The sequence below is a fragment of the Blastomyces dermatitidis genome (genome assembly GCF_000003525.1).
Source record: "Blastomyces dermatitidis ER-3 genomic scaffold supercont1.14, whole genome shotgun sequence".
Taxonomy (NCBI): Eukaryota; Fungi; Ascomycota; class Eurotiomycetes; order Onygenales; family Ajellomycetaceae; genus Blastomyces; species Blastomyces dermatitidis.
In genome coordinates this window covers 263,636-393,870 of record NW_025544787.1, presented here as the reverse complement: position 1 = coordinate 393,870, position 130,235 = coordinate 263,636, and the positions used below count along the sequence as shown (strand labels likewise).

The following is a 130,235-nucleotide window of genomic DNA, read 5'->3' as shown; positions in this document are numbered from 1 at the left end:
GAATAAATTAAATAAGACTGAATTTAATCTTCAGTCTCAGTCTTATTCTGATTTTTAAAGAATGATTATCTTTTACTATTTATTTTAAGAAATTACTCTTATTTTACTATTCTTGAATTAAATTTAATTATTTTTCACATCATTTCTGAAAAAATTAATTTATTTTCAGAAATTTTAAATACTTAATTCTGATAAAACTTATACTAAGAAATATATAAGATCAGATTAAATAAAATTAGATATGAAATTTATAATCTTATCAGTCAGTTTACTTATAATATGTAAAGCTTTGCAGATATTCTAATATATACAAGATTTAATCAGATTAATATCTTTATATTAATTTTCTTTAATTTCTTAATAACTTCTGTAAGTCTTCTGTAAAATATTCAGTAAAAGATACTGCTATTTTTATATATAATATTCTTTCTCTAGTTATCAAACTACTTTACTGAGTTATAAATATCTACTTAGCAGAGTAGTAATTAAGAGAGATATCAAATTCTCTCTTTACATATTAATTACTTTCATTTTAAGTAAGATATTCACTAATCACTCAGTGAATATCTGCTATATATAAAAGACTGTACAGTAGCTAAATCTTTATAATTAATCAACTACTCTATAATATTACCTTTATTAAATACTAGAAAAACTCTGAAAATTAAAAGTTTTCAGATAAATATTATAGTCTCTGACTATATACATTTATAATAAAAGAATAATAATAATAATAATAACTATCTCAGATCAAAAGCTGTATATAAGTCATTATTTCATACAATCTTCAATGAGAAGATCTTGATTATTAATACAATTAATATCATTAATATATGCTCATTGTAACACTAGTATAAAATACTTATTTAACACATTTGTCGCTATAGACTGCTGTAGAGAGTTATTTAACTAGATAACTTATAAGAGAAGTCAGTTTCTATGCTTTTAATTAAGTTACAGTCAGACATGTTATTAAATTAAAGTTAATTCATATTACATTCTCAGTTCAGAGCTTCACACTCAGTTATTTTCATGTTATTTAGTCATCATACTTCTCAATCAGTGATAACTGATCTATCTTACTTTCAATGTTTTTCCCTGTGTTCTTTGCAGTCCGGATCCGAAGAATGCTAAGCTATGATTTATTATTAGCATTATCAAGTGATGAGACTGATATAAAATATCAACTGATATGATTTTATTGTAGATGAATTGAAGATATCAGCATTAATTTCATGTTATTGAAATATGTATGAATTGATAATCAGTATGTAATAATTTATTCATTATAATTCAATACAATATATTATCTGATGATAGACTGTTATTCTTAATGTCTCTTTATTACAGAGGAAGAGTGATGTTCTGTTACATCATACTCAAATATTACTTAGACAGAGAGAATATTATCTCTGAGAAGAGAGATAAATCATCTCTTTCTTTCAAAGTTTTCAGAGTTATTCAAGATCAATATGATTCCCATATTCTCTAAGAACTGTTAATTAAGAGATTCAACTGATAATACTATTATATTGAGAGAGGAGAAACTTAGCTGTTTAAAAAAAAGAATACAGATGTTGTACAAGCAATCTGAGCTTATAACCTGTTGAAATAGATTCAGAGTATGAGCTTGTATTTCTTGTTTATATCTTTTACACTGAGGTGAAATAATATATATCAGTTCAGATCTCAGCTGCAATCTTCAGTCACTGTGATTCTTCAGTCACAGTGATATTTAACAGTGACACAGATATCAGTGCTGAGATCAATTTCAGACAGTCTCAGAATAGAAGTAGTTCTTCTTCTTCTTCTATTCAATTTAATATCTTATTCAGCCGCTTTTCACAGCTATGCAGATAATGAGTATTCATAGCTAATATACATTATATAATGCAGTCTAGATAATAGTCAAGGTTTTTCAGTGAGTTTCTCTGACTTCTGTTTATTCTATAAACTGAAAGAACTCAGTATATGTTTTAGTATATTTTATTCTCTGTAATTGCTTTATATTTTCTGAGAAGTCTAGTTAAGTTTATAAATCTTACTGTCTTTTTAACTAGCTTAAATGTGATCAGAATCTTCTTAAGATTCAGTTTCTCATGTTTTTACTCTGAGACTGTTGAATTTAGAGCATGTCAGAAGAATTTGTTGTACTGTCTGATTATTTCTACATTTATAAAGAGTGTTGATGATTAGAATATATTAATAGTCTGTATTTACTGTTCTCTTTCTGATGCATGCTCTGTCTTATTTTATTTTCTATTATACATGTGTTCTTTATTTCTTGAAAAGTTTAATAATTTGTGAAAGTTAGTTCAATGAAAAGTAAAATAATGATCACAATTAACAGTGCTTAGTTATGCAAAACTTCTTTGTTTTGTGTCAGAAAGTCAGAAAGTCTAAACACTGAGCAGTTCAACTTCTACAAAGTTAATAAAGTAGTTAAGGCTTGATAGTATCTGTATCAAAAGCAATTCACTTTGATATTCACTCTTCTTTATATTTATTAGTCATAACTGATGCTTTCTACACTGAGACCTTTGTCAATCTGTATTAGAGATGATAAGTGATTTTAATCTCTTCTTATTCTTATTATTAATTAAGTGTCTTACATCTCAGCTTGTAAATCTTTATCTTACATCTTTGCAATCTGAAATCATGTCTCATCTTCAGTATAGAATCAAGCTGATTCATCTTCACATCTTGCTCAAATACATTAACTGAAGCCAGTAATCTGCAGATACATTTCAGTCTTAAATCATGTTAAGTGTAATATAGCGAAACCGAAGTAGTAACTAGTCAGCAGCATTACATAGAGATAGTTGTTTAAGAAGCTGTATAAGTGAGCTTAACTATCTTGCTTGAATAGTGAGCTTGTAGACTACAGAGTTATTATGAGAATATCACAGATATAATACTTAGTATACTAAGAAGATTGTATAAGATATACAGTAACTCTTGTATATATTTCAGTAGAAGAAAAATAAATCACTGACTTCTTTGATAAGAAGTCAGTATCTAGCTATTCTATATAGACAATGAGCAGATACTCTTCTCTCATTTCATAAGTAAGAATAGTTAGAGTGATATCTCAGCAGTATTTTATTATTAAGAAAGAGTAATCTGCTGATCAGCCTGATCTTATATAGAAGTGAGATTCTTATATTCATTAATTAGATCTTTCTATAATATATTCAAATAATATTATAGAGTGATTGAAAACTGATTCAAATAAGATGAAATCATCTGTATGAAAGTGATGAGCTGTGTGAAACTACAGTAAGATCTTGATACAGTTAGAAGTATGATAATACTCTTCTCTTTAAGAGCATAGTTCTGATATTCTTAAGATTATCAGATTAGAAATTATCTTTGTTATATAATAATAGTTATCAATCAATTAACAGTGTATATACTGTACAAAGAAATAGATGAGTTTTTCTACTGACTGTATTAATCTTTCTTTTCTCATCTTTGTTCAAATTAAACATGTAATAAGTGAGTTTCTTATATATTAATTTGAAATGTGAAAAATGTAGTTAATAAGTAACTTACAGATCTCTTATCATATTCTGTTCTATATATAGAATTCTCTACAAAAGTGATGTATTTTAGAGACAAAGTTAACAGTAGTAGCAGAATTTTTTGAAAAGATTCTTTCTTCTCTGTGACACATTTTTCTCCTCTCTTCTCATCTGTAATAGTGAGTGTATGAGAGTATCATTCTTGAGAGATAATAAGGAACTTATTCTGATGTTTTCTAGTGAATAATAAATATCTTTGTGATGCAGCTGCAGTCTCTGTGACTGTCAAGAAAGCCAGGTTGAAGATGAAGACAGCAGTGTCAATGAGCTGTGAGAGTACTGCTCTTATTACTATATTTTCTCTCTCTTCTGCATCTCTTACAGCTGCAGTGATAGTTGCTGTGTCTTACAGTGAAATGTTATCTCTTCTGCTAATTAGTTTATCTATGTTCAGTTCTTTCTCTACTCTCTTCATTACTGTTGTAACACTGCTCTCTCTCTTAATCAACACAGTGATATATGACTCTGTGTGATCATTTGAAGAGAATCTCAGAGAGAGCTTGATTTCAGAAACAGTGACTCTGAGAAGCTTAATTCATAGTTTCTCTTCTACAGCATATCTAAGCTCTGCTTGAGATGCTGCTGAGTTGAGTCTGCAGAGTTCTGTAATTTCTTTATCTTCTCTCTGTAAGAAGACTCTGATACAGTCTCTGATCAGCACTGTTATTTATCTGCACTGTGCTAAGTAGCTGAAGAAGAGAAGAATCTTATATACTTACTTCTTCTCTCACTTTTATTATTTTTATTGTATCTGTAACAATGACTTCTATCTCTCTGTAAGTATTATCTACTTTATAAGAAGATATTATATCAGCTCTGATAAGAAGTTCAGATGCTTAAGCAGTATAGAGTGAGAATCTCAAAACTTCAAGTATTAATAGATTTTATCAAGACTGAGAAGATCTCTCTTACTCATTTATAAAAGAAGATGAAAGTATGAATCTTTAAGATGAAAAAACATCTTAGAATAACTGATCTCAAGAAGAGATCAGTTAATACTGTTATTAAAAGCATTGTAGAGATTAATCACTGATTGAAGAGAATCTTACTTCAGTTAAAGTAGATGACTGAGATACTTTATAAGTTAATAAATTAATACTTTCAGCATCTCTTATACTCTTTTACAGCATGCTTCTCTATAATGCTATAGTACTAACTTCTCAGCAGATAAAGATACTGATATCAGAGACTTCAATGATAAAGAATGAGTTTGATAAGAGTGTGATTATTAATAAGTAGACTTTGAGATTCTCTCTTTTTACTTTTTCAGTGAGCTGCAGTCTTATTAGATTAGTAGCAGCTTATAAGTTAATAATATTAATCTTTTTATTAGTTTTAAATATCTCTTTTCTTTAACTGTTTCAGAAATGTTACACTTGTATAATCTTATTAAACTTCTAAAAAATTCTTTAAGAGAAAATAGAAGAAGAGTGCTACAGAGCTTATAAGATATTAGCTTATTACTGTAAGATTATCTCTAAAAAACTCTTTAAGAAAAATAAGAAGTCTTAAGTGATATTTCTTACTTAATATCTCTAATATATAATAGAATAGTCTCTACTAATTATCTCATAGCTTACAATCTCTTTCTCAGCATTTTTCAAATACTTAAGCAATTCTTATAAATTCTCTGATAATAAATATTCTTCTCATTTTACAAGATATTGAAGCTTGCTGTAATATGTTCACTTGTTTAATATTTTCTTCATAAAATATTCAGTATTACTCTCTATCTCAATGTTATTTAGTCAAGACAGCTTGCATTACTTATAGAGCTTTAAATAGAAAATGTGAAAAATAGAATAAATTAATTTCAATTCTGTAAGTAATTTCAACTTATATATCTGCTTACTTATTACTTTTATTACTGAGAAAGATTCTAGTCACTACTCACTGAGCTTCTTATACAGTCTTATTATCTTGATATTCTTTGCTGAAAGTAATACTTAATTCTCTATCAAGAACTTTATTAAAAGATGTTTTTAATTATAGTATTTCATCTATCACTTCTAAATACAGTGAATGCTTTTCATCATCTTCTTATAAATTTTATTTAAAAGTTTCAATCTTACTTTTACTTCTGATACTGAGAGATACTCTGTTCTCTGTATTTATTTAATATTCTGACTATCTATCTCTCTCTTTAAAATGTCATCTATAACATCACTGAGTAATAAAGAATTGTATTTATAATAAGTATAGAAAGAAGATATCTTTAAAATTGTTATTATTATTATTATTATTTTTTCATTATACTCATATGCAAGCGGAGCTTATAATGAGTTCTTGTATGATGTTAAATACAGGTCAAGTGTTAATTATACAGAAGGAAATACAGGTATTAAGATCATGTCAAGATAATAAGAATATAGAAAATACAAAGAAGTGACAATTAGATACATATAATAATAACTTTCCAGCTCAGGAATATAGAGTAATTTATTAAAGTGATTTATACATCTCTGTATTTATTAGAAATCTGAGGTGCTTGAGTTCTGGATTTAATGTATCCCCTGCGGGTTTCGAACTCACACGCCTTGATTTCCCGCGCCAAGGCGCTACTGAGTGGCCGCATTAATCATTTGATCACTGAGGCTCTTTAAGATTGTATTCTTTACATTATTATATACAAATTCAGTAGTCAGAAGATATTTGAGTCAATCATTTTAATAATATGAATAAAATGCTTAAAGATGCTGTTCTAGTATCTGATTCTGATATTCAGTCTGATTATCTGTCTGCAGATGAAATGCAATACTGAGAAGATATCTTATTATAAAATAATAGTAAAAAGCTGATCAGTATTTGTTAATGAAGAGAGATTCTTAATCTGTTATTAATAATTTCAGAGCACTGTGATTATAAATAATAATATCTAAAAATAGATCAGTCAATTCAGAGGCTTTAATCTTTTTATAAGTAGAAATATATCTGATTATCTTTATAAAGTAATTAACAATGACTAAAATTAAGTTATATTCTTTGACTCTTATTGACTTCAGCAGATTAACTATGAAATTCATTAATAGATTCTGTTATAAGCTCTTTGAAACAAACAGTGATATTAACTTACTGTATTACTTATACTACAGAATCTTTATTCTTTAATAGATATTATAAGTCTTAATATACTCTTTAACATTTGCTCAGAGCTTGTCTTAAATATATTTATATTTTAGAAGCTTCTCAGTCTTCTCTAACTTAAAGTACTCTGTATAAGAATTATTATAATGAATTCTTAATAACTTCTAATACATTGTTTTACTATAAGAGATAAAGACTGAATTATTCAGCAGTAAAAGTTCACATTCTTCTAGTTATCAGTGACTTGATTTCTTAGTAATACTGTCTCACTCAGAGTCTGTCTCTTTTAAGTTCAAACTGAATTCTTTCTTCTTTAACTTCTGAATTCAAGCTGTAGTAGAGATATCTTTCTTCTGTAACTTATTAATAAATTTCAAAAGTAGTTGAATTAGAAGATTATAGACTATTTTATTCTTTATTAATTCAATAGTAGTAAGATATAATATGAGAAGCTTATAATCTTCAGTATCAGTTTTCTACAGAGACTTAGATTTTCTTTCATCTTCTATACTGAGTTACACAGCTGTCTTATCAGCACTGTTTTCAAGCTTCAGAGAATCTCAACTCTCTACAGTCAGCTTCTTCTGTAGTAATAGCAGAGATTCTTTTATAGAATTCTTCTCTGTATTAATAATATTATAATCAGACTGTCTAGATAGTATGTCAGTGAGATTAAACTGATCTGAATAGTATCAGATATAGAAATTATACTCTGAAAGCAGCTTCATTTATCTGACTTAATGTTCTATCAAGCTCTTTGTTATCAAGAAGTAATACAGATTTATATAATCAGTAAGAACTTATACTGAGTACTTACTACTCTGAAGATAATATTATCAGATCTTAAAGAATTCAATAATTACTAATATCTTCTAATTATAAGTATCATATCTTCTCTGTATGAGTAATAACTTCTTTAAGAAGAATATCACTGATCTTCATTTACAGTGTTTTATAGACTCTGTGAAAAAGTCTTCTCTTATAGACAATTTATTATCTATTTTCTCAGAGATAATTATTCTCTGATTCTTTCAATATTGAAAGATCTTTGATATCAACTGTAAAAAGATTTCACAGATCTTATTCTCAGATATATCAGTCTTATACTGACTGAGTAAGTCAGAGTTAAAGTAATTCAGTATTATAACATCTGTAAAAGCTTGTTTCAATTTCATAAATATCTGTACAGTATCTTAAGTGAGAATAAACAGTTTTATTTTTCTATCTTTCACACTTCTCTTTAATAAATCTGTAAGAGAGATAGTAATCTGTGAATATATATAAATGAATCATCTATAGAAATTTATAAATTCTAGAAACATCTGTATCTCACAGTATATTCACAGTACTGATCAGTTCTTAATGACAGAGACTCAGCTTCTGTTCATTGAAATGCTGTTCATTCTAATAATATAATCTAAGAAATCAATCTTCTGCATGTAGAACAAGCATTTTTCAGTGTTTATATAGAGTTAATACTGTCTTAAGTGACTTAATACTTTTTAAACATGAGTATCATGTTCTTTCTCTGATTTTGAGAAGATTAGAATGTTGTTTAGATATACTATATAGAAGATATTAACAAGGCTCTACAGTATCTTATTAATATAGATCTGAAAGATAACTGAAGTATTATAAAGATAAAAAGATAAAACAAGATATTTAAAATTACTGTACTTAATATAAAAAACTGTTTTTCAAATATTATCTTTATTAACTCTGATTCTATGATAGATATTCTGTATATTAATCTTTGAGAATATCTTTGCTTCAGATAATTAATTAATCATCTTATTAATTAATAGTAATAAATAGTAATTCTTAATTATCATCTTATTAAGATCTCTGTAGTCTATACATAGACATAGTCTATCATTCTTCTTAAGTATAAAGAGTATAGATGTCTCTGCTGAACTCTTTAATAAGTATATTCAGTTCTTTAATTACACTTCTTTAAGATATTTATGCAGAATATTCAATTTCTTTATAGATAAGTTGTAAAGAGATCTGTACAGTGCTGTTATACTATCTTCAAGATAAATCTTATATTATATCTTGATATTAGAAAACTTCACTACTTCTCTTTCTGAAAAGATATTCTTATAATCTGTAAAGAGATATTATATATATTATTATTATTATTATTATTATTATTATTCTTCAATTATAGATGTATACAGTCAGAGACTATGACATCTATCTGAGAACTTTTAGTTCTCAGAGTTTTTCCTATATCTGTAAAGTTAACTATTATACATTCATCAATTTCAGATATGCAAAATCAGAAAATTTCAGCTCAGAATATAAAAACTGTTTACAAATTACAGTGTTTTAACATCTTCTGATACTTTGAAATCATTTAACAATATCATGACAAAGGAAAAGAGAACACAGTCTTAAAGATAGACACATTAAATAGATAGACAGAAAGAAATTGAAAGGAAAAGATAAAGTAAAGAAAGACTGTAACAAAACAAATTATTAAAAGATAGTATATAGCTGTTTTAACAGACTATATCTGGTTGATTTCCTTCTCTTCATATTCAGATAATTCTGAATTTAGTCATTTTCTTATAGCTGCTTGAGTTTCTGATAGAAAGTCTATTAAGTATTTAATTTCTGTCTCAGTTGAGAATAAGAATCTCATATTTAATTGATTTAAATCATACTTCTCTTTCAATCTGGCTCTGAGACTATTGTATAATGCACAGTGTATTACAATATACTCAGAATTCTCATTTGTATTGCAGAATAAGCATGCTATTGAGTCAAATCTATCATCAAATCTTTGTATATAAGATTTGAAATAGTCATGTTCTAGTTTCAGCTGTATTATAGATGAGAATATTTTCTTTTTACATTTAATTGAACAAGATTTTCACTTGGGTTTTGTTTTAAATCTTGAATAATGTATACTCTTCTTTTGTTTCTGTCAGCTTTCATTTCACTTGTCTAAACAAGATTCTTTTATTTTTCTCTTTATAAAAGATCAGAACATAATTTTTTGAATAAATCTGCTTAATTCTGCACTCTTTTTTGCAGCTGAATCAGTCAATTCATTGTCATGAATATTCATATAAGCAGGAACTCAGTGCAGATGAATTATCAGCTTTGATATTCTTCTCTTTTGAATTTTTAAAACAGAGTTTAAGATCAGTTCAAGATTCATTTGATCATTATGAATCTGACTATTTCTAAGTCTTTTTTAAAGCAGCTTGACTATCAGAGAATATTCATGTCTCTTTCAAATAATTTCCTCTTTTATAAGATTTTATTTCAATGAGTTTGAAAGCTTTCACTATTGCAAATAGTTCAGCATCAAAGACTTCACATTCACAGTCTAGATTTCAGAAATCTGAGATAAAATTGATATTATCTTCAGTATAAGCAATGCCTGCGTCTAATCTATTCAAGTTCTCATTTTTTGAGTCATCTGAATAAATCAGAATAGAGTCTTTTATATTAATTGTAGAAATTCTCTTCAAATGCTGTTTATATTCTTTCTCTTTTGATAGTTCACTTATTTGTAAGTCTATAAGAGATTCAAGCTTTTCTCTCCAGGGAGATAACTTCTCATGATCAACTTTTTCAACATTTAAAGAAGAAAATTGATTTTTAATCAGAGAGTATAGTCTGTACAGTTGAGAAGGCATTTTCTTTGAAGAATTATTTTCATTTCAATCAAGAAATCTATTTCAATTCAGTTCATTTTCAGAGTTAATTGATATATTATATATATTCATCTTTAATAACAGATACTGCTGCTAATCTTACAGTGAGAATAATGACTTCTTCATCTATTCTTAAGTCTCAATTATCTATTATATAGTATATTGACTCTATCTTTTTCTCAAGATTCTTTTAATGAAACTCTTCAGATTTCTCTATCACTATCTCTTTATTAGTAAGACAGTACTGTCACATCTAAGTAACTCAGTCAATGAGAGAATTGTTTTCTTTTAACTATAAAAGATCTAGAATAATATTCTCATCTATAATATTAACTATGTAAAGAAGTAGACTACTCTTCTTAAAAGTTTCTTCTAAGTCTGTGATTACTAGACTGACCGCGTGACCGTGTCTGGGACCAGAATCAGATTTTTTGATAGTTTCATTACCAATTCAACTGATCTCATTACACAGTTTTAACATTAGATAGTAGTCTCATACTGTCTCAGTGAGACTTACTGTCTACTCTTATCACATTTTTCAAATGAGATCATGATTTCCACTTCTCAATTTAAATTATTTTTATTACTTTAAATGACTTTAAATCTCATTTGAGCATTATCAAAAAGCATTACTTTTTAAAAAATTAAAAATAGTCTAAAAAAAACCTTAAAATGTCTAAAAATAGTAACTTTATATCAAGAATGAGACTAAATGAAATCAAATGAGATCACTTTCTCATTTTTTTCAAGTCATGGTTTCATTTTAAGATCTGATATATAGTCACTTTACATGTTTTTTTAATAGCCAGTCTCAGCGGGATTCACATCAAGAAATGTATGAGATCAGATCAAATGAGATCAAATGTGAAATTCATAATTCTGACAGTCAGTCAGTGATTACACACTTCACTTAAATTATATTAAAATAATGATATTTTATTTCATTAGTAAATTTCATATGATCTGATAGATCTATCTTCTTTCAATTCTTTATTAAAGAAAAGAAATAGAATATGAAGTTAATATCTATTTCAGAGTTAAATAAGTATCTCACTGATATCTTTCTATTTAGCATATGTATTATAATTATAATATGAACTCAGAGATATGAGAATTATTAATTCTTTATTTCTTTCTCTTCTTTATCTTTCATAAATATATTTATCAGAAGAGAAGTTAACTTTGAGAAAATATCTTCTCAGTTTCTTTTCTTCTTCAGTTTTTTATAATCACTGATATAGTATTTATCAGCTTCACAGTTAAAATAGAGATCTTTATTAAATCTTTTTTAATATTTCTTTATAATGAATGAAGAATCAGAATACTTGAAATTCTTCTTTATTTTCTTTATATTGAAGCTATTACAGTGCTGTTTAAATTCTATTATTAATTACTTAGAAGAGATCTTATTAATCTTTTTCTCAGAGAATTAATTATTTAAATAGATTTAGAAAGTCAGATTGACAAGCTCAGTACAATTAATTAATAAACTCTGATATTATAATATTATTATTCATATCTTATAAGTCAGCTTTATAAGATAAAGCTATGTTTTTAATTAATTTAAATTATCAGTCAATTTCTCTTAATATTCTTCAAATCTTATATTAAAATCAGAAGAATTCTTATTATCTTATTAATATAATAAGTTAAACTGCTGTATCACTGTGAAGTTATAATTACAGTGATCTTTGATTTGATTCAGTAGAAAGTTCTTGAATTCTTCTTAAGTTATAATAGTATTAATACACTCAAGCTCTCTCTTCTTAATAATTCAAGTAGTTACAGAGATATCTTCAAGAAGATTGATAGTATATATTACTTATATCTTATAAGTGTTATACTAGCTCAGATTAAGGTGAAATTTCTGTTTAAGAGTATAGATAAAGCTGTGAAATTCAGATAAGATATTTCTCTTATATTTCAGAGAATCTCTGATCTTAATCTCTCTATCTTTATAATAGATATAGATATGTAGAGACTGCAGTGATAGTAGAGCAGTTGAAGAGCTTATATCAAAATATATAGTAAGTTCAGAAATCTTGAATTTCTACTGAGATAGAAATATACATACTCTAGAGAATAATGTAGTGTTTTTCTCAGAGAGTGAGATTAAGTCAGTTTCAGTGTAAGTGTATAAGATTATATCAGTCTGTTAGAGCTTGACTGATTTAAATATATAATCAGATTAAGTAATTTAAATTGTAATATAATAGAACTGAAGCAGTGACTAGTCAGTGATATTATATAGAGATAGTTATTTAAAAAGCTGTATAAATAAGCTTAACTATCTTACTTAAATAGCAAGCTTATAGACTACAGAATTATTATAAGAATATCACAGATATAGTACTTAGTATATTAAGAAGATTATATGAGATATGCAGTAATTCTTATATATATTTCAGTAGAAGAAAAATGAATTACTGACTTTTTTAATAAGAAGTCAGTATCTAGCTATTCTATATAGATAATGAATAGATATTCTTCTCTTATTTCATGAGCAAGAATAGCTGAAGTAATACCTCAGCAGTATCTTATTATCAAGAAAGAGTAATCTGCTGATCTTGTATAGAAGTGAGGTTCTTATATTCATCAATCAGATCTTTCTATGATATATTCAAATGATGTCATAGAGTGATTGAAAACCGGTTTAGACGGGATGAAATCATCCGCATGAAAGTGATGAGCCGTGTGGAACCGCAGCGGGGCCTTGGCGCGGCCAGGGGTGTAAGAATAAGTGCTCGCAGGCGATTATTCAGATGTTTGCAGCTTGGCATGATATGTACTGTTAACTACTAGAAGTATTCACAGTAGAAAGATAAAATGTAGAGATTAAATGTATAATAGTATTCAAGCTGAGTTATAAATAGTATTCATGAACTTCAGTCTATATAGTTATATGTAGTCAAGAGTCACTAGCTCTATTGATTATATAAGAGATAGAAATAGAGATAAAGAATTTATAAGAAGTAGAATTTCTTATATATCTTCTTCTCTCTAAGACTTCATCTGTGAAGTCTTTCACTGAGTAACTTCATAGAATCAGCTCAGCACTGCAGTGATACTCACTAAAAACTCTTCATATCTATAAAAAAATCTCAGTGAGAAAAAATCTCTTATTACTGTAAAGAGAAAAGAATCTGTTACTTAGTTTCTTATTCTGTAAGATTCTTTATAATCTACAGATTCTTCTCTAACTATTATACAGATTCATCTCATATCTTCTATATAGAAGAGTTTCAGTTGACTCTTAATTATTTTCATAAGATTCTTATATAATTATTATACAGATTCATCTCATAGATAAATTACTCTTTATAAGATTATTCTCATTAAAGAGAAGTATTTATAAGTTAATCTTTCATTTATTTTTATAAATTATTATTCTTTAACACTGTAGAATTGTGAGAAATTTTTCATTCTTTCATTAACTCTGTAGAATTGTAGAATTAAGATATTTATAGTCTGTAATCACTCTTTATAGTTATATAAAAAGATTCAGATCTGTAATTCATAATTACTCTTATTTATTAAAGTGATCTGACTATTTTATAAGATCACTCACAGTGTAAGTAAATCTCTCTAGAGTAGTATAAATATCTCAGATCTGTCTATGAAATCTCATCTTCTTTTCTCTTTTTCTATAACAGCTTTTATTCTTATAAACTATGAGTATTCTCATTCATCTATGAAGTGTTTTCACTCAGATAATAGAGAGAGAGTGTTTCTAACAATATTTATATATTAATTCAAGAACTTCTCAAGAATAAAAAAATTTTTTAATTTTAATATTTTTATAAATAATGTCTGATTACTACTGAGCTTTTTATAGATGTTTCTATAACTTCTCTGATTACTTTTTATCAGCTGATGAAGCAGAGACACTGCTACTTATAACTGTGTCTTCATCTTTCTCAGCTCTGTCACTGCATCTGATCTTCAGATTAGCAGTTAACTTCATATCTTTCTCAGATTAATCTCTGACTTTAAGTAGTATAGTTCTCTTCTTTACTGTAAGTCTTCTTATAAGTAATTTCTTACAGACTCTAACTAACAGTTCTTATAAAGCTTCTGATGTTATCAGTGTCTTCTACAGCTCTGTAGATCTATAATCACTTTCTCTCTACTTATACAATTTCTGATCAGATATATATGAATATGTCTAGATTCTTTATTAATAATTCTCACACTGTAATACATTTTTATAATTCTATTATTAATAAGAGATAAGTCTCTGAGTATCTGTAAAATTCAGATAATTAAGATAATGCAAATATCATAAATTTATAATAGAAGTTAATCTGAGTAGATAAGCTCTCTCTCTGTATCTTAATTATTTCTGAGCTGAATACTTCAGTATAACTGAGAGAACAGATACAGCTTTATAAGAGATATCTAATTACATGTATAGATAGTCAGTTTTCAAGACTCTGCTATAACTGTATATACTCTGATATCTGACTTCTCTGAAGTCTGTATATTTCTGATAATCTTTATATCAAATATAATAATTATCTGTATCATAGATATAATACTCTCTATTTCTTTAAAGAGAGAAATTAATAGTTATAAAGAGATTAAGTATCACAGATATTAAGAATATAAGTATAAATTTTCTTTATTTTTTCTTTATTAATCTCTAAATTATGTTTATAGCTCTGTTTATTTTCTGTTTTTTAGCTTTAATAAGAATATAATTTCTTCTTTTCTTATATATACTGCAGACTGTTTATCTCAGTAGAAACTTATTATCTTATAGACTAGAATTTATAAATAACAGTGTTAATATCTTTATTATAATCAGATTCTTAGTAAAGACTGTACTATTCTGACTTATTAGAATTTATAGAGTAAAAGTTATATCTCAGCTTCTGTAGATGTCTTATCTACTTAGATGATTCTTAAGTGAACTTATTTATCTTATCAGAATACTCTTATCACTGAATCTTGAATCAGAGCTTATAATCTCACTTCTCTGAGTTAATAATTTCTTTAATCTAATATTCTCTTTCACTCTCTAGTACTTTATAAATAGAGTGATGAGTCACAGAATTCTCTTCTAAGAATTTCTTATATTTATAGAGTAAAGAGATATAAAAAATATTATATATCTATAATTCAGATAACAGTTTCAATCTATAGAACTATAAACTAACTTTCTTCATAATCTTATAAGACTCTATTTATAAGAGATTCAGCTTCTTACTAGATCTTTACATAGTAATATTTTCTAGACTTAATCAGACTCTATTATCTTTCTTAAAACTCTTTATAATATACTTGAAGTTATAGTATCTCTTCTGATACTCTTAGATCTTTCTCAAGAATTCACAGACTTTCTTCTGAATCTTCTGAATTCTCTCAGTCTGTTCACAGACATCATCACACTCTATAGTGTACTCTTATAAGTTTATCAAGATTATTCATGAATAAGTCTTAGTAAGTATCTCAAAGAGAGTTTTATCTATGCTGATATACTTTAAGTTATTGTATATAAACTCTGTAAGTGATAATTAATACACTCAGTTATTCTGATTATAATTGATAAAGTACTGTAGATACTATTTTAATATACTTATTAGATATTCTATCTGATTATCTGTCTGTTAATAAAAAGCTGTACTTAGATCTTATGAAATCTTCAGTATAGTTATTAGATCAGATCAGAACTTTTCTATAAAGATTAATTCTCTATCTAAGATAATATTTATAGATAATTCATACAACTGAATCATATTATAGATAAAAATATAAGTTAAATTCTTTAACTTTAAGTTCTTATAAGTGAATATAAAGTGTGTTATCTTGATAAAGTGATTCACTATCATTAGTATACTGTCAAAGCAGGTATTATATATGTTCTTACTTTCAGAGAGACTTATAAGAGTATTCATTTCTAGCTATTTTCAAGATTTCTACAGAATGAGTAGAGAAGTAAGTTCTTTATATAATCTGAATCACACTACTCATAAACTCTAATAAATAGTATAAGAATTTACTATCTTCTTTACAAGTTCTTATATCTTCAGTTAGAAGTATTTTCTTATAAGTAACTTATAAGTTCTAGTATCTGTAAAATAACTTACTAGAGAAAAGTTATAATATCTTTTAATAAGTTCTATATATGAAAACTTATTTATAAGTATATAAATTCAACTCTCTCTTTATAAGAGATTATTTAAGTTTCTTCAATTCTTTATTTCTGTAGAATTAATCTCTGTTATAAGTAGTTTCTGAATATACTGAGAATATTCATTCTTTAGTTATAGTTCAGATAATCTGAATAAAAGATCTTATAAAGACTTATACTTTATTTTCTCTTATATCAGATCTTCTGCAGTGCTTCTTAAAGTCTGTAAACTCTTCAGATTATAGATACTCTCTTCAAGAATTCTTGTAAAGATTCTCAGAGTATTAACTCTCAGTATTATAGAGAGTAGTTGTACAGACTTTTTTTCTTTCTTCTCTCTCTTCTTTTATAGAGAATTGAGAGACTCTTTAATTAATCTCTTTATAATACTCAGTCTGAGCATTCTGTGAAGCTTTTCTATCTTCTCTAGTCTCTCTATATCTATTATTCTGATCTTCTTAATATAGTCTAATCTGTGAGAGAGTCTGTCTGCTGAGTTCTTAGTTCTCTTAATATATTCTATTTTGAATCAGAACTCACTTAGTCTCTAAACTCAGTGAATCTACTACTATAAGAGTTTCTTGATTAAAGTAAACTGTTATAAGTTATTATAATCAGTTCTAATAGTAATCACTATTATAAGACTCTTAAAGTAGTGATATCAGTGATAAAAGAATTTCACTATTATAAGAAGCTTCTAATTATAAATATTATAGTTAATCTCTACAGATTATATCTTCTATAAGAAAAAGATTACTGAAACTCAGTTCTTATTTAACTATAGTTATAAGACTATTTCTGAAATTATAAAGAAGAAGATATCTGTCTTTAATCTGATTAAGAGTAAGAGATTAAAGTGAAACAGTATCACTGTATCTATAAATATCTATTTTAATCTTATAAAGACTCTGTGAGTTTCTGAGATAAGAAAGTTCTTATAGTTCTTTCTTTTTAACAATCTTTTCATTCTCTATTTATAGAATAATTTCTTCTTATTTTCACTCTTCAGTATGTCTATAAGAGTCAAGAAGATTCTCATGAATATAAAGATAAACTGTTTATAGAAATTCACAAAGCTCAGAAAGATCTGAATCTTATAAATACTAGTTAACTTCAGTTATAATAGAATAGTCTTAATTTATAAAGATTTTATCTGAATATTATCTGTGATAATTATATATTCTAGAAAATTAATTCAATGAGTACTGAAGTTATACTTTATAAGCTTAATATATAGTTCTGTCTCATTTAAGATCTTCAATATACTTTATATATACTCAGTGTGTTCTTTCTTCTTTATAAAATATATTATTACATTATTCAGATATATTACTATAAAGATATTTAAATATATATAAAGTATTTTATTAATAAAAGACTGAAATACTGTAGAGATATTAGTCAGATTAAAAGATATTACTAGATATTTAAATAATCTCAGTATAGTTCTGAAGACAGTTTTTTATTTATTCTCAGACTATATTTATAGTTATATATATATATTAATTATATTCAGTTATATAAATATAATAGCTTCTGTGAGACAGTTAATCATATTCTTAATCAGAGATAGAGAGTAGTAACTCTTTATTATCTTAAAGTTTAGATTATAATAGTCTATATATAATCTGAGATCTTTATTCTTCTTTTTTATAAATATTATAAAGACTTCTGTGAAGATCTGTGAAGATTGAATAAAGTTATTCTTCAGATTCTTCTTTATATAGATCTGTAAGATCTCTATTTTATAATAAGAGAGCTTATAAATTAGTTCTTAGAAGAGTTTCTACTCTTCTATTAAATTTATTATCAGATTCTTCTCACAGTAAGAGAGAAGCTTAGCTGCTTTTACTGAGTTAAATATCTCTATAAGATCTTGATATTTCTCTGATATTTAAAGCTCAGTTTTTATAACTATAAGATTCTCAGATATTTATAAAGTTATTATATAGATAAACTTATCTTCTCTAATTAACTCTACAGTATTGTAACGTGGCGGAACCGAAGCGGTGACTAGTCAGCGGCATCACATAGAGGTAGTTGTTTTGAGAAGCTGTATAAGTGAGCTTGACTATCTTGCTTGAATAGTGAGCTTGTAGGCTACAGAGTTATTGTGAGAATATCACAGATATAATACTTAGTATACTAAGAAGATTGTATAAGACACATAGTAACTCTTGTATATATTTCAGTAGAAGTAAAATGAATCACTGACTTCTTTAATAAGAAGTCAGCATCTAGCTATTCTATATAGATAATGAGTGAATACTCTTCTCTTATTTCATGAGCAAGAATAGCCAGAGTGATATCTCAGTAGTGTCTTATTATCAAGAAAGAGTAATCTGCTAATCTTATATAAAAGTGAGATTTTCATATTCATCAATCAGATCTTTCTATAATATATTCAAATAATATCATAGAGTGATTAAAAACCAGTTCAAACAGAATGAAATCATCTGTATGAAAGTGATGAGCTGTGTGAAATCATAACAAAGTCTTAACACAGTCAGAAGTATAATAATGTTCTCTCTCTTAAGAGTATAGTCTCTATACTCTCAAGATTACTGAATTAGAAATTATCTTTATTATATAGTAACAGTTATTAACTGATTAACAGTGCATATACTGTATATAATATAAAGAAATAGATGAGTTATTCTGCTGACTGTATAAATCTTTCTTTTCTTATCTTTATTCAAATTAAATATATAGTAAGTGAGTTCCTTATATATCAATTTGAAATAAGAAAAACATAGTTAATAAGTAACTTACAGATCTCTCATCATATTCTGTTCTATATATAAAATTCTCTGCAAAAGTGATATGTTTTAGAGATAAAACTGAGAGTAGTGATAGAATTTTTCAAAAAGATTCTTCTCTCTGTGAAATATTTTTCTTTTCTCCTTCTCAATCATAACAGTGAGTGTATGAGAGTATTATTCTTGAAGAATAATCAAGGACTTATTCTGACATTTTCTAGTGAGTAAACATCTTCATGATGCAGCAGCAGCCTCTGTGATTATTAAGAAAGTCAGATTAAAGGTAGAGACAGTGATATCACTGAGCTGTGAAAGTATCACTCTCATTGTCACATCTTCTTCTTCTTCTTCTACTTCTCTTACAGTCATGGTGGTAGTTGCTGTGCTCTGCAGTGAGGTGTTGTCCCTTCTGCCAGTCAGTTCATCTGTGTTCAGTTCTTTTCCTGCCCCCCTCACCGCCGTTGTGACGCCGCCCCCCCTTCTCATCAATACAGTGACATATGACCCCATGTGATCATTCAGAGAGAAACCCGGGGAGAGCTTGATTCTAGAAACAGTGACTCTGAGAAGCTTAATTCATAGTTTCTCTCTCACATATCTGAGCTCTGCTCAGAATGCTGCTGAGTTGAGTCTGCAGAGTTCTGTGATTTCTTTATCTTCTCTCTGTGAGAAGGCTCTGATGCAGTCTCTGATCAGCACTGTCACTTATTTATACTATGCTAAGCAGCTGAAGAAGAAGAGAATTTTATATATCTATCTCTTCTCTCACTTCTATTATTTTCATTACATCTGTAATAATAACTTCTGTCTTTCTATAAGTATTATCTCACAGAAAGATGTTGTATCAGCTCTGATAAGAAGTCTAGATATCTAAGCAGTACAGAGTGAGAGTCTCAGAGCTTTAAGTATTGACAGATTTTATCAAGACTAAGAAGATCTCTCTTACTCATCTATAAAAGAAGATGAAAGCATGAATCTTCAAGATAAAAAAACATCTCAGAATAACTGATCTTAAGAAGAGATTAATCAGTATCACTGTTAAAAGCACTATGAAGATTAATTACTAATTAAAGAGAATCTTACTTCAATTAAAGCAGATGACTGAGATGCTTTATAAGTTAATAAGTTGATATTTCATATATTTCTTATACTCTTTTATAGCATACTTCTCTGCAGTGCTGCAGCACTAATTTCTTAGCAGATAAAGATATCAGTACTGAAGACTTCAACAGTGAAGAATAAGTTTAATAAGAGTGTAATTATTAATAAGTAGACTCTGATCTCTCTTTTTACTTTTTCAGTGAGCTGTGATCTCATTAGAATAGCAGTGATCTGTGAATTGATAATATTAATCTTTTTATTAATTTTAAATATCTCTTTTCTTTTAATCACTTCAGAAATGTTATACTTGTATAGTCTTATTAAACTTCTAAAAACTCTTTGAGAGAAAATAGAAGAAGAGTGCTACAGAGTTTATAAGATATTAGTTTATTATCATGAGATCATCTTTAAAAAATTCTTTAAGAAAAATAAGAAGTCTTAAGCAGTATTTCTTATTCAACATCTCTGACATATAATAAGATAATCTCTACTAGTTATCTTATAGATTGTAATCTCTTTCTCAGTATTTTTCAAATGCTTAAGTGATTTTCATGAATTCTCTGATAATAAATAATCTTCTTATTTAACAAGATATTGAAGCTTACTGTAATATATTCACTTATTCAATATTTTCTTTATAAGATATTTAATATCACTCTCAATCTCAATATTATTTAACTGAGACAGCTCTGCTTCAGAGTATTACTTATAGAGCTCTAAATAGAAAATGTGAAAAATAGAATGAATTGATTTCAATTCTGTAAGTAATTTTAACTTATATATCTGCTTACTCATTACTCTTATTATCAGAAAAGATTCTAGTCACTGCTTACTGAGCTTCTTATATAATCTTATTATCTTAATATTCTTTACTGAAAGTAGTACTTAATTCTCTATTAAGAACTTTATTGAAAGATGTTTTTAATTATAGTATTTTATCTACTACTTCTGAGTACAGTAGATGCTTTTCATCATCTTCTTATAAATTTTATTTAAAAGTTTCAATCTCACTTTTACTTCTGATACTGAGAGATACTTTATTCTCTGTATCTGTTTAATATTCTGACTGTCTATTCTTCTCTTTGAAATATCATTCACAATGTCACTGAATAATGAAGAATTATATTCATAATAAGTATAGAAAGAAGATATCTTTAAGATTGCATTCTTTGTATTATTATATATGAATTCAGTAATCAGAAGATGTTTGAGTCAATTATTCTAATAATATGAATAGAACACTTAAAGATGCTATTCTAGTGTCTGATTCTAGTATTCAGTCTGACTATTAGTCTGCAGATGAAATGCAGTACTGAGAAGATGTTTTATTATAAGATAATAGCAAAAAGCTGATCAGTATTTGCTGATAAAGAGGAATTCTCAATCTGTTATCAATGATTTCAGAGCACTGTAATTATAAATGATGATATCTAAAAACAGATCAGTCAATTCAGAGGCTTTAATCTTTTTATAAGTAGAAATATATCTGATTATCTTTATAAAGCAGTTAATAATGATTAAAATCAAGTCATATTCTTTAACTCTTATCAACTTTGACAGATTAACTATGAAATTCATCAATAGATTCTATTATGAGCTCTTTGAAACAGACAGTGACATCAATTCACTGTATTACTTATATTATAAGATCTTTATTCTTTAATAGATATTGTAAGTTTTAATATACTCTTTGATATCTGTCTGAAGCTTGTCTTAAGTATATTTATATTTTAGAAGCTTCTCAGTCTTCTCTAATCTGAAGTGTCTTATATAAGAATTATTATAATGAATTCTTAATAACTTCTGATATATCACTCTGCTATGAGAGACAAAGACTGAATCATTCAGTAGTAGAAGTTCACATTCTTCTAGTTATCAGTGACTTGATTTCTTAGCAGTATCATCTCACTCAGAGTCTATCTCTTTCAAGTTTAAACTGAATTCTTTCTTCTTCAACTTCTGAATTTAAACTGTAGTAGAGATATCTCTCTTCTGTAATTTATCAATGAATTTCAAAAGTAGTCAGATTGAAAGGTTGTAGACTATTTCATTCTTTATTAATTCAATGATTGTAAGATATGATACAAGAAGCTTATAATCTTCAGTATCAGTCTCTCACAGAGACTCAGATTCTCTTTCATCTTCTATACTGAGTCACACAGCTGCCTCTTCAGCACTGTTTCTGAGCTTTAGAGAATCTTAATTCTCTGTAGTCAGCTTCTTCTGCAGTAATGACAGAGGTTCTTTTATAGAATTCTTCTCTACATCAATGATATTATAATCAGATTATCTAGACAGTGTGTCAGTGAGATTAAGCCGACCTGAATAATATTAAATATAGAAATCATACTCTGAAAGCAGCTCTGCTCATCTGGCTTGACATTCTATCAAGCTCTTTATTGTCAAGAAGTAATGCAGATTTGTATGATTAGTGAGAACTTGCACTGAGTACTTACTATTCTGAAGATAATGTTATCAGATCTTAAAGAATTCAATAATTGCTAACATCTTCTGATTATAAGTATTATACCTTCTCTGTGTGAGTAATAACTTCTTGAAGAAGAAAGTCACTGATCTTTATTCACAGTATCTTATAGACTCTGTGAAAAAGTATTCTCTCACAGACAATTCATTGTCTGTTTTCTCAGAGATAATTATTCTCTAATTCTTTCAACATTGAAAGGTCTCTGATGTCAACTGTGAAAAGATTTCACAGATCTCATTCTCAGATACATCAGTCTTACACTGACTGAGTAAGTTAGAGTTAAAGTGATTCAGTATTGTAATATCTATAAAAGCTTGTTTCAATTCTGCAAATATCTGAGCAGTATCTTAAGTGAGAATAAACAGTTTTATTTTTCTATCTTTCACATTTTTCTTTAACAGATCTGTAAGAGAGGCAGTAATTTATAAATATACATAGATGAATCATCTGTAGAAATTCATAAATTCTAGAAACATCTGCATCTTGCAGTATGTCTGCAGTACTGATCAGTTCTCAATGACAGAGACTCAGCTTCTATTTATTGAAATATCATTTATCTTAATAATATAATCTAAGAAATCAATCTTCTGTATGTAGAACAAGCATTTTTCAGTGTTTATATAAGATTGATACTGTCTTAAGCAACTTAATACTTCTTAAACATGAGTATCATATTCTTTCTCTGTTTTTGAGAAGATTAGAATGTTGTCTAAGTATACTATGCAGAAGACATTAACAAGGCTCTGCAGCATCTCATTTATATAGGTCTGAAAGATGACTGAAGTATTACAGAGATCAAAAGATAAAACAAGATATTCAAAATTGCTATACTTGATATAAAAGACTGTTTTTCAAACATTGTCTTCATTAACTCTGATTCTATGATAGATATTCTGTATATTAATCTTTGAGAATATCTTTGCTTCAGATAATTAATCAATCATCTCATTAATCAATGATAATGAATAGTGATTCTTAATCATCATCTTATTGAGACCTCTGTAGTCTACACATAGACATAGTCTATTATTCTTCTTAGATATAAAGAGTATAGACATCTCTGCTGAACTCTTTGATAAATATATTCAGTTCTTTAATTACACTTCTTTAAGATATTTATGCAGAATATTCAACTTCTTTATAGATAAGTTATAAAGAGATCTGTACAGCACTGTTGCATCATCTTTAAGATGAATCTTATATTATATCTTGATATCAGAAAACTTCACTGCTTCTCTTTTTAAAAAGACATTCTTAAAATCTGTAAAGAGACATTATATATATCTGTCTTCAATGACAGATACTGCTGCTAATCTTGCAGTAAGAATGATGACTTCTTCACCTGTTCTTAAGTCTCAATCACCTGCTATGCAGTATATTGACTCAATTCTTTTCTCAAGATTCTTCTAATGAAACTCTTCAGATTTCTCTATCACTATCTCTTTATTAGTGAGATGATACTGTCACATCTGAGTGACTTGATTAATAAGAGAATTGTTTTCTCTCAATCACAGAAGATCTAGAATAACATTCTTATCTATGATATTAACTGTATAAAGAAGCAGACTGCTCTTCTTGAAGATTTCTTCAGAGTCTGTGATCACATACTTCACTTAAATTATGCTAAAACAGTGATATTTCATTTCATCAGTAAATTTCATATAATCTGACAGATCTATCTTCTTTTAACTCTTCATCAAAGAAAAGAAATAGAATATGAAGTTAATATTCACTCTGAAGTTAAGTAAACATCTCACTGATATCTTCTCATTCAGAGTATATATTGTGATTATAACATGAACTCAGAGATATAAGAATTATCAATTCTTTTCTTTCTCTTCTTTATCTTTCACAGATATATTTGTCAGAAGAGAAGTTAACTTTAAGAAGATATCTTCTCAGTTTCTTCTCTTCTTCAGCTTCTTACAATTACTGATATAGTGATCATCAGCTCTGCAGTTAAAACAGAGATCTTTATCAAATCTTTTTTAATATTTCTTCACAGTGAGTGAAGAATCAGAATACTTGAAATTCTTCTTTACTTTCTTTACACTGAAGCTGTTATGATGCTGTTTAGATTCTATTATTGATTACTTAGAAGAGATCTTATTAGTCTTTTTCTCAGAGAATTGATTATTTAAATTGATTCAGAAAGCCAGGTTAATAAGCTTAGTATAATTAATTAATGAACTCTGATACTGTGATATTATTATCTGTATCTTATGAGTCAGCTTCATAAGATAAAGCTGTATTTTTAATTGATTCAAATCATTGATCAGTTTCTCTCAATATTCTTCAAATCTTACATTGAAATTGAAAGAATTCTTATTATCTTATTAATATAATAAGTTGAATCACTGTACTGTTATGAAGCTGTAGTTACAGTGATCTTCAATTTGATTCAGTAGAAAGTTCTTGAATTCTTCTTAAGTTATAACAGTATTGATATACTCAAGCTCTCTCTTCTTGATGACTCAAGTAGTTGCAGAGATATCTTCAAGAAGATTGACAGTATATATTACTTATATCTTATGAGTATTATACTGGCTCAGATTAAGGCAGAATTTCTGTTCAAGAATACAGATAAAGCTGTGAAATTCAGACAAGATATTTCTCTTATATCTCAGAGAATCTCTGATCTTAATCTCTCTATCTTTATAATAGATGTAGGTGTGTAGAGACTGCAGTGATGACAGAACAGTTGAAGAGCTTATATTAAAATACACAGCAGTTTCAGAAATCTCAGATTTCTGCTGAGATAGAGATGTACACACTCTAGGAAATGATGTAGTGTTTTCTTCAGAGAGTGAGATCAGATCAGTCTCAGTATAGATGTATGAGATCATATCAGTCTGTTAGAGCTTGACTGATTCAAACATATAATCAGATTGAGTGATTTGAATTGTAATATGACAGAATCAAAGTAATGACTAGTTAGTAGTATTATATAGAGATAGTTGTTTTAAGAAGCTGTATAAGTGAGCTTGACTATCTTGCTTGAATAGTGAGCTTATAGGTTACAGAGTTATTACAAGAATATCACAGATATGATACTTAGTATACTAAGAAGATTATATAAGACATGCAGTAACTCTCATATATATTTCAGTAGAAGTAAAACAAATCACTGACTTCTTTGATGAGAAGTCAGTATCTAGCTATTCTATATAGACAATGAGTGAATACTCTTCTCTCATTTCATAAGTAAAAATAGTCAGAGTGATACCTCAGCAGTGTCTCATTACCAAGAAAGAGTAATCTGCTAACCTTGTATAGAAGTGAGATTCTCATATTCATCAATCAGATCTTTCTATAATATATCCGAATGATGTCATAGAGTGATTGAAAACTGGTTTGAATGAAATGAAATCATCTGCATGGAAGTGATGAGCCGTGTGAAACCGCAACAGGGCCTTGGCGCGGCCGGGAGTATGACAAGTATTAACTGATTCTATCTCTATAAGTAAGTCTGTTAACACTGATTGAAAGTATAAACCTGACTTACAGATAGCTATGTGTGAATTATATCTTTAAAGTTATATAAGTCTTAAATATATATTATCTATAATATCTATAATAATCACAGTTTCTGTAAATCTTCTTCAGATTTCAGAGAAATCTTATAATTTAAAAATAACTCTTATAAGTCTCTCAGTTCTTAGATCTGAGTTCTTATACTCTGCTTATTATAAGAGCAGATTCTCAGTTTTCATCTTTCAGCTTATTCACTCTGTAAGCTTTAGAGATATTATAGTAATCTGAGATTCTAAGTTTATTAATACTTCTCATACTTATAGAGTAGTAGTATTATAGTATAATCTCTCTCTATAAGTAAGTATTTTCATCAGAGAAGTAACAGATTCAGATATCAGTTTTAAGACTTTTAAAAAGACTATTACTGACTCTATCTATAACTTCTTAAATTTCTATTTTAATTTATTTAAACAGTTTATATGAAGATATTCTGATTTAGAATAGATAAAGTAGAATCTCTTTTTCTTAATCTCTCTATTATATACTCTATTTATAAAAGCTTATAAAGCTCTTTCTCTTTACTTAGTAGTTAGATATAAATCTCTCTATATTTTATTATCTTTTTCTGATAAATCTATTCTCTGTTATTCTGACTCTTATAGAGCTGATTAATAATTCACTCTTTATAAATCTATAACTCTCACAGTAATCTATAAATAATAAATAAAAGTTATTAGTTTCTTCAGAGTTAAGAGCTTAAAGTCTTATTTAATAAGTTTATTCTATATATCTTTATTCAGTCTCTTTATAAATATCATTATTCAGATCTTATTTCAGAACTCTGTTTTCACAGATCTTAATTTATATTATAATTTTATAAAGTACTGTGAGTAGTCTTTATCAGATTTCTTATCTCTTTTTCTAATATTAATAATTACAGCTTAGATATTCTCTATCTAACTTACAGAGTCTCTTAACTTATTCTCTAGATAGATCTTAAGAATAGATTAGTAAGATCTTTTATAATTATTCTCTAGATAATTCAGTCAGTTCTTGACTTCAGTATAATAGAGATCTATTATTATATAAATAATAGCTTCTTCATCTTTTATATTATATAGTCAGACTTATAAGTCAATTTTAAATATAAACTTATAAAAGCTTTTATAGATTGTGATTTAATAAGTAATTTTAAATAGTTATAGCTTAAGAAAGTTTCTTTTTAATTTATATATATTTCTAAAGATTATATCTAAAGACTCAGTTTAAGAGTGTTTATAAATAGTAAATATTTCTTATAGAAAAATAACTTAATTCTGTAAAAGATACTCAAGAATGTTCTTCACTGAGATTGATTTATTTATAAGTTTGAAGATTTCTCTATTATAGATATAGAGAATAATAATCTATAAGTAATTAATAAGTTCTCTGAAACTTCTTTTATAGAGATTATTCATAATTTAGATAACTGCTTCTGAGTATCTACAGTAGAGTTTACAGAGATTAAAGTATATAAGTTTCTAGTTCTTTCAGTTATAATAGATAGTTACTGACTGACTGAGCTTGAAATGTAAGAATAAGTACTCACAGATGATTATTCAGATATTTACAGCTTGACATGATATATACTGTTAACTACTAGAAGTATTCACAGTAGAAAGATAAAATGTAGAGATTAAATATATAATAGTATTCAAGCTGAGTTATAAATAGTATTTGTGAACTCCAGTCTATATAGTTGTGTGTAGCCAAGGGCTGCTAGCCCTATTGGTTACACAAGAGATAGAAATAGGGGTAAAGAATCCGTGAGGAGCGGGATTTCTTACAAGAGGTGTGACATTAAGAACAGTGAATTTGTACTTCTGTTGATGTAAAATCATTCTAAGACACTCAAGCTGTAGCACACTAGTTTCAGCAAGTTCATAAATATAGCTGGCTGAAGGAAGAGATAATGACTATAAGAACTCAGAAGATGCATCATTGACTATTATTTGATTAAATGAGATTTTTTACATGACTCATAATATCTGTCTATCTTATGAGGTTCTAGATAAGGCTCAGCAGAGTACCACTGAGCTTATTAGAATATTCATGGTCTGGTCATACCAGATGTCATTTCTGGGGGGAAAATATCCCCTATTCTTCAGAGTATGCATGGCCTAAGCATACCTGATATATTTCTTACTCTTCAGAGCATCCATGATCTGGTCATGCTAGATATCACTTCTAGGTAAAATACCCCCTATTCTTTAGAATATTCATACCAGATTTCCTCTATTCTCTAGAATACTACTGAGAACACTACTTGTAAAGAACAGTCAAGAGGTCTGTAAATTTTGCAGTTCAGTTGTTTCATTACAGTATAAAAAGTGAGAATATTCAAAACAGGATCTGTAGCATGACCAATTAAACAGTCATCATGTGTACACTCTCATATTGTCAATCAAAGAAAAACAGAAGCAGAGAGATAAAGAAATGAGGGGGAAGAGCCGGAATGAAACATGAGAAGCAAACAAAAGACCAAACGAGGGGAATCGAAGCAAATTCAGTGGGTGGCAGCACGCTGTAAGATCAAAGATGATCTCATTTTTTTATATTCAACACCATAAAATGGGAATTTCTGCTATTTATGGGGGCTCCAGGCTTCAAGATTTTTAAGTATTCTCTTGGCGGCTTCCGGATCACGTTCTTTTGGGTCGACTCGTACTAAAGAATGTATGAGCCGCGCAAGTGAATGGCAATATTCTGGCTCGTCTTTCAGGTGGCTCATCGAAAGCCGAGACTCAATGTATGAGATCTGTGCCTCGTGGTTGGCGGCTGTGTGATAATGAGGTCAGGTCCAATGAAATTTCGCGCAGGAATGGAAAGAAGAACTGGTATTAAACTGGTTGTGGGGAACATACCGAGATAATATGTTAGGTCATTTTTCCTGTCAAATAGATGCTGGTAGGTTGGTATATACGCGAACTAGATAAAGTTAGAGATGATAGGAAAAGGGAGAAAAATTTGCTTAGATTAGATAAAATCGCATTTAACAGAATATATTAACCTACCACACAGCCTAGACTCCAAAGGTCAGACTTCGCAGTTGCAGTATTTGCACCACTATGCTCCAGCTCTGGGGCACAGTAGTTTTCTGTCCCGAGGACATTTGATTTTGAAGGTGTGTCAAACCCTTGTTCAAGCACTTGTTAGTACAACTATTCTACATTGAGTCAGAGGAGCTGAAATGTAAGCAAAAGATATTCCTATCAGATATTCAATTGGAATGATGGTGACAAACCTTTGCCAAAATCAATTATATCAACTAGTGACATATCTTGTGCATCTGTTTTAAGAGGAGTCCCATAACGGAGAATGATATACTCAGGCAGATTACCTGGGCGTGGAGGCGGTGTGTCCAAATCTGAAACATTCCGGAGTATAACATAAGATTTTTGATCAAACTCAAAAGTTTTGACCAATGCTTCATTGGTAAAAGCTTCAGGATGTACCCCTAGAGAAATATTATTGGGGCTAATGTCTAAGTGAAATCATTTGCTTGGTTAATGAATGTTTGTTGAATAGTATTGAGTAGTTATGAGAGAGTAAACATCACCTACCACCATGGCATATTCCCTTCTGATGAAAAGTAAGCACCTTCATCAAGATCGTCCTCACTAATATGGTGAGAGAAGGAACATCACCAGGTGCATCAACTTCAGCATTAAACCTCTCCCGAAGAGTACACCCAAGTGGCTTTAGGCCAAGACAGAGAAATTGATCTTGTGTGGGGACATGAGTGTGGAAAAAGGCAACCTCAAGTTTTCCAAGCTTCTGTAGAATACTCATCTCAGAGTTGTCTGGAGTGCTATACTCAAGTCGTAGAATTTTGAGGGCAAGGTATTCACCAGAATTGCTGAACATATCAAGTGTCAGCTGGTCTAACTCAATAAGCTGAAGGGCATGAGAAGAGTGCATGGGGTTATTACATGTCTCTTCCCAACCAAACAGTAGAATAAGATCCTCTTCCCAGCTTTCCAATGATCCTGAAAGAACACAGCTTTCCTTTATGAATCAAGTCTGAGCCACCAAGCAAATCATCAATCAAAACAGGACATAGGCCTTCATCAGTATACTCATGCAGAAACTCGCATTCGCTACCCTGAAAAAGTGTTGTGTCCCAACCAGGTGAGTCAGAAGCTTGATGTTTCTTTACAGGATACTGCTTCGGTTGCAGTGTTGGTTCCATTGCTGGGTCAATGTATGGTGTTGGAGGTTTCTAGGGATGAATAATTTAGCCGTAGCATACAGATAAAAATCAAATTCTGAATCGGAAAATTTTCGAGGGCTCGAGTCTAATATAGTTATAAGTTAGGCAGCGGGCCGCTTTCCAACCCAAAAATGAAAAATAAAATAATAAAAAGATTGGGAATTTCCGTAATCCGCATTTGTATCCAGCCTGCTTATTCAACCAATTACGAGAAACTTAAGTTAACCACCGCTTACTACACCTCCTTTCTTCTAGTTATAGCTGTATTTTACAAAGGGAATGCCCCTTAGTGACCACTACCCAACCATTTTTCAATGAAAGCATCCTTTCAAGTTCATTCATGATACAGACAGCTTCAATTCACATGCATCCCAGGACTTCAATCCTGCTCTCCCCACCCAATACTCTCCCATGCGAGCCACCAGGCTCCCAAGTTATTCAATCACAGGAATATCATTCATATGCAACTGGTATGGTATGGCGATAGCCCCTGAACCTCAAAACAACAGCCGTCAAGGACCCCAAAGGCTAATATCGAGCCTTTGTTGCCGTGAGATTTTAGGTATCTCTACGGGGATGCCAACCAACAAAGCATATATGATTCGCTGTTAATTGCTGTAAAGTTTGCTTGAAAGCGGTTCTTGCTGCTGCATGCTTCTCATTGCCCTTGCCCGCCAATTCACGAATAGCCAGGAGCGATCTTCTTTAATCATCCCGCTCTGAACGGTTATATCCCAAATATCACTCAGTTTGCCCAAGCGCCTTTACCTGCGAACATTCAGAAGAGATGAGAGAAGTAATGTATGAAACAAACAGGAAGGGCCACCCCCGGCTTGGAGTTTGTATATAAATCATTGCAACCTTCAGCTTTTACTCCCTCCATCAATCATCCCGATTCACAAGAAAATCCCCCTTAAACATCTTTACATCTCTACGGCTCCGTCAATACATTCCCCCAATATACGCCTTAACCCCTTGCCCGCTGGTTGTTAGACTTCTTAACACCTTCCTTCGTTCAAACCGTTATCCTCTGCCGATTCAAGATGCCTCCAAATGTGGACGAATCTAACTGGCCGGTCTATACGATGCGATACTGATGTTCGGGGGTCGAAAAGCACTTTCGGCTGGAGTGGAATCACAAACCTGAGGCCCACAGTGTGGAAGAGGTTGTCCAGTGCATCAGGGACTATATAAAGAACCCCCAAGACCGTATGGAGTCTAATACCGGCGAAACCTTCAAGACCCTTCTACCAGATTACTGTATTGTGCAGTATGTTATCATCCCGTGCGGACCCCGCGGACTATCCTGTTAGAAAGGGCGGTCACAAGACTCAAACCTCAAAAACCGACAGAGAACCGGATACTGCTTATCATATTTCTGTGCGGTTTGGTAAAATCGCTGATCGTGCTGGGCCGGGCCAAGTGTGGGCCTACTCTGTCCACATCTATCTCAATGATAATACCAAGAAATATGAACCGAGAGAAGTTATATGGGGTAACCCAACACCTGACAGACCAGAACAGTCCGCGGTATACAAGAACAGAATCCAATGGCCTACCGGCGCAACAGCTACGACAGCACCCCCGGCTCCCGGTGAGCAACCCTTAGTCTCCACCACATCGACTGAAGGGTTGGCTCCAGCCTCTCTCCCTACGACTAATCCTTGGGGCGGATCAATAATTCCGTCGCGGCCGCCGAATCCCCCCCAGTGGGGAGAAGGTCCAGGCCAAGGGCCTGCCGCAGGGGGCGGTGGAAGTACATAAGAAAGAGACCCAGTCTCTTCTTTTTAGAACCCGTTTTTGAAATCTTGAAATTGACAGGGTGTTCTGGGGATGGACTTGAAATCAGGGGGTCTATTTTCTTATATGATATCATCACTTCGTTGGCTGTTGTTCTCTCGAGTTTTGTGTACTCTATATTGCTTGGCCATAGCCCTCATTCCTCGATTCCACCGTACACGCTTGTTACACCCTGCATTGTTTTGACTCCCATGTCCTCCCGGACCAACATCTCCAGCAGTTCGGGAACCAAGACCTCCCGTGCATACACAACGGTAGCATACTTCGACACAACGCTATCGATGCCGACCAGTGAGTCGATGGCATATTTAAAACGAGACACGACATGCTCCGTAGAGGGAAGGTCAATGAAGAGGGAAGGTCAATGAAGAGGGAAGTAGGATGACTAGTGACGAGGCAAATATTTCTAAATCTATATACACTTTTGAACTCAGAGATGAAGTCAATGAAAACACAAGAGTCCCGCCGGATAAATGGGCAATGAAACCAGACAAGCAATGCACATCCGCTTTTTTCTTCTCTAGCAACCAATCAATATAAGATATCCCAAGGGTAAAAGAAACCAAGGCCAAGGACCGAAATTTGAGGCAGCAATCACACCGATCTATGGAAATTAGAAAAAAAAATGGCAAAGGGAAGAAAAAAATAAGGGGAAAAAGCCCAAGGTATCGTAGATGACATTTCACGGAGAAAACACCAAAATGAAAGGACAAGGAAAAACAAGGCAAAAAAATTGGCTCCACAATCCATCTGCATATAAATCACAATATACACCCCTACGACTCCGCAATAGCATTCTTAACCCACTTCTCCAACCCACCCCGCGCAATAATCTCCTGCACATTCGGCGGCAACTCACCAACCTTATGTGTCCACTTCGCACCCCCTTCGCCCTCCTGCACCTCAATCCGGCTCCTCCTAACATCCCATGTCAACGTCCACCCAGTCCTGCGCGTGAGCGCCTTCTTCCCATCCTCAGCACCGGCATTACCAAATGACTCCCTCAACCGCTCAATCAACCTCGGCACCTCCAGCCCCATCAGCGCATTATTGATACTGTTGCGCGAGAAGATGTTGCCGAAGCTGCCCGCGACGACGAGCGGGATGCGCTTGGCTAGGATAGCTGTCGCGGCCTGCTCGCGCGAGCTGCCGCAGCCGAAGTTGAAGCCTGTAACGAGGATGTCGCCTGCGCGCGCGAGCTGGGAGAAGGCGGCGTCGTAGTTGGACATGCAGACTTTGGCCATTTGGGCGTTGGAGATGTTGTCTTGGTAGGTGTATTTGCCGGGGTAGATGCCGTCGGTGTTTATGTTGTCGGCGTCGCAGAAGATGATTTCGCCAGAGACGCGTTCGGGGAAGCCTGGGAAGAGTTCGGTGAGGGCGGGGGAGTCGGTTTCAGGCTCTTGTTGGGATTGGGGCTGCTGTTGTTGAAACGCACTTTCTTGTGGAGATGTTAAGGCTGATGATGATGTGGCTTTGTCACCGAAGATCTTCTCGGCGTCTTGGACCATGGTATCGAGCTGGCCGATGACTTTGGCAATGGATTCTTCGGCCGTAAGCATTCTATCTTCTTCTCTGATGCCATCACCTTCGCCACGGATAACGCCAGTCCATCCCTCCGGCTTCTCGTACCAGCCCGGCCCGCTAATTTTGCCGCTCAGCGCGCTGGCGGCGACGACTTCGGGACTGGCAAGGTACGCCTTTGCTTCGGTGCTACCCATCCGACCCTTGAAATTGCGATTTGTTGCACTGATTCCCACTTCGCCCGGTTCCAGAAGACCAGTTCCTAAGCCGATACATGGTCCACAACCAGCCGGGAGTGGTTGGGCTCCCGCTTCGACCAGGACTTGCCAGTCACCAGCTTCTTCTGCAGCGTTCTGTTCGGGGATAGAGGCAGCTGCGATGTAGAATTTGACGCCATCTGCTAGCTTTGGAATTTTCCCGTCGTTTTTCTCTGCAGCCTCCCTAAAGACCTTTGCAGCCGCGGCAAGGTCAGATGCTCTGGAGTTTGTGCACGAGACGAGATATGCTTTGTTAACCTTGATATCCTGTCCTTCTAGCTCATTCAAGGGAGTAGCCACTTTCACGGAATTAGGGCCAGAGACGTAGGGAGCAAGCGTAGACAGATCCAGGTAGAGCTCTTTGGCGTAGTGGGCGCCCTTATCTGCAGCAAGGGGCCGTTCGAACATTTTATCCAGTAGGGAATGTGTGAAGCGTGTATTTGCTGAGCTTGGGAGACCGTTCTGGGATCCACCCCACATAGCTGCGGTTGTCGCTTTGGATCTCAACCAGCCTTTCAAGATGTTGTCGACGGGGAAGATGCCAGCGAGAGCGCCCCATTCTGTTGTCATGTTGGCAATGGTAAGTCTGTCATCGACCGCTAAACTTCTCATGGTTTCTTCCGATCCTGTGAATTCAATGGCATGATTGAGGACATCGTCCTTGTCGAACAGGCCACAGAGCGCGACAATCACATCCTTGCCCGTAACACCCTTGGGCAAGACACCAGTAAAGTTAACCTTCGCAACTGGAGGGATCTGCCACCATGTTTTGCCCGTGGCCCAGATGCTAGCAGCATCTGTCCGTACCACGGGGGTACCCAGACATCCCACTCCTCCGTACATGTTGGAGTGGCTATCCGATGCCACCACTAGGGTGCCAGGCCAAGCGTACCCTTCCTCGACCATGATCTGATGGCCAATACCGCGCCCCGCAGGATAAAAGTCTACCTCATGAGTCTTGGCAAACTGTTCAATCTGCTGATACTTGAGCAAATTCTTCTCCGACTTATTCTGCACGTCATGGTCCAGAGTCATGACGATCTGCTTAGGATCCTGCAGTTTAGACGCGCCGATGGACATGAACTTGAGCGCGACGGGCCATGAGTTATCGTGGGTCATGCATTTGTAGGGGGAGATGGTGACATAGTCGCCGGACCGCACGTGTTTGCCCGGAGCTAGGCCGACGGAATACTTCTGGACGATTTTCTCAACGAGGGTCTGCGGTACGGGGTCGGTCGCGGATTCAAGAGAGGAGAGGATGGCTGAGGCAGAGGGGTCCTCACGCTGGGAGTGGAAGACGTCTGGAGAGAAGGTCCATCTTGAGGCGGAGAATGGACGGTAGCATGAGGGGACTGAGAGGGGGCGTCTGGGGAGCAGTCGGGGCCTATATGCCGCGGCCAAAGATCGCTATGGGAAGTTGATTAATACGAGGCAATTAATACGCCATTTGGGAAAGAAACTAGTGACTTACAATCATGATGGCAGCGGGTAGTATGATACACCTGACTGCTCCTGAGTTACGGAGTATATCTGGGGGAAGATATAAATGACTCTTCCCAAAATATTTTGAGGATTTAGTTTTGCCCGCAGCCAATGAAAATCAAGGGATTAATTATGTAACTGCGTTTGCAGGGGAAATAAACATGCCAAGATATGCCAAGATATGTTCCGATCTCGGAATGGCGGAGATCATGTGATTTTCTCTCGCATAAAAGTTGATCCGGCTGGGTCTCTCATCATGTTAAATATCAATATGAATTTTCTTGTGTTCCTGTTGCTTTCTATAAATTAATATTATTTCAATTTAGCATTGTATATTATATATATCACAATATCAATTGCTATTATTCTTCGTGCCCATCACGTTCGCAATGCCACCTTCATCCTATCTTTGCTAAATGTCACAAAATGACGTGCTCACTGCACTGCACCACTGCACTGCAGAGGTGCTAGCGCCGCAGCTCTCAAAATTTATTCTCATCCATACGGAGGTACGGTACAGATATATATTACTTTCTAAAGGATTGGGTAATTGGCTACTGTAGTGCACCTAACCCTGTAAATATTCTAATTGGCCGTGGGGATAAAATCCGTAGATCATTTCGTTAGATGAATTGTTACAGTCACATTCTGAACCATTTGTCATAGCTATTAGCTATCCAAAACCACCCGCCCTGGTACGAAGTAAAGAAATAACATTGATTGGTATGACTCAAGAGTTTAACAGTCACTTATAAAGAGGGTATCTATCTCAATGATCTCAAATGCATTTCATGTCCACATTGATTCTTCCAAGAAATTGTCACAGGTTCAATTCCCAGCCAGTTGGTTTCAATTGTAGGCCATTCGTCCAGCATTATTATTATTATTATTGTATAACTACAGCCGATCTGCCCCACCATCACATTATATTGTCCTGCCGTCTGCCAAGCCTTTGATATCCTATTACACCCCACGCTGCTTCCTAGAGCTTCGCCATCTAACAACCAAACTATTGAAATATACAATATAACTTTGGCAAAAACAGAAAACAAGGGGAAACTACATAATTGAAATATAGTAAAATGCCCAACCGCTCTTCCATCTCTTACTTCGGCGCAGGCCCCGCGCCGCTCCCAACCCCCGTCATCGAATCCGCCGCGGCAGCCCTAATAAACTACAACGACTGCGGCCTAGGCCTAGCAGAGATCTCCCACCGCTCACCCGTCGCTAACAAAATCCTCGCCGACACCAAGGCAAACCTGGTAACACTTCTAGATATCCCCGCGGACGACTATGAGATCCTCTTCATGCAGGGTGGCGGGACTGGGGAGTTCAGTGCCGTCGTGTACAATATGGTCGGGGTGTGGGTTGAGCGGAGAAGACGGGCTCTTGCAGCTCAGGCTCAGAGGGAAGGGAATGGCGAGGAGTTCGTGGAGGCGGAGTTGAAGCGGATGGTGCGCGAGGAGCTGAAAATGGATTACCTGGTGACGGGCTCGTGGTCACTGAAAGCGATGCAGGAGGCGCAGAGGCTATGTGGGAAGCAGTTTGTGAATGCTGCGTGTGATGCGCGGGAGGGGAATGGGGGGAAGTTTGGGACGATTCCGGCCGAGAAGGAGTGGAAGCTTACTAAGACGAGGCGGGAGGGCGGCAGTGGTGCGCCGGCCTTTATATATTATTGCGACAATGAGACGGTGGATGGAGTGGAGTTTCAAGGGTTTCCGACGTGTTTGGAGGCGCCCGAGGGGGATGTTGCTGAGGAGGATGAGCGGTTGGTTGTTGCGGATATGAGTTCGAACTTCTTGAGCAGGAAAGTTGATGTGCGGAAGTTTGCGGCTGTTTTTGTAAGTCTTAAGCAGGGCAGCTACGATTCCTTTCTATGTTTATATATATATCATTTTACTAATCTTATTATTCACAGGCCGGGGCCCAAAAGAACGTTGGCGTCGCTGGAATCACCGTGGTTATTATCCGGAAATCGCTTCTGCCACCTCACACAGCAACACCATCTCCAGAGCTTCTTCGTAAACTAGAAATTGGCGGGCTCCCCGGCCCCATCATGTTCGATTACGCCACTATCGCCAAAAATAACTCTCTCTACAACACCTTGCCTATATTCAACCTCTGGATCGCCGGCGAGGTTATGGCCAAGCTGGTGGAGACTTACGGAGATAAGAAGGTCAGCGGGCAGGAAGTGATTGCAAACCGCAAGGCAGAGCTGTTATACGCTACGTTGGATAAATATCCGCAGGTTTACGGCGTCGTACCACATAAGAGCGTGCGGAGTAGGATGAATATTTGCTTCCGTGTCTATGGCGGGGATGCGGAGAAGGAGAAGGTGTTCCTGGCTGGGGCGGAGAAGAGGCTTCTTCAGGGTCTAAAGGGCCACCGCAGCGTAGGTGGTATCCGGATCAGCAATTACAATGCCGTACCAGTGGAGAATGTGGAGAAATTGGCGGTTTATCTGGAGGATTTTGCGAATGGGCGGGAGTAAGCTGGCTGTGATATTTCTTGAAGAACACCCTCTCTTCACGCCTTTCGCCTTTTTTTTTTTAAGATGAGATGATTATGCTTCAACATGAAAACAAGATATGGTTAGATCTTAAGGTAGATGAACAGAAAGAGACCGAGAAGGTAAAGGAATACCGTGCACTGGAGATATATTCAACCAGACTCCAAGGCTATGCAATATACCAGGATATACCAAGATAAATAAAAGAGCCCAAGAGAAGATGGAAATTTTTAATCACAGAATTGAAATATGTCGGACGTCGACGATCTTCTCAAAGCTTCCAGACCGACCAATCCTTCAAGTCCAGCCGGCGTATAAGACCCTGGAGCGGACCCTGGATTTCTTGTCCTCCACTCCACATCTTAGGCCCTGCCAGGTAACTGATAAACCCGTCAGGCCCAGATATAAGAATCAATTTCCTCGCAGCACCGGCACTCCTCTTCTGTATCTCATTTGCCGCTTCCGGCTTCGTAAAATTCAATATTGAATTGCTTCCAATCAAAGTCCCTTCCTCATCCACAAAGTAATCAACAGTAAGCAGGCCTGGATACTGAGCTTTCAACTCCTCAAGGTATCTGACCGTAGGGCTCCTCGCAATTGCGGTCTGCGGGGTGTGCTCCGTTACAGACAAATCTTTGTTTGTGCTGAAAACCCGTTTCCACCATGGCAGTGAACCGGCGCTTGGCCCGGCAGGACTGTCATTTACGCCTCCCAGACAATCCTCCCTCCGCCGATTAGCCCACAATATATGCATTTTTGTCTTCTTCAAGTCCGGTCGTTTGTTATTATTTCTAAACAGGGCATGTGCAGCCTGAAGACCCGGCGCAATCCCCGTCCCGCCAGCAATAAACAGGATCTCCTCCACATCAGCGGGCAATATGTAATCCAACCGTGGGCCACGAATATCCAGCCTTGCACCTATCGGCAGATTGTGCAGGTATCCAGATACTTCTCCGTAGGGATCTTTCCGGATCAGAAACCGCAAGACGCCGTCATCTGTCTCTCCTCCTCCTCCTCCTCCCCCTCCTCCACCACCACCTTCCTTCTCCCCACCCGCCCCCTCTACCCTCGCCGCAGGAATAGGAGGCAGAGGCGTGTAATCCCGTCCAATCTGTAGCTGTGGCTGTTTGAACTGGACACTCCATAGACCCCTCTGCCAAGCATCTTTGTACACCACATCATTATTCCCTGGCTTCACTGGGCGCAGGGTGAATATGCTGCTGGTTGAGGAGACAGGCGTTTTAGAGGCTAGCTCATATTGTGTGAAGGTGTATGGGTTCAGGGTTGCGGTGGACGATTCTTTTTCATATCGAACGTAGGCGCCAATGGCAGCGGCAGCGACTGTGACTATTGTAACCCGGAGCCATCTTCGTTGCTTTGGGGGAGAGGGATTCGTGGAGGCAGCGGAGGCAGCGGAGACAGCGGAGACACTTCGGCGACAATGGGCAGCGGGAGATGGGAGGGCGGAAAGGCGGAGACGCTTCGCAGGTTGAAGGAGGGACATCTATAAAGTTGTTTCGCTAGAAAAGAGCGGAGGAGGGTGGGATATACCAGGGAGATGAATGAGAGTACTCCGTAGTTTATATAGAAATGCGATTGGTTTTAGTTTTTTCTTTAAACATGTTTTAGTTTATTTATTCTCTTCTTTTTGGTTTCCCGCAAAAAGCTTGGTCGGCGCTTATGACCAGAGTAGTACCAAAGAGTACAGCGATCTCCCTACAGAAGTGCACTAGCGGCAAGGTATCTCCATGTTCTCCTCAACTGCTCCTTTTCTGGTATTTGATGCGCCCAAAATTCAATTGTTCAGATCAACAAACATCAACAACGTCAATCCGCAGACAGCAACAACAACAGCAGCCACAACAATAACAAACAGCAACTCGGATACATTACTCTGTCTACGACTTCATGATTTGATACCCAATGTAGAACCCGCTGAAACGCATCCACCTAGAACCAGTCTTCTCTGGAATGGCGACAACGTTGAACGTGATCTCTTCCTAGGCGCTCATATAAACCCCCCTCAAATAACGACAACGCACACCACACCATCCTCCGAAGCATGACCGTTACCCATAGGGAATCAAGATGGCCTGTTGGCGACTCGTCCAGAGATTCCCTTGAGCTAGCCTCTCTCGCCTCCTCCTCTGGGACCCGTACTGGTGACGACGGACAAGACGGCTCCCGCTCCTCCTCACCCTCCGGCATATCCTCCTCCCGAAAAGCCTCCCTCGAGAACCAAGACCCCTTCTCCGACCACCTCTACGACACCTCACGCCCGAGACACGCACGATCCTACTCCGTCTCCTCCGCCTTCGACTTTGGCAGTAACCTCTTCCCCCTCTCACAGACCGTGGGCGGCTATGCCCCGCTCGGTGCGCCCTCAGTCCTCTCGCTAGACCGCCACAACGGCGTCATCGACGGCTCGCTCGAAAGACACAAGACACTGACGTATTTGAACGGTCTGTCGTTGATTATCGGATTGGTGATCGGATCGGGCATCTTCTCGTCTCCCGGCCGGGTCAATTCGAACGCGGGTTCCCCTGGCGCCTCGCTGATTGTCTGGGCTGTTGCGGGCCTTCTGGCCTGGACCGGCGGAGCGAGTTATGCGGAACTAGGGGGCGCGATACCTCTGAATGGCGGTGCGCAGGTGTATCTGGCTAAGATATTTGGGGAGCTGATCGGATTCTTGTTTACCTGGTCTGCAGTATTTGTGCTGAAGCCGGGCTCCGCGGCCATCATCTCTATTATATTTGGCGAGTACGTTGTGCGGGCGATAGTCGGGGCGGATGTCGAGGCGATTAGCCCTTGGGTTAATAAAGGAGTGGCCATTCTGGGTCTCACTGTTGTAACAGGCCTAAACTGCATATCCACGCGCCTGGGTACGCGCATTGGGGACATGTTTATGTTTTTCAAGTTTTTGGCCCTACTTGGGGTTACCATCATTGGAATCGTTGTTGCGGCCACGGGACTGTCATATAATGGCGAGCCGGATCGGAAATGGCGGACAACGAGCTGGTTTGAGGGAACCAGCACCGATGTCTCAAGCTGGGCGGTAGCTCTATATGCGGGTTTGTGGGCGTTTGACGGTTGGGATAACGTATGTCTTTGTTTCTTTAATCTTTGTCCCCAGTTGCCCGCCCGATTTATCTTGTAGATGCACTAACTAACCCGTGAGAATCTAGACAAATTACGTTACGGGAGAATTCAAAAACCCCAGCCGCGATCTCCCCCGAGTAATCCACACCGCAATGCCCGCCGTCATCCTATGCTACATGCTTGCAAATATCTCCTACTTCTTCGTTCTACCCTCTTCAACTATAAACGCAACCAACACCGTCGCCGTCCAATTCGGCGGGAAGGTCTTTGGACCCATCGGCGCCCTCGTGCTCGCCCTCGTCGTCTCCGCCAGCTGCTTCGGCGCCCTAAACGCCACCGCCTTTACCTCCGGCAGACTCATCTACGCCGCAGGGCGCGAGGGCTACCTACCCTCCATCTTCGGAAAAATTGGCATAGCAGGCTCCGCCGCCAGTTCGGCTGGGTCACGTCTCCGCCACCGCTCCTGGTTCCACAAGGCCCTCATCAGCCTCTTCGGCGATGACATCGGCATCGGCTACACGCCCATCTATGCCATGCTGTTCAACTTCACTCTGACGGCCATCTACCTCTCCGTCGGCGAGTTTGGGACGCTGGTCACCTTCTACGGCGTGGCGGGGTACACGTTCTATTTCCTGACGGTGCTGGGACTAATTGTGCTGCGCATCCGAGAGCCGTATTTGGAACGGCCGTATAAGACATGGATTACGACGCCGATTGTGTTCTGTTGTGTTAGTTTGTTTTTGCTGAGTCGGGCGGTGTTTGCGGAGCCATTGCAGACACTGCTTGTTCTTGGGTTTAACGTGGCAGGCGTTCCAGTATATTTTTGGCGGATTCGGCGGAGGGATGGGAAGAGCCTGTTTAAGGGGGAAGGGGGATGGTGGAAGTTTTGGAAGAGATGGGGACGGTCGTGAGGGTTATCCTCGTTGTATTATTCCTCTTACTTAATATATATATAGATATTAGGAGGTTTCTTTACCCATTATTAGTAACACAATGGGATGGGCATTCTGTTAGAACATTAGCTCTTTTCGGGATAGACATTTTTAATACATTTCGATCGCGCATTGTGGGCGATTGCAAGATGGTCATGGGGTAAAACCAACACAATTATTATAACACTGTTAAGTAACTTAATATACTTAATTTTTATTCTTCAATTCTTCAATTGGCAAGATAAACCCTATCGCTCAGTTCCGCGTAGTTTGGTTTATTTGTCCACGCCCTTTCTAGTATTGATAACTGTCATCTGTCATCCATAAACCTTATTCACGCCCAAAATGATCCTGATGATCAATTAAAAATTTCTTACAACTTCCATTAACTGTTGTTAATGTATAAAGAGAATATGAAATAAATAAGTAAGTAAATAAATAAAATTATAAATAATAAAAAAGATGCGTCGGCCGGGAATCGAACCCGGGTCTCGACATAGTCAGAAGCTGACACTATCGATATATTCCGCAGTGATCATGGGAATGTCGAATCTTAACCATTGGACCACCGACGCTGGATGCTGGCAAACTTCGGAGTTTGGAATTATAACTGCTGATACTAACCGTCCAACTAAAACCAGGTCAACCTACATTATATACATATATATACACTCTCCAGGTATATAATAAATGCCCCGTCTATCCCCCTCCCTCCTCCGCCTCGCATATTCACTAAACCCCCTCCTCCCCCTCCTTCTCCGCGAATGCCGAGATCTGCCCTCAGCCCAGAACGAGCTGAGATGGCTAAGCGAGTACGCCCGTGCTGAGGGCTGGGGAAGTAAAAACGGGGACTGGCATGGTAGGAAGGCAGAGAGCGGGCCAATGGCTCAAGGGAGGCATCGCAAGGACGATAATAATGCGAGCTCAAAATTGAGGCTGCGGAGGATGGTGCAGCAGCGTGCACGGGGTGTACCGCTACAGTATATCCTGGGCGATCAGCCGTTTGGCGAGTTGGAAATACTCTGCCGGAGGGGGGTGTTGATTCCGAGGTTGGTGTTTTCTTTTTATAATGCATATATTTACTCCAAGTAGGTGTTCAATTTCCATGCATACTAATTATCAAAGGCCAGAAACGGAAGCATACACGACCTGCGTGGCCAACCTGCTACTCTCCAAATTTGCGCCCGCCAAACGAAAGCATAAGCACGAGCACGAGCACGAGCACGATAGATTTAAACACCTACCAAATCTCCGCATTCTTGATCTTTGCACAGGCACCGGTTGCATTCCCCTCCTTCTCCACTCCCTGCTCAGTCCCGTATTCCCAAAGCTACAAATACGCGGCGTGGACATAAGCCCCCGCGCGCTGAGATTAGCACGAGATAATCTCAAGCATAATATCAAGCTTGGAAGGCTAGATGAAAGGGCAAGGGAAGAGGTCTCGTTTGTGAGAGGCGATGTACTTTCCGAGCTTGGGGCAGGCGACAATCTGCACTTAGCATCAAATGCGGTATGGCGAGGGGGGAAACTTGCTCATTTCACCACAGCTGCTGGAGGTAATTTCAGCAGCAGCAGCAGCAGCAGCAACATTTCAACGCCCACATCAACATCGCCAGAAACGGATACAAATACAATAACAATCCTCCTTTCCAACCCACCGTATATCTCCCCGGCGCAATTCACAAACGGCACCACAACCCGCAGCGTGCGCAAGTTCGAGCCAAAGCTAGCCCTCGTGCCGCCTCCTCGGGCCATCATCCATCATCATCATCAACGTCATCACAGAACGGCAACGGGCACGAACACGGCGGAATACGGCAGGGATACTGCTCCATCTTCAACCACTGTTTGCAATCGTAATAACGCCGCTGCTACTGTTGCGGTACCTTCTACCCACCCGACATCCGAACAGAAGCCGGTGATAAACATCAACGAGATAGCAGCTGCCAGTCGGCAAGAAGATATCTTCTACCCACATATACTCTCCATGGGTCTGTCGTGGGTGGGTGCTGATCTTGTTGTTCTTGAGTGTGGGGATAAGGGGCAGGCGGGGAGGGTTTCGGATATGGCTAGGAGGCTTTTGGGGGGATTGGGATATGGTGAGGAGGTGAGTGTGGAGGTTTGGGGGTGTAATAGTTATGGTTTTGGTCTGGGGTTTGAGGAACGGGGAGACTGTCATGGTGATGATGATGAGGATGAGGATGGAGGGGCTAGGGCGGTGGTTGTTAGACGGGGCTTGTTTCTGGAGAAGTGAGATATGATGTATGATGTATGATATAGAGGAAGAGAGCTGTTTGTTTGTATAATATATAGAAGCAGTTGGGTTCTTGTACGGTACATTAAAAAAGTGACATATATATAATCTACGATAATAACGGCTTCGGAATACATGTGTACAGACGAAGCAGATGTTTTTACCGCCCTCCCAGATCCCATCTGTTAAACTCTCGTTCCGAAATGCGAAAAGGAACGCAATAGAAAGACAGAAAGTCTCAAAATCCGCCCTCTCCACCTCCTCAAGATCATAACCCTGGCCCGCCAATTGGGTCGGCCCTAAAGCACCCTCTCTCTCTCTCTCTCTCTCAGGTTGAAGGTTCCACGTCCATGGATCTTGAAGCTGCGGCTCTCCCACAAGCTCGCTGATCATTCGAGTGCCCAAGTAGCTACTAGTTAGTTGGCTGTCTACGGTTCAAATATTTAAAATGGTTGGGAGGCCCACGCGAGGAATTCGGAGAGTTTTATTCTTTAATTTTCTTTTTGTTCTCCTTTTCGTTCTCTTAGGATGATTTGCAAAAATATACCTAGAGGTTATATTTCCTCTGCAAGTGAATTGATGATGAAGAAGATCAGAACATTGTTTCCTTCCCTTCTTTATTCTATACTTTATTTAATTAATTATTATTTTTTCTTCTTCTTTCAATATCAAGAGTTAAATAGAACTTGAGGACTAGAAAGCGAATTTAAAAAAAAAAATCAAAGAGAGAGAGAGAGAGAGAGAGAGAGAAAAGAATTGCGTCCGCGCCTTTTTTTTATTTACCTCTATCAAGAGCCTCATATTCCCTTTCTATCTCCACTTTTGTGGTCTCCAGTTTCGTATGCACTGGTTTCATGAATAGTACATACATATCGTGTGCAGAGCAAGGTATGAACTGTGTTGTGAGTCTGTGCCTGGAGTGTGCGTTCAAAGCAATTAAATGATAAGACAGAAAGATGACAACCAGAAGAAAGGCAAGAAAATAAAAGAGGAGAAATGCATATCAAGCCTCCCAAACGTTTTATGCAAGAAGGGGATAAAATGACCGGGAAAAGGGGGGAAAGGGGGAAATGAATAAAATTCCAAAATAACCAGGACTCCCAAAGTAACCAAACAAAAAACGCAGAGATAAAATACTATTCCAAACTTCATAATCATCATTATTATACTATACTACACCGAAAACCACGCCCGCACCCACGCCCACCAACCCCGCCAACGCCCCTATCTTCACATCCGGCCGTGCCGTCGGCCGCGCCCACGCCTTCGAGCTCGTGGTCGTAGCCGTCGTCCGCGGCGGTGCACCACTAGACACGCCAGTGACCGAGGGCACGGCACCGGGCCCCGTGCCGATCTCCAGCACGTTGTTGCCCGTGGAGTTGAAGTTGGTCTGGGCGAGGGAGATCTGGTTGTTGCCCAGGTCGTAGACGACGTAGGCACTGCGGAGGAACGTGTCACCGAGGATGGAGGTGCCGCCGCCAGAGGGCGCGATGCCGAAGAGGCAGGCTGGCTCGCCGTTGCTGAAGGACGGCCTGTCGATGCCGACCGCGGTGCCGATGTCGAGGATGAGTTCGTTCATGGGGACGGCGGTGGTGAGGGTGGGGGAGAATCGGAAGTTTAGGGTTACGTCTGCGTATTTGAAGCGGCAGGGGATGAAGGCGGCGCCGGATGATGGGTCATAGATGGCCTGGACGAATCTGTAGATGGCACTGACGAGTTGATCGGGGAGGTAGCAGAGACTGCTTCCGGAGTCGAGAAGGACGGGCATGCTGCCTGTGCTTAGTTCTTGGTCAACGCCGTTCCCTGAGATGGATAGGCCCGTTAGAGCGATGACGAGATCGATGTATTGGCCACCCCTTCGGAGGATGGGGAGGGATTGTAGGGTGCCGTGGAATTTCGCAGCGTTGACGCCGCCGAAGAGGATGCTACCCGTGCTAGCATCGAGGTCGTTGAGCCAGAGGCTATAGGCAGGTGATTTTATGTGTCCCTGGTCGACGAGGGCGAAGGGGAGGTTTGGGTAAGGTGCTTGACCATACCGAGCCGGTTGTACTGCGTTCGCAGGGTATCCGATACCGAGGACTCCCTCTGTTTTGAAAGGTTAGATAGTTTTCCCTCAAATTCTTGTTCCTTGACTCCCCCCTTCTCCTATTTATCGAATATAAATCCAAGCACATACCTTGCGAAGTAGAGTCTAATCCCACCCCGAACTGGAAGTCGTTTAACGAAACACCCCCAATGCTCAGCGTATCCGTCACATAGTCGCCGCTTGCGCCGGAGCCGTCGAGGTACGAGATATTGAAAAGGGAATTGGTAAATTGATAGGTAGATGAGGCTTTCGGGTCATAAGTCCCTCCCTCTGCGCAAGGATCTCCACTCTGGGTGCACAGATCTGAGTTCGGAGAATTGCACCAGAGATCACTGCTGCCCGTGTCGATGTGCATACGCACGTGCTGCGCTGGAGTTCCCAGCGTTATGTTGCAGAAATATAGCGTTTCCTGGTGTATGTGCAATTTATGCGCCGTGATTAGTATATATATTTATATATGTATATATTCAATCACAGAGACTCTGGGGAGGGATGTGATAGATATGGAAGAGGAAAAGCGAAGTGCATACCTCATTGTCCAGCAGCTGTTCAACAATTTTACTTCTCCTTTTTCTTAGCTGATCTCTTTGAATCGGGTTGGTGACATGTTTCCGCTCGATGACGAGGCCAACCACGCTCGGGGAGTCTCTTGCAACGAGTTCGATGGCATTGATGGCGGGCAAGACGGACAGCAGCGCTGTACCCAGCGTGCAGATGGCGGCGGTACCGCGCATGGCGCACGGCTATTCTATAGCTCTCTCCGTATGTATGTATGTATATACATGTGTATAAACAGCTGCTCCTTGGGTTGATCAATCGATTCAGAAATGATGCTGGAATTGCCGGACTGCAGAAGGAGCAGCGATGTGATTGACCAGCTCCGAACAATTACCCGCGGCTCGGGCAATGGAAAGCGATATCTAAATGACAGAGAGATCAATCGTTGGGCGGAAGGTGGAATGGAATAGAATTGGGATACGGAGTATAATAACGGTGTGGTGTGGGATGAAGAGAAGTCGGTTTCATACAAGATAGTGGAATTTATATACACAAATAAAATCTGTACGGAAGAAAGAGTAAATAAAAATGGGTATAAATAAAAAAATAAAATGAGAATACGTAACAACAACAGAATCCATGGTGAGCGAACTATTTATGCCAAACAGGATTTTTCTTTTAAAAAAAAGGCAAATACGAGCACCTGAAGGCGGCTTCTCGGCGCTATTCGGCCCTAACCTATAGTTAACTAACTATAACCTAACGCCTGCCTAGCTTCTCAGCCACCTAGTTACTGGGAGAGTCAACTCAAGATACTCAGAGTGGTGAGTGGTGGTGGTTTGCGGGGGAACAGACTTTGAGCTTATGAAGATGGAGATAGAGCGTCATTCTGGATATAGACTATAGAGAATGAGAATGAGAAGAAAAGGACAACATGGTCAGTTTATTTGTCATGCCCATGAACAAGTTAAATACGTATAACAGCTGTAGATAAATTCCCCAAACCAGACCGCTGAGACGAGTCTTCTCCCATCTTCCTTCTGAGCTCCTGTCTCGTCAGTCTGTCAAGTCTGTCGCGCCTCGTATGAGTCGTATCAAACCCGTTCGAACCCCTTGGAGAGTCGAGACAAGCCGTTTGGACTGGCCCGCTCTGGCCATGAAGTCGTATTAAATATTAACTATATATTGCTGTGTCCAAAGGGAACAAACAACAATATGTTACTCAACATCATATACATCCATACCCACACACTATTATTTAACCATCGACTAAAAAGGAGAGGCATGGTGAGGTGAGGACATAATATAATATAATAATAAGTATATTATTTCATCAACTAACCCGTCACTGAACTTCTGGTGTATCTTACCCGAAACGGATATGTAGAAATAAAGTAAATCTGTCATTAATGTCATTATTATTTCTCTTCCCCCTCGGCTGCAGTTGTTGTTGGCTGGCAACAAGTTCCACGGACCCGACCGATCTAGATTTCAGCGCCTGAAGACAGGGGAGTAGTAGCGATGTCATTACCAACAGGTAACCCAATCCATCCATCAATCTAATTAATTTAATTTCATCCCCGTGGTCGTCATTTTGGAGTTTTGGAGGGAATATGAATGATCCCCTACCTACCGCCCGATATCCCCGATCCCCAAACCCCCCCAACTTCTTTCGATTCTTCTCTGCGCGTAAGCTAGACTAGATGGAGGGAAGACACATCGGCAAGTGGAGCAATATATTGGTAATTTTTGTAGGTAGGCCAGGTCAGGCCGTTACTTCAACGGGGCCCTTTACTTCTTCGACGACGAAGGAATGAAGCTCTCAGGCTTCATGTTGATCCGACAGAGCTTTGCTACGCAGCCGCTGAGCTGCACGAGCGTCTGCACCCCTTCCAATATCCGCATGTGCGTAAAGCCGATTTCCTTGATGAATTCTAGCTTGGCGTGTTCAGATAACGTTGGTATCGTCTTCGTCACGCGGAACATCGTGCTGATGATGTCGTGCGAGGAGTAGCCGAGATCCCTGAATACCGGAATAAGATGTTTGTCAGTCATATGTAAAAAGTACAGGTAATTGAAAAAATCAGGAAGAGGGAGTTTACCATAATTCGTTCAACGTATCCAAAGCCACATCGATCCTCCCCTCCCAACACGCCTTAATCATCGCCTGCACTTTAACCGGATGCGGACTATCGACGACCCGGAAGACGTTATCGCCGCTCACAAACCCGAACCCAGCCCACGTGCTCTGTAGATTGTTGATGGCCTGTCTCATGTCGCCCTCCGCGCTGAATATCAACGCTGCAAGCCCGTCTTCGGAATGCTTTACGTTCTCCGCCTCGCAGATCTGCGTAAGCCGCTTGAGGACCTGTGCGTCTGTGAGGCGGGCATAGCGCAGGATGGCGCAGCGGGATTGGAGGGGTTCGATGATTTTGTTCGATTGGTTGCAGGCGAAGGCGAAGCGGGTGGTTGTGGAGTAGATCTCCATCGTTCGACGGAGGGCTTGCTGGGCGCCGGATGTCATGCTGTTAAGTAATATGGTCTGGGTCAGTGGATGTGGATGGGAAATGGAAAGCGGACGCGATTTTGAATTAATTAGGAGGGACGGGAAGTGTCTACGAACCTGTCTGCCTCATCGAGGATGACCAGTTTATGTCGACCTTGGGGGAGGGTGACTTTTTTCTGCGCGAAGCCTTTTATTCGGTTTCTAACCACATCGATGCCTGAGAGAGATCAGCCGAGTGAGCATAACTGATCCCCATCGCCCATCCCACACATTGAGGCAAAATGGGCAACAATAACATACCCCTCTCGTCACTAGCATTAAGTTCCAAAACAGCCTCCTTGTAAGCGTCCCCCAGCATCTGTCGCGCCAGACAGAGGATCGAAGTCGTCTTCCCGATGCCTGGCATGCCCGAGATGATAACATGCGGCATGTTGCCATCGCGGGCGATGATTTTTAGCCGCTCGATGGTCTCTGTGTTTCCGACGACGTCATCTAGGAACACAGGCCGGTATTTCTCAACCCTGTATATATGTATATATGTGTGCAATTAGCTGTCAATTCGTCCTAATTGTTCCTATATCACGCAGTCCTCCTCTGATTCTACTGTGTATCTATGGGAAAAGGGAGGGTGCTCTCACCATGGCAATTCATAGTCTGCTGGGGCTCCAGCGAGGTTTTCCTGCAGGCCTCTCTTCGCCTGGGCTGATGACGATTCTGGCTTATCCATGGTGAAATCTGAAATGTGGAATAATACTTCAAGCACTGTGGTTTATACCATTACTCTCGCTCGTCTGGTCTTGTTCCTTCTGACGCGGTTGCGGAAAATCAATTTAGCCTCGACGCGTCGCGATCACGTGTGCGAGCTGGGAACCTTGGAAGTTATGGATTAAATTCAATTCGAGAGCCATTTATATAATAAATCTGTGGTAAACAAGAAATATAAAATAACTAAAAGAATACAGAACTAGAAGTGAAAAGAGAGAGAGAAAAGATCTAATCATCTGGAAACGTCGTCACTCTCTCTCGGGGTCTTTTCCTGAACTACTTCCCAAAGCGGATATTAGGGCTTACTGTCTGGGATATCGAAAAGGGATACTATGATAATTGTTTTTTGGACAAGATGCCGCATTCTCAGGCAAGACGGAGTAACATAAATAATGCTTCAAGAGGAGTACTATTTCTTAGCTACATGCTAGTCATGTCCGTTCTTGTGTCAGTCACTACGCCCCAGAAATGTCCATGAGCATCAAGTAACTAACTACAGTAGGTAACTAACTATCAAGTTCCACTTAAAAAAAAAAAAAAAAAAACCTGTTCATCATGTCATATCTGTCCAGTAATTCTATGAATTCGTTACTCTTATTGGCCTAAACAGCTCGCTCTCTCCTTCTCTCTCCATCTATTATCTCACGTCTGATCTTCGCATTTGCGTAGAACCATCCCATCGAAAAATTTCTGTCATTTCAAAGCCGCGCCTCCTCAGGTGTCTGACTTTCTCACGTTCGACGACGGGACCGATACGATGTTCCAGTGATATTCGACCTGGGTTTGATTTGTTAGTTCAGGTTGGTTCACTATAGGGGATTGCATGGCAGGCGTGTATGTTCAAGGGGAAAACTTATATAACCCCGAGAAAAAGGGGTGAGCGTAGGCGGCAAATAAAAAAGAAAAAAGACCTACATCCTTCTCACACTGATACCCGAGTAACTTCGGCGCAAGCCCTGGATCTCTCCACGCCAGCGCCTCCCCTTCCTCCGTCGGCACCATGCGCATCTTCTGATCGCGCTCCTCCTGCTCCGGCCCGTCATGTAGGTGGTATAGGTACTGCTGCACGTTGCCGCGCTCGACGACCATCTTCGTCCGCGTCTTGCGACACGCTTCATACACGGCGAGTGCATGGTGTTTCTGCGCGAGGAAGGCGGGGGACTTCTTATCTGTGTTGGGGGTGTTGGGGAGGCGGGATAGACATTCTCCTAGGATGCTGCCGTCTTCGAAGGACATGCCGGCGCTGTAAGGGGGTGGGGGGCGTTAGGTATTTTGTGGTTATTTGGATCTGGTTGGGGAGTGGAAAATAAGGGGCCATTTACCCTGATGCGAGATAGGGGAGAGTGGCGTGCACCGCATCTCCGAGTAGAGTCCACGAGCCGGATGGATGGGTCCAGTCGTGTTCACCAAGGCGGTACCAGAGGCGCCATTTGTGGACAGATTTGCAGAGCCTAAGGAGTTTCTCGATTCTATGGAGGTTTTTTAAGAGTTAGTCAATTAGGCGGATGATGTGTATGGTAAGAGCTGAGGCAAATATTGACACACCTGGGATCCCATCCTTTGAACGCTGCGCACATTTCTTCTACGTTTCCTTCTACTGTTGCAGCGCCGTCGTCTGGTATATCGTCCGGTACTAGGAGAACCATGTTGAACAGCTCACCTCCTCGCAGGACATAGTTCACTATCCGGAAGATTAGCATCGTAAAATTTCTCATAAAACCAACACAAATAAAAGAAAAGGGGGGGGTCGCCGTGATTTACCAGCATGCGCATCTGGCCCCAACCAATAATTAACCTGCGGCTCCTCCACAAACCCCCTGAGCTCAGGATCCTTCAACATCTCTTCCGTCGACAAGAGAAGCCGATACGCCAAATCTCCCGTCTTCGTCGGTGGATTTGGTCTCCCCAGCAAAATCTCCGACAGCCGACTAAACACCCCGTCCGCACCGATCAACAAATCCCCTTCCTCCCGCCTCCCATCCTCCATCACCGCTGTCGCAGCCGTCCCATCCGCACTCACAACCACATCCACAACTTTAGCATTACACTGCAGCACGCCGCCCAGCTCCACCGCCCGGTCCATGAGACACTTGTGCAGCGACGCGCGGTGGAAATCGCCATACCAGGTCCCGGGGAACTGGGACTGGGACTCATGGAAGTCCAGCGATGAGATGATTTCACCCTTCCAGCTACGGAAGTTGCACTGGCGCGGCCATGTGGCATATTTGGATAGCGTCTCCGATAGGCCCCAGGTGGTGAGGACGCGTGAGCTATTGGGGAGCACTTGGATGCCGGCGCCTACTTCGGCGATCTGGGGGGCTGCTTCGAGAACTGTGACGTTGTGGCCAGCGAGAAGGCAGGAGATGGCAGCACCCAGGCCGCCCAGGCCGGCGCCGACGATTACGATCTGAGGGGGTGATGATTTGTTAGACAGCGGTGGTATTGGGGTTTATTGGGTTATTGGGGGGGGGGGAGAGGAAACCTTTAGTTTACATGATTCATCGTGGTGTTCTATCTGTTTGACAGGTATGGGAGACATATTGCGCGGAGTATGAATGAACAGGAAAACAGAAGATAAACGCAAGCAGGGAACTTGAAGATATCTTTACTATAGCTCCCTGTTCGAATAGGGTATATCCTGTCACTTCTTCTATTCCGTTTTTGAAGATCTGCCGATAGCTTTTTCAAGTTGAGGGACGAGGAAACAAGCCACCAGGAAGACTTTGGCGTCCAGCGAGAGTAAGCAAAACAAGTAGATGTAGTTCTTTCGTTCTAAAAATCCCCAGAAACAAACCAGCTGTAGCTCCCAAAGCAACGTATGAGATGATACATCTTAAGGTACGTTCCTCTACCTCTTGCTTCTCAGCCGTCGTCGTTCCTGGTTTCTTAAGGTGGAAGCTCCAACATCAAACAAGGCCAGGACAAAACAGAAATAAGGAGAGCTCCCCGCCCGCAACCCTCAAGCCCTCAAGCCCGCCCAACCTTGAGCAAGCTAATCTCGAGTGCCGGTAATCACCACAACTGACCATTGACGACCAGGGCTTAGTGTGTCGCAACGCAGCAGCAGCAGCAGCAGCAAGCATCCCACGGTTGGTGTGCACTACCATTCTCTGCCACTCTGCCGCAGCGGAACGAGCGTACGTCCTGCTTGCCCCAAAAATGGAACATGGCAGAGTGGAGGGCAACCGCCGTATAGATCTCTGCAGAGATGAGATAGTGCTTTATCAGGGGTACATGCTATGTATTCTTGATACCTCGGCGGCTTTTCGTATGTGTATGTATAATACAGTATTTGAAGTAATTGAACGAGAATACCGCCGATACGATACAGTGACAACAGGGGTTCAAGAATGGGGGTTGTGTATTTTACTAATTTTACACAATTTACACGCCCCCGGGAATAAAATACGCACCCCCGCAATCAGCAAACTCTATTTTTTAAGCTCGAACCGCGTTACGTCACTGGCTGAAAGCTAATTTCCATTGCGGGGCAGATATACTACTATATAACTTATGTAGTTAAAACAAAAGATGGGCAAAAATATTGGAAAATGAATGTGGCTACATTATTTCCAAGAGTGGCATGGGTAGTTGCAGAAAAGTGGCTCGTTATCGACTTGTGATTATGGAACTTGCTCAATTAACTAAGAATGATCAAATTATACCAACAACTATCTCCAGGTGGTTTTTTGGTAGTATTAGCTGGTCAATTAATCATGGATTCAATGGCGGGTTCTTCAGAATCTCCCCGCGCGGCGCTGGCATCTTTGCCCCTGCTGGAACTGGGTTTTTACTCTTGAAATCGTCTGCCATCTGCTCGAATGTTACCCATTCCACTCCCTCGTGCTTGTTGATATGCTCGATAATGCTAGATTAGTTGTCTGTAGTCAGTATTCTATCTACTAGGGGCGAAAAAGTAAAAAGAAAAAAAAGGAACATACCGCTCGTGCATGAGAAGGACATGTGGCCGGCCAGAGACGTCGGGGTGGATCGTCATGGGAAATATAAACTCATCGTATTCACGGTAGAAATAGTCGAAGTGATCCTATACAAAAAGGACAACAAGACATTAGAAAAGAATGCTCAGATGGTGCTGAATCCGGGATGGGCAAAAATGCAAAAAAGAAGAAGAAAATAGACACTCACCTTCCAAATGTCCTCAATATCCCTCGGATTCACCCACCCATGACTATTCGCCGAATTCTTAATAAACATCATCGGCGGCAAGTCATCAATATACCAGCTGCCCGGGATCTCCACAAGCCCGGTCTCCTGGCCTTTGACCAACGGCTTCATCCAGTCCTTTGCCTTCTTCGTATAATCAATCTTCGTCCACGTATCCCCCGTTCGCAGCCAGTACATCTGGCAGTCATGATGCGCCATCGAATGGTCATACTCAATGCCATAGCTAAGCAGCAGATCCGTGCCCTCGGCGCTCGTCTCCCACCAGGGCGCCACGGTGCCCCGGGGCGGCTTGCCACAGAAGTCTGTGAGGAGGCGGTAGGTCTTGTCGAGGACGTCGCGCTGCTGTTCAACGGTCATGTCGGACGGGTTCTCGTGCGAGTAGCCGTGGAGCCCTATTTCGTGGCCGGCATCGCGCACCATGGCACATTCTTCTGGAAAGGTTTCCAGGGAGTGGCCGGGGATGAACCAGGTGGCTTTGATGTTGTATCTTTCGAAGAGTTTGAGGAGGCGGCGGACGCCGATTGTGCCCGCCCAGAGGCCTGCAGTAGATGATGTGTTAGATAGAAGAGGAATATCTTTTAAAAAGGCCTACAAGGTTGGAATGGGAGTGTTGTTCAGAGTAATTTCTCTTTGGTTTGTACATGTACCTCGACTGATGTCATTTGTGCTATCTTCACCGCCGTACGACCCTAGCCAACCTGCGACGGCATCGATGTCAACGCCGTAGCTGACTAGAACTCGCTTTTTGCCCATTTTGTTGCTTGGTGGTAGATACGCTGAGTTTTCGATATGTTTAATGCCAAAGGGTTTATATTTTACTTCAAAATTGTCCCGCAGATACGAGTTCTTAGATCGAGAAGTACGAGGAAGACCGTCAAATTCAAATGAAAAAGCTTAAGGGATAAATAGGAAAAATGACCGATCACTTCCACAGATATGAGACTTTAGTCCGCAACTGATTCAGAACAAAAGAGCCACCTGTATCCTGAGAGCCGCGAATCTTCGTGCCAACTCTTGGGTTCAACTAGAAATAATACACCCCGCAGCATGCCGTCTGCATCTTGCCGTTGGAGTCTCAATGTCCGAGGGCGGGGTTGCAACAAATTGACTAAGTTAGGGCTAGGTGCCATGATCGAGAAATGGGGGTTTGGTGGGATGGCGAGAAGGGTCTGTGAAAGTTCAGAAAGGATTTCAATTATGGCCACGGCGTAGTTAGCAGCAATCAGATGGCGAGTGATATAGAACCGGGGCTTGGTTCCACTCGGCGTTGGTTATCATTTCTAAGCGGCACGGTTTGTAGAAGAGATACATAGGAGAGATGATCAATTATTTAGATAGTGCAAGCTCTGTGACTGGAGGAGGGGCAGCTTCCTTTTATTTTTGATTTACCTTTATTTACTACTTTTGTAAGAGCTAAGTTGCCCAGGAATCAAAGGACAGTGTAATTCAGGCAAAATCCATATCTATTCGTGAATTTGAAGAAACTCAGCAACTCATAGTTATCCATATACTTCAACTCCTTAACAATGTCTAGAGTAAGGAATCCACCAAGTACCTCATCTGGCCTTCGCCTTTCAGATGTCTATCTATAGCTAACCACCATCTAAAATCCTATTTCAGTTCTCTCTCAAGGGCCGTACAGCTCTGGTAACAGGCGGCGCACGAGGATGCGGCCTGGCCTTTGCAGAGGGCCTCGCAGAAGCTGGCGCAGACGTCGCTATTTTCGACGTAATAGATCCAGCTGAAGGATTTCACAGCATTGCCAATAAATATGGCGTCAGAACTGCATTCTACAAGTAAGGGCATAAATCAATATAACAAAATCAGAAATATATCAATTCCCTCTTAAGAAAGCACTGACAACCATTTTCAACTTGACAAAAAAAAAGAGTCGACGTCAGCTCCAAAGACTCCCTAGAAGACGGGTTTGCCAATTTCAGCATCGACTTCGATAACAAACTAGACATCTGCGTGCCCTGCGCGGGCATAAACAGACATCTTACCTTCTTAGAATACACCTACGAAGCGCACCGGGAACTGCTCGACACAAATGTCATGGGCCTGTTTTTCACAGCGCAGCTGGCCGCTAAGCAGATGATTGCCAACGAGACCAAGTGCGGTAGCATCGTGCTGGTTGCGAGCATTGCGAGCTACATGGCGATTAAGGATCAGAATAGCTCGGCGTATTGTGGGACCAAGGGGGCTGTGAAGGCGATGTGTCCGGCTATTGCGAAGGAGTTGGTGCCTTATGTATGTTCTTGTCTTTCGTTTCTTCTCTCTTGATTGATTTTGGGAAATGTAAACTGATGGCTGTGTCTACTTGAAATAGGGTATTAGAGTTAATTCTGTATCGCCTGGATATGTTCGGACGGAGATGACGGCTGCAGTGAGTAATTTTCCCATCTCTTCCCCCCTAGAATGATGTGATCTAACCCGCTCATGATAGTTCCCTCACCTCATTGAGAAGTGGAAGACCGATATCATGAACCACCGGTTAGCAGAGCCCGATGATATTAGGGGCGCTTGTGTGTTTCTGGCAAGTGATGCTAGTTCGTATATGACTGGGCAGGATATTTGTGTGGATGGAGGCGTCACGAAATGGTAACTCATTTGGTCAAGGAGAATGATCACCTGTATATAAATTAAATGGAAGCTATCAAATCCCATGTCGACGTGACAGTATGCTTATTCTTCAAATTCGCTTGCTAGTTTATTTTCTAAGCTTTTATTTCAACTCTTTCTCATTCATTTCATGTAGGGACGAGACGATAATAAGACTATTCTATATCTATATAATATCCAGTGCCGTTGGAAAGAATAGTTAATATATCTCAAGAACCAATTCTTACGATCCCCGCATAACCTTTTCGATAACCACAGCAGCACCCAACACTTTCTCCTCCTCCAATTTCTTCCCCACAATCTGCAGATTAACCGGGTGTTCTGCCATCGTGTCCACATCATACAGCCCCCAGTTCCATTCATCAAGCTCGTTCCGCGGCTTGTAGGGCGTAACAGGAAGTCTATCTCTCTCCTTACAAACCTCACCAGCAGGAAACGTAAGCGCCGAATAATCCAAAAAGTTCCACACCTTCGTATACCCGACCCAGCGACAGCACCGATGCGGGACGGAGACATGCGGCATCGTCGGCGCGAGCAGCACATCCACTATCCGATTCGACTCCGGCCCGCGCACCCAGTTCCACTTATCCAGATACCGCTTCTGCGCGGCGATCTTGCGCTTGTTCAGCTGCCAGTATTGGTAGACGGAGATGGGTTTGCCCCTGTTAACGAGCCTCTCAACATGGGGGAGGAACGGCTCGCCGGCGGCCATGACGTCGTTGCGGATATCCTCGCCGCCGTCGACGGTGTAGAAGGTATCCATGATATCGATGCATTCTTGGTGGCCGTCTGTGTTCCAGGGGATGACTTCGTGGCCGGCTGCTTGGAGCTTGGCGGATAGTTCGTGCAGGACGCGCTGGATTGGGGGGTGGACTTTTACGACGCCGTCGTCGAGGGTGAGGCCGATGACGAGGGGGCGTGATTGGATTTCGGTGAAGACCTCGTTGCGCCAGGGGAGCGGGGCGCAGCGCGGGTCGAGGGCCCATGGCTGCGAGTTCGCGAGGTGTTGGGAGATGTATATTATGGACGAGAGATCGCGGGTCATGGGCCCGATAGAGGACGGAACGTGTTCTTGACCCTCCGTGGAGACGGCGGTGCCATAGTAGGGCAAACGGCCGCTCTGGTTCCGTGAGATTGTCAGAATATATACAGATGGAGATATGTTGTGGCAGGTAGTGATTATGGATCGATGAAACTTACACTCGGTTTCAGCCCATATAAGCCTAACATATGCTGAGGGATCCGAATACTGCCGCCAATATCTGTTCCAAATCCCAAAATCGAGGCATGGAGGGCGAGAAGGACACTTTCTCCACCAGTCGAGCCCCCAGGGGTGAATTTAGAGTTGCGTGGATTCACAGTCAGGCCGAAAAGGGGATTTTCGGTTTCACACCACTAAAACTATCTATAAGTACGGGAATCATATTCTTTTGAGACACTATCATATACGCACCATGATACTCTGGGGTAGGTTTGTCTTTGAAAGAATGATAGCCCCTAGGCTCTTCAGAATCTGCACCAGAGCAGCATCTTCAGCCGCCGGCGAGAAGGAACGCCCTACATACCCCAGTGTTGAATCGACGCCCTTGAGATCAAACTGGTCCTTCAGTGTGACAGGAATGCCATGAAGCGGCCCCTTAACCTTGCCCGTTGCTTTGAACGATTTATCAAGCTCCCGGGCTTGCTGGAGCGCTTCTTCAAATACTATTTCGGTGAGGGCATTCGTCTACATGCAGAAATGGCCCGTCCGCGCTCATTAGGAGGAATCTTATCAACGAGCGCCAAAATAAGAAATTTTAAATATGTTGGCGATCTAGTATCGCGCGTACTAACCAGTTGATGTGCCACTGTTGCTCTATGGGGTTGGTTTTTATTTAGTCAGAAATGAAATCCAGGGGAAGAATCTTTCCTTCCTAACATAAACAAACAAACACGACAAGAGAGGTGTAGATTGATTGGTATAGGAGAAGCTTGCCAACCTCTTGATATATGCCAGCGTGACATCCTCAGCAGTGAATTCCCCCCGGCCGACGGACTCATGCAATCGCTCGATGCTGTCGATTTCAGTGATAGCCTGAGCAGCCTGGGGCTCGATACGAGACCTATCCGCAACATTTGCTACTCTTTCGGGCCTGAGATGGATGTCATCGACAAAATAAGGATTCAGAGCCTTGTCCCTGAGCGATCTTTTTTTGGCGACAATTTCTTCCCATGGCTTCAGGGTGCTCATTGTGATTGACGGCAACTACTTTTGTTGTGATCTGAGTACGTTCGTTAGTTTTCTATGCGAAAAATATCCTCTGAATTGAAAAATAAATATTCACCAACCTTCTCTAACCCTTTTTTACCTCCTTCTTTTTCTTTTCTTTTCCTTTCCTTTTTGCCTTTTTTTGTTGGCATCATACAAAGCTGCTCTCTGGTATCGAGGTTGCGATCGCCGAGGTAGCCCTGGACGGCAGCCCGATAGCGATTCGGCTTTCCAACTGCCGATTGCCGAGCCCGGCTGGGGTGTTCCGTACGGTCAGGTGTGTACTGTAATAACGGAATATTTCTGTATCAATACAGCGCTGTCCGTATGGATGGGATTTAACCAAAAATGGGGGCTTCTTAACTGGAGTGTGGGACCTCCCCTACTCAAAAGTGCTTAACTAAACCGCCCCTTGCTTCGGGCTCCACAGCGCTAACCATCACTGCTACGATGGAAGGACCCTGCCCCGTCTGAGCCTAGTATCAGCATCCACAACAGCTTCCGATCCAGTGAGGGGTAACACAGAAACAGCAGTGTAGACAACCACCTTGAGAAACAGGCCCTGATGTCTGATCTTCTCGGGCAACTGCAATTCGCAGTGGCGCCATGATGTGATGACACTCTTGACACTTTGGTTGTCTGACAAAGGAAGTTCTAGCGCTGAAACCAAGAGTGAGCAGCAACCGTTCTGCCGGAAAGGGTGCCGTAGCTTGATGCTGCTAACACTCACAGGAAGCGTAACCCATGTGGCGCGATCGTCTTGAGGCTTTCTCCTATTTTAATATAACCCAAGAATTTGCTTGCATCGCTCTATCATGAAAAGAGCGCAGTCACAAGTCTCTCCGAAAAAGCTCAAGATGGGACCCAGCGCTGATAGTGAAGGATTCATGGACCATGACGGCGTGCAAAGCCCGCTGCCGGCCACAACGGTAGCTGTGGTGGGTGCAGGCCCGTCAGGTTTGATGCTTGCGTATGTACTCCGTAGATCTCTCTCTCTCTATCTCTCTTTTTCTTTTTCTTTTTTTCTTTTTTTTTCCTTTTTTTTTTCCTTTCTCCCCCCCCCCCCCCGGGGCCCCCCCAAACCACCGCTATTTACTTCCATTGCCCTAGTGTTTAAAATTATTCATTATTTTGACCTTGACACTGACAAGAGGAAGGCAGATCAAATCTGGCCCGATATGGAATAAAAACCACTATTTTGGATGACAGGCCAGACAAGACGTCAACTGGAAAAGCTGATGGAATGCAGCCAAAAACCATCGAGACTTTCAAGCAGCTCAGACTTGCAGACGACCTCCTGAGAAAAGGGGTCAAGGTTTACGATATATCTTTCTGGGTAAGCTACGGGGGTGCTCCAACCCGCACGAGAACGAATGAAACCTCTAACCTTTACACCCAGGAATCTACAGCAGACAAGCCTCTTCAGCGTACAGGTCGCCAGATTCATTATCCAAATCATGTCGGGGCGTCAGATCCATACATCTTGCTGGCGCATCAGGGGATGATAGAAGATATCCTGATCCAAGACATGGAAGAGCGAGGAGTTTCTGTTTCGCGCAGCAGTCCGTTCATCGAATGTTCAAGCTCAGCTATAGGCAGAAAAATCAATGTCGTCTATAAAGACTCCACAACCAAGGCACCTAAGACGATAGAAGCGGATTATCTCGTTGGATGCGACGGCGCACGCTCGAAAGTTAGACCTTTCATACCTGAGGCCAAGCTGATTGGTGAAATGACAAATGCGTCATGGGGGGTCTTGGACGGTATGTAGTGTGTTTGAACTCTACATGTATTATTTTCATTTCCCTAATCAAGATGGAATCCATTAGGTGTTATTGAGACGGATTTCCCAGACCTGTGGAGCAAAGTTGCTGTCCGCACACAACATGCTGGCTCCATTCTTTGGATCCCAAGAGAGCGCAATATGACCCGGCTATATGTCGAACTTAGCTCGAAGGACGGCGATCGGATGGATAGATCCCTTGCCACGCCAGAATATGTCATCAGCAAAGCCAGGGAAGCGATGGCACCATATACTTTGGAGTGGAAGAGCATTGGTTAGATATCCGATTCCTACCCTTTTGGGCATCACATCCTAACTTCATCAAAACAGAATGGTTTGGTAATTACGTCGTGAGCCAGAGGGTTGCCAATCATTTCGCAGATCCAGAACTACAGCTTTTCATCGCTGGAGATGTAAGTCTGCTGTTAGTGATACGTCGCTGTCGTTTACTCACTGACAACAAACTAGGCCGGTCACACTCACTCTGCCCTTGCCGCCCAAGGTGCAAACACCAGCATGCATGACAGCTTCAATCTTGCCTGGAAGCTAAACCTGGTATCACGAGACCTAGCCTTCCGCTCCCTCCTCGCCACATACGAAGAGGAACGGAAGAAAATCGCCCGAGACCTCATCGACTTCGACACCGAGCACGTCCACGCATTCAGTGAAGGCGATGAGGCTCTCGCGCGCAACTTCGACGAGAACATCCGCTTCATCTCCGGCGTCGGAGCAGAATACGCGCCCAACATCCTTAACCAGGTGGGCTCTACGCCACTACCGCCAGGCTCATCAGTCAACCTCCTGAAGACCGGCAGCCTACTTACACCGGCACGAGTCTCCCGCTACATCGACGCAAACCCCATCGACATCCAGCTCGACATCCCTCTCCTCAGCCAGTTCCGTATCTACATGTTCATCCCGAACCTGCAGACTGGCGCAGCGTTCCTGGAAAGCCTGTGCAACTATATTCAGTCATCAACATCCTTCCTCTCGCTCGCCAGCATGCGTGCTAACAAGTCCTACGCCGCAAATCCACCTGCTGTTGCACCGCTGGATGACTTCGCCCAGCTAGACAGATACACGCCCGTGTCCAAGCTATTCACGTACGCGCTTGTCACGCGCACTGCGAAATCTGATACGGAGATTACCGCTTTGCCGGCTCTGTTGCGGGCCAGCCGATGGACTTTCTACCTTGATGATGTCATGTCTGGTGGCGGGTGCACGGAGAAGTGGTTGGGTGATGTTGCTGCAGATGAGGTAGCGATTGTGAATGTTCGCCCAGATGGGTATGTGGGGAGCATTGGGAGGTGGAGAGGCGGGCAGGATGCTGGGAGAAAGGCGGGAGGGTGGTTGGATGCATATTACGGGGGATTTTTGAAGGTGTGAAGAAGTTGGTAGGTTTGTTTTGTTTATTTTCTTACTTCTTAAATTTGAGGATAGATGAGTAGAAGAAGTTGCCTCTTTTATCTATTGATATGTGTCCGCATTATGTTTATGAAGCCAAAGAAGCATGTGACTCTTTTTGCAATCATTAACTTATTTTTCTTTATATGTGGTCAAGCTCATACTTTGTGCCAACGACATTTCCTCTATCTATCACTATGAGTGCCATCTGCTTCGTTGTAGCTATCATTGAAAATGATTAGTTGTATACAAGGGGTCCCTTCCAGCATGTCTTGGCGCAAGAGCTTATTCTTTCCGGCCCAATGGCGTAACGAACTAGACGCCTTTAGCGCCAAACGCCAGCGGACTTTGATCTCGCCAAACAAAGTTCAAGGTTGTGTGTGACCTCTGTCACAATTCCTTTGGCTCTCTACCAGACAATACGTACCTTTGTAACCTCTTCGTTGCTTACTGCTCATGATCATTTATAGATTAAAGGGAGATGATTTAACAGCCTCCTACACAACCACGACATCCGCATTTCCAGCCGGGCAGCCTCAACTACTGAAGGTGAAGCTTTCAGCCAATTAAGGAGAATTCCGATCGTCACTTTAAAAGAAAGATAACGAGAGAAAAAGGGCAGATAAATTCAAAGATGGTCTATCCGGGCAGGAAATTAAAATTTTATTGTTTGCTTGATCGCCTTTACACTCTAAGTCCGCGCCAGTACGACAGGTGGGCATCAAAGGCCCCCTCCATTTTTACCGATCCTCAAATAATAGCGTGGCAGCAGGTGTGCGAACCTGACTATTATATATTACCGCAAGATAATTAGCTTCCATTTACGATCTTTCAACGCGGTCCATGCTCGAATAGCCATCCAGGCAAACCCTTCACGAATCGCTGTGGCACCACCGGCATCCCAGGAAATTACCATGACTCCTATAGCGCCATTAGCAATGTGGCCGGAGTCCCAGCTGCCTCTGTTTTGGGCTACAGCGATGACTTCAACTTTGTCACCTTGCTTTAATGAAGATGCCAGGTGGGCCCAGGACACATGCGTGGTACTGTCGGGTCCTTGGGAGAGGGCAATTTCCTGGCTATCAGACGCAGAGTCGCCACTGGCAGACCAGCTTGTTACTTCAAGATGTGCGGATGCAGACCAGAAACAGAGAACTGATTGTAGGTTGGCGGAGGTGTCCGCTGACAGGTCATCGAGCGAGACTTTGTAAGGTCTGGATGTACGATCAGAGATCTTGGAGCCGTCGCTGAGCAAATCAATCGTGTCATTGAACTGGGTAGCTTGTTTCAATTCCACCAATGATTTCCCGTTTTCAGCGACGCGGTAGAACCTGATACCTAAGCTTTCTGTGGTCAGGGGCTGGTTGGCGAGTTTCGTCTGTCCATCGCTTGTCCAACCGACCCACGACCAGCTGGGAAACTGATTATTGTCTCCTGGGGAGATCCCTGAAGCCTGAAGCCCCTGTCGCCGTCTTAGTTTATGGCTCCTATGACCCCAGGCCAGGGCGGATTCTAGAAAGGCGCTTGGCATACCCCAGAAGAATGCCTCTTCCATTGACCTCTCGAATGCCTGTATGATGCCATGAAAAGCGTTTAATCCATCGTGGTCGAATGTCAGCGCGCGACCCGAGTATTCCTCGAGAAGCACCCGATAGAAATGGTCAAATGTCGGGACGTCAGAATTCCACGAGAGGTTCAATTCACCTCCGCAGAGGCTTGTCCTGTGCGGATCTGGTGAGACGCTGGGAATTTCGCGAAAGCTATCTTCACACCAGAATGCCTCTTCACATTCCCAGAAGACTTGCTCTGCTGTGAAGACGAGGCATCGAGCTGCGAGAAACCTCTCTTGCAAAGTCCAAGCCCGTGTGTCCCATATAGTTTCTCCAAGGTATCCCTGGGCACGTCCGGTACGAAGATCGACCTTTACGCCGAGGACAGGGTCAAGGGAGCCTATCAAGGTAGCGTTTCCAATCTGGAACGGTTCTGGTTCTAGATTTCGAGAACCGGGTCTCACTCCTGGAAGGTGTGAGTTGGCATCAGTGCACGTGGAAGCGATTATGACAGCCGTCGCTAGGGTGTAAATCGAATCCATTTTCGAGATGAACTTAGCCTTATCCTGTGCATCATCCTGTATTATGCATAGGCTATCGATCCAGAGGTACCGTTCCCCAAGCCCCTTGGTGACTTGCAGGGCATCTTCCGCTATGTTAGGAAGAATGTTCGGTCCAAGGGACCCTGGCGTTGAGAATGTTTGGAGATTGTCTTTGAGTAGACGAAGAGTCTGCGCTTTTCCCCAGACATAGCTCAAACACACCCATCGGTCATCCTCATGGGCGAAAGTCAAACGTCTCTGATCGACATCGATGACTCGAGGCCTGATTTTCTGAGTTCCCTTGAATATTTGAGAGCACTTTGTCCCATGTACCTCTTGACACAGCTGTTTCCAACGTTTGAAGAGTGCCAGATCTGCCACTAGAGGCCTTCTACGTCCACTATAAGGCGCGATTCTACCGGGAGCCGTGGGGTAATTAATACCGTTCAATCGAAAATCTGGAAGATCAGGAGCATGTGGTCCTTCGTGTCTTTGGAAAAAGAACGTTAGAAATTGCGACTGGCCACTTTCATTACCACTTCCAAATCTTGGGATAGAGCAGTGAACCCTAATCCGATCAGAATAGGCCTTCATATCGGCTGCGGGACAAATGTCTTCATCCCTCCTCTGAAACACCTCATGCCAATCCGTCTCGAGGCTCACCTCTATGTGGCACCTCGAAACATCAAAAGAGGGTTCCTGGCCGCCTTTATTCTGCGCAATCCACCCATTGATGACGTCGACAAGCTTCTTGCAGAAAGCACATTTGCTGGAGCTATTCAGTAATGCGGGGAATTCCCTCCGAAAGGAATAGTTGTTGCTTGAATACTCCGACGAACGGTGGAAGCCGACATGTTCAAAATCTAAGTGACGGCATACGAAGCAAAGGCCGTGGGTTGTCGAATTATGACCTGTTGATTACTTCCTAGATGAGAGGGGGTTGTGCTTCAACAACAGGCCATACGAGAGGATATACTTACTATTTATGTCGCTGAGTTTGTGGTCTTCCGCGCTGGACTCTACTAATGATATCGATGATGTCGAGGCGACAGCAACTGAAGACATCACGCTATTTCCTCTAGTACGGGCGTGTCACTGAATTGGGCTCCTTTATCAAAATACTTTTATGCATCTATTCCCTATTGCTGAAATCGACACCGAGGGTTTGTGAGGGGCAGGATCCACTCTTCGCAAAAGTGAACATTCCCACGTGATTTAAGCTCGAGGAGGGCGCATGCTTCTCTTTTTTTGGCATTGTTATTGAAAATTCTTGACAAGAGCCTGAGTCCCTCATGAGTCGCTTACTTGACGTCACGGCTTAAGCGCATTGTACCCAATGATTTTGGTTTGAAGAGTCCCGCTTTCTATCATAGAACCAAAATTTCAATCATGTTGGATATGAGATATCTGAACTTGAAACTGTCATACCAAGTTGGACATCGACTGGCCGTGTCGAGGAGGAATCATCGACTCTGGCTGCATCCATGAACAGCAAACCCGAATGCTTGGGGCTTGCCAGTACATTTCAAGACTTTCTATTCAACCTTGAAATTGACGGGCTGAATTGATGAACTAAATGGCATTTGGACAAGTCCATGTCGTTTCTGAAAGAATTAGGGCCTGTTCGGTGCGTCCGTACTTTTTGAACGCAATAGTGGATCTCATTAAAAATAGCGTATTTAACTACCAATTATTAGTAGCACCCACCACCACACTACTCCGTATTCCATAACTAATTGAGATCACTCCATGCTGGCTTTTTAATTTCACATTCAACGCGGACGCGTTGAAATCATATTCTCCCAAATCTATGGTTGATATGATGTCTCATCAATGCAATATCTGGATGTGGAGGATGACAATACTCAAACCTCTACAATTCCACCTTGTCATTCTGCTGTTGACTATTTTCCATGCTGATGATCTTCGCTGACAATACTCTTCTGTATGATGGAGAAAGAAGCTCACAAAAATGTGTTCTTTTTGAATGGAGTCCAGAGTCAGTTCAAAAAGAATGTGTTTTTGCAAGCTTCTTTCTAACCAATATTAGTTAACTGCCTCCACTATGAACACTATTCTACACTATATTGTCTCTAAAAGTGCTATTCTACACTGTCACACACTGTTGAAGTTAAATACTGCTTATTCATAAGATCTTGACAAAAGATGCAAGTACAGCTGCTCAATCCACTGAACATCTGGCCTTTTTCATCCATACTTTGCACAAAGCAGCTGTAATATTAGTACAGCTGCTCTGCCCACCAAACAGTTGTTATATTGGGGCTGTACTTTTTTAAAGAAGTGGAGATCTGTACGAAAAGAACGAGTACACACGGCCGCACCGAGTGCGCACCGCTCATGAGTTGACGGTGTCTCATTCATAGTGGATACTTATCCTGCACGACAATGTTCACAAGACGACTTTCATTGGACTTCAATCGAGTGGATATCAAGATCACTCTCCACACCGAAAGCCAAGCCCCTAGAGGGCGTAGCAGTGGCAGTGAAACCGGGTAGAATAGTTTCGCAGCAACCTTCCTTGCTGCGAACTAACCAAGAAAGTGTCCCTGCGTGTGTTAGCTGGCATGATAACATATAAAGATGGTGCACCACCCACTACCCCCCTCCTCCCCCCCCCCCCCCCGGGATTGTCTTGCCACTTTTTCGCTCACATTGTTTCCTTAACACCATAGTTTGGCGTGAGGCAAGATACCAATGACGACGCCAAATCAACCGGATGGCCGCGAGCCCATCATTTCGATTTCTGCCGCGTGGAACTCCTTCATCAGGCTATCCGGCAGCTTTGATTTGAAGCCGAATGAAGAAGATATTGTCCAGCTTCTCCTAGTCTCGAATTTGGAAATAGCAAAAGTTAGGCTCTTTGCTTGGGGCAAGGTCATTGGATTAAATTCGGGTGAGAATGTCGGGGCGCTGCAAAACTATACAACACGGCTAAACCAGGAACCCATTGGTGAAAGAGTACTTCGCCATATGCTTGCCGTTGAGAAGATATTTAACCTCTTCAAATCGACAAGGGAATTCCATGGGATGACTATTCGCGTCACTAGCTCTGTCCCTACGGACGGTGGAAATGGTAGTGGGTCTGCTGCGGGGACAGCATTGGCGGATATGTCATCAGCACTTAAGCAGTGTTACAGAGCCCTACACAGATGTATGGGTAATTGGTCTAGCGTGGAACTCAACAGTAGGATAATGTGGTCTATTCACGACAAGTCAGAATTTGGTTTGTTCGTGTCTGCTTTTGGGAATGCTATTGAATCCTTACTTGCCTCCTTTCCCGACTTGAAAAGAGACGTTCAAGAAACTGTGCGCAATGCGATACCCTACGAGGGTGATGCTGCCGGCAGCAGTGTACTCGAACAGCTCCTACAACAAGCTTCCTCCCCAGCAGAAGCCTATCAGGATGCCGTTGCCGAAGTGGAGTCGCTTCACAAAAGTATTATTTCCACTTCTGGCGACTACCACATCCCTGCCATCGCTGGTATCAAACATATCTTCATGCCGTTAAGTCAAGACCCTCCTATGTCGAAGGCAGAATGGAGTGCTGCTACAGCACAACGCCAGGCGGCAATCAAATTTTCCGCGGCGGTGTGTCGTGTAGGAGAAAAGGGGGAAGGTAGGGTAGTTATAGCCATGAATCAGAATTCATTTCCATCTTTGCACGTCAGTGCGGCTGCCTATTGGGAAGAATTCTGCCAACCTCGTGAGAGCTACGTGCGTGCTATAAAAGAAGAAAAGGGTTTCATGGAACCGACTCACTCTTCACTCAGTTAGTCCCCCTTGAAAAGTGGTTGCTCATTTGGATGAAGCTGATGGCTTTGCTACCCAGCACTTTATCATCGAGCACAGTACATGAGAAGACCTCCATTCCGCCCATTCTATCGTAATACAAGCGAGGAAGTAGTATTCTTCGATATGGAAAGTGAGCCGAGATATCAACACGTCTACCCTGGAACATTAACTGTTGAGGGCTTTGGGCTGGAGGCGTGGAGATATGCGAAAGAACACTCAGGCCCACAATACTCTCACAAAACCGCCTTCTTACAAAAAATGCCTGCGGTCTCACTGACCAAGCTACTTCGACGATTTGAGGAACTTCAGTGCGTTGATAGGCCCTTCGGTTTGAACATACAGGAGGACGCACTTGACATTCGCGAAATTTTTGGCGACAGCTGGTAAGACTAATATGCACAAACATACTGTTGCGTTATGCCTACCGTTCTACCACGTCTAACGGTGACATCACGCGAACTTAGCTTAACTCCATTCCAACGAGTCCCAGACGCAGGGTCTGAGATCCAACAATTATGCTCACTACTCGACATGGATAATAATTTCCGTAATTTTACATCGAGTTCGGGTCTCGCAACGGCATGGGTCGGAGGGTCATTGCACCCTTTCCTTCGGCAAATTATTCTGTCAAGGGAGCTGGCACTCCGTCTCGAGTTCCATCCAAATGCACCGCTGCCGGACATGTCGCCCAAGATTGTAGCGTCCCTTATTGTTCAAGACTTGTATTTTCAAAACGCAAAAATCTCCCTACAGGACAAACCCATTCAACTCAAGAAAGTAGATAATCCGGACGAAATACGAGCAGCAGAGGACTTGAAAACCCAGGGTAATGCAGCATTTGCAAAGGGCGAACATCAAGCGGCGGTTGATTTTTATACACAGGCCATCAATATTAATCCCTCAAACGCTGTTTTCCACATGAACAGGGCAGCAGCATATTACCATATGAAGAAGTACGATCAAGCAGCTGAGGACGCAACCTCTGCGACCCAACTTGACCCCCAGTACATCAAAGCATGGGTTCGTCGAGCGGATTCAGAGTTGAAGCTGGATAAGGCAAAGAAAGCATACGATTCCTACCGTATAGCAATCGAGCTTTCGGGTAACGAAGCCACTGTGTCGATGGTAGAAGGACTTGACAATGCTGAGACGAAAATCAGAGCAGATATGCAGAGAATCCAGGCAGAGCCCGTGCTCAGCAGGAGGCACGCTCTTCACAAGGCATTCCTAGACGAGGACTGGGACATGTCTGGGAAACTTGGCACTTTTACCAGCTCTGCCATTGAACGGCAAACCCAGGGACTTCTTTCGTTTGCTTCACAGATGAAGTGGCCGTATATCAATGAAGTTGAGGATTACATCCCCAAAGCAGTGGAGAACTTCCGCAAATCTGGCTCGAGTCCCCTCCTCCTATTTGACTGGTTTTACGGCTGTGTTCTACCAGGAAAATGGACTGCGCTCACAATCATGTCCTGTCTTATCTGGTCCTCGCCGTCGGTTCCACTCGCCGAACCCGCGCCGTACTACGAATGCGGCCTTTCACTACCAAGCCAAACGTATTGGAGAGTCCGAACTGTATTAGGTAGCGTTCTCGGCTGCCTTCCAGGAGTTAAGTCACTGTGCGGATGGATCGGACCATGTCCACCGGTGGAATTTACCGACCCACCCTCGCACGCAACAAAGGATTTCAACAAGAAGCCACATTATGTCCATCTCCAAGCAGATGACGCTGCTATTGTAAAGGATCTTTCCACTATCCCTCACTTCGATCCCGAGGCTGCCCATCAACTATTCTTGGAGGCCTGTTTGCGAAGCGGGGAAAGCTTAGAAAGTATCGACTTCCTAGAGAACATAGTAGATCCTAAGAAATGGGTGACCCCACAACCTCTCGCTCGAGCAACAGCCGTTACCTGTTCTATAAACGCTATCCAACTCAAAGCCTTACCCTCCGACACTTGGTCGGAAGGGTTGAATGAGGCCCAGCTTGAAAGCCAGACTCGATATCGAGCGAGCATTGTGATAGAGGTCAAAAATGGCTCGCGCCAAAAGACAGTTAAATATGACCTGAATTACAACTCGATTTTCGTAACCTTGCCGCCATGTCATCTTGGAAAAAGGGAATCGCATGAACTCCATAAGAGGGAGCTACTAAAGGAGAAGGAGATGGACATTTGGGCTCTAATAGGCGGGTCATCGAGGCGTTCGCTAATCCCAGGCTTCCGGACTGGTAGTTCTCTTGGTGACCGCTCCAATATAAACAACGATGTCACGATCATTAATGTTGGTAATGTTGGTAGTAGCGGGGAAGCTGAGGTTCTCGCAAGAGCTTGGTGCTCGGAGCGTGGGAAAAATGCAGTAATCCGACGGAGCGGAGGACCTTGCTTAACATGTGCGATACGAGCGGCGCGTCCTCCTCCAGTTGGGTTGGGGACAGACGTTTTGATTTGGCTCTCTTGAACCATTTTACGAAACAGGAAGCCGAATATGCATTTTTGAATGATTTTCCTTCTCATATTTTAAATGTCTCCAGCACCCGAGGCTGCGAAGGCTCAACCAGTTTCATCGTTCAGTTGTGGGCTTGGAAAGTGGCACCATCCTAAGATGAACCACGGTGGTGCTGACGACCAGGCCAGAGGTTATTTTCATTATTTTTTAAAGCCTATAGAGCATTCAACTATAGCAAATGCAAAGGGATCTCAATTTGGTTATATCCTTTATATCCTGCTCAACCCTTCTCTGAAAATACCGTTCCGCGCAACCAAAATAATAAAACAAAATGCAAAAATTCTTTCAGATAGATCACGGTTAAATATCGTCATATACCCTAAGAAATAGCAACGAAAAACGGTTTCTGCCCCTCACCCTTAACAACATTACTCATCCTCACCAACTTGTCCCCAACTGCCAACCTCAGCTTCTCCGCCGTGGCCGGACTATCCAGAACCAACTTCTCTTTGACTCCATGATCCTTTCGAGCACTGAGCAGCGCATCTCTCAGAGCGAACAGAACCGTGGCGCCCAAGAACAGCGGTGGTTCACCGACGCCCTTACTGCTCTGGATAGACCGGAGGTGCTTCCACGACACCCCTTGCAGGAAGCTAACATTGAACTCTTGCGGGATGTCGCTGAACCCAGGAATCTTGTATGTGCCGGGGCCACGTGTCGCAAGGTGGCCGGATTTGCTGTGCCAGAGGGACTCTTCGATGCTGTAGAGTCCTTGTCCCTGAACAAAGGCTCCCTCAACTTGACCGTAGTCGATGGCTGGATTGATTGAACGGCCCACGTCCATTTTTATGTCGGTGCGGAGGACGGTGTGGTCCCCCGTAAGGACGTCCAGTTCAACTTCGGTGCAAGCAACGCCCTAGAAACATATCATAGTTCAGCAATCCACCATTTCTGACAAATAGGGGGTAGGGGGTAAATTAAGTGAGCCATACCTGAGTGAAATAGTAGTACATTGGTTTGACGGTGTCCGGATTATAATTGCCCCATTTATGGCCGATCTTGGGCATCTTCCAAAACCCTGTCGCAACCAAATTCACGCGGTCTCTATATGCAGCATGCGCAATTTGCGAGAGCGGCGCATCCCTACCAAATTTCTCCCAGTACGGTTTGAGACGTTCGTTGAGCTGGTCACACGCATTCTTGACTGCCATGCCATTAAGGTCACTACCAGAAGACGCAGCCGTGGGCGAGGCGTTGGCAATCTGATATGTTGCAGTGTCCTGCGTATAAATGGAGTCTATGGGAGCGTTCAACTCTTGAGCTGCAACCTGGCACATCTTCGTATACAGGCCCTGACCCATTTCCGTTCCACCATGGCTGAGGAGGATCGAGCCATCAGCGTACATTTTCACAGATGCACCCGCCTGGTTGAGATGGATTGCTGTTGCGAATGAGAGGCCGAATTTTGTTGGTACCAGGCAAATACCGCGCTTCTTCCACTTGTTTCGGGCATTGAACTTGGCGATTTGCGCCTTGCGCTCGTCATACTTGGCTTCCTCTCGGACTTGCTCGAGCAACATCGGAACATGCCAATCTTCATCAATCACTTGGTGGAATGGGGTCCGTTGACCTTGTTCGTACAGGTTCTTCCAACGGAGCTCGTCTACTGGCATGTTCAGCCCCTCGGCAATCGTATACATGAAACTTTCAGTGATAAACATGGCCTGTGGTCCGCCAAAGCCTCTAAAAGCAGTGTTTGTAACTGTGTTAGTTTTGCATACCCATCCACGGATATGTGCATTGGGGAAATAATAACAATTGTCAAGATGTGTGCAGCAGCGGTCCATGACAGCTCCGCTCATATCCAGGGACCACCCGGCATTGCCGTAGCAGTCCGCATCAATGGCGACAAGCTTTCCATCGTTCATTACACCAATTTTGTAGCGGCACATAATGGGATTTCGTTGTCCGCTTGTCATCATGTCTTCGTCGCGGTTCAACATAGCTCTCATTGGGCGTCGTTCTTTTTTCGCAGCTATCGCAAGTATAGCAGCTAGCTGAACGCTTCGAGACTCCTTACCACCGAAAGCACCTCCCATCCGTTTGACTCTCGCATTGATACGGTTGCTTGGAACTCCAGTCACGCGGCTGACAAATTCCTGAGTCTCCATTCTGCGGCTTTGTTAGTACCTGAACTGTTATGAATTAAATACAAAGAAAAAAAAAAAAATACTTACGTATTTTGAGTTGAGGACCAAACATCCATTGTACCATCCTCAGCATGAGGGACAACCAAGGCAGCATTTGTCTCTAAGTAAAAGTGCTCTTGCCCTCCACATCTAATCGTTCCCTCGAAAATTCTGTCGCACTTGGCGAATACCTCCGCCATTTTCTCGGGTGGTGCACCTTTCCGAAGTTCCTTTCCATGCTTGAAGAAGCTCTTCGCTTCGATGGCTTCATCAATGGTCAAGATAGCCGGTAAATCCTCATAAACCACCTTAACAGCTCGTGCTGCAGCTTGTGCTTTAAGGGCTGTCTCGGCATATACCATTCCAATTGGCTGACCATGTGAGTGCACCTCGTCGAGCGCGAAAAAAGGTTCATCCTTGACAATAGATCCCCAAAAGTTCATTTCGGGATCAACGCTATGTTTGTCTACGTACCCAACTGCTAAGTCCGGAGCAAGAGCTGTAGTCCAGTCCACTGATATGATCTTTGCGTGGGCCCTTTCTGAAAGAACAAGTGCACCGTAAAGCTCATTTTCTTGATACGGCATGTCATCAACATATTCTGCCTCGCCAGTAGCGTGCTTCAAGCCAGAAAGATGGGGGATCTGCTTGCCAACAACGCGTTGTTCATGGGGGTTATAATTATCCCTGGTCCCGATGGAGATATTTCGGTGTATTTCCTCAACAAGTGCCTGGTCCACTTCTGCGAGCTCAAAATCGGCATTCACCTCGTGCCAGAATCGGAAGAAAAGCGACAAAGCTAGCGTCCTACGATAAGCCGCCATACCTCCCGGGACGTCATAGGGAAGCGGGAAATCCTCGAGCAACGTTTGAAGTGCTCCATCGAGGGTTTCCGCTACGGACCACTTTTTCCCTATCAAGTATCTGATTGTTTTAGGAGCCAGAACAGTCATTGGCGCCATCCCGCCATACGCCAATGAGACATCTTTAACGGTATCTCCTTCATCAAATCGAACCCTGAAACCTGCCGTGACAATGGCAATGTCGTCATCCTTTCGCTTGGCTTGTTTGTATGATTTGGTCACTTCGCGAACATCTGCAGGGGGAATAGGGACGCGAATTTGAGTGATGATTCCCCCTTGGGGTAGTGCAGTTTTCCGATATCCACGGAACATGGTTACCATTGGAATCGAATGCTCCTTCTCCGCTGTCTTGGCCACTACAGTTGCATTTATAGCCAAAAGTACTGGGTTCATATCTGATATAGGGGAAGCCGTAGCAATATTTCCAGCTAGTGATGCCACATTTCGAATCTGGCGCCCAGCAAAGTATCTGAGGACCTTCGCCATAGCACTGAAGACAGACCCTCTTCGGCCCAGTTTTGAGGATAGATCATAGCAAAGATTTTCAATATCGGTCAATGGCGCATTCCCACCAATAACAAGTTCCTTCGCCTTTGATAAATCAGCGGGAATCGATATTGTGTTCATCTCCTCGATGTCCGAAACAAAGACAGAAACAGCAAACTCTGAGCCTTTAAAGCGGATCTCAACTTGGATTTCGCTCGCACCGCTGACAATGGTTGCAGATGGGAATGTAGCCATGATGTCAACTAATTGCTGTAAATTCGTTGGGCGGAGCCATATTTTCTTCTCGTCGCCATAACATAGGGGCTGGTCGACAAACTTCGATAGTGCAGGTGGGTAGATCAACTCTGCTGAGGGAGTATACTCGGCAAGCTCAATCTGGGGTTCTTTTTTATACGCCGGAAGTGTGATTTCTTCGGAAAGACTAGTCTCAGAGCTATTGTCGTCTACAGAAGTGGAGCCAAGCGATGTGGAGGGATCCGATGCAGGGGATTCCTTACTTGGCTTATCGCGGCAACATCCCCCAGGTCTTCCGCATGAGCCACTTGAGGATTTCGAAGCTTTATCAAACTGGCCTTGTAGATACGTCGCTGCCTCATGTTCGGTATCCTTCTCAGCATCGACTGGAAGAGAGTTCTTGCCTTCGACCAGCTGCCCTTTAAGGTCCTCAACAATGAAAGTCCTAGCGGCTTGTAGAATGGGCTTGTAACCCGTACACCGACATAGGTTTCCATCCAGATGGCCTTTCATTTCAATATCGTTTTCTGATAGAGAAAATTTGCCGGTTTCCGGGTCATAAGCATTTCTAATAATGGAGTACAGGGACATAACTATGCCGGGTGTACAAAATCCACATCTGCATTGAATGCATATTTAGCATAAAACATACACGACCCCTTTCCGAAAGGTAAGATATGACATACTGTGACCCATGAAGCTTACCCATCCGTTCCTGCAACGGGTGAGGCTTATCAACACTCCCAAGCCCTTCCACGGTAATGACATGTTTCCCGACAACTAGAGTAACAACCTGGTTAAACACAAAAAGACAACAGTCCCTTGATATACCAGAGTGAAATTAGAATTTATAAGTAAGAAAAGCGCGAACTCACCTCCCACTAGCGGGAACAGACAAGCATTTACAGACAGGTGCTTGATTCTTCTTAGGTTTTTGGCGTCTCTTACTTGTAGCACCACCGTGCAAGCGCCACAGCCGCCCTCTCCACATCCCAACTTTGTTCCTTTCAAACCACGCCGTGATCTGATAAAGTCCAACAGAGTCCAGTGCGGGTTAGGGTTTCTCAACTCAACCTTGGCCCCGTTGAGATAGAACTGCAGGACTGAGGTGGTATATGTGGATTTGACAAGTGCCTGCAGTGCTTCGTCGGAGGGGATGGAAGCCGCCTCCGAGTTTGGTACGGGGAGACCCATGATGAATGGAAGAAGTTATAGTGTGATAATAGGAGATACGAGCAGAGCTACAGGACGGGGGAATATGGGGCGTTTAAAGTGTTTCGTTGCATGATATATAAAAAAACAGGCCCTTTTGGAATGACAGCCAAGGAACGTGAGAGTTGCCGCCAGAGATTCAAAAATGTTATAGTCCGCTCCTCCGTTCGCCGCGCTGTGATAGGGCGCAGGACACTTACACAGGAAGTATGGAGTTTTCTAACTTGAGACAGACAAGATGACAGTCCAGAGCCAGATGCAACGAGTCAGGATGGATCAATTTGTCATGACACGACCTAGATGTACATGTATATGTACATACATATGTATGTAGAGTATGCGCTGCATGGATGTAGTTATATAACCTTACCAGTTTGATATTTTTGGTATTTTTGTTTCCCCGCCTTGCCCCTCCTCCCAAACTTCTTGACGCTCTAGGGTAATAAATAATACGCGTGTTTCTTACGTATTGTATGAAACAATGGTCTTTGTCTCGGGCGTACGGTACGGTAACACAATATCGGTATAATAACTCTGTCCAAAAGTGGGGGTTCACCCCCAACTCAGCAATTTAGGGTTTGGGGCTAGGGCTTAGGGCAGCCTCATCCAGCCTCGGATCAGGAACGACAAACTCTAGTCAGACGTTTTTCTCTCTCTCTATAGATCTCAACAGCTCTCCTGGGAATAAATCTGCCGCATGTGAAATATAATATCATCAATAGAGAGAGAGAGAGAGCTTATGACTGCTGCCTCTCTGAGCTGCTCCGCTGAATATATTACTTCTCAAATCGCTTGCTTAAAAACGGCCTCTTCTAGCTCCAAGCCGCCACTACCGAGCTTGCTCCTGCGCGTGGGGCATTTAACTACGCTACTCCCGCGCTGAGTTGCTCTAATCCGTATAAAAATGGAGCCGTGGCCATGGTCGCCGCCATCCTTTTACCCTGTTGAAAGCCCGCTCTTGGAGAGTTGTGGGGAATCATGTTGGCGAATCCACCAGGCAATGGACGGAGCAAGAGAGGGGCGCAATGGTCCTCCCACCTTACGCATGCGGCGGCTTGGAAGAGCGCTCGATGCTTGAGGATCCAAAGCACCAGGAATGGCGTGGGAATGGGTTTTCTCAGGACAGAATGAGGAAAAGAAGTGGAAAAAGCAAGAAGATTGTCAAAAGTCCCGAGTATTAAAACTTGGGTGTTCTAATTGAGAGTGCTCGTACACTTCCATTTTCCGCTCCAACATCAAACTCCTTCTTCCTTTCTTTCCTTCCTCTTCTATTGTTAAACGTCTCTGGAAGAAGAAATAGAAAAAAAATCAAAAGAAGTTATCCTTATCTTTTCAGTTTCCATCTAGCTCCCATACCTACATACTCCGCTTGAACAATGGCCTCCTTCTTACCTCTCGCAGACTCTGCTCTGTTCACACCCCTTCAGCTCGGCGCCCTTCAGTTGGAGCATCGAGTTGTCCTTGCGCCGCTCACCCGCATGCGAGCTTCCAAAGAGTCTGAGGGTGTCTACGTTCCTAATGATCTGAATGTACAATATTACTCAGAGAGAGCCACAAAAGGTGGCTTCCTATTAACGGAAGCTACTCCAATCAGCCGATATGTAAGCTTTAACCTAGAGATGACAAAAGAAAGAAAGAGAAAAAAAGAAAAAGAAAATCAACAAACGAGCTTCAATCAATAACTCACCTTCCCCACTATACTCGTCCCTATACCGATTGCTAACCAGTCTCCAACAAACAGGCCGCCGGCTACCCTGGTGTACCTGGCATTTTCACCCCATCGCAAATCGCCGGCTGGAAAAGAGTCACGGACGCCGTCCACGCCAAAGGCGCCTTCATTTACTGCCAACTCTGGCACGTAGGGCGGGCCACCGTCCCCTCATTCCTCGACGGCAAATCCCCCGTCAGTGCCTCCAACATCCCCATCTCGGGCGATGCGCTGGACGGCTCGAAATATGCCGACTCGGCCCCCACCCCCCTAACAGTTGAAGAGATTCAGGAGCTTCTGGTAGAGTACGCTGCAGCGGCCAAGAGGGCGCTGGAAGCTGGATTCGATGGCGTAGAGATTCATGGTTAGTTTTTCAGTGCCTCTCTTTTTTTTCCCCTGGAGACATATGTAATAGTACACCCTTCTAACCCTAACTCTGCAGGAGCAAATGGCTACCTCCTCGATCAATTCCTGCACGACAACGTCAACATCCGCACGGATGCCTACGGCGGCAGGATCGCCAACCGCTCCCGCTTCCCGCTCGAAGTCATCCGGTCCGTGACAGCCGCCATCGGCGCCGAACACGTCGGCATCCGCCTCTCCCCTTACAACTACTTCCAGGACACCCGCGACTCGGACCCCAACCCGCACTGGGTGTATCTGTGTGAGCAGATCGCCGCGCTGCCGCAGGAAAACCGCCCTGCCTATGTGCACATGGTCGAGCCGCGGTTCGACGAGGTGCTAGATGAGGAGGCGAAGCTGGCTGCGTTAGCCGCGACGACCAACGGGGATCCAAAGGAGAAGGTGCCGTCGAAGGATTACTCGCTCGACCATTTCCGCAAGCCGTTGAAGAAGGGTGGTGTTGCGCTGCTGGCTGCGGGTAACTTTAAGCGGGAGAATTGCGTGGCGAAGATCAAGGCGGATGGGGCGGATGCGATTGTGTTTGGGCGGTGGTTTTTGGCCAATCCGGACTTCGTGAGGAGGTTGCGGGAGGGGTTGGCGCTTAATAAGTATGATCGGACGACGTTCTATGGGGCCACGCCGCCCTCGAAGGGGTATACAGATTATCCATCTCTCTATAAGCGGGAGGGGTTGGAGGGGAGTGGCTGAGTTAGTGGAACCAATTAGTTAGGCGTTAGTTTGTCGATGTATACATCCTTAGATCTACATGAAACGAATAGATTTCCATAAATATATTAATTTTGCAATTGTGCTTGATCTAACTGTCACATGCTCGTTATGTATTAGAATTTCAAAGCTATGATAGTTACAACTCACAATAAACGGACAGTTTATCGTAATAACACGACGTCACGGCGGACCATGGCAGGCTTCCCAACACAAAGCAACAAACAACCCACCTCTTTCTCTACCTCTTGACGTCCCCAGAGCCAGAACCCTCTGTGCATAATGGGAACCGGTTTCAATAACATTTATAACATTTATAACATTTACCGCCTTTACGGGGATCTCATTGACAAAACATAACACAGTACGTACAAGAAGTGGCCTAAGAACAACATAAACGCAGAGTATACCATCATATAAACCAGTCATATTTTGTAACATAGCCGAAAACAATAGTTAACCGGGAAAAATAAAATTATATAAAATGTATGGATAGCGATCCATTCATCAAGCTAAACCATCCCGAAATCAACAAAAGCCATACCTCCCACACATCGAAAAACGCCATTCGTAAAACTTCCACGACTGGGTCGGCTGCAAATTTATTCCGCCCAGAAGCCAGTACGTCCCATATATAATAGAAGATGTGCAAAAACTTAAGAAATATACCACCGCCCTTGCCGCAAAAGCCCAAAACCCTGGGAATATTTCGAATAGAAGTCAAAGGGAAAAAGGCAGTAGAAGAAGAAAAATCAGCAATCTCTCGCTGATCCTGCGTTCTCATACAATACCAATATCGGGGCGACGGAAGGAGGAACCAAAAAAGAAATGCCCCCTTCTTCTCGTATCCACCAACCCTCCCATCCCTACCTACTCGATAAACTCACCAAAACCTTCATCGCATCATGCACCACAGCCCACCGCACACTAGCTAGCTGCTGGCTCATGATGGATGTCAAACCCACCGTGTCAAACTTTCCCGCCAGCGCAGAGAGTTCCTCGAGCGTGTTACACGTCGTCATAGCGACGACGAGTGTGGTCAATTGGTTTCGCGGGGTTAGGGAGTTAGCGTTCGAGCTGCGCGGAGCAGGGTTTGGAGATTGTTGTTGGTACTCTTGCTCACTGTTATTATTGTTATTTTTATTATTGGGATTTCTGTCCAACGCTGTGGAGGTGGAGGAGGAGGAGGTGGGGAGATGAAAAGCCCAGCACGTCAGTGTCGCCAGGTACAAGCACCAGGGGTAATGGAAGACATCCGTCTCGTCCCAGTCGTTCAGGTTCATAATCGCATCCTGAAGAATGTATGAAGCATGCTTCGTCGCCTTTGCAGCGGAGCGCGGGTCCTCGTTTAACCAGCGCGTGACGACCCGCTGCGAGCGCTCGAAGTCGCCCGCCGTCACCACCTGGCCCAGAATATGTGGTGCGCCCGCATATATCTGCAGATCGAGCACTTCGACATTCAGCGTGATGTGCGCGGCGTGGTACATGACGTGAGTTGCTGTTTTGAGACCGACGAATTTGCGCGGGTTGGAGGTCTGGTTTAGTTTCATGTTCATGCAGTCTGCGTCGAAATCGTTTTTCCACAGGTCGTAGGAGCGACTGATGCGGGCTTTCCAGGCGCCCACTAGGTTAGGTGTTTCTGAGCGAAGAGTGGTTTGGTCGCGCCGTTTGAGGTCGGAGGATATGGACATGAGGCCGTGCAGGAGGAAAATCCTGGATAGGGCGTTCAGGTGTCGTGGGCGGCGGGTGGTGTTGGGGATTATGTATGCTTTCAGGACAGGAAGAAACGCACTGTGTGATGTCTCTACGCGTGCGTGCTCGAACCATGCATCTGCAGTATTTGCCTCCCATGTAGCCTCGTCGCAAGGTAAGGAGGCTCGGATTTCAAACGCCGACATGCAAAGGGATTGTGAAAAGAGCACCGCATGCTGAGTATCCCACATGAAGCAAAGCATGGCGAGCCGTTTCCTCTGCTCCAGGTCCATTGCCTGCCTCCACGCTACGTCGAGGTTGTCCGGCCGCTCAACAGGTGGAGATGTCCGAATGATAGGGCAATTGCTCCGTCTAATGAGTTTGATAAGGACACAGTGGAATAACTGGGACATATCACGCTGTTTCTGGCCGGCTCGCTGTTTCCCAAAGCAATCGATCAACATCATGGCCTAGAGGACCCAGAGATCAGGCTGCGATTAGAACGATTGATGGGAAAAAAGTTGATTCCGTAACGAGTCATGCATTGCGACGGCCAGTTGGTGTGCTTCTCTATTGCTGTAGGTGGCTCCCATTGATATGATGGCAGCAAGCAGCAATGTGTCAACTCGGCCTGGATCACACGTGGGTTGATGGATTAGTGGATAGGAAACATTGAGTTTCGTGAAGAAGAGGTCACAGTACGTTTGCAGTGCGTTGATGGAGAGAAGAGGGGATGAGAGCTCAATTCGGTTTCCTTCTACAGTTATGGATTGTAATTGTGATATAAGCCGTAATAATCTCGTTCTGGCAGCTTCGGGTATTTGGGGTAGCTTTTTAGGTACAACTTCTGTAGGACTTTGGCCCATCCAATCCATATCGGTGAAAGCAGACAGTGGGATTTGGTTGGAAGTATCAGGAGTCGACATGGAGCTCTGGGCGGGTTGTGGGGAGGGTTCGCTAGGATTAACGGGTAATTCTTCACCAGTAGAAGTATCTCCGGGAGGCTGGATATGCGAATCCGGGGAAATTCTGTTGGATTCATCATGTGGCGCATGTTCTTGATAGTCTCGCTCTCTTGCTGGTTCTGATGAAGAGAAGGTTTGGCCGAGGAATTCGTTATGACGGTGTTGAGGCTGTGACCACATATCGGGCACCGGTTCAGCGAAGTTGACCATATCCATAGCCAGCGACATACCATTATGGTTAAAGGCGTCATCCAGGGATGGCACGTCGAAGAGCCAATTGTAATTATGGGTAGCAGCAAAGGGCATGTTAAAGGAGGTGGCTACAGACTCAAAAAGACGCTGTATTAGAATTTGACAATCACGGGAATTGCATCTCTCCATTTTTGCCCTGGAGGGGACATCCTATTTCGAACCTAGGTAACAATACATCACCACCCTTTTCGAACGAGAGACAGATACATACCAGTATCGAAGTCAAAGAAATCCTCGTAGTCTAGACCAAGTCCCGAATCCTGATTCCGCCACGAGCCATCTGCAGCATCAAACTGGCCGGGAATAGGCTCCACGTACGGCTCGTAGGGATGTAGGGACTCCCAGGCACCATAGGCGCTATCAGCGGATCAGAATGATCAACCGGATCGCAATTATCCAGTGGGCCACTGTCCAAATTGACACTCGGACACGAAGGATGCGCAGATGTGGGTGGGGAGATAGGAGCTCCAGAGCCAGCACCATGATCCTGACCGTGATAGCTTAGATCCACCATAGATGGCGGCGTGGTCAGAGCTGAACTGCTATCTTGATTGTGGCTGCTCCCGTGGGAGCTGACACTATTGTCATTAAAGCTCCGGATAGAAGACGACGACGAGGACGACGAGGGCGAAGACGAATTTGCAACCTCATCGAATGGAACTGACGAGGTTGCAGCGGCCATAGACCGGGCTAGCATAGCTGCACGAGCTTGCTTTTTGGTCGGCTTTGTGATGATAGTCCCGTCAGGCCCGCGGCGGGTTCTTTTGCGGGTTTCAAGCACACCCAGGCCAGGACCACCCGCCTCCTCGTCTCTCTTTGCATGGCGCACCATGTGTCTTCCTATTTGGACGGGAGTGTTAATGTTCGGCAAAGCCAACCAGAAAAATCTGAGCAAAACAAGGGGGTGATTGGACAGATTATTGTAGAATAGCAGGCAGAAGCCGGACTGAAATACCTAGTAAATCAGGCCTGTTGAAATGGACACCACATCTCTCACAGGTGTTGTCTTCGTTCTTGTGGTTCAGTGCGTGCCGGCGAAGATGCTCTGCGCGTGTAAAGCGCTTGCTACAGCCAGGGTACGAGCAGACATGAGTTTTCTCTGGCGGTGGTTTCCCAGGCTGAACTGAGCATGATGACGGCACGGTGTCCACTTGAGGCATTGCAATTAGAGGAGAGAAAAGTCGGAGATAACAAGGAAATATAGTCTACGCTATTAATTCTCATTCAGTAGGAGAGATCTCAAGCTCCCACTTTGATTGCATAAGTGCATTGATGAAAGATGGGGAGAGTAGCAAGGCTTGGACGAGTAGGGGGGCAAGAAAGGAAGAGGAGGAAGAAAGTGGAGGAAGATCGAAAAAAGCTGGAGAAGATACGTTTAAGAGCTGGCCCCTCCTTAGACTCAGTAACCTGATCCTAGCTTCTATCCATTATTATTATATCATGTATCTCTCCATCTCCAGATCTCTCTAACCACCGTCCAGTTCGCAGTCATGGACCCTGTTTGTTTGGCGGCATATGAGCGATGCGTAAAGTTTGTACGGAGTACTGTAACGTTTCTAAGCCCGTATGCCCCGTATTTCCCGTATGGTTCATGGTCGGCCGATACCGTAATTCTCGTATGTAATGTACAGTATATGTACCGTACCGCTAAAACCCGAGAGAGCAAACCAGACTGTTTGAGAGCCTCGGGGTAGTTCTTTAACCAATACCTCACCCAGCCAGCCGTTAGTGGTTAGTGGGAACTAACAGGCTAGCAAAGGCTAATACTGCCTAAAAGCCCCCCCACCTCATACGCTAGCTGGGCACTAACTTCCCGCTAAGCGGCCCAGGGCCCTTTGGTCGGGTCCCGTCCGTTGCACCGAAGGACCACTCCCGGTTATTCTTTTTCCCATTGCCGAGCCGGTGATTGTCTGGTATTTTTCTCGTTCATTTTCGTTTCTTTTTTATATACTCTGTATGTATATATTTGGAAACGCTGAGCACAGCACGACGAAGCAGCAAGGATCCAAGGACCATCCAGTTCTCGCAAAACGGATTCGCCTCAATTTCCCCGCAGTCAGAACCAGATTCAGGGGCCGCTACCTTGTGAAGCGGCTGGCAGCATGATAGGATAGTTAACTGAAAGCGGCCTGGTGGAGACAATTTTCAAAGGAGTGGTTCACTCCACAGATTTATGTGGAAACAATTTGCCTCTCTCTGCTCTTTGGTGCAGTTTAAGTATCTGGTAAGTGGTTGACATCTTCTGCTGCACAGGTGCAGCAGGGTTGAGATATAGCTAGGTATGTGGAAGGGCTGCCCTGGCATGGTCAGTTATGCCGAATTAAACAATCAACGACAATGTAATGTATTGAACGGGGAACCAAAAATGCATCTTTTGGTAGACCCATTGTTATCACGATGATTAATGTATTCCTTATCATGGATCAGGGGAATTTAGTTAACTCTGGTTTATGTATGAGAAGTTAATCCGTCCTCGTACTCGCTCTAAAATCCATTCAGAGGTTCGGATGTTGAGGCTAAACTCGCCCACCCCCATCCTTGCTCTTTGTCCCTCCCCCCCCCACTCCTGGCATCATGAACTGTATGATATCCGCAATAATATCTCGCCCAACTGCGAACGGATTTCCAGGAGCCGAACCAACTGGCGACTACTGCACATTGCAACAGCATCATTGGCTTGTGGACTTGTTGGAGAATTCGCGACAAGATGCATGTCAACTGTCCGAATGGCCTCCAAAAATATCCGGCAGTCAAGGAATGGAAAAAAGAAAGAACGATGTTCATACAGCATCCGGGAAGTCAGAACATGTGGGACGAAATGAGGAACTGCTCCTTTTACATTGCTCCCATTGTTGCTTCGTACATTCCAGATGTCATTTTCCGTGGCTCAGGGGCGCAACAGGTCTTCCCTTACAGTAAGACGGGTATGGGATGAATAAAATTGATCAAGAGAGAGGAAAATGGGGGGGGTTTCAAATGGAAGGTTAAAAAAGCAGCCTTGCGCACATTGAGCATTAATCTGATGAACAACACCTACTCGCAAAACCCCAAGTCTTGATCAACGAACTACCCAGCAGCAACGGCAACTACTACACGCATCTGAGGTTTACAACCCTCTCAGTATCGATCGCATAATGCCATCCGCGACAGGCAGCCTCTCGGTCATCGACATTGCGTGACGCGCACTTGCAGGCAAGCGATGCACCCAATTTATCAGAGAAGCGGATTATACGGCGTGGCATCGGTCGCGTCCTGTTCTAGCGGTTGTCCAACACGAAGAACCTTGCAGAAACTCCAGTTGCGCTTATCAGATTAGCTACAGTTCCGTTCGGGCCATGCTCTTGAACCGAGATGGATATTTTTTGTTTCCTCGACCCTAGGAAGTATACGGAGTATGCCTCTAGCAAACATGGCCAGACACAGGAGTTTAATCCACAACAGACAGGAGATATATGTATATAAAGAAAGAAAAAAGAAATATCTTAGCAAAATTCCCGTTGAAACCAAGTTATTTAATAATTATAGATATAAATCTTACGAATATATGTGTACATGTACCAAAACCTCAGTTGTTAGCCAGCCAAAGTTTCTGTGGTTGCGGCTCCCCGATGCAAATTATTCTAGCAGAGCCTCAACTTTAGCTTCATTCAACCTCTCCGAGAGTTATAGCTCAAGTTTATATATTTTACATACACACAACTCTCATTCTCTTTTCCCATCCTTTATTATACTTATCCCCGTCGTATACAAGCATCCATTCCTACCTAATACCTATTCCGCTACTCTCATGCTTGGCTCCCGCAGCACATAACCCACCTAAATAGCTCCGCCCTAAATAGTATCACAAATTATGAACTAACAATGCATCCCACAATGAACAACACTCACTTTAAACATAACCTATTCATTGCATACAAATCTGCCGTTAAACACCGCGGATATAAAAAATAATAAATAAATAAATGACAATGTCCTCTTCCCGCCACCACCCCACGCGCCATCCGCATCAATCTCGCATCCCCTCCGCATCTGCATCCAGCACAACCGCCCCCGCCGCCGCAGCAACCACAACATCCCGCCGCTCAGTCTCTACCTCCTCCGCCACTACAGCCACAACTACAGCAAGAGTTCCCGCCGCCCCTACACGCTCCAACACTCACACCGCCATTACTGCTACCAGCAGCGGCAGCAGAACCAACGCCGCGCCCACAACAATGCCATCCGTCCGGCGCAACCTCTTCCACCATCACCACCTAAGCCGTCGCCCCGCCTCATCTGCTTCCACCGCAACACATAGCTCCGCATCGACTGTACATCCCTCCAGTGCCAATGCCAATGTCGGTACAAATACCAGTACCAACCCCCCCACAGCACCCGGCGCAGGTGCTCCGAACGCCCTCAACCCGGTCCCGACGATTTCCCTCTCGGTCCCACACGGACATGGGCATGGACATGGGTACGGATATGGGAATACGCATGCACAACAAATACCCCATTCCTCCTCGTCCTCCTCGTTAGATAACGGCGAGATCGTAGCCCGCGATAAGAACGGCGGGTACAAGGTTGATGTGCCAGTGTTGCCGGTAGGGATGTGGGAGGATGAATGCGAGGAAGGGGGAGGTGGGATGGATGTGGAGATTGGGGGTGGGGGAGGAGGCGGTAATGGGATTGGTGTGGGAGGTGTGGGAGGTGTGGGCGGGACGGGGGATATTGGGGGTAGGGAGAAGGAGAGTATGTTTTTCTTCCACATTTCTTTTTTTGCCTTTTCTGATATATTTTTCGGGTGTGAGTTCTCTAGCTAATGGTATCAATGCGGTATTTAATAGAAATTGAGGCGAGTATTGTGGAGATGATGTGTCGGAATCGCAGTAGACAGCTGCACAGTGAGCCTCCAGGTAAGCTTTCTTTTTCTTTCGTTTCTTACCGACTTTTATACATAAGTATAGGCCACGACTGGAGCATGATATACCTCCTGGAAGGTCCCCTTTGCTAACGCGCTTTATAACAGAAATCTTCCTCCTTATACAGCAGAGCCTACGGAATAAGGCCGCCTCGCTGGACGAGGACGCTTGGATGTACGAGGTCGAAGATGAAATTCGTGTCTAGGTCATTCATTACATAAATTTGTGAACTATACGCGAGCCATGGGCTATTCCCTGTGGTAGCTTTATACCATGAATTTCCCGACGAGCAAACGTGCTACAACCCCCTCTTAATCAAGATCCATCGACGGCGGCGCCTCCACTCTCCCTGCGGTCTTCTGCTGTCGAGCAGGTTTTGCGCCGGCTCTACCACCAGCGCCTCCACCTCCAAACATCATCCCCATCATATCCATAAGCGGATTAGACTGCTTCGGAATCTTGATTCCAAAGTATAACTCGCCAATATATGCCAACGCCCTCTCCCATCCGTCCACTTCCCGTATATGCATCCCATACTGCCTGGTCAACTGCCTGAATAAATCCGCCGTGCCGCGCTGGATCGCTAGCAGTAGTAGACTTGTGAAATTCAAAAGGGGCAGGGAAGGGTAGACGCGCACGTCTGCGCTCTGGCTGCTGACTTGTTGGATGTTTAGGGCTTGGCTGGTTCCTGAGGACGAGAGGCGGCTGGTGAAGATTAGGAAGGCTTTGTTGGCGTCGCGTAGGTTACCCGTGAGGAGGTAGGGGAAGACAGCGCGGGAGGCGTAGATGCCTGCTGTGTGGGGCTCGTCGTGTGTGTACCAGTCATACTCGAGGCGGGCGAGGACCTCAGCGGAGTCTGCAGTGCCAATGGCTAGGTGTCGCTCAGCGTCGTAGGGCTCGTTTTCTGGAGGGGATAGCAATGGGTCAGCAAATTCGAATAAGCCATATAAAGAAAGCCACTTTCATAGCTTGGAAAGAATAACGAATGGTTATTTCCCAGGCATATCCTATGTCTACCAAAGGGAGGGGAGGTCGGTCCAGTTAAATATAGAACTCACCCTGCGCAAACAACGACCCAATTTCATGATGTATCTCTGGATCCCCTCTCTCCAACTCTCCAAACCGCGCGCTCCACGCAACCAGCTCATTCATATATCTCTTTCTCGTAGGCTCCTCCGGCGGGAAGTCGCGCAGCAGCTCAATCAGCCGCTCTATCGTTTGAAGTTTAAACCCGTCAGTAAATTAAAAACCACATATCCACATCCACACGTGCGTACACCCTTCTACAGCCCTGCTCAATAAACTCAAGGATCAAAAAGTAAAGCGAAAGGGCACATACTCTTCCTCCCCCTCCCCACTTCATCCCGGCCCACTTCCCACTCCGCCTTATTATACACATCGATAATCAACATAATCGCCAAATCACCGCCTGACGCAGATGCGCCAGGGGCCCTCAGGAGAGCCTTTGCACCTCCTGCTAGGATATCGGCGGCGGCATCGTAGTTCTGCTGCTTGAGGTAGCGGGCAGCAATGACGCGGAGTTGTTGGTGGGATTCGTAGTAGGCGCCTGCGGCGATTCTGGAGGTAGTTTAGGATGTGGTTAGATTTGGTTTTGTTTTTCTTTATTTCCTTTTATTTTGTAAGGGGCCTAGTAGTTATTTACTTCTCTTGCTGTCGGGCTATGGTCTTTTCGATTCGGGACGTCATGGTCGTTTCGGTGAGGGTGGGATAGCGTGTGTGGATGGAGGGGTTTCGAGGGATGTCGATATGTGTGGTGTATGAATTTAGACAGGTCTGAGAGTGTGGAACGAAAACAGCACTACAGTAGAGCATCCATCATCAGAGAGAAGAGGGCTGGTTCAGGTGTTGGTTGAGCATATTTTAAATATATATGTATATTGAATAGCTAGCTCTATGAGGAGAGTGGAGGCTGAAGCTGGCGGAGAGGAGGATATTTAAAATATTTAAGCTTTCTCAGCTGGGAACAACCAAACATCAAACATCACTAACAATTAAATAAATGTCCATCCCACAAGCAAGGATTTATCCGCAGCACACTTTGAACAAATAAAAATCTACTGCTGTTTTCCAATAGATATGGCCTTGATATAAAAGACCAATTCCAATTCCACTCCGTATCCCATACCTCCATATCATATCCAACGTTGCGCCGACACCACCAACTCCATGAACTCCCAAATCTTTGATATCCAGCCCGTTGAACGCTTCGCCGGGTTCAATGCGGCCATCCGCAGGCCAAAAGCAAGTCCTCTGAGCTCGAAAATATCAAAACAAACTGTCCAATCTAACGCCCATCTTCAGGAAATCGCCTACTTCTCCTACGACGACCAGCACAACTTCCACCTCGACGAGTCCTCCCTGCGCTACTATTACACTCCACGCCTACCGGCTGATCTAAATAAGGGCTTCGATACGTTTGAGCAGCTCGATGACACGGGCGATGAGCACCTAGATGCCCTTCTGGATACGATAATTGATATGGAGAAGAAAACCGGCACGCAATGTGAGGCGGATATCATTACGTGGAGGGGGATGATGACAAAGGTGTGTTTTTTATACCCTCTCTACTTTTCTCCCCTCTTCTCTAGAGTTTTCCTTTTGTTTTTATATATCATTTTCGCACCTATATATTCTTTTGGAAAGAAGTTCCGGTCTGGACTGTGACTCAATTCAATTCCATGTTACCTGGGTCCGGAGCAAGATGGGCTGATGGGTTCAGCAAAGATAATGACAGCGCCGTTTGATAATATGAACGGGTACTGATTGTCCATGTATTATCTGTGTCTATTATGAAAGAAGCAAATGATGATTAAAGGGTTTAAGTTTTGGGACTGAAGGTGGTTTTCAATAGGTTTGAGATGAATGCCACATGCTACCAGGTGAGTTTTCTGCTCCTCTACCCGCCCTTTTTACTATTTCGATATGTAATTGGAGACATAAATGAAGTAATATCAATATTCTAATATTAATCTCGACAGGGTTCAATGTAAGTGCTCAATTAAAATTCTAAGTCTTTGGCTTCCTAAACCCCTTTCTAACGCTTGGTTGCCCAATTGCTCCAGCTTCATCGAGGAAAACAACGCATATAAACTTGCCCAGAAGCAGTCACAGAGGAACCAAAAGATGCCACCCGGCGTTCCTTCACAGGATATGATGGCATTTTGGGGTACGAAACTCCCACCTGGAATGCATGCGGAACTAGATGGCAACTTGATCAACTAATGCCTCGCGGCATCCTTCCAGGTTATAAATTTGAAACGCTATCTCTTTTGGATCAGCCATGGGACGCTACACCTCGTGAAAAGATTGAGGGTCGCGAAGACCAAGTTGTCAACAATAAAGCACAATACTGTTCCGTCGTTCGCACAGGGATAGGGGGATGCAAAATTGTCCTCGGTGGTGAAGTTGACGCTGGTGAGACTAATTCCAAAAATTCCCCCTCTCAATAAATCGTCAAACAGAGACAGATTTTACAGAAAAGGGAACGAATTTCCACGGAAAACTAACAGAAGATAAACTACAATAAAAATTGTTAGTATGGGACAGTAAACCCGAGAGAAAAGAAGATCCCATAAACTGGGTCGAGTTAAAAACCTCTGCCGAAATCCGCAACGACAGAGATATGTTCAAATACGAGCGCAAGTTGCTTAAATTCTGGGCCCAATCGTTCCTTCTCGGTGTGCCTAAAATCATCGTCGGTTTCCGCGATGAACATGGTATCCTCCGCCGGCTGGAAGAGATGGCCACTCGTGATATACCAGGGCTAGTTAGCAGGAAGGGCAAAGGCACTTGGGATGGGAATGTTTGTATCAATTTCACGGCAAAGCTTTTGGAATGTAAGTGGTTTGAATCAGCGCTAAAACTATTGTTTAGTTCATTTTTCAATGAGGTATTATACACTGGGTATAGGCTAATTATTTCGATAAAAACAAGGGCTCAAACTCGTAATCAAGGATGAGGGATTATGGAGAATCCGCCGGCAGGAGAAATCTCCTGTTATTGAGGTTTTTAAGTTGGAGGATTCGGGACATGGAGGAATCCTTTCTCAGGCCTTTGTTGACTGGCGGTCTACAAAGTGAAAACTGAAAGCAATACAGGCTTTGCGGCGATAGACACATGGTTCAGCAGTTCAACATCAGGCCGCAGATTTGACTAGTTGTCTACCTATATCCCTCATCAATTGAGAGGGGTCCCGAATGCCCAAGTCGGCCCAAAACTCACGAATCCTATTTAATATTCGCTCGCCAGGAATGTCCAAATCGAAAATCGAGCGAAGGGGCGAGGTCAGTGGTGTACGAGGCTGACCCACGCGCCGTCTCTAAGCCGATACGGCGCCTTGGAGCCTAAAGAACGAGGCAGTGGGACTATGAATCAAAGTATGCATAAGAAATATTTCATCCATACAGCTGCAGGCTCTTTTCATTTGGACGTCCCTTCAGGTTTGCGCTCCAAGACGTGGACGTGGCGTCAGATAGACTAACAGTGATTGCGATATCATATCGGGCCTATTCCTTTCTCTATTCTTTCTATGGTGTTGTCGACAGAAAGGGATATGGAACCTTGTGTATTTGTAACTATTGATTGCGTTAGACATGTTTCTCATAAGCTGGCAATGCTATGCACGTTGAAACATGGATAAATATCAGATATGCGTATAGCTCACGATTACTTAAAGGTAAAAGAAAGAAAGAAAATCGTATTGAAAACTAGGTGCTTGCATGCAGATATTTTTCCTATTCTGTACCAATTCCCTATGCAATCTGCTATCTACCCTCAATTATTGAGATCTTTAACCGAAACCAATTCCATAATCCATGGGTATCACAGCCAAAAGATATATTCGCCCATCCAACACGCTATATGCATCAGTATAGAATAAAATAAGAAAGTTCAATCCGCCGAAAAAATAACAAGAAAATCACTTGTCCTTGCAGATGCCCTCATCCTCACCGTTCCCGTTCCCCGTCCCCTGAGCCACCTCACCACCCGACCCCTCATCCAAATTCCGATCACCATCCATAGCGCCCTTATAAATATCCCCCTTCTCCCTCCTTGCCTCAAAATACTCATCCTTTGCCCTCCTCTTCTCCGCACTCTTAACAGCCCTCTTATGCCTCCTCCCCTTAACATGCACCTCCCACTGCTCATCCGACTGCACTGTGATCCCACATACATCACACGTCGAACACTTATACACAGTCCTCTGACGAGCCCTTTCCTCCCCCTCCCCTTCTCCCGTCGCCACGGGACTCCGCAGCTGCGTCTCGAAAACCTTCCTCACAGACTCCGAAAGCTCGCGGGGATCCGGACACGCCTCAGCACCTCCGGATAAAAACGCCTCCACGACACGTTCAGCAGGCTCGCGCACGTCGCTATCCCAAGCGCCGGGATTGGCACTGACGTCCGTCGAGTCTAAAACGTATAATTGCCGTGAAGAATGGGCGTCTGTTAGGGCATTCCATAACCGGCCTCTGATCCATCGTACCTGCTGGCGGTAATAGTGTCGAGTAGCTGACTTTATGGAGTTGAGACAGGATTGTTTTAAGCTGGCGAGTTGTTCGGGGGTTGGAACTGCGATACTTGTACTATTATCAGCGCTGTCACTGATAATATTCCCCACGCCGGCGCCGGTGGGGTGGGAGGCGGAGGGGGCGGAAGGCGGAAGTGCCCGGAAATAAGGCTCCAGCTCCTTAAAGCCTATGGACACCCAGACGCCACGCGTGCGATCTATCTCAACCCCTTGTGCCCTTTTCTCGTTGAGGTAGTTAAACAGTGACTCCGCCTCTGCGACGAGGCCCTGCTCGGCCATGTTATCGACGCGCCGAGAGAGCCGGCGAGTTAGTTCTTGGTCTTCAGTATGGACCCAAAATAGAAGTGTCGGAAAGCGCAGATGGCCAGCGCCCGCGAAGGCTGGTGAAATATCGGTGGCAGTATTTTCTACATCCGCTAACTCCTGTGGGATGTTGGCAGCATCTTTGAGTTTTTGCTGTTCCTGGTAAATCTCTGACGCAGGTCTGCCAGTCTGCAGATAGATCTCCAGCGAGCGGCATATTCTGCGCGTGTCATTAGGATGCCAGCGGCTCGCCATTACCGGGTCCACTTCCCGTAGTTTCTGCAATATCACCTCTGGAGCCGCATTTAGAATGGGAAAATCTTCAGATCGCCGAGTAGCAGCATCTATCGGTTCACTCTCCCCATCCATCAACAACTTCTCCTCGTCACCACTCCTACCAGTTTCATCACTCTCCCCACCGCGATCCAAGATAGCTTCCTTAAATAGGACTGCCTGAGTGTAATAATGCGTCCCACCAACAAGAACGGGCAGCTTCCCCCTCGCCCTGATTTCCTTGATGATACGTAGACATTCCCTTTTGAAATGGCTAATGCGCCAGGGCTCCTGGTCAAAACCTATACATCCAAGAAGATGATGCGGGATGCCTTGCCGTTCTTCAATGGGGATCTGGTTGGTGATGATAGGCAGCCCCCTATACATCTGCATGGCATCGCCATTGATGATCTCACCGTTGAAACGGGTGGCAAGGTCGACGGCGAGCTGTGAGGCGGGATTAACTTATTAATCTTTTACAATATAATTCTATTGTTTGGCAGGCATCACAATTGATATAAAGGATATATTTTATGCATATAAAAGCAATTGCCAGCTTGGCTTTTGGTTCATACCTTAGATTTTCCAGTTCCCGTCGCGCCGATGACGGCAATGAGGGGTTCTCCTGGGACTCTAGAAGACATGCCCAGCGACCAGACGAACCTGAGCATCAGGATTTGGAATTTTTCATATTTTAGTTGTTGATTTTTTATCGGGGGATAGACGACGTTCAGTTATCAAAGACGCCTGAGGCTAAAAAATGTTAAACGAGCTGTATTTAACCCGTCGTATTAGGGTGTATTTATAATACAACAGAAACGCAGAGCAACACGGAGTAGCTTCACCCTTTCAATATCTATTTTCTATAATATATAAATTTATCAAGATAAACTAAACGATCTCGAAGATGTAGTAATCAGCACAACATAGACATTTTCCTACTGTAGTTTCAAAGAATAGAACTGTAGAACATAGCCTCTTGAGTGAGTACAATACACAGCCATACCGTATAAATACATGACATCCCCCCTCCGCCAGATATCGGATATCAGATATCATTCATTCTACTTACTATATTACATACAACGACTTCAATTCCTCTCAATATACCTGTAGAAACTAGCAGTCCGAATAGACACCCCATTCGCCTCTCAGCAATTCTCAACCTGCCATCAACATTAAAAATAATAGCCATCCCGCAGCCCCCGCCCTCTCCTCTCCTTCCCGGGCCTCATGACGCCATCCAGTCCCAATACCTCTATCCAGGTCCGCGGTCTCAACTATAAATTTGCAGATGGCACTACTGGCCTGACTGATATCTATCTCGATCTCCCTAAGGGCAGCCGAACCCTACTGATTGGCGGTAAATATCCCTTTCCTTTTGAGAATTACTTCCCGTTTCCACCCCGCACCCCACCCCCGCTTAAACACATACAGGTGCCATAGACATATATACAAACTAGCCACCGAGTTTAAACTATTTACTAACAAATCTATCCCCCTTCTGGTGGGAAAAAACAACACAGCCAATGGCGCCGGCAAAACCACCCTTCTCCGCCTTCTCTCCGGCAAACGCCTCGCCCCCCACGGCACCGTGCTAATCGGCGGCATAGACCCGTTCACCACAGGTCTCGAAGGCGTAACCTACCTAGGCGTCGAATGGGTTCTGAATCCCATAGTCCGCACAGATATAGACGTGCCTACCCTCTTAGCCTCCGTCGGCGGTGACGCATACCCAGCCCGCCGCGACCAACTCGTCCGAATCCTCGACATAGACCTCAACTGGCACATGCACGCTGTCTCCGATGGGGAACGACGCCGCGTACAACTTGCCATGGGCCTGTTACGGCCCTGGACCCTGCTCTTACTTGATGAGATCACGGTGGACCTGGATCTGTTGAGCCGGAGTGAGTTTCTGGGGTTTCTGAAGCGGGAGACGGAGGAGCGGGAGTGTACGATTGTGTATGCTACTCATATCTTGGATAATCTGGCCAAGTGGCCGACGCACCTAGTACATATGCATTTGGGCCGGGTGAGGGATTCGGGACCCATTGAGAAGTTTGAGATGGGGAAGCAGGTTTCTGGTTCCGAGAATAGTCGGTTGGGAGAGGTGGTGTTGGAGTGGTTGAAAAGAGATTTGAGGGAGAGAGGACCACGGCCGGGCCTACCGGGAGAGGGGAAACAGCTTCCGGTTGAATAATGGGAGGCCGATATAGAGGGTATTGGTATTTGCAAAAACGGGGCACTTTTTCCTATAGCTATGCTTCATGTGGCGCATTATGCTTTCGTTGTAAGTGAGTTTCAACCACCATAAGCTCATTTTACTGTATATTTGGGACTTCGGATACTGATGACTGGGAAGGCCTTTTTAGAGCTTCAAAGAAGGGAGGCAGGCCTCAACGCCAAAAATATATCCAGGAAAAATTTCTATGTTCATATATAAATAGTTATTGTCCATGACACATGTGACACATTCATTTAATAACATTCCCGTTGGCTATGGAAACAAATCCAAAATCTTAAAAACCCGCACTGAGCTATCCTCACTCGCAATAGCAAGTTCATACCCTTCATCCGCTTCTTTTACTTCTGCACAGACTGGCTTCCATGCCAACTGCGTAATAGCCTTCGATGGACACTCCAACCCCGGCAACGCCATCCCCTCCTGAACCTCCCCAAGCCCATCAATCGCAAATGCATGCAGGCTAATCCTCCCCGTATCCAAACCGACAGCAAGATAAAACCGATCCCCGCCAACAACCTCAGATAGGAAATCAATAGCCGTAACGGGACTCGTAAATGAAATGGTAGATTTACACGTAAAAGACACCCCCTGGTTCTCTTCCTGTTCCTGCACCCATACCTTCACGGTCTTATCCCGTCCCGCCGTCGCAAACACTCTGGGCCCACTGCTCCCAATAACCGGCGCCCAACTCGCATCCAAGATCATCCTCGAATGACCCCGCGGATTCGCGCACAACAACTTAAAAACCCCCCTCTTCTCATCCCCCTCTTCCTTACCTTCCCGCCTCCAAACCGCCCACTGTCTATCCCTCCCCACACTAACCAAAAACTTATCATCCGCCGAAAACCTTAAACAAGTAACAGTCAACGAATGCGCCGCCAACGACGGCTTGATCTCATGCCATGTCGTCGCTGCAGCGTCGTATAGGCGTATAACGGCGTGGTCCAGCGAGCTGGCTTTGCAAGCTGTAGCGATGAGCGTGCCGTCGTGGCTGGTGGCGAGGGCGGAGATTTCGTAGCCGTGGCCATAGAGCTTTTCGTGCTCAGGCCAGAGGGTGTATTTTGAGAGATGGTCTTCGAGGGGTGGGTGGGGGAGGTGGAGAGCAGAGGCTTGTGGGGTTGCTTCCGGTGCGGGTGCGGATTGGGTATCTTCTCCTCCTTCGTCGGCGAGATCTACGTCGTCGTCAGCGGCTTTGTTGGAGAGGCCAAGAACGGGGATGTTAGCGGCCTCAGGCATGTCGGCCGGCTTGACTCCGCCGGTGAAGCCGGTTAGATTCTCGAGGAGGTTTGCGATTGCTTTTGTCTGGTTGAAGACGCGGAGAAGCTTTTCATCAGCGCCGGAGACGAAGCGCCATGGTCCCAATGAAGCAATGCAGTTAAGATCGTAGCCGTGGATCTGTGGGCGGGAAAATTCATGCCATGAGTAACAGCACCCGTTGTCATTGCCATGTTTCCACCTCGCATGTAGTCTCGTAGTCTGATCTGAACTCGTCGACAGCAGGTAGCCCCCACTTGTAGGCTCCCATTCAATCCCATTAACCGCTCTCACATGGCCCGTAACAGCGATGTTCTGTACCCACAAATCGGACTCGCTCTCATGCTCCCACAATCTCCAAGAACCTGTGCGGCCCAGGCTGACCACCGTATCACCACGGGATGACCAGAGGCCGATCCAGAACCCACCAGTGCTGCCCGTGGCGGTGGTAGATCCCTTCTGAGAGCTAATCTCACCCATGCGCGCGGCGGAGTACCAGACACCAGATACCGGGTCCGATTCCCAGATAACGAGCGAGTTATCAGCAGAGGCAGAGAGGAGCTTTGGGTTTTTTGGGTCCGGGTTCCATGCGACGGTGTAAATCCAGTCCTCGTGGCCGAACAGGAGAGCTTCGAAAGTAACCGAATACTTCGATCCGCTCGCCGCGAATTCATGCGCTTTGTTAGAAAGCGTCTGCTCGAGGTTCCCTCCCAATATTACCCCTTCATCGTCATCGTTCTTTCGAGCCGGGAAAACATCATCGCCTGTATGAACGCGCCAGAGACGAATGTATTTATCCTGACTAGCAGATGCAAGGAAGAAATCCTGAGATTGCGATTGTGATTGTGACTGTGACTGACTCTGCTCAACATCCATATCTGTAAAAGCAAGAGACCTCACCCAAGCCTCATGACCGGTAAGATTAGCTTTAAGCTCGAACTGACGTGCCTCCGTTTCCGCATCCCCTCCCCCGTCCTGCATCACATATATCTGTATCGCAGTCCTCGTTCCGCCCACAGCCAACACCATAGGTGGCGCAGACCCGGCATCCTTCCCCCCTTCTTCTTTCTTCCCGCGAAGCGCCCTCAATGCGAGCGTCAACGCGAAATACCTCGGCTTCAGCGTAATCGTTTGCATTAATTGGCCGTCTATCGTTGAAGCAGCAGCACCACTGTCCCCCTTAATCTCTCTAAGTCTCCACACCCTCACCGTCCCATCTGCGGCGCCAGATACAAACAGCCCAGAGCCGCGCGCGACATCAATGCAATTTATGGCACCGTCGTGGCCGTCGAGGGTTGCAACGTGCGAGAATGACGGTCTTGTTGGAGTAGATGTAGCTTTAGATGGAGCGGTATCAGATTCATGATTATCCTGCCGCCGCCAGACCCGTATCGTCCGATCTGCGGAGCCGGTGAGGAGGAAATGGTGAGAACCACCATCTGAGCAGGGAAACGTGTAGAATTTGACCGCGTTGACTTCATCAGTATGGCCGTTTAACAGAGCATATACCCCCGTTTTATATTTGTCCTATTCGCGCTCCAACAGAAAAAAAGCAAATTGTAAGAATATACACTATACTATATTTGTTACAATTGACTCAAGCAGCAAGAAATATTAATAAGGGCATACAGTAGGATCCCAGAGGGCCACATTGTTATCAGCGCCAAAAGCGAGAATTCCCGTGTTCTCGTCCCAGTCCGCGGCGGAGGGATGTCTGTTTCCGCCAACGGAGATGTATTCGGTGAGGGCAGTGAGGGTTGAGGGCGCCATGGCGCTGGCGGCTGGATTGTTGTCTAACAGAAGGAGATGGCTATTATTATATCTCCATGTATGTCGATTTGCGCCTGAAGTTCGTTTAACTAGGTTGTTGGGTTATTCTTGGTGGTGTTATTTATGTATTCCATTTGTCGATGGTTGGTGTTGGAAATTTCAGCCCAAACCTTTTTCCTTATCGATAAGAAAATAATTCCCCGCAACAAAAAAAAAGAACATCCCATACATTATTACTTTAACATCACTCACTCTAGGTCCTAGGTCACCAAACAATTTCACCACCTTAACATCTCTTTTATTCTCTATTTATTCATCTGTAGATATACCCGGCAAGCAAACAGTTATCATGGGCTCCATAACCACTCCATCTCCCTCCCAGTCCCTCTCCATCACGGTAGAATTCAGGTACGATTCCAAACCCCCTCCTGCTCTCCGTCTCCCATTTCCCCCTCAGTCCACAAGCTAACATAGATCCATACCCTTATCCTAACACAGTGGCGGTCTCGAATTACTCTTCGAGAACAAACGAAAACACACCCTTTCCATTCCCGCCACATACCCGTCCCCGTCGAGCGGGGAACCCGAGCCAACATCCATAACCTCCCTCGTCCACTACCTAATAGAAAATCTCATGAAGGATCAGCGGCAGGAGTTATTTGTGGTCGATGGGGCTGTGTAAGTAGATACCCTCTATATATTCTCTTTCCGTCCTCAGAATATGGTCGGTTGGTTATCGGGCGTGTGCATCAGTATTATTAATACAGGGATATTTGAATTTCTGGCTAATAATGGCGGGGATGTAATTCCTTATCTACATATAAATTTAGACGGCCTGGGATCCTCGTCCTAATAAACGATGCCGATTGGGAATTAGAGGGCGAGGAGAAGTATCAGATTCAGCAGGGGGATAATATATTATTCGTCTCTACGTTGCATGGCGGGTAACGAGGGATGGACAAGATAATTCTTCGCTGTTGTTCAAAGTAAGAGGAGGGAAATCAATATATCAAGGGAAAAAATATGTTTCTTTCTTTTCTATATTATAATCCAAGCCAAACGAAACGAAAACGCGAAAAACAAAAGGAAGGAATGAACACTCATGTCAGACATCAAGCATCAGTTATCGATCATCAAACATCAAACATCACGCATAAAAGAAATGCGTGGGAAATACTGGACAACATATTCCATCATCCCATAGCTTCATCATCGAAAGAAGAGCATTCAGCCCAGCACACACTCACAAAAACAAACGCCCAAACCCTAAACAACATCCTCCGCATGATGTTGCAAAATCTTCTCTCCATCCCTCTGCGGCCTGAACCCACCTGCCGGAGTGGCTCCGCGCGGGATACTCAGTCCCGCTGTACCGACACCACTATTTTCACCCCCACCGCCACCATCGCCGTTAGTACTCCCATTCCCATTCCCGTCCAACCCACCAGGCATCGGAGAGACAACTCCACTCGGTGGAACAGGTATTTTGATATCCTCTGGCGATGCGGGGATAATCTCCGGAGGGAGATCGGGGATATGTATGCGTTTCGCTTTGTTGTTGTAGCTTGCTGGGATGATCTTTTTTGTTTGAATATGTTAGACGTTGTGTGCCATGCATATACGAATATTATCAAGGGTTCTAGGGGGGGAAAAATGTTTTACGACATACCTCAATAATCTCATCGCGCGGAAATGACAAGAACGGGATATCTGCAGCATTACAAGCCATCAGATACCCATACAGCACACGCAGGACACTCTCATGCGCAATGATAAGTAGGTCATTCCGCTCCCGTTCAAGTTCAAGGATAATCGGTTCAAGACGCACGGCGAGGTCATGGTACGACTCAGCCCGCGGGTACCGATGATGATACGGATCCATCTCATGCTTTGCAACCTCATCAGGATACTCCTGCCGAATCCTCCTTTCGGACATCTTCTCACAGACACCAGGGTTCAACTGGCTCATCTGTGACCGATGGCGTATTTTGTAGCCCCGTTCGAGTAGGAATTGTGCAGTCTCCACTGTCCGGCGCCGGGTGGATGTCCACACCGTAAGTGGTTTCAACTCCGTGTCAGCATCATCACCCTGCTCAGCGATAAGTGCCTGTCTCTCTGATTCACGGTGCTGCAGGAGTCTCTCGGTCATTTTGCGAGCATAGTCCAGTCCTTGTTCGGAGAGGGGTGCGTCGGTTTTGTAGGAGTTTGGGTCCAGGCAGGTTCCAGCCTGAGTTGGTTTCGCACTGTCAGCCAAATTATCATGTCCAGAGGGGAGACGTAGTATTAAAGCTTACCCGCACGAAATATGTATGTCGTGATTTGTTATGTAAATTGAGCAGGTAGAAGACAATCCGGTGGTGCAGGTAGCCGAAGGAGCGGTTGTTGATCATCATGCGCTCGCCGGCGTTGATCATCTACCTTGCATGTTAATATGATGCTCACCTTTAAGTAAGGAAAAACATGAGAGAAAGAAAAACAATTCAGGAAGGGATGGTGAAAGGAGTGCCGGCGTAATTACCAACCTTGATATAATTCAGCTCCGATTCATTCATAGTCTGAAACTGCGGTATCCGAGCCGAGATTCGCGCCAGATAATCTTTTACAGCATCCTTGGGGTCCCATCCAACGTACTGTCATCATAAAGAAAACTCAGCAAACTAGTTTCAGCACACCCAGCGAGGTACATGTATGGCACGACAACATACGTCTGGAGAAGATATCTTTACGCTCAGGACATTTTCTTCAATTATCCTCTCATCATCACACAGCGACTCGATGAATAGTGTCTAGAGAATAAGTGAATGTTAGTATGCCTGCCCATCATATAGCACTATACCCAGCGCATTTTTCAGGGGTCTTACATCAATGTCATGCTTAGCGAATTCCTTTGCTAGGGACCGACGACCAGCGGCAATTGGGTTCACAGCGTCGTATATGGCAATCTGGCCGTTCTCGTGGTTTAGGAAATGATAGATGTCTTCTCTACACTTTTTCACAATTTTTTGTCTGAGGAGGACGGACGAGGCGGATGCTGTAGAGTTTTGCATTGTCAGAAAGGTCTTATCTAGCAGCTCTAGCAATTAAGGGGGGAGAAAAGGGGTACCAGAATGGATGTATAGAGGGAAATCAACAATGATAATACTTTAGCGTTCACTCACCGTTGACAAAGAAGTAATCATCAGGAACATCCTGACCAGGCCCGACAGTCGCACGTCGATAGTCGCCCAGATGGAATATCCGCGTCTTCACACCGAGCCTATATATATCGGCTAGGTCAGCTCACTAACAGTTAAGTTGAGGATAAATGAATCAATGGAAGTAAACACGAACCATCTGAGGTACCGTGCAAGCGCAACAGATATGTGTCTAGAGTCAAACCGAGGAGAGTTAGCTCACTAAATTCCTATTAAAAAGAAACAAAAAGAAGAGATGAGGGCTTTACGAACGTTTTGCCCCTAGCTGGCAAGCCGACGGTGATGATTACTATACGCCCGGAGTGGAAGAGGCGTCCGGACTCTGTGCTGTAGAGCTGAGCGGGGGCAAGCTCGCCTGTCTCTGGAAGATCATGGATGGCGTCGACGGAGGTGCTCGACTTTTTCTGGAAGCGGGGAGAGGTTGCGACGACATCCGCTGTCCTAACTAGCTAGTTAGAGGACTGGAATTATATATCTAACCGTGAGGTGGTAGGTCAAGAGGAATAATAGTGGTAGGTCAAGAGGAATAATAGTGGTAGGTCAAGAGGAATAATAGTGGTAGTGGGAGCTTCATACAGGAGTGTGTCCATGCTTGACGTAGTGCTGATCCTGACCTCACAAGAACAGAGGGAATGGGATTTGGATCCCTGATATCTGGTAAGATATGCTTGGGAGGACAATGTAGGTAGAGGATGTATATATATATATATGTGTGTGTGTGTGTGTGTGTATATAGATAGAGAGAATAGATAATAGTGTATGTCACTTGGGGGAGGGGGATTTACGGCAGACTCCCAGCAAGCGTATATAGATAGATAGCAGCCAGCTAGGGCCAGAGCCGGAATAGAGCTTCAGCCCAACAACGAACAGTTCTTATCCGCAGACGAGAACGACAGCCAACAACAGCGACATTTCCAACAGACGCAGACGCAGACGCAGACACAGACACAGCCCAGACGCAGGCTGACGAATGTCCTTGTCTGTATATATCTCTCTCTGTTATGGATATTCCGTCTCCCGGTTGGGGTTGGGGATGGACGGGGAGCGCCAAGCCTGACATGAACCGAGGGGGGGCGCTAGTCCCAAAGTGCACTAGTGTATCAAAATGTTCAAACCTTCCAACTTCGCTCTATAATTTCCTAGAAAGAGAACCTGGAAACAATATCACCATCCTCCGAGCAAAGGTTCTGTTATACGCCAATAGCTCCATTGCTCCCGGGCTGCCTTTACTACTGAGACCTTTCTATTTTATTTCGCCTCATTCCCTTCTGTTCACTGTAGAGGCGGCCCTCGAATTCCTTTTTATTTTTATTGTCTTAAATTGAACCCTCCGTGTCCTTCCCGCCCAATATGTCCGACGCCCTCGCTTTCCTCTCAGATAACTCTGTAGTCGACGCCCTCAAAGATGCATATAGTTCATTCTCCGCCCGAAGGGAAGCGCTGGGCTTGTCCAATCCAGGAACCGTAGAGAATGTCTCCAGAGAAGTCCAAAAGGATGTCCTGCTCTCCAATTTCATGTTCACAGGCCTCCGGGCAGATCTGACAAAGGTCTTCGGCATGTCTCCTCTTTTCCGCGTCTCCCACGCCTTCACAATGGGTTCGCAGCAAGGAACCCTGCCTCCGTATGCCTTTTCTTCCATGTTCGGATCTCCTAAGGTATGTACCAAATCCACCTCGCATCTGTAACAACTTTCGTGTTGGGGTATCGGAGATAGATCTAACGGTGGAAAAAGGTCTTCCTACAAGGAAACCTCGGTAGTGATGGAGCCCTTGCCGCCGTCGCCAACTACAGATGGAACTCCGCATGGGTTACAAAGACAAACACACAGATAATGCCCGGAAGTGCGCAGGGTTTGATCCAGATTGACAACGACTACACCGGCGCAGACTTCTCTGCGTCTCTCAAGGCCTTCAACCCATCCTTCCTAGAAGGCGGCATCACCGGAATATTCGTCGGAAGCTATCTTCAATCCGTCACCCCGAGCCTCGCATTGGGTCTTGAGGCCATGTGGCAGCGACAGGGCCTCAGCGTCCCGCCCGAAACTGCTCTGTCCTATTGCGCCAAGTACAAGGGAGATGATTGGATTGCCAGTGCCCAGCTTCAAGCTCAAGGCGTCATCAATGCCTCGTACTGGAAGAAGCTGTCTGATAAGGTTGAGGCCGGCGTTGATATGAACCTCCAGTTCGCCCCTAGCCCCTCGGGATTGATGGGTGACATCCGCAAAGAGGGCACCACGACTGTCGGAGCCAAATACGAATTCAGAGCATCTACCTTCCGCGCACAAATCGATAGTGCTGGCAAGCTGAGCTGTCTCTTGGAAAAGCGCGTCGCCATGCCTATCTCTTTGACTTTCGCTGGAGAGATTGATCAAGTCAAGGTATGTTTCCTACATGTCGTCAAGTGGTAGAAATTTATGGCAGAGAAAAAGCAATCCCAGCTAACCGAATCTATTACTATCAACAGCAACAAGCCAAGATCGGTCTCGCCGTCTCCTTCGAAATGGCCTCGGAAGAGCTGATGGAGCAGCAAGAATCCGGCGAAATGCCCAACGTTCCATCCCCGCCATTCTAAGTTTGAAAAGCCCCGATGCATTCCCGTCCAATCGCATGACATGAGAAGGACAAGAAACTAGATGACCAAAAAGCAAGACAAGGAAAACAAATCCTAATCGCAATGCTCCTCTACACGACCCTGCTCCTATCATCATCTCTCCTTTCTGCTACCAACCTCCGAAAACCACCCCCCTTCACATCTCACCACCGAATTAACCTTCCCCTTCCAACCCCGTGTTTTAATAGCTCTATCATATCTTCACTCTTCGTCCCACACACCATCTACACCCCACATCCACATCTATCTACGTGTACATCTATCCACCCGTCCCAAATCCCTTAGCAGCATTGTGGGTAACTGGCGCAGAAGTGAAACGCCTCCACCATCCACACTTCTGATTCTCGAGACCATTATTTTTTAAAGAGATTTCGTCATTCTGCGCGTGTCCTTTGTTTCATTTTATTTTTTATTTTTTATTTTTTTTCCCCGTCTTCCTTTGCCGTTTTCCATTGTCTACTTCTTTTTTTTTGTGTATATCCGAGATGGCTTGAATTACCTATCCCTAGGGGCTAGGGACTAGGGACTAGGACAGCAACAAAATAAAAAGATATAATCTATTTCCAAGAAACCATTTCCATTTCCATCTGTTCATTACGATTTCCAATATTCTATCTATAGACATGTTTCCCCTTCCGTCTTTTTATCCCCTCCGCTTCCCATTTCCCAATGGTGGTTTTGGTTTCTGCTTTCGTCAGCTGTTTCTGTTTCTGTGTCTGCGTCTGTGTCTGTGTCTGTGTCCGCGTCTTGGGTGCGCGTACGTATTTCCCTCCGTCCGTGTGTCGCGCAATTGTCCCGCATCCATGATTCATCGCCTGTCGTGTTCCTGAAACGCCCAGTCTTTACTCCATGCTCCCTAACGTCGAATACATTCCGTATTGTCAAAAGGGCGAGTTCAGCCTGGATTGATTCAGTGAAAGAATCCAGCTTATGAGCCTACCTCCCTTCTCCTCCGCTTTTCTTATGCTAGCTTACGTTTTGAAGCGGGAAACCTACCCCATCCAGACATCCACTATATATAGGCTCCGTAAAAGACAAATGCAGTTTCGTGCCCGTCAATTCCGCCTTTTGGGATGATTTTGGATTGAACTGAGGAGAAAGGGAGGACCGCTTGAGGAGTAAAAAAAAAAAAAAAAAAAAAAAAAAAAAAAAAAAAAAAAAAAAAAAAAAAAAATAGAAAGAAAGAAAGAAAGAAAGAAAAAGGGAAAGGGGCAAGAACCTTTTGTCCGGTGTAAAATATTATAGTTCTCTCCTCAAGTTAAGTACGGCAAAGAATTAGACGAAATAATAATATATGATTAGCGCTGGGGGTTTGAATCCACATCCAACCAATCCTTTCAACATAGATATTTAGGACAGACAGCTCTAGCAATAATGGGTTTGGGTATGGTATGCATATCAGGATATACCATTGAACCGCCATTAACTTACTCCATATATCCCCTCTGTCGTAGTGGAAACATTTGCCCGTACAGAACAAGTGACGTAGCAACGAGCACGGGTGGACGGATGGACGGGGGTGCTCAAAGCTCTGTACTCCGTAATGTAAAAGCAAACTTCCAATTGTAAGTTAGGGTGTAAAACTCCAGCTTAAAACATATATATATATATATCACCGAGATTATATAGTTTACATAGTTAACTATCTTTATTAATGCAAATTGCAGTTCCTCAGGCTGTGCACTGCCCTACAGGGTAAGAATATATCAGCACAGCGAGCACAAAAGCAAAGAAAGAAACACGAATTCGAAGCTTGACAGATGATATATGATGATATGATATTCATTTTCCCCCGCCGTACAACCAGGCTGTTTCGCGATTTATATTAACAGTAGAAAACCGTGAGATGAAAGAAGGAAAGAAAAGAAAGAAAAAGAGAAAGGAAGAGAGAAGTAAAAAAAAAAATAAGAAGAAAAAAAAAAGAAGAAAAACCGCTTTGAGCTTGAAACCGACCTCCTGCCAATCCCTCATTATGCATGCATGCAACCTCTATGAGCTATATAAGCTCGAACCCCCAGGTTGGGCCAGGCATAAATCATACAAGCTGTGCCCCCCAACAACCTATTACCTATATATATATATATGAAGCCTCGCATGACCACTATTCCGGTATCAATAGAAGGGGGGGGCAACCGATCCGTGACCCCGTGCAGGATTTCAATTGAGACCTGACATGCATGCGCTTTACATGGTGTGTCATCTCGGTCTTGGATTCGACGGGGAGAGAGGGAGAGACGGGAAAGAGAGAAGAAGAGAAGATGAGAAGAATGTGGGAAGCGAAATTTATTTGAAACAAGCCCTAGCGTAGTTAGTTAGTCCTCTTTTGACTCTTTTCTTTACTTCTCTTTAACTTCTTTAGGCAAGCTGTGGTGGTTCATTTTGGGAATTCGAACGTGGAGAGGAAATGAAGCCGGGGATATGCCGGGGGGGGGGGGGGAGGAGGGGATATATATATTATAATATACCCTTTTCTCGCCCCGCTCACCCCCCCAATCCCTTTCCTCCCAAGTAAATATATGGACAAGTGTGTCATATCCCATCTAGCCTGCTTCCAGCTGAGCTCCCCGCTGAAATGGATGTTTCCTCACAACGTCCTTTTTTGTATATCGGCGTGGTATGGCCAATGTCGTAGATGGCATTGGCCCAGAAAGTGCATACTCCCTCTCTCAACTGGCCTCAATAGGACCAGCTAGGATAGGGAGGGAGAGAGAGAGAGGGATAGAGAAACGAGAGAATAATGTTGCTTGTGTAGGAACTATAGGTTAGATTTAAAACCCGACTTCTTCCTGCTGCCTGGCAAGCGCCGCAGTAAATGTATGCAGAAATAGTTGAGACGATGGCAATTGATAAGCTGAACCAGTTTTGTTGCATGATCAATCGATCATTCATTCCTCTCCGTCCGTCTGCACGTATGGAATGTACGTATGTACTGTACATACATACTGTATATTTCTCTATGCTATGTACCCGCTCGATGCCGGAGTGGCAGTACAGCATGATGGAAGTGAGCCAGTATGGTAGCTGTAGCTGCCAAAGGGCAAGGCGAAACGGGGAGATTCGAGATTCCAAGGTTGATGATAGTGAAGGCTGCATGATATAGCTAGAGATGTTATATACCCAGTGTTCAGAGATCGGCCTTTTCGATTCAGTTTCTCCAAATACCTGTCCCCTTTCCTCTTTCCTCAATTGTTGTATGAAGTGGTCCCCAATAATAACTCAGAAGTGCGCATGTCCATCGGCGGGCATGTATCTATCAACCTGCATCAACTGATGTCATAAGCACTGACAACAGTTCACAAAACATAGTAAAGAGGAAAAGAGAAAGGGTTTCCCTCACAAGAAATTAGCATTTTCTCAATGAGGAAACTTGTTTTTGTTATAATTTTATATCTGTTGTCTAGTGGAATGGGTGAAAGAAAATAATAATCCACAACTGGAGAAAAAAAATATCTCTCTATATATTATAGAAAAACCAACTTTTCCGAGTAAAATGCCCTGTAACGTGACCTCACGTGACATCACATGCACCCCATCAAAAATCCATGGATATGTAGTGGCGCCTGCCAATTGCACCACTCTATCTACCCCCTACCATCACCACCGCCTCTAACGCCCTGTAACACCCCCTATCACTTTCACTCCATACCTCTATCCCCATCTTATCACTCACTCTTACCACCTCTACCACCTCTATCACCTCTACTCTCTCTATCACCACCACTGCCTCTACTGCCTCACAGTACTCTCTATCACTTTCACTCTCTATCTCTATTCTTATCTTATCATTCTATCCCTCTCTTACTATCTCTATTATCTCTCTCACTTCTATCATCTCTATCATCTCTCTCTGTCATCTTTTTCACTCTCTAGCCTCTCTATCATCATCATTATCTCTACTACTCTACAGTCTCTTCTATTACTTTCACTATCTCTACTCCTCTCTTACTATCTCTATCATATTTTGATCTCTGTATTTATAGTATATACTGCTAAATACTCTGTAATAAAATCTCATATGATGTTATATACATCTCTTTGAATTCATGAATGAGATTGAATAGCTGACTCTGCAATCTGTACAGCTCTGATTAATCTGATAATAGTGATAGAGATGATACAGAGTGAAAGAGAGTAGTAGAAGAAGTAGAGATGATGATAATGATGATGATGAGAGGGTAGAGAGTGAAAGAGGTGAAAAGGGTGATAACAGTGAGTAGAGATAGAGAATGAAAGTGATAAAGGAGGTTGTGGGGTGATAGAGATGATGATGGTGATAGAGGGGGATTGCGGGGCGGTAGAGGCGGTGGTGGTGGTAGAGGGGGTAGGGGGTGGAAGGGGTGGAAGGGGTGGAAGGGGTGGAAGGGGTGGTAAGGGGTGGTAAGAGGGGGGTAGGGGGTGGTCCGGGGGGAGGGTGGAAGTGGTAGGGGGGCTGCGGGGCGGTAGAGGCGGTGGTGGTGGTAGAGGGGGTGGAGGGTAAGGGGTGGAAGGGGTAGAAGGGGTGGTAGGGGTGATACAGGGTGATACGGAGTGGAAGAGGGTGGTAGGGGGAGAGGGTGGTAGGGGCGGTAGAGGGGGTGGTGGTAGGGGTGGTAGGGGTGGTAGGGGTGGTAGAGGTGGTGGTGGTGGTAGAGGGGGCTGCGCAAGCAGAAAAGCGAGCGTAAGCGAGCATTTGATGCTTGTATAAATAAAAAAGTATTGAGGTTTTTCATTCAAAGCTCTGTGATTAACCAATCATTTTGATGCGTGCACGATGTGCTTTGTTGAGATGTGGAATTTATTATTAGTCCAATACATAACTACTATTAGAGGATCAGTCCTAATGAAAAAAAAAATGAACACATCATGATGCAATGCTATTCTGACTGGATAAAACAAACACAAGAGAAGCTGTACTCGCATAAACAGGAAAAAAAGAAAGAAAAAAAGAAAAAAAGAAAGATACAGCAATTAACTAGTTATCATCTTCAAGTTGCATCAAAAAATTAAAAAGAATTAAAAATTAGAAAAAGAAGCACGAGCATTCCTCTTGTATCAAGTCCCAGACGCACTACATACACTACCCATTTCTCTACCCCTGCTAAGAGCAACACGCTAGACTCTGCACTAAAGCAAGACAGCAGCTGTTAGTCGGTAGTTAGCTCGAATCAACGGAACGGGGGGGGGAGAATGAATGTATGCCATCCATGCGAACCATGCACACACAAGTTAACAACCTCTTCCCCTCCCCACCAAGGGGGATCAATAATGGACACACCAACCTGAGCTAAGAACAGTAGTGTACGGAAACGCAGCTGGGGATATCTATCCTGCCACTTTCAGCCAAAAATTCAACAGCAAGAAGATATAATGTACGGAGTATCTTCCCGGGGGCGGGAGAGGGGAACAGCCGCAGCGATGTCATGCACCAAGCGCATGAGTAACAGACTAATAACAACTGCTCTGCTCTTTCTTTCTTTCTTTCTTTCTTTCTTTCCCCCTTTTTTTACTTTCCCAGGGCCCTCGAACTAGCAGCCTACTAACCGCTGCAGCTAGACGGGTAAGTTAGGAATTGAAGACTCGAGAGTGGCCTCAGACGATCTGAGCGGGAACGCTTTGCGAAAAAGTTTGGCCTATGAGAATATATGTCCAAATGCTGGGCAAGGGGGGACGTTGCTCGTCTCGGGGGACTTTTTTTTTTTTTTTTTTTTTTTTTTTTTTTTTTTTTTTTCCCTTTTGCATCTTCCGTCATCTGTGGTTACTCTTTAGTGAGGGAAGAGAAGGGAAGGGAAACGGAGTTAGGTTGGGAACATACAGAAGGCGATCTTGCCATGCTTATGATAAATAGAGCTCGATGCCCTCCACCCACTTTTCTGCAATATAAATTATACTATGCGGTATTGGTATTTGTACTCATATTTTGAATTGAGTACAGAGTACGGAGTAGGTATGGTATGCTGGAAGTTTGTGAGCTCTCTTTGAGTAAACCTTTTTCACCCTTGAACCTTGTCCGAATCCCAGATGACCTCCCCTCCCCCCTCCCGAAGCAAGCATGACCTCAACTGGCACCAAGCTTCCCTGACATCTTTTATTATGTATCCGTCTATGCCTATAATTGACAACCGTCTTGTCCATGGCGCCAGGGGTGACTGACTGACTGACTGGCTGGTTGGCTGCCCTGGTCGGGACCGAATGACGGGCATATTTTCGGCCCAATAATAATATCCAATGCAATCCAAGGCAATTGCAATCCCCCCCTTCTCTCCCAAGCTCGGTTTATCCACTGCGAGGAGCTAACTTTTCCACAGCCTCTCTGTTGGCCTGCTGGGGTTTTTTTGATACAGCGCAGGGGAGGAAGAGAGAGAGAGAGAGAGAGAGAGAGGAGAGAGAACAAGGTACCAGGTAGGTACCAAACTACTCCAGTGACCGTACGGAGTATATAGAAGAGAACAAGACCACACAACCTGCAATTGTTGCAATATGGGTCAGGGTATGTTCCCACCTACTCACCCCCCCCCCCCCCCCCCCCTCCCCCCCTTTTTATCTGAAGGCCCGGAAGAAATGAATTTCACATTGGGAACGAAATTTAATTCCTCCGGGCTGGGTTCCCCAAAACGGGAACTACACACCTAACATCAACATCTATACCGATTTTCTATCTCGCCTAGCGTACAGTACATGTACATGTACATACTTGTCCCTAGGTACTCTCGTGCGACACAAATTATATCTCGTCACTGTTTCTGTACCAGGCTATAAGGTATAAAAAACATTTTTTTGTCTTGTCTTGTCTTTTGTCTGTTTCTTGATGACGGAGTTGAGTGACGATATGTTTTGTAACTATTGGCCGCGGAGCAAGTGGGGGGTGGGGGGTTTGTGGGAAGGAAGAAAGAAACTAACGCCGCTAGTTAATTGCCTTTTTTTTTTCTTTTTATGCTAGCTGGTTGTTCACTCCTGAGCACTGACGTACGTTACAGCTAACTATTTACAGCTTTTTCGTTTTTGGAGGCAGGGTTAGGAGCAGTAGCAGTTGGCAGTAGCAAGTGGCAGTAGCAGCAGTAGCAGCAGTAGCAGCTTCTATGGAAGTTCCCCTTTTTCTTTATTTTATTTCCTTATTTATTTTTTACTCATGGATACTCCCCATGTGTATTATTTATTCTGAATAATATGGATGGTTAGGTTAGTTGGTAACTAGTTACCGGAAGATGTTTCGAGCACAAAATTCCCCAATTGTTTCTTTCTGTGCCAAGCCCGAGGTTGGATTCACCGGGTTCCAATCTCTCTAATAATAATACTACTAATAATCAACGACTTTAAAACATACATGGCCTACCCTAGTTACCGTAAAGATGGAAGAAGATTTGGGCGTGCCCGAGCAACCCGTGGGAAAAAAGGGGGATTTGGTATCATTGGTCAAAGGGAAAAGGGAAACTGTTCTGCCGAATCGGTTTTTTTACAGTCAGTAATAATAATAATAATAAGAAGAAGTCAAACTTGGTCGCATCCAGAAACTTCCCGTAGATAGCTACAAAGAGTTGGAAGCTAACCCCATGGATTTTTTTTTTTTTTTTTGTTCATTGATCAAATCAATAATAATCAATTGAGAATGAATATTGGTCGGTAGAACTTATATTATCCTTGATAGAGCAAATCAAGCTGCCCTTTCTTTCTCTTTCTTTCCAGCAGCGTAGCAAAATATCACTTGAAAAAAGCAATCATTTCTTTCTACGCTCTCGCGCGGCGGGAATGGCGGGGGAGGGGGTGGCGTGCGATTATTAGCAACCACACGACAATCGGCTTCAAGGAGTCAATCAAGGGCGCGGATGTACTGTGTATGTATTAATTCATTTATCAATTTTACCGTTCCGTTCCTGCAACCTTCTTCCTCCCTCTCTCTCTCTCTCTCTCTCTCTTTTTTTTTTTTTTTTTTTTTTTTTTTTTTTTTGCATTTACTCGGCACTTCCACTGGATCCATTTTCGGCTTCGGTTAGTGATTATTGATTATTGCAAACCTCACTCCAGCGTTTAATGGATTCATTTCACTTCCTTGATTGGCTGAACAAACACACACACAACACACATGCCCTGTGCCCATTTTGAAGACAGTGTGTTCGTTGCATTTGCATCGCTGGTGCATTCGTTTTTGTATTCACTTGTATACAGTTTAGGAGAGAGGGGCGGGCTGGACTGAGAGGAATGAAGGAAGGAAGGAAAAAGGAATAATGGCTTGCATTGGTTAGTTTGGTTCAGCTATTCTGAAGCAGATATGGGATGAAACATGTGTTCGTGCCAGTTCGTGGCCTATTTTTCTTTTTTTTTTTTTCCCTCCCGTATCCGCTCAACTGGTTTTGGTTCGGGTCATTATTGCTCTTCTCTTCTTCTTCTTCTTCTTCTCCCGCAAATGAAAAAGGGGAACGAGGGGGTTATATATTTTTAATTTTCAACTCTTGGTCATAGCCAACCAGCCAGTCATCAGTCATCAGTCAGCCACGCACAGAAAAGAGTTACCTAGACGAGATCGACGCCCTCAAATAACCAGATATGAAGTCATCACCAACCAACTCAACGATCTCTTTATTTTAGTTAACCCAACCCAACTCAAGAACAGTACATATAGGCATACATACACTACTCCAATGTGAAAACGGGAGAGAAAGAAAGAAAGAAAGAAAGAAAGAAAGAAAGAAAGAAAGAAAGAGGACAAAAATAGATGTCTATAAGCCCTGTGCTGGCATTCATTGTGAGAATTTATTTGAGTATAAAATAATGTTGATGTGATATAGCTCACGCTTGCGAGCTACATACTACGTACATACATCAGTAAGAGGATGGATTAAGCTATGAAAAAAAAAAAAAAAAAAAAAAAAAAAAAAAAAGGTCGGTAACTAGATATAGGTACGGACTACAGAGAAGACTTACATACTATAGTCTATAAGATGACAGGCAGACAGCAGAGATCCCTGCTGTCTGCTCACGTTGATGACAAGCTGCAGCTGCAACTGCAGCACAGCCACCTTGATGGTTTATTTTCGCTCCATCCAAAGGCAGGGGCAAAAGGGGGTGCCCGAAGAGGAGGAGGGGGGGGAGGGAGGACGAGTTAAATAATGACAACGAATAACTAGCAAGTGACATTATTAGGGTTTCGTCGTTTCCCTGAAATAATATCGGCCAATATGACAGGGCGCCCTTTTTTTTTTTTTTTTTTTTTCCCTTCGGGAAGCCGGGAGTAGAGGGAGGGGGGGTAGGTTGGACACTACGACGCTGCAGGTAGGAGGTGGCTTTTTTAAGTGATGTGAGGGCTTTTTGAAGACCGCAGAGTCGAAGGATTATATGAATGTTATTTTAATCGTTCACCACAGCACAGGAACCTCTCATAGAGAGAGAGAGAGAGAGAGATGATATTTGATATTTCTCTCTCTTCTCTGCCCCTGGTGAATGGCTAATCCTCCCTTGATATAGCTGTTATTAGTTAGCTGTACAAGTTATTAGCTTGTCAAGCTGTAGCTGTTTAACTAGCCCTTTCAAGCTTTTTCCCTTAGTATATATAATATATATATATATATACATATATATATCCAAACTCAATGGGATCTGGCACTCCGTATATTACCTTGGTCCCATCCAAAAAATGTCCCCCGATTAGGTTTTTTCTTTTCTTTTTTTTTTTTGCGGCTCACCTGACCATTGCTGGGGACGCCACTTAGCTAATAATGTTTGCGTAGAGAGTAGTAGGGAAGCTGTCTGTCTGCGAGCTGCCACCCATCCATGGGGAATATCCGCGTGACTTGTCACGGGGGTGTCGGTGTTGTCATTATTTCGCGGGTGGGTGCAGGTTAGTAACAATATTGGGCTGTATTAAGTGTAAGGAGGAGAGAGGGAGAGAGGGCGGAAGGAGACACAGGACAGGATATTTGATATTAAATGGAGATAGATATAGATATTGTGTCTGGGATAAAAGCATTTATAAACTATTTGAAGCTTTGAATAATAATAATAATAATAATAATAATAAGTTAGTTAACTACTCCGTACCTTACAGCGTAACTAATTGTCAACTCACTTACTCCATAGCTAAATCGAACTAATAATTACAATGCATTTTGAAAATACAGCGAATAATACGCAGAATGAATATCCACGCCAATAATAGCCACGAGGGAATCCCCACTGCCACGGCCCACGCCCGCCGCCTGCGCCCAAGCCCCAGCGTGACCTGGGCTTTTCCTCTCTGCCTTTGCCCTCCCAGCACAGTCCGTCCCACAAGACGGCAGACGCACGTAGCGTAGCAGCCATACGATACGGTGATATAGCAGAACACAGCAGCAGACCAGCAGACCGGCAGACACCGCGAGAGGACACAAGAGATACACACAGACACAGCTGCTGCTCAACACCTACAACAGAGCAACAGGCCAGAAAGAGAGAGAGAGAGAGAGAGAGAGAGAGAGAGAGAGAGAGAGAGAGAGAGAGAGAGAAGGGGGGGAAAAGATCAAAAGCCAAGCAAGCATCTCTCTTGTGTGGGGTTATTTATTATTATTATTACTTGGTGTGTAACTACCGCCCCCAAAGGCAGGAAGAGTGAGTCGAGTCGAGTCGTGTATTATTATTATTATTATTATTATTATTATTATGTGCAGCGAGTGAGTATTTCTTCCTTCCCCGTCGCTTGGGTTGTTCCCGTGTCCTGTCTGTCCTGTCCTGTCCTGTCCCTTTTGTCCTGTCAGCCCGGTCGGTTTGTTTAGTGAGCTCTCTTCCTCTTCCTTCGCCCCAACCACTACCACCACTACCACCACCACCAACCACTACCACCACTAAACAGTTATACCCTACCTGCCCTACGGCCCCTACCTACCTACCCTTCCACTCCCACTCACTCCCACTCCCACTTCCACTACTCCCCTCCAACCACTCACTCCTCTTCCTCCATTTCCTCCTCCTCCTCTTCCTCCGCCTCCGCCTCCCCCTCCCCCTCCGACCTCTCCTGTTCCTATTCCTAGCATCCACCCATCGATCTATCTACCTTAACACCCTGCCTCTGCTGGCTGTTATCGCTCCTCTCCTCGACTTTCCTCCCCCTCCCTTTGGCCTGCTCCCGCGTCTCCGCCATTCATTCTTCCTCCATCAACGTCACCTCTAGCAAACTAGCCAGCCTATTCCACCACCAAACTCCTCCACCACACTCCTCCACTACTTACTCTTCCTCTTCACCACCACCACCACCTTCTTCGTACTCATCGTTCGTCCATTATTACATACCTTTCTCCTCCCATCACCGCTTCTACTGCCACTCGCGCCACTACCCTACTACGGCTCCTTTCACCTACACCTGCGCCTTGTCCTGTCCCGCTCCCCTAACAACCATACTACCACCTACCTCTTCTCGCCCATCTGCTCCTGTACCCCCCTCTCTGTAACCACAGTGACTGTAGCCTTGGTCTCTTCCTCTTTCATCATTGTCTTGTCTTCAAGCTTATTCTCTTGTGTCTGTTTCAATTCAAAACACATACACACACACACACACACACACACACACAAACACACAGAGGGAGAGAGAGAGAGACAGAGAGAGACACAGACACACAGAGGCAGAGAATATCCACAAACCATTCACAAAACATTCCTTCATTCAATCATTCACTCAATTCGCTCTCCTCCTCATATCTCTCTATCTAACCCACGCTTTCTCCTCTTCCCGCGACTTGTGTTGATTCGACAGGTCGTAGATCGCCACAGTTGTCATTTAAAAATCACCACGCCTTAGTTTCGTTTCGCCCAAGACGGGTCTCCACACGCATCCCCTCCCTGCCACCTGCCGCCATTCTTTGCTCAACTGCAGCCCTCCATACTCTCGATAGCCCTGAACCTGAATACCACTCTCCTACCGTCCGCGAACCGACGACAACAACGGCGGCGACGGCGGCGAAACCAAAAATCAACGGAAGAGTATAGTACAATAGCGCTTCTTTCTATATTCCTCTCGGGCACTGGGGGCTCTCAGACCGAGTCATGTCACAAAATCGTCCAGGGGTGTTTTCGAGCTTACGAATGGGGGGTACGTTTATTTTTTCTATCACTATCTATATATTAGCCGCCGAATATTTGCTAACACTGACTCCCCCCCCTTTTTTTTTCTACTTACAGAAGTAATTCGTGAGAAGGTGCAGGATGGGTTGACAGGAGAGACAAGGGATATGCAATATACCCAATGCAAGATTGTGGGAAATGGTTCATTTGGTGTGGTCTTTCAAACCAAGATTGCTCCCTCTGGCGAGGATGCAGCCATCAAAAGAGTGTTGCAGGACAAACGCTTCAAGGTTGGTTCCTAATCTAATAATACAAAATTGTGAATCTGTTTCTACGAACTGCGCTAAATGACTCTTCTCTTCTCCTTGCTATAGAACCGCGAACTGCAGATCATGCGCATTGTACGGCATCCAAATATCGTCCAGCTGAAGGCTTTTTACTATTCCAACGGAGAAAGAGTAAGCTCCTGCATCCTCTCTCCCCCTCCTCCCCAACTCTTTTGTCTTTTCACACGATTATTATCATGTTTTACAAGGAGTATCCCGTCTGACACAAGTTAACCCTTCTCTCTGTTTTCACATGATATAGAAAGACGAGGTCTACCTTAACCTTGTCCTCGAATTCGTTCCCGAGACTGTCTACCGTGCATCCCGTTATTTCAGCAAGATGAAGACAACCATGCCTATGCTGGAAGTAAAGCTTTACATCTACCAGTTGTTCCGCTCTCTGGCATATATACATTCCCAGGGTATCTGCCATCGTGACATCAAACCGCAAAATCTCCTACTGGACCCCAACACGGGGATTCTGAAACTCTGCGATTTTGGCAGCGCCAAGATCCTCGTCGAAAACGAACCGAACGTGTCATACATCTGCTCCCGTTACTATCGTTCACCGGAACTCATTTTCGGTGCAACCAACTACACCACAAAGATTGGTAAGCTGCAACAACTATGTCCCTCGTTTGCCCCCTCCGCTACCCTAATTTATTTCCCCCACAAAGTTACGCCCTGTCTCTGACCACTTTTACAGATGTGTGGTCGACCGGATGTGTTATGGCGGAATTGATGCTCGGTCAACCCCTCTTCCCTGGCGAATCAGGCATTGACCAATTGGTGGAGATCATCAAGGTGCTTGGAACTCCCACTCGTGAACAAATTCGAACCATGAATCCGAACTACATGGAACACAAGTTCCCGCAGATCAAGCCACATCCATTCAACAAGGTAAAACTTCGATTTTATTTTGTTTCTCAAGCGGACTGAAACACTGACGCGCGGTAAAAAAAGGTCTTCCGCAAAGCTCCTCCTGAAGCGATCGATCTCATCACAGCGCTCCTCGAGTATACCCCTACTCAACGCCTTTCAGCGGTCGAGGCTATGTGCCATCCATTCTTCGATGAGCTTCGGGACCCCAACACTCGTCTGCCAGATTCCCGTCATCCGAACAACCCTCCGAGACAACTTCCTAACTTGTTCGATTTCTCGCGCCATGGTAAGGAATTTCTTCTAGTATATTCTTCATATATCCCGTGCTAACAATGATTCTATATAGAGCTTTCGATCCTGCCAAGCATGAACAGTAGGTTGATCCCTGCTCATGCACAGGCTGACCTCCTCGCTCGTGGTATCGATCTCGATAATTTCACGCCGCTTACGAAAGATGAAATGCTAGCCCACCTTGATTGAGTCGACATGGGTTAAAGTGTCACGAAATTCTAACATGCTTGTTCAAAAGCGCTATCGCTATCACGGTGCGCGCGATCCTTTCAAAAAAATTTCAATTTGCCTCAGCGGGAGATCCGAATTCATGCATGGGGTGGTCGTCTTTGTTTAGCTTTCCTTTTTTCTCTTGTTTCTCTCCTCCTTCCTTTTGCTCTTTAACTTCTTTTACACATCCAACAAAGCCAAAGTTTTCCTTGAATATGTTTTAGACCCTGACGTCGAACAAAAACCTTTCGGGAACATTCGACATCCTCAGGAAGGAGGAAGAAAGGGAGCAAAAAGTACCATCCATGTTTTTTTCATGACGGACTCACGTGGCAATGAATCGACGACCTCGAGAATGAATGTAGTAGGGCCACACACGGAGAGAGTGTGTACGAAATGCGTGGTGATTATTGGGAATTGGGAATATGTGTTTTCGCACAGACTCCCAGACGGGGAAACAAGCGAACGAAACGGGAACGAAGGGGGAAAATCGAAACAAAACAAAAAAAATGACAAAAAAAATAATAATTTGATACCCCACCACCCCCAGAACCACCCACCACCCGGCACGAATTCTTTGTTTTATTTTCATTTTTCAGTTTCATTTTAATTTTTTATTTCTTTACTGGGGATCCTTTGTTGAAATGGGGTTGTTATTGCGTTTTGTATTTTGTGCTTTGAAATGCGCCAGTTTTATTACTCGGCTTAGCGTTTACATGGGACATGGAAGGGTACCTGATGAAGGGAACGGGTTGATTGGGGGAGGGGAAGGAAAGGGGAAGGGAACGGTGAGGGGATGGGGAGAGCGAGAGGGATGGTTTACAGTGCAAAGCGGAGGGGATCAGGGGAGTTGTTCTGAGGAGGGTTGTGGGAGCAGGTATACCTAAATGTATTCACTCCGCCTGTTCTATCATCATTTTTCTTTTCACCTTTCTTTCTTCCACTCTGTTTTTCTTTGCTATTGGACTTTTCCCTTGACAAGAAAAGACGGCTAGGTGGATAGGATAAAGGCGTATTCGTATCGTATCGTGATGGATGGGGGGGGGTATGCAAGGGGAGCTGGGAGTGGAGATTGAGGACATGTGGATACTGGGGATGGAGATGGAGGAGATAGGATAGGGGGCCATCCATATAGGGGGCGGGGACAAGGGGCGGGTGGGAAGCTGAGAGAAACACGGAGAGAGGGATACAAAGCCTCCCTACTACTACCCTATATACCTAGTGCCTTGACTAGTAACTAGCATTTCCCCCCCTTTTTTTATGAAACGTTATGCCAATGTTATTATATTATTATTATTATCATTGAATGTTTTTTACCTCTTCTTTTTGCCCTTTTTTTATTTTTTCTTTCACTTTTGTGTGTATTCTCAAATTTTTTTTAAATTCTGTTTTTATTTTTATTTTCACTTCTACATTTTTATTTTACTATTATTTTTATTATTATTATTATTATTCAACTTTCAAGCCGAAAGCTGAGCCTCTTGTGATATATTTATTATTTTTTCAGTCTTGTGATGAAAAAGGGGCAGAAATAACTAGAAGAAATATGACTGCTTGTGTGTGGTTGATTCATTATTGTGAGAACAAATGACAAAGTAATAAGAGTCAAGAAATAAATAAATAAATAAATAAATAAACTATAGTTTTGCTTCTCCATTCCTCACGAAAGGGCATACATACATGTATATGTTATGTTGTACCGAGAGAGAGCCACATCACATAGTACTACGGAGTATAGTTAGTTACTACTATTTACTATGCATATCAATACAAATGTTGGATGAAGTCCGGGTCCGGATAAATTTACCTCCGTGTCTGCACCGAACGAAGCTTCGGAACAATTTGATTTTCCCTCCTCTAGTTATTTATTATGTCTATCTATCACCTCTCTCCTTGCGCGATTTGCGTCTCTTCTCGCTTTTCTTTCTCTCCTTGCGAATCCAATCCGATCCCGTTCTTTGGAATTGGAAAAGAGAGAGTCTTTTCCCCCTCAATCTCTCTCTCCCTACCCAATTCACCCATAGGTAGGGTAGGTCTGATTCGTCGCGTGCGTGCGTACCTTAGGCTGCGGTTGGTTGGTTGGCTTAGTTACACCTAACTACTTACTTATTTACTTTTACTTTCTCTCTACGGGAGTATCTAACCTACCTAATCTATGTATGTACTGTACAATAATAGATACGACGCGCGCGCGAAACTCGATCGATCCGCATTTCGCCCTCTCCCCTTCCTTTATTTTTTAAAGCTACACGCTGTTATATAAACACCAAAACCCCCGATTCCGTGTCGTCTTTCTTTGTTTAGAGTTCCGCTTCGCTTCGTGTTTGCGTTTTCTCCGGGACGGCTTTTTCGTTAGCCGGTTTTTTGTCCTTCTTCTTTTCGAATTCGAATGCGAATTTCGAGTTGGTTAGCTGTGCTGAAGCCCCATTTTGCATTTGTTGAAGGGGGCCCGCTTTGTGAAGCTAGCTGCGTAAGTTGCGATAGGCTGTCGAACCTCTGGTGAGGGTTGAGGAGGGAGAGCGCGCTTTTCTCGGTATGGGTGTCTGTGTGTCTGTGTACATGCGGGGCTGGCTGGCTGGCTTACTGACTGACTGACTGGGACACGCGGGCAAACAGGTGCCGGGGAAGAAAAGAAAAATAAAGGATAGGAAAGAAGGCATACATACATACGTACGCTCAGGATGGTGGATTATGAATCTCGCGGGCCGCGCGGCGGGTATAACCGGAAGAGGCGATATCGAGGTGTGTTTTCTATTCATTCTTATGGCCCCGTTTCCATGTTGCGCAGAGGGAAAGGGGGGAGGGTTGGCTACGGCTGAGGAAGATATTATATTTATATATACAAGATGCGCGGGGACTAATCTAATTGACATTGTTTTGCGATTAGATGACGATGATTACGATCGCAGACAGCAGCGCCGGAGGTACGAGGAACCCCTCGCTGTGACGGTGCGGAAACAATTGGCGACGATCGCCGAGTCGGTAAGTCGATTTGTATCTTTGTTACTAGTCGGACGACGTGGGTTTTCACGCGGGATATACGGGCTAAATTAGTTGTTTCTTGGGCGGTATCTTGCAGGCTGTAAGGAGAGCTGAAGACGACGTTGTGCGGATTGCGAAGACCATGTCGGAACACTATGATGATGAGGATGAGGAGGTTAAGAATACGTTTGTGAGCTTGGTTCTGCAGCTGTACGTTGTTGATAAGAATTTCCTCCGTTTGCCCCCCCGTGGTAAAAAACAGTACCAACACTTCGCACCCGAGAAGCTCGTTAAGCTGATATAACTAATGCGATTTTCTTTTTTCTTTTACCTCGGAGTATAGCGTCGGCGAGCAACCGCTTAAAATCCCCTTCGTTGCTGCGACGGTGCTCACGGCCAACACGATGAAGCCGGAGTTGGCGGCGGAGGTGCTAAAGAAGGCCGGGGAAATTGCCCAGTCACATATTGAGGCGGGTAACTGGCGCAATGTCAAGCTCATGCTGCGGTTTTTGGCCTGCTTGCAGGGCCTGTTCGAGGGCGAAGGCATCTTTCCGGTACTGGAGGAGCTGTTTTCTCGCGCTGTCGATTTGCAGACGGCTTCTTCTGAGGATGTAAGTTATTTTCTTCATTTTCTTTGCTTCCCTGTATACATGTTTTTTTTTGTGGTTTTTAATTTGAGCGGTTCATGCTGATTTATCTATTTATTTATATTGTAGTCACTGGGCTTGGAACTTGTAAAGATCATCCTTTTCACAATCCCTTATGTCATGTCGTCATCTGCTTCTGGCTTTGAAACACAGGCTGCCGCCCTTTTGGAGAAAACGGACATCATCGCCTCAACGCCACATACTTTGGAGGCACTGGTTGACCCCTTCCCGTCTGACGAGGTGAAGGAGGAGAAAAGAATGAGCGTCATCGGCCTTCTACAGAAGCAGCTACAGGAAGAAGGAAAGCAGGGCTGGGAACTTACATGCATACCACGCCCCTGGACGGGGCTGATGCCAACGACCAAACCAGAAGCAATGCCCGAAGGGAACGAAGAAAAAGCAGGGGAGACGAAAGAAGAGAAAGAAGAAAAGGAACCCGAAGACCCCCTCAAGAATGCCACCAAGCACGTATTCCCCACAATCACTGTGCCCAACCCAGTCCCCAACGGGCCCAAATCTATCTTCCCAGACGTCTACTTCTCCGTCTACTTCGACCAGGACCTAGAAACCGTCCCGCCAACCACTGACATTGCCGCCTCTTTACTCCGCGATTCCCTCACCGACACAATCGACATGCTCGACTTTAACCGCATCGCCACCGCCAAATTCCTCATTGACGTCGATTGTTATTTCGCGCCCAAGACCTTCATCAAGCGCGCCACCCCCTTCGACAAGATCCGCGACGCTGTTGCGGCGGGTACCGCTGATCGCTCGACCTGGAAGCCCGAAGATGTCGCTGTTGACGCGGTGTTCTCGTTGCTCTTTCAGCTCCCTACGCCGCAGCATAAGCTGGTCTACTACCACTCTGTGCTCACGGAGGCGTGCAAGATTGCGCCTGCGGCCATTGCGCCGAGTCTGGGGAGGGCGATTCGTTATTTGTATAAGAATGTGGAGAGGATGGATCTCACGCTGTCGTATAGGTTTTTGGATTGGTTTGCGCATCATTTGAGTAATTTTGGCTTTACGTGGAAGTGGACGGAGTGGTAGGATCCCTCTCCAGCCTTTTTGCTGATAGAAGGAAGATGAACACTCTCTACAGCTTGCTGACATTGTACACAGGGTTGACGACGTTGAACTGCCAGCCGTTCACCCCAAGAAAGCATTTATCTGCGGCGCACTGGATAAGGAGATCCGTCTAAGCTTTGCGCAGCGAATCAAGGGCACCTTGCCAGAACCATACCAGGCGTTGATATCCGAAGGGAAAGAGAAAGATACACCGGAGTTCAAATATGCGCTTGAAAGTAAGTTTCTGTCACGCACGTAACCCTCGAGAAAATAAACACATTTTCTGACAACGATACAGCAACCCCTTTCGCCACCGAAGCTCAGGAAATCATGCAATTGATCCGCAAAAAGGCCCCGGAGACCGAAATCGAGCCACACATCCTCGCCATCCAACACGCTGCCGCCAGCCAACCGGACATCGCGGACCCCCTTATCCCGTCGACAGACGCCTTCGTCACCTCGATCTGCTACGTCGGCTCCAAATCCCTGTCACACGTGCTTTCCTGCATCGAGCGCAGCAAAGAACGGCTCCTGGCCATTGGCCCCAAGTCCCCTGCCGCCCGGCGCCAAATTATCACCTCGGTCCTCTCCTACTGGGCCGACCAGCCGGGCATCGGCGTGAACATCATCGACAAGCTGCTCAACTACACGATCCTGACGCCACTGTCGGTCGTCGAGTGGGCGCTTGTCGATCACATTGAGGGCGGGGCGGCGCTGGCGAAGGCGCATGTGTATGAGATGGTTGCGGCGACGATGGGGAAGGTGACGAATCGGATTCGCCAGATTGTTGCGGCGAGGGTGCAGGCGGGTATTGTGGAGCCGCAGCTGTCGGTTATTGATGAGACGTTGAGGAGGGAGAGGGGGGATGTGCAGGTTATGTTTGAGGTTATTGAGGGGGCGCTTGAGGGGGTTATTAATGGGTCGAATGAGAGTGGGAGTGGGAGTGGGAGTGGGATGGAAGATGTTGGCGAGGGGGTGGTGGAGGAGAAGGGGCTTATTAGGGAATGGGCTAGGAGGTGGTTGAGGGTTTTCAAGCGGCTACGAGCCGTTGAGGAGGCGTTTATCGCGGAAGCGATGGCTAGGGCTGTTCCTGTTGGGACGATGCCGCCTGTGCAGCAGCAACCGGCTGAGACTGGGGCAGAACCAGTGACAACAGAGGGTGCCGCGGATAATGTTGACATGGCTGATATATGAATAGGTGAGGGAGTAAGTTGAAGGTGAGGACGATGCGTGAGGGCCTAAATGATAGTGATAACGGGGGGTAAGAACCACTTTTTTTAGCTTCTTTGATTGTTTTTTTATCGTTTTTCTTTCCAGAGGTTGGTTGTATGCAAGCAAGTATAAAATACTAGTTTTGTGGATGCAGTCTGTTTCTGTCGTGTGCTTTGTGATAATATTCCGACTGACTAGTAAAAAAATTCGTTTGCTGATTATGGATTGTGGCATCTCTCTCTTTTCTCTCCCCTTCCCTCCAGGCAGCGCGGGCGCCTCCCTTGAGGTTTTTTGTTTATTGTTCCTCCCGTTTTCTTGATTTCCTCCCCTATCCCAGCAATTTCGGCACAATAGCTGTTTCCAAAAAGGGAACAGAAAGGGAGGGAGAGAGAGAAAACAAAAATGTATAACGAGTCAAATTCCTGTTCTTTCTTAGTAGTGGCTAGGTTAAAAGTATAGTAAAAAAAGCCCCTCCCTATTCAGAACCATTCTCGTAGAGAGACCTCTGAGAAATACTGCTCATTATTTTTTATATCTGCAAAGCATACCTTGTATACACAACAATAATCCTTCCCATCCCTCTCCACTCTTTGCTTTGCTCAGCCTGATGTTTTTTCCCAATTCCCAATTCCAATCTTCATCCAGTTTTGATTTCAGCGGAAAGGGAGGAGAGGACGAACGTACGTAGCCATAGCAGCAAGCCGGTCCACGATCAACATCTGGCCCGCCCGGCTGGCTGCCCATGGGCGAAGTTGAGAAATCAGAAAAAGCGAGATAATACGGGGGAACTCTTCTTCTCCTTTAGTTCATTTTCAAATCCTCCCTTCCCACTAAAGGGAGGAGCGAAAAAGCTCACCCTGAGAGAATTCGGGATTGTTTTGCTATTTTCTCTCTCTCTCTCTCTTTCTCTTTTTTTTTAAAAATTTAACTTTGATTCTTTATAGTATCAGATTAAACTATTTTCAACAAGTGATTTTGAGGATCTGACCTAATCTGATCCGACAATGATCATGATAATGATGTGGTATGTATGTACAAGATGTGCACGTTTGCGTATGCCCCCGTTTTTCTTCTTTGCACTATTGGCAAGAAATGCAATATAAAACAGGACAAGAAGTGGTAGAAAAGGGATACAAAAATTTGGAAAAAAAGATAAATAGAAGTGTATTAAAAAAAGAAAGAAAGAAAGAAAGATAGAAATAGAAATAGAAACATGGGGCGACGCGCTCTTTCATCTATTTCCCGCCCCATGCTCCTTAATAATTATTAATATTACGTTTTTTTAAAACTTTCGTTGGGGAACAATGCGTAAAAGAGGTCTTAAAAAAAGATGAAGGAACAAAAAAAGAACAAGGCACAAAATTTGGGGAAAATGCAAAAGAAAAACCGTAGTTTTTCACGTATCGTTAAATAGGTGTTGTTCACATGTCCTTTAACCCCCGCCCCCTAGGATCTTACCGCGTCTTCTTCGATTCCTTCACATCCACATCCGTCACATATGTACGGTCATCCCCACCCTCGACAGCCTGAACGCGGGATTCCATCTCCTTAACCTGCCTCTCCCACTCCTCCTTGGCCATCTTCGTTTCCTTATGGAAAAGCTCGATATTGGGCTTCCGATAGCTGCCACCCAGTCGATCCCAGATGGTTGTGAACTGGCCATAGTTGAAGTTGAAATACAGGTGGTGCATGGTGTGGCAGGCGGCGCCGTTGATGATGGGTGAGTTGGCAACATACTCGCCGTCGTGGATCAGGACGGTCCAGATGTTGATGAAGATGAAGAAGAAGACGTAGGCGAATTTCTGCAGGGGGAAGAGGAAAGGATAGAGGTGGTAAGGGATGCCTTGGGCGTAGCCATCGATAGGGTGGAAGGCGTGCGACGCATACGGGGTTGGCATGATCCATTTATGGTGGGGCTTGTGTAGGTGTTTGTAGACGAGCGGGTGGTGGAGGCCGCGGTGGATCCAGTAGATGAGGAAGTCGGTGAAGAGGAGGAAGAAGGGGATTTGAAGGTAGTTGTAGAGCGCGAAGGGGGCGTCTTCGAAGCTGTCGTACATTTTTGCGTAACCGCGGACTTCGAGGAGGAAGATAGGGGCGGTTAAGATAGCCATGATGGGAAGGGAGATGGAGGCTTGTTTGATTTCCATGCGGATTTGGTTTTTGAGATACTTGGGGTGGTTGAAGGTTGATTTGTCAAAGATGAAGACGTAGGAGAGCGTAGCGAAGATGAAGTAGACGAGGAGTCCGAAGATCCTGTTTTTTTTTTATAATTATTATTTCCCCTTCAATTAGCCATAGAAATAGGGGGAAAAACCGAAAGAAGGTTATTATTAGATGCCATACCAGGTGATGAGATAGAGGGTTAACAGCTGCCTCCACAGATTATCTCTGGGGAGCGAAGATGTATATGCGTATATCGAGGGTTGTAGCTTGAAATAGCTACTAGTCGGTTGATATACGTATCCGCCAGCGCCTACGAATTCGTACTTGGTTGCATTGAGGCTGCCGCTGAAGCTGGAGACGATGGCAGCAGCATCTTTGGCGGGGGCAAACTTCGCGTAGAAGTAGTCAAAAATGAAGGTATCGAGGACCTCGAGAATGACGTCCATGGCTGTCGTGTTTAATCAATATCCGAATCTCGTGTTTTCTTCTTCCTTTTATATATATGTGTATATATATATATATATTTACAAGACGTAGGCCTCTGCGAGGCAGATCAATGGGAGTTGTTTTGCCCGTTGCAAGTCGGAAGGGATAATGTGCGAACCGGCGCGAAGGGGTTGGTTGACGGAAGTGGCCAGGGAGAGATTTGGGAGGTCAAGGAGAGGACGCTGGCAGCAATTGATGGCTGGATGAGTGTAAAGGAGAGTTGGTAGTTGATGGTAGTTGGTGGTAGTGATGGTGGTGATGGTAGTGATGGTAGTGGTGGTAGTGATGGTGGTGATGGTGGTGGAGGCGGTTGGAGGAAGGAGGTTTGATGGTTGTCAAAAGGAACAGTAGTAGTGGTTGGCGTTGGTTGGTTGGGATATTTTGTTCTTCTGGATCCTGTCATGCGAGCCGGAGGTTGGTCCTGCCGAAAAGGGGGTTGAGGCGGGCTGCGTGGGCACCACTCGGCCAATCAGAGCAGAGTACCGATCGCTAGAACATCTTATCAATCTTTCAGCATTACTCCGTACTTACTACCCCTTCCGAGGCCGGTTCAATACGGGCCGTACTATACGGTGTATATTCTAGAACAACGAAATATATAATAATAATAATTATAATTATTATGCTCGGTAGTAATAACCACGCTGTATGTAATAATAATGTACAGACAGAGTATGTACAGAGTATGTACAGTACATATTCCTCAAAGAAACAAAACAAAAAAACTATCATCTATCCATCCCAGCTTGAGGGATTGTTGCCGGTATTCAATTTTTTAGATCCTGACATGACCCTAACCCAGTCCTGGATGGAGCCTAGCAAAAAAGACCTTCGGCAAAAGGAAAAAGTTCGGTTTAGTACGAGGGAAAAAGAATAAAAAAGGGGGAAAACGGAAATGGGGAGAAAGGGAAAGGGAGGGTGTTCGTCCCATCTATGGTCCAATCCACAACCAACCACCCTTCAGGCAATATCGTATCATCATCATCCCTCCCCTAAAACCAGACAGAACCCGCCCGTCCAACGCGCCATGCTCCAAGAGAGCGCATGTTGTTTTTTCTGTTGCAGCAGGCTAGCTTGGCGCCAGGGGCGCCAGGGGTAGCCTGCAGCCGATCGGTGGGGGCTGCTGCTCAGTGCTCATCCAGCAGATGGACAGATGAGCAGATCATGCTAGCTAGGGTTCAGGGCAGGTCATGGCAGTGGAATAATACATGTACAGTACATACATACTCATGATGCATCTGGCTCCCTGCACACTGCAGCAGGTGGTTTTTTGGGCTTTGTTGTCCCGTGCATATTACTTTTTGTTTGTTTGCTGTATGTGTGGTTTGGATGTGTATTTGAAAATGGTAACAGCTAGTTATATGACGCGCGCAGATCTAGCTTTCACTCACAGGAGGAAGTGTTTAAAACTGCTGTAGTTTTTATTTCCCTATTGACTTTTACCTCTCCCATTCAACTCTAGATATATATATATATATAATCATGTCTCAAATGCTGGGAAAGAAGAAATGGTTCCTTGTTCGCGTTGCCTACATAGTTAACTCCTTTGATCTACCCAGATCAATTCTTTCATATATCTGCTCTATACGTGCTCTATATGCATTCATGTACCACTATGAAGACTAAGCAGGAAACGTACTCTGTAAATACAAGAATAATGCAGGAAAATGAGGAGGGGGGCTGCATGGGATGATGAATGCTGTGTGTCAACCAATATTGCAGTATGAAATATGCATCATGATGCATAGCGCAAGCCTCAGCCATCAAAGTATGCACTGCACTGCACTGTACTCCGTACTCCGTACATGTACGTACGTACGTACATCTAAAGCTCTAGACAGGAAAATCGGGCCATATTTATGTGTGCAGAGAAAAGCCAAAAACAACCCTCATCCCTGGCTCGAGAGGGCGTGGGTTTGAACCTTTTTTCCTTTTTTCCCTCGTTATCTTTCCTTTATTTCTAGCTTTCGCTTGCATGCAGCTTTTTACTCACCGCAATCCACCCTACCCAGATTTAACAACTTTTACCAAGGCTTCCTTGCCCAAGGCTTTCCAGGGAGGCCAGCCCCAAGGGACGGGACAGCCTAGGAATTTACCCGCTTCTAGTGCGCCGCTGTTGTGAGGTCGGCGTAACTCCCAGGGGGGCGTTGCACAGTACCACCCGCCCGTTCTCTCTGGGTTCGTTCTTGTTATCATTATGGTTTGTGTTCTCCCTTGGAAGCGCCTTTGCTGATCGCATCATCGCACGGACACGGCGGCACGGCAATCGCTCGGGAATAATCCAGCTTTTCTCTTCGTCCTCGACCTTTTGCTTCTTCATCCTCTTTCATCATCTTATCTTTGTGCATCTCCTTTCCTTGCCGACTGGATCCCCGCTAGTCCTCGCTCAACATCCACCCACATCCATCTTTGCTCCTTTTTCCATTTCTATCCGAACATAACTGCCTCGTGGTTGTCGCGCTGTGACTGGAGGTGTCTTTTTTTTTTTTTTTTTTTTTTTTTTTTTTTTTTTTTTTTTTGGGGGTGGCCAAGATCCGGCCCACTTCGCTTCTGGCGTCAAATCTCAGCCGCATTCCCAATTTGGTAATAAGCGGCGGCGCTTCCGTCCCATTCTCCTTCCCAACCACACCAACGCCAGCAACCTCAACTCAACCTCCACCACCATCACTGTTCTCGTCATCAACATCAACCCCATCGACACCGTCAAACCATCTATAATCAGCATTTCGATCTACCTATACAATCGCAGTACCGATGCGCTGACCTTGCCAGCCCCCCTACAGCTCGCCCTCACATCCCCACAATCCACCCTTCCCCTCCTCCACAGACCATCTCCCTTATCCAGCCCAAGGGAAACGGCGTCATCGCACACCTCCAAATACAAAACCTTCTCGTCGAACTCTTTCAATAAAGTAAAAGGGAAAATTAACTTAGACAAATAACTTACGGTCAGCCACGCCCCTTGCAGGCTTGCGCGCCGTCAACCGCCTTCAAAAAAAAGCCGCGCAAGAAAAGAAACAGAACAGTTACCAAAGGGAAAACATGTACAATCCACATCGTGGCATGGTTGCCGCTCCTAACTCTCGTTTAACAGAGTTACTGGACCAGCTACGACAGGAATATGAGAACCAATCGCGGAGTACTGGGGAGTTCGAGCATCAATGTGCGTTGCTTTTTTAATTTTTTAATTGTTTTTCTTTTTTCTTTTTTCTTTTTTTTACAAAAAATTTCTTCCTCACCCTCTGAATTCTCGATCAAGGCGGGTCTTTTTGTCAAACAAAGCATCGCTATGAAAAATTGACATTCCAAGTATATTGCTATTCTCTATTCGGGTGCAATTAGCTTCCCTTTTCGCAGTATGTGATGTCCTTCGCTGACGAACATTCATTGGCAGTGACTGGTCAGCTCCAGGAGATGGAGATGATCCGGCAAAAGGTTTACCAGTTGGAACAAGCACAGATAAAAATGAAGCAAGAGTATGTTTTTATCGTCTTATACATTCCCCCGTGGGGCAATCAGCCGATCGTCGTTTGTTGCTTCTTGTTCGTATGCTTACATTGCAATAGATACGAGGCTGAAATACGTACCTTGCGACGAGAACTTGAATCTCGCGGCGTTCATCTACCTCAGTCCCATATTGGAGGCCCGCCAACGCATGCTGGGCCTTCCCAAGCTCCTCCCCCGGCTCTTGGTCATGGCCCTGCTAATCTATTTGGTGGTATCATGGCCAATCCAGGAGGTGGAGCTCCTGCGCTTGCACCCCCTCCTCCACAGGACCAACAACAGCCACCCCAGCACGCGCTTCAACAGCCCGGGTCCGCTCCCCAAGGACCTCCTCAACCACAGCAAGGTGCGTTTGGAGGATATCAGCCCGCCTCAGCAGTCAATGGTATGCTCCAAGCCCAATCCCACACCGTTAAACCAGAGAAGAGGAACCAAGAAATTTCTAATGAGTGACCCTTATACAGGATATGGACCTCCACCTCCTCCAACTTCTTCTCCAGGCCCAGGAAAAGGCAGAGCCAATCGCGCGCCCCCTGGCCCTGCGACTCCTCAGCAAAATCACCAGGTTGCCTACCCTGACCCTCGCGCCTCACCTCAGATTCCTCGTCCCACCCCCACTAGCCAACAACTGAGCTATCGCGTTGGAAACACATTAGCGGATCTCGACCCCGACAAGCTCCCCCCGAGCCAAAAGAAGGAAGGCGCCGATTGGTACGCCGTTTTCAACCCTGAGGTTCCGCGCGTTCTGGATGTCGACCTTGTCCATCACCT

General features: G+C 43.5%; 33 protein-coding genes and 1 non-coding gene across 41 annotated transcripts in view; 16 read left to right on the top strand and 18 right to left on the bottom strand.

Moving 5' to 3' along the window:
- Positions 1-28,489: 28,489 nt before the first annotated feature.
- On the bottom strand, positions 28,490-30,718 carry BDCG_09183 (serine/threonine protein kinase). The gene is made up of 6 exons (XM_045424975.1): positions 30,263-30,718; positions 29,894-30,189; positions 29,575-29,814; positions 29,345-29,466; positions 29,195-29,258; positions 28,490-29,108 (listed from the first exon to the last, which is right to left on the bottom strand). Exons 1-6 carry the CDS (start codon positions 30,520-30,522, stop codon positions 28,915-28,917), a joined length of 1,176 nt encoding a protein of 391 aa, XP_045273568.1. The 5' UTR covers positions 30,523-30,718; the 3' UTR covers positions 28,490-28,914.
- An 878-nt stretch (positions 30,719-31,596) lies between these two features.
- Positions 31,597-32,307, top strand: BDCG_09182 (uncharacterized protein; the record flags this gene model as incomplete). The annotated part of the gene is made up of 2 exons (XM_045424974.1): positions 31,597-31,709; positions 31,815-32,307. 2 exons carry the CDS (start codon positions 31,597-31,599, stop codon positions 32,305-32,307), a joined length of 606 nt encoding a protein of 201 aa, XP_045273567.1.
- Positions 32,308-33,119: 812 nt separating this feature from the next.
- On the bottom strand, positions 33,120-35,598 carry BDCG_09181 (homoaconitase, mitochondrial; the record flags this gene model as incomplete). The annotated part of the gene is made up of 2 exons (XM_045424973.1): positions 33,120-35,528; positions 35,593-35,598. The coding sequence occupies 2 exons, from the start codon at positions 35,596-35,598 to the stop codon at positions 33,120-33,122; spliced, it is 2,415 nt and encodes an 804-aa protein (XP_045273566.1).
- Positions 35,599-36,221: 623 nt separating this feature from the next.
- Positions 36,222-39,679, top strand: BDCG_09180 (phosphoserine aminotransferase). Its single transcript, XM_045424972.1, has 2 exons — positions 36,222-37,444; positions 37,522-39,679. Exons 1-2 carry the CDS (start codon positions 36,686-36,688, stop codon positions 38,092-38,094), a joined length of 1,332 nt encoding a protein of 443 aa, XP_045273565.1. The 5' UTR covers positions 36,222-36,685; the 3' UTR covers positions 38,095-39,679.
- BDCG_09179 (cytochrome c mitochondrial import factor) lies at positions 37,523-42,121 on the bottom strand. Its single transcript, XM_045424971.1, has one exon. The coding sequence runs from the start codon at positions 39,614-39,616 to the stop codon at positions 38,384-38,386; it is 1,233 nt and encodes a 410-aa protein (XP_045273564.1). The 5' UTR covers positions 39,617-42,121; the 3' UTR covers positions 37,523-38,383.
- BDCG_09178 (amino acid transporter) lies at positions 39,752-42,432 on the top strand. The gene is made up of 2 exons (XM_045424970.1): positions 39,752-41,212; positions 41,298-42,432. Exons 1-2 carry the CDS (start codon positions 40,175-40,177, stop codon positions 42,120-42,122), a joined length of 1,863 nt encoding a protein of 620 aa, XP_045273563.1. The 5' UTR covers positions 39,752-40,174; the 3' UTR covers positions 42,123-42,432.
- A 174-nt stretch (positions 42,433-42,606) lies between these two features.
- On the bottom strand, positions 42,607-42,718 carry BDCG_17929. Its single transcript has one exon. It is a non-coding gene; the product is annotated as a tRNA-Gly (tRNA).
- A 36-nt stretch (positions 42,719-42,754) lies between these two features.
- On the top strand, positions 42,755-44,856 carry BDCG_09177 (uncharacterized protein). The gene is made up of 2 exons (XM_045424969.1): positions 42,755-43,192; positions 43,269-44,856. The coding sequence occupies exons 1-2, from the start codon at positions 42,834-42,836 to the stop codon at positions 44,395-44,397; spliced, it is 1,488 nt and encodes a 495-aa protein (XP_045273562.1). The 5' UTR covers positions 42,755-42,833; the 3' UTR covers positions 44,398-44,856.
- Positions 44,666-47,611, bottom strand: BDCG_09176 (aspartic-type endopeptidase). The gene is made up of 3 exons (XM_045424968.1): positions 47,014-47,611; positions 46,574-46,892; positions 44,666-46,482 (listed from the first exon to the last, which is right to left on the bottom strand). The coding sequence occupies exons 1-3, from the start codon at positions 47,215-47,217 to the stop codon at positions 45,566-45,568; spliced, it is 1,440 nt and encodes a 479-aa protein (XP_045273561.1). The 5' UTR covers positions 47,218-47,611; the 3' UTR covers positions 44,666-45,565.
- Positions 47,612-47,751: 140 nt separating this feature from the next.
- On the bottom strand, positions 47,752-50,419 carry BDCG_09175 (replication factor C subunit 4). The gene is made up of 5 exons (XM_045424967.1): positions 50,126-50,419; positions 49,788-50,008; positions 49,605-49,704; positions 49,084-49,506; positions 47,752-49,004 (listed from the first exon to the last, which is right to left on the bottom strand). The coding sequence occupies exons 1-5, from the start codon at positions 50,212-50,214 to the stop codon at positions 48,773-48,775; spliced, it is 1,065 nt and encodes a 354-aa protein (XP_045273560.1). The 5' UTR covers positions 50,215-50,419; the 3' UTR covers positions 47,752-48,772.
- Positions 50,420-50,655: 236 nt separating this feature from the next.
- Positions 50,656-53,475, bottom strand: BDCG_09174 (FAD binding domain-containing protein). The gene is made up of 6 exons (XM_045424966.1): positions 52,735-53,475; positions 52,014-52,659; positions 51,798-51,933; positions 51,575-51,721; positions 51,168-51,495; positions 50,656-51,029 (listed from the first exon to the last, which is right to left on the bottom strand). Exons 1-6 carry the CDS (start codon positions 52,789-52,791, stop codon positions 50,967-50,969), a joined length of 1,377 nt encoding a protein of 458 aa, XP_045273559.1. The 5' UTR covers positions 52,792-53,475; the 3' UTR covers positions 50,656-50,966.
- A 200-nt stretch (positions 53,476-53,675) lies between these two features.
- BDCG_09173 (Arp2/3 complex subunit Arc16) lies at positions 53,676-55,815 on the bottom strand. Its single transcript, XM_045424965.1, has 4 exons — positions 55,085-55,815; positions 54,399-54,976; positions 54,194-54,297; positions 53,676-54,120 (listed from the first exon to the last, which is right to left on the bottom strand). Exons 1-4 carry the CDS (start codon positions 55,188-55,190, stop codon positions 53,967-53,969), a joined length of 942 nt encoding a protein of 313 aa, XP_045273558.1. The 5' UTR covers positions 55,191-55,815; the 3' UTR covers positions 53,676-53,966.
- Positions 55,655-57,172, top strand: BDCG_09172 (gluconate oxidoreductase). Its single transcript, XM_045424964.1, has 5 exons — positions 55,655-55,972; positions 56,058-56,233; positions 56,327-56,687; positions 56,767-56,823; positions 56,884-57,172. Exons 1-5 carry the CDS (start codon positions 55,964-55,966, stop codon positions 57,040-57,042), a joined length of 762 nt encoding a protein of 253 aa, XP_045273557.1. The 5' UTR covers positions 55,655-55,963; the 3' UTR covers positions 57,043-57,172.
- On the bottom strand, positions 57,101-59,472 carry BDCG_09171 (acetamidase). Its single transcript, XM_045424963.1, has 6 exons — positions 59,388-59,472; positions 59,039-59,320; positions 58,893-58,914; positions 58,513-58,785; positions 58,260-58,454; positions 57,101-58,179 (listed from the first exon to the last, which is right to left on the bottom strand). The coding sequence occupies exons 2-6, from the start codon at positions 59,287-59,289 to the stop codon at positions 57,283-57,285; spliced, it is 1,638 nt and encodes a 545-aa protein (XP_045273556.1). The 5' UTR covers positions 59,290-59,320; positions 59,388-59,472; the 3' UTR covers positions 57,101-57,282.
- Positions 59,473-59,734: 262 nt separating this feature from the next.
- Positions 59,735-62,824, top strand: BDCG_09170. 2 transcript variants are annotated; one of them, XM_045424962.1, is made up of 7 exons: positions 59,735-59,979; positions 60,044-60,277; positions 60,469-60,643; positions 60,707-61,070; positions 61,137-61,364; positions 61,421-61,503; positions 61,559-62,824. In XM_045424962.1, exons 2-7 carry the CDS (start codon positions 60,123-60,125, stop codon positions 62,474-62,476), a joined length of 1,923 nt encoding a protein of 640 aa, XP_045282840.1. In that variant the 5' UTR covers positions 59,735-59,979; positions 60,044-60,122; the 3' UTR covers positions 62,477-62,824. The 2 variants fall into 2 exon arrangements, with proteins under 2 accessions (XP_045282840.1, XP_045273555.1); XM_045424961.1 differs by having other exon boundaries at positions 59,735-60,277.
- Positions 62,574-66,285, bottom strand: BDCG_09169 (uncharacterized protein). The gene is made up of 3 exons (XM_045424960.1): positions 65,892-66,285; positions 65,567-65,828; positions 62,574-65,497 (listed from the first exon to the last, which is right to left on the bottom strand). Exons 2-3 carry the CDS (start codon positions 65,649-65,651, stop codon positions 63,291-63,293), a joined length of 2,292 nt encoding a protein of 763 aa, XP_045273554.1. The 5' UTR covers positions 65,652-65,828; positions 65,892-66,285; the 3' UTR covers positions 62,574-63,290.
- Positions 66,286-67,228: 943 nt separating this feature from the next.
- On the top strand, positions 67,229-76,208 carry BDCG_09168 (tetratricopeptide repeat-containing protein). The gene is made up of 3 exons (XM_045424959.1): positions 67,229-68,376; positions 68,437-68,782; positions 68,864-76,208. The coding sequence occupies exons 1-3, from the start codon at positions 67,302-67,304 to the stop codon at positions 70,854-70,856; spliced, it is 3,414 nt and encodes a 1,137-aa protein (XP_045273553.1). The 5' UTR covers positions 67,229-67,301; the 3' UTR covers positions 70,857-76,208.
- On the bottom strand, positions 70,708-76,281 carry BDCG_09167. Of its 2 annotated transcripts, XM_045424958.1 has the most exons (6): positions 75,513-76,168; positions 75,324-75,417; positions 74,901-75,256; positions 73,082-74,813; positions 71,837-73,016; positions 71,018-71,760 (listed from the first exon to the last, which is right to left on the bottom strand). In XM_045424958.1, exons 1-6 carry the CDS (start codon positions 75,829-75,831, stop codon positions 71,224-71,226), a joined length of 4,218 nt encoding a protein of 1,405 aa, XP_045282839.1. In that variant the 5' UTR covers positions 75,832-76,168; the 3' UTR covers positions 71,018-71,223. The 2 variants fall into 2 exon arrangements, with proteins under 2 accessions (XP_045282838.1, XP_045282839.1); XM_045424957.1 differs by having other exon boundaries at positions 70,708-71,760; positions 73,082-75,256; positions 75,513-76,281.
- Positions 76,282-76,495: 214 nt separating this feature from the next.
- On the top strand, positions 76,496-78,770 carry BDCG_09166 (NADH:flavin oxidoreductase/NADH oxidase). Its single transcript, XM_045424956.1, has 3 exons — positions 76,496-77,450; positions 77,591-77,921; positions 78,000-78,770. Exons 1-3 carry the CDS (start codon positions 77,226-77,228, stop codon positions 78,665-78,667), a joined length of 1,224 nt encoding a protein of 407 aa, XP_045273552.1. The 5' UTR covers positions 76,496-77,225; the 3' UTR covers positions 78,668-78,770.
- Positions 78,771-79,551: 781 nt separating this feature from the next.
- BDCG_17928 (uncharacterized protein) lies at positions 79,552-80,844 on the bottom strand (the record flags this gene model as incomplete). The annotated part of the gene is made up of 1 exon (XM_045426971.1): positions 79,552-80,844. The coding sequence occupies one exon, from the start codon at positions 80,842-80,844 to the stop codon at positions 79,552-79,554; it is 1,293 nt and encodes a 430-aa protein (XP_045282837.1).
- Positions 80,845-80,874: 30 nt separating this feature from the next.
- BDCG_17927 (uncharacterized protein) lies at positions 80,875-82,754 on the bottom strand (the record flags this gene model as incomplete). The annotated part of the gene is made up of 4 exons (XM_045426970.1): positions 80,875-81,662; positions 81,806-81,874; positions 81,913-82,434; positions 82,550-82,754. The coding sequence occupies 4 exons, from the start codon at positions 82,752-82,754 to the stop codon at positions 80,875-80,877; spliced, it is 1,584 nt and encodes a 527-aa protein (XP_045282836.1).
- A 2,333-nt stretch (positions 82,755-85,087) lies between these two features.
- Positions 85,088-88,455, bottom strand: BDCG_09163 (uncharacterized protein). The gene is made up of 4 exons (XM_045424954.1): positions 88,159-88,455; positions 87,835-88,073; positions 87,554-87,706; positions 85,088-87,399 (listed from the first exon to the last, which is right to left on the bottom strand). The coding sequence occupies exons 1-4, from the start codon at positions 88,326-88,328 to the stop codon at positions 86,807-86,809; spliced, it is 1,155 nt and encodes a 384-aa protein (XP_045273550.1). The 5' UTR covers positions 88,329-88,455; the 3' UTR covers positions 85,088-86,806.
- BDCG_09164 (uncharacterized protein) lies at positions 85,259-88,406 on the top strand. Its single transcript, XM_045424955.1, has 3 exons — positions 85,259-86,325; positions 86,421-86,489; positions 86,603-88,406. The coding sequence occupies exons 1-3, from the start codon at positions 85,557-85,559 to the stop codon at positions 86,698-86,700; spliced, it is 936 nt and encodes a 311-aa protein (XP_045273551.1). The 5' UTR covers positions 85,259-85,556; the 3' UTR covers positions 86,701-88,406.
- A 4-nt stretch (positions 88,456-88,459) lies between the features above and the next one.
- BDCG_09162 (protein rai1) lies at positions 88,460-93,121 on the top strand. The gene is made up of 9 exons (XM_045424953.1): positions 88,460-88,757; positions 88,818-89,060; positions 89,241-89,272; positions 89,368-89,395; positions 89,495-89,502; positions 89,579-89,682; positions 89,760-89,930; positions 90,053-90,352; positions 90,450-93,121. The coding sequence occupies exons 1-9, from the start codon at positions 88,683-88,685 to the stop codon at positions 90,593-90,595; spliced, it is 1,107 nt and encodes a 368-aa protein (XP_045273549.1). The 5' UTR covers positions 88,460-88,682; the 3' UTR covers positions 90,596-93,121.
- BDCG_09161 (tRNA dimethylallyltransferase) lies at positions 91,175-93,355 on the bottom strand. The gene is made up of 2 exons (XM_045424952.1): positions 93,198-93,355; positions 91,175-93,069 (listed from the first exon to the last, which is right to left on the bottom strand). Exons 1-2 carry the CDS (start codon positions 93,291-93,293, stop codon positions 91,435-91,437), a joined length of 1,731 nt encoding a protein of 576 aa, XP_045273548.1. The 5' UTR covers positions 93,294-93,355; the 3' UTR covers positions 91,175-91,434.
- A 148-nt stretch (positions 93,356-93,503) lies between these two features.
- BDCG_09160 (ATPase) lies at positions 93,504-95,298 on the top strand. Of its 3 annotated transcripts, none has more exons than XM_045424951.1 (3): positions 93,504-93,985; positions 94,149-94,912; positions 94,985-95,195. In XM_045424951.1, exons 1-2 carry the CDS (start codon positions 93,856-93,858, stop codon positions 94,820-94,822), a joined length of 804 nt encoding a protein of 267 aa, XP_045282835.1. In that variant the 5' UTR covers positions 93,504-93,855; the 3' UTR covers positions 94,823-94,912; positions 94,985-95,195. The 3 variants fall into 3 exon arrangements, with proteins under 3 accessions (XP_045282835.1, XP_045273547.1, XP_045282834.1); XM_045424949.1 differs by having other exon boundaries at positions 93,524-93,985; positions 94,149-94,916; positions 94,985-95,298; XM_045424950.1 differs by having other exon boundaries at positions 94,149-95,195.
- On the bottom strand, positions 94,989-98,054 carry BDCG_09159 (elongator complex protein 2). The gene is made up of 2 exons (XM_045424948.1): positions 97,751-98,054; positions 94,989-97,648 (listed from the first exon to the last, which is right to left on the bottom strand). The coding sequence occupies exons 1-2, from the start codon at positions 97,889-97,891 to the stop codon at positions 95,120-95,122; spliced, it is 2,670 nt and encodes an 889-aa protein (XP_045273546.1). The 5' UTR covers positions 97,892-98,054; the 3' UTR covers positions 94,989-95,119.
- Positions 98,055-98,240: 186 nt separating this feature from the next.
- BDCG_09158 (ubiquitin-like modifier 1) lies at positions 98,241-98,839 on the top strand (the record flags this gene model as incomplete). The annotated part of the gene is made up of 3 exons (XM_045424947.1): positions 98,241-98,299; positions 98,390-98,569; positions 98,722-98,839. The coding sequence occupies 3 exons, from the start codon at positions 98,241-98,243 to the stop codon at positions 98,837-98,839; spliced, it is 357 nt and encodes a 118-aa protein (XP_045273545.1).
- Positions 98,599-102,104, bottom strand: BDCG_09157 (elongator complex protein 2). Its single transcript, XM_045424946.1, has 10 exons — positions 101,662-102,104; positions 101,338-101,526; positions 101,222-101,257; positions 101,050-101,147; positions 100,753-100,922; positions 100,597-100,677; positions 100,414-100,521; positions 100,186-100,305; positions 99,561-100,118; positions 98,599-99,469 (listed from the first exon to the last, which is right to left on the bottom strand). The coding sequence occupies exons 1-10, from the start codon at positions 101,673-101,675 to the stop codon at positions 99,158-99,160; spliced, it is 1,686 nt and encodes a 561-aa protein (XP_045273544.1). The 5' UTR covers positions 101,676-102,104; the 3' UTR covers positions 98,599-99,157.
- A 132-nt stretch (positions 102,105-102,236) lies between these two features.
- BDCG_09156 (mitochondrial import receptor subunit TOM40) lies at positions 102,237-105,344 on the top strand. Its single transcript, XM_045424945.1, has 3 exons — positions 102,237-102,741; positions 102,819-103,463; positions 103,550-105,344. Exons 1-3 carry the CDS (start codon positions 102,436-102,438, stop codon positions 103,655-103,657), a joined length of 1,059 nt encoding a protein of 352 aa, XP_045273543.1. The 5' UTR covers positions 102,237-102,435; the 3' UTR covers positions 103,658-105,344.
- An 8,772-nt stretch (positions 105,345-114,116) lies between these two features.
- BDCG_09155 (CMGC/GSK protein kinase) lies at positions 114,117-118,858 on the top strand. The gene is made up of 7 exons (XM_045424944.1): positions 114,117-115,724; positions 115,814-115,986; positions 116,071-116,154; positions 116,285-116,633; positions 116,729-116,922; positions 116,986-117,190; positions 117,251-118,858. The coding sequence occupies exons 1-7, from the start codon at positions 115,679-115,681 to the stop codon at positions 117,382-117,384; spliced, it is 1,185 nt and encodes a 394-aa protein (XP_045273542.1). The 5' UTR covers positions 114,117-115,678; the 3' UTR covers positions 117,385-118,858.
- A 412-nt stretch (positions 118,859-119,270) lies between these two features.
- On the top strand, positions 119,271-124,214 carry BDCG_09154. Of its 2 annotated transcripts, none has more exons than XM_045424943.1 (9): positions 119,271-119,434; positions 119,584-119,938; positions 120,022-120,147; positions 120,293-120,387; positions 120,485-120,597; positions 120,731-120,998; positions 121,104-122,077; positions 122,154-122,335; positions 122,398-124,214. In XM_045424943.1, the coding sequence occupies exons 3-9, from the start codon at positions 120,087-120,089 to the stop codon at positions 123,291-123,293; spliced, it is 2,589 nt and encodes an 862-aa protein (XP_045282833.1). In that variant the 5' UTR covers positions 119,271-119,434; positions 119,584-119,938; positions 120,022-120,086; the 3' UTR covers positions 123,294-124,214. The 2 variants fall into 2 exon arrangements, with proteins under 2 accessions (XP_045282833.1, XP_045282832.1); XM_045424942.1 differs by having other exon boundaries at positions 119,271-119,479.
- BDCG_09153 lies at positions 120,832-126,550 on the bottom strand. 2 transcript variants are annotated; one of them, XM_045424940.1, is made up of 4 exons: positions 125,655-126,550; positions 123,860-125,564; positions 121,358-123,733; positions 120,832-121,266 (listed from the first exon to the last, which is right to left on the bottom strand). In XM_045424940.1, the coding sequence occupies exons 1-2, from the start codon at positions 125,918-125,920 to the stop codon at positions 124,766-124,768; spliced, it is 1,065 nt and encodes a 354-aa protein (XP_045273541.1). In that variant the 5' UTR covers positions 125,921-126,550; the 3' UTR covers positions 120,832-121,266; positions 121,358-123,733; positions 123,860-124,765. The 2 variants fall into 2 exon arrangements, with proteins under 2 accessions (XP_045273541.1, XP_045282831.1); XM_045424941.1 differs by lacking the exon at positions 120,832-121,266 and having other exon boundaries at positions 121,911-125,564; positions 125,655-126,332.
- A 1,221-nt stretch (positions 126,551-127,771) lies between these two features.
- The window catches only part of BDCG_09151, a 5,285-nt gene continuing 2,821 nt past the window's right edge, over positions 127,772-130,235 (top strand). Inside the window, exons 1-4 of one of the 2 annotated variants that reach the window (XM_045424939.1) lie at positions 127,772-129,123; positions 129,355-129,436; positions 129,527-129,849; positions 129,929-130,235. The exon at positions 129,929-130,235 is cut by the window's right edge and continues 229 nt beyond it. In XM_045424939.1, coding sequence (XP_045282830.1) covers positions 129,003-129,123; positions 129,355-129,436; positions 129,527-129,849; positions 129,929-130,235 — 833 coding nt within the window. In that variant the 5' untranslated portion in view covers positions 127,772-129,002. The remainder of the gene's footprint in view (positions 129,124-129,354; positions 129,437-129,526; positions 129,850-129,928) is intronic. The other variant, XM_045424938.1, reaches the window with a different exon arrangement.

What these genes read in the sequence shown, in the direction of transcription:
- BDCG_09183 (XM_045424975.1), bottom strand. Translation starts at nt 30,522, where the DNA reads ATGGAACCAACACTGCAACCGAAGCAGTATCCTGTAAAGAAACATCAA. An exon ending in GAAGGGAATATGCCATGGTG is followed by an intron (nt 29,815 to 29,893) that starts GTAGGTGATGTT and finishes GATTTCACTTAG; the next exon opens with ACATTAGCCCCAATAATATT. An exon ending in TTTGGAGTCTAGGCTGTGTG is followed by an intron (nt 29,259 to 29,344) that starts GTAGGTTAATAT and finishes AACTTTATCTAG; the next exon opens with TTCGCGTATATACCAACCTA.
- BDCG_09180 (XM_045424972.1), top strand. Translation starts at nt 36,686, where the DNA reads ATGCCCAACCGCTCTTCCATCTCTTACTTCGGCGCAGGCCCCGCGCCG. An exon ending in GGAAGTTTGCGGCTGTTTTT is followed by an intron (nt 37,445 to 37,521) that starts GTAAGTCTTAAG and finishes TATTATTCACAG; the next exon opens with GCCGGGGCCCAAAAGAACGT.
- BDCG_09179 (XM_045424971.1), bottom strand. Translation starts at nt 39,616, where the DNA reads ATGTCCCTCCTTCAACCTGCGAAGCGTCTCCGCCTTTCCGCCCTCCCA.
- BDCG_09178 (XM_045424970.1), top strand. Translation starts at nt 40,175, where the DNA reads ATGACCGTTACCCATAGGGAATCAAGATGGCCTGTTGGCGACTCGTCC. An exon ending in CGTTTGACGGTTGGGATAAC is followed by an intron (nt 41,213 to 41,297) that starts GTATGTCTTTGT and finishes GTGAGAATCTAG; the next exon opens with ACAAATTACGTTACGGGAGA.
- BDCG_09177 (XM_045424969.1), top strand. Translation starts at nt 42,834, where the DNA reads ATGCCCCGTCTATCCCCCTCCCTCCTCCGCCTCGCATATTCACTAAAC. An exon ending in AGGGGGGTGTTGATTCCGAG is followed by an intron (nt 43,193 to 43,268) that starts GTTGGTGTTTTC and finishes TAATTATCAAAG; the next exon opens with GCCAGAAACGGAAGCATACA.
- BDCG_09176 (XM_045424968.1), bottom strand. Translation starts at nt 47,217, where the DNA reads ATGCGCGGTACCGCCGCCATCTGCACGCTGGGTACAGCGCTGCTGTCC. An exon ending in AACAGCTGCTGGACAATGAG is followed by an intron (nt 46,893 to 47,013) that starts GTATGCACTTCG and finishes CACATACACCAG; the next exon opens with GAAACGCTATATTTCTGCAA. An exon ending in ATTAGACTCTACTTCGCAAG is followed by an intron (nt 46,483 to 46,573) that starts GTATGTGCTTGG and finishes CTTTCAAAACAG; the next exon opens with AGGGAGTCCTCGGTATCGGA.
- BDCG_09175 (XM_045424967.1), bottom strand. Translation starts at nt 50,214, where the DNA reads ATGGATAAGCCAGAATCGTCATCAGCCCAGGCGAAGAGAGGCCTGCAG. An exon ending in GCAGACTATGAATTGCCATG is followed by an intron (nt 50,009 to 50,125) that starts GTGAGAGCACCC and finishes ACATATATACAG; the next exon opens with GGTTGAGAAATACCGGCCTG. An exon ending in ATCCTCGATGAGGCAGACAG is followed by an intron (nt 49,507 to 49,604) that starts GTTCGTAGACAC and finishes ATTACTTAACAG; the next exon opens with CATGACATCCGGCGCCCAGC.
- BDCG_09174 (XM_045424966.1), bottom strand. Translation starts at nt 52,791, where the DNA reads ATGTCTCCCATACCTGTCAAACAGATAGAACACCACGATGAATCATGT. An exon ending in TTCAAAGGATGGGATCCCAG is followed by an intron (nt 51,722 to 51,797) that starts GTGTGTCAATAT and finishes AAACCTCCATAG; the next exon opens with AATCGAGAAACTCCTTAGGC. An exon ending in GGTATCAGTGTGAGAAGGAT is followed by an intron (nt 51,030 to 51,167) that starts GTAGGTCTTTTT and finishes AATCAAACCCAG; the next exon opens with GTCGAATATCACTGGAACAT.
- BDCG_09173 (XM_045424965.1), bottom strand. Translation starts at nt 55,190, where the DNA reads ATGGGCAAAAAGCGAGTTCTAGTCAGCTACGGCGTTGACATCGATGCC. An exon ending in CACAAATGACATCAGTCGAG is followed by an intron (nt 54,977 to 55,084) that starts GTACATGTACAA and finishes CATCTACTGCAG; the next exon opens with GCCTCTGGGCGGGCACAATC. An exon ending in GTCCTTCTCATGCACGAGCG is followed by an intron (nt 54,121 to 54,193) that starts GTATGTTCCTTT and finishes CAACTAATCTAG; the next exon opens with CATTATCGAGCATATCAACA.
- BDCG_09172 (XM_045424964.1), top strand. An exon ending in GTCAGAACTGCATTCTACAA is followed by an intron (nt 56,234 to 56,326) that starts GTAAGGGCATAA and finishes ACAAAAAAAAAG; the next exon opens with AGTCGACGTCAGCTCCAAAG. An exon ending in CGAAGGAGTTGGTGCCTTAT is followed by an intron (nt 56,688 to 56,766) that starts GTATGTTCTTGT and finishes TACTTGAAATAG; the next exon opens with GGTATTAGAGTTAATTCTGT.
- BDCG_09171 (XM_045424963.1), bottom strand. Translation starts at nt 59,289, where the DNA reads ATGAGCACCCTGAAGCCATGGGAAGAAATTGTCGCCAAAAAAAGATCG. An exon ending in ACGCTGGCATATATCAAGAG is followed by an intron (nt 58,915 to 59,038) that starts GTTGGCAAGCTT and finishes CCAACCCCATAG; the next exon opens with AGCAACAGTGGCACATCAAC. An exon ending in CAACAGTGGCACATCAACTG is followed by an intron (nt 58,786 to 58,892) that starts GTTAGTACGCGC and finishes TTCTGCATGTAG; the next exon opens with ACGAATGCCCTCACCGAAAT.
- BDCG_09170 (XM_045424962.1), top strand. Translation starts at nt 60,123, where the DNA reads ATGAAAAGAGCGCAGTCACAAGTCTCTCCGAAAAAGCTCAAGATGGGA. An exon ending in CCGTCAGGTTTGATGCTTGC is followed by an intron (nt 60,278 to 60,468) that starts GTATGTACTCCG and finishes AGAGGAAGGCAG; the next exon opens with ATCAAATCTGGCCCGATATG. An exon ending in TTTGGAGTGGAAGAGCATTG is followed by an intron (nt 61,365 to 61,420) that starts GTTAGATATCCG and finishes TCATCAAAACAG; the next exon opens with AATGGTTTGGTAATTACGTC.
- BDCG_09169 (XM_045424960.1), bottom strand. Translation starts at nt 65,651, where the DNA reads ATGTCTTCAGTTGCTGTCGCCTCGACATCATCGATATCATTAGTAGAG. An exon ending in CAAACTCAGCGACATAAATA is followed by an intron (nt 65,498 to 65,566) that starts GTAAGTATATCC and finishes AGTAATCAACAG; the next exon opens with GTCATAATTCGACAACCCAC.
- BDCG_09168 (XM_045424959.1), top strand. Translation starts at nt 67,302, where the DNA reads ATGACGACGCCAAATCAACCGGATGGCCGCGAGCCCATCATTTCGATT. An exon ending in ACCGACTCACTCTTCACTCA is followed by an intron (nt 68,377 to 68,436) that starts GTTAGTCCCCCT and finishes TTTGCTACCCAG; the next exon opens with CACTTTATCATCGAGCACAG. An exon ending in GAAATTTTTGGCGACAGCTG is followed by an intron (nt 68,783 to 68,863) that starts GTAAGACTAATA and finishes ACGCGAACTTAG; the next exon opens with CTTAACTCCATTCCAACGAG.
- BDCG_09167 (XM_045424957.1), bottom strand. Translation starts at nt 75,831, where the DNA reads ATGGGTCTCCCCGTACCAAACTCGGAGGCGGCTTCCATCCCCTCCGAC. An exon ending in TCTGTTCCCGCTAGTGGGAG is followed by an intron (nt 75,418 to 75,512) that starts GTGAGTTCGCGC and finishes TTGTTACTCTAG; the next exon opens with TTGTCGGGAAACATGTCATT. An exon ending in GGTAAGCTTCATGGGTCACA is followed by an intron (nt 75,257 to 75,323) that starts GTATGTCATATC and finishes CATTCAATGCAG; the next exon opens with ATGTGGATTTTGTACACCCG.
- BDCG_09166 (XM_045424956.1), top strand. Translation starts at nt 77,226, where the DNA reads ATGGCCTCCTTCTTACCTCTCGCAGACTCTGCTCTGTTCACACCCCTT. An exon ending in CTACTCCAATCAGCCGATAT is followed by an intron (nt 77,451 to 77,590) that starts GTAAGCTTTAAC and finishes TCCAACAAACAG; the next exon opens with GCCGCCGGCTACCCTGGTGT. An exon ending in CGATGGCGTAGAGATTCATG is followed by an intron (nt 77,922 to 77,999) that starts GTTAGTTTTTCA and finishes CTAACTCTGCAG; the next exon opens with GAGCAAATGGCTACCTCCTC.
- BDCG_09164 (XM_045424955.1), top strand. Translation starts at nt 85,557, where the DNA reads ATGACAATGTCCTCTTCCCGCCACCACCCCACGCGCCATCCGCATCAA. An exon ending in TGGGGGTAGGGAGAAGGAGA is followed by an intron (nt 86,326 to 86,420) that starts GTATGTTTTTCT and finishes GGTATTTAATAG; the next exon opens with AAATTGAGGCGAGTATTGTG. An exon ending in GCTGCACAGTGAGCCTCCAG is followed by an intron (nt 86,490 to 86,602) that starts GTAAGCTTTCTT and finishes GCTTTATAACAG; the next exon opens with AAATCTTCCTCCTTATACAG.
- BDCG_09163 (XM_045424954.1), bottom strand. Translation starts at nt 88,328, where the DNA reads ATGCTCTACTGTAGTGCTGTTTTCGTTCCACACTCTCAGACCTGTCTA. An exon ending in AGTGGGGAGGGGGAGGAAGA is followed by an intron (nt 87,707 to 87,834) that starts GTATGTGCCCTT and finishes TTCAAACGATAG; the next exon opens with AGCGGCTGATTGAGCTGCTG. An exon ending in TGGGTCGTTGTTTGCGCAGG is followed by an intron (nt 87,400 to 87,553) that starts GTGAGTTCTATA and finishes TATCCCCTCCAG; the next exon opens with AAAACGAGCCCTACGACGCT.
- BDCG_09162 (XM_045424953.1), top strand. Translation starts at nt 88,683, where the DNA reads ATGAACTCCCAAATCTTTGATATCCAGCCCGTTGAACGCTTCGCCGGG. An exon ending in CCGTTTGATAATATGAACGG is followed by an intron (nt 89,273 to 89,367) that starts GTACTGATTGTC and finishes GGTTTTCAATAG; the next exon opens with GTTTGAGATGAATGCCACAT. An exon ending in CACGGCAAAGCTTTTGGAAT is followed by an intron (nt 90,353 to 90,449) that starts GTAAGTGGTTTG and finishes GATAAAAACAAG; the next exon opens with GGCTCAAACTCGTAATCAAG.
- BDCG_09161 (XM_045424952.1), bottom strand. Translation starts at nt 93,293, where the DNA reads ATGCTCAGGTTCGTCTGGTCGCTGGGCATGTCTTCTAGAGTCCCAGGA. An exon ending in CGGGAACTGGAAAATCTAAG is followed by an intron (nt 93,070 to 93,197) that starts GTATGAACCAAA and finishes CCCGCCTCACAG; the next exon opens with CTCGCCGTCGACCTTGCCAC.
- BDCG_09160 (XM_045424949.1), top strand. Translation starts at nt 93,856, where the DNA reads ATGACGCCATCCAGTCCCAATACCTCTATCCAGGTCCGCGGTCTCAAC. An exon ending in CCGAACCCTACTGATTGGCG is followed by an intron (nt 93,986 to 94,148) that starts GTAAATATCCCT and finishes AAAACAACACAG; the next exon opens with CCAATGGCGCCGGCAAAACC.
- BDCG_09159 (XM_045424948.1), bottom strand. Translation starts at nt 97,891, where the DNA reads ATGGCGCCCTCAACCCTCACTGCCCTCACCGAATACATCTCCGTTGGC. An exon ending in TGGCCCTCTGGGATCCTACT is followed by an intron (nt 97,649 to 97,750) that starts GTATGCCCTTAT and finishes GAGCGCGAATAG; the next exon opens with GACAAATATAAAACGGGGGT.
- BDCG_09157 (XM_045424946.1), bottom strand. An exon ending in TAAAGATATCTTCTCCAGAC is followed by an intron (nt 100,522 to 100,596) that starts GTATGTTGTCGT and finishes TTATGATGACAG; the next exon opens with TACGTTGGATGGGACCCCAA. An exon ending in CGGAGCTGAATTATATCAAG is followed by an intron (nt 100,306 to 100,413) that starts GTTGGTAATTAC and finishes CATGCAAGGTAG; the next exon opens with ATGATCAACGCCGGCGAGCG.
- BDCG_09156 (XM_045424945.1), top strand. Translation starts at nt 102,436, where the DNA reads ATGTCCGACGCCCTCGCTTTCCTCTCAGATAACTCTGTAGTCGACGCC. An exon ending in CCATGTTCGGATCTCCTAAG is followed by an intron (nt 102,742 to 102,818) that starts GTATGTACCAAA and finishes CGGTGGAAAAAG; the next exon opens with GTCTTCCTACAAGGAAACCT. An exon ending in GAGAGATTGATCAAGTCAAG is followed by an intron (nt 103,464 to 103,549) that starts GTATGTTTCCTA and finishes TACTATCAACAG; the next exon opens with CAACAAGCCAAGATCGGTCT.
- BDCG_09155 (XM_045424944.1), top strand. Translation starts at nt 115,679, where the DNA reads ATGTCACAAAATCGTCCAGGGGTGTTTTCGAGCTTACGAATGGGGG. An exon ending in TTCGAGCTTACGAATGGGGG is followed by an intron (nt 115,725 to 115,813) that starts GTACGTTTATTT and finishes TTCTACTTACAG; the next exon opens with AAGTAATTCGTGAGAAGGTG. An exon ending in CAACTACACCACAAAGATTG is followed by an intron (nt 116,634 to 116,728) that starts GTAAGCTGCAAC and finishes CCACTTTTACAG; the next exon opens with ATGTGTGGTCGACCGGATGT.
- BDCG_09154 (XM_045424943.1), top strand. Translation starts at nt 120,087, where the DNA reads ATGGTGGATTATGAATCTCGCGGGCCGCGCGGCGGGTATAACCGGAAG. An exon ending in TGGCGACGATCGCCGAGTCG is followed by an intron (nt 120,388 to 120,484) that starts GTAAGTCGATTT and finishes GGTATCTTGCAG; the next exon opens with GCTGTAAGGAGAGCTGAAGA. An exon ending in GTGAGCTTGGTTCTGCAGCT is followed by an intron (nt 120,598 to 120,730) that starts GTACGTTGTTGA and finishes CTCGGAGTATAG; the next exon opens with CGTCGGCGAGCAACCGCTTA.
- BDCG_09153 (XM_045424940.1), bottom strand. Translation starts at nt 125,920, where the DNA reads ATGGACGTCATTCTCGAGGTCCTCGATACCTTCATTTTTGACTACTTC. An exon ending in ACCCTCTATCTCATCACCTG is followed by an intron (nt 125,565 to 125,654) that starts GTATGGCATCTA and finishes AAAAAAAAACAG; the next exon opens with GATCTTCGGACTCCTCGTCT.